This window comes from Astatotilapia calliptera, chromosome 5 (genome assembly GCF_900246225.1).
Source record: "Astatotilapia calliptera chromosome 5, fAstCal1.2, whole genome shotgun sequence".
Classification (NCBI taxonomy): domain Eukaryota; kingdom Metazoa; phylum Chordata; class Actinopteri; order Cichliformes; family Cichlidae; genus Astatotilapia; species Astatotilapia calliptera.
The window spans coordinates 27,088,430-27,191,568 of NC_039306.1; the positions used below are offsets into that span (position 1 = coordinate 27,088,430).

The 103,139-nt window shown below is 41.4% G+C and overlaps 2 protein-coding genes and 1 long non-coding RNA gene across 6 annotated transcripts; 2 read left to right on the top strand and 1 right to left on the bottom strand.

Annotated features, from left to right (window-relative positions):
* Positions 1-1,586: 1,586 nt before the first annotated feature.
* Positions 1,587-12,836, top strand: wdr1 (WD repeat domain 1). The gene is made up of 15 exons (XM_026168592.1): positions 1,587-1,739; positions 3,217-3,338; positions 3,869-3,959; positions 6,393-6,540; positions 6,896-7,076; positions 8,106-8,183; positions 8,270-8,350; positions 8,773-9,006; positions 9,638-9,725; positions 10,281-10,437; positions 10,683-10,770; positions 10,900-11,010; positions 11,141-11,314; positions 11,463-11,607; positions 11,954-12,836. The coding sequence occupies exons 1-15, from the start codon at positions 1,724-1,726 to the stop codon at positions 12,058-12,060; spliced, it is 1,821 nt and encodes a 606-aa protein (XP_026024377.1). The 5' UTR covers positions 1,587-1,723; the 3' UTR covers positions 12,061-12,836.
* Positions 12,837-14,879: 2,043 nt separating this feature from the next.
* On the top strand, positions 14,880-84,456 carry slc2a9l2 (solute carrier family 2 member 9, like 2). Of its 4 annotated transcripts, XM_026168601.1 has the most exons (13): positions 14,880-14,937; positions 18,545-18,682; positions 19,007-19,037; positions 20,363-20,442; positions 30,394-30,495; positions 41,502-41,662; positions 44,198-44,322; positions 45,879-46,024; positions 58,434-58,566; positions 69,016-69,203; positions 71,330-71,440; positions 83,817-83,918; positions 84,254-84,456. In XM_026168601.1, exons 4-13 carry the CDS (start codon positions 20,380-20,382, stop codon positions 84,392-84,394), a joined length of 1,272 nt encoding a protein of 423 aa, XP_026024386.1. In that variant the 5' UTR covers positions 14,880-14,937; positions 18,545-18,682; positions 19,007-19,037; positions 20,363-20,379; the 3' UTR covers positions 84,395-84,456. The 4 variants fall into 4 exon arrangements, with proteins under 4 accessions (XP_026024386.1, XP_026024385.1, XP_026024388.1 ...); XM_026168600.1 differs by lacking the exon at positions 19,007-19,037; XM_026168603.1 differs by lacking the exon at positions 19,007-19,037 and having other exon boundaries at positions 30,397-30,495.
* On the bottom strand, positions 22,249-24,588 carry LOC113022799 (uncharacterized). The gene is made up of 2 exons (XR_003272451.1): positions 24,301-24,588; positions 22,249-23,437 (listed from the first exon to the last, which is right to left on the bottom strand). It is a non-coding gene; the product is annotated as an uncharacterized LOC113022799 (long non-coding RNA).
* Positions 84,457-103,139: the final 18,683 nt, after the last annotated feature.

Below are 103,139 nucleotides of genomic sequence, written 5' to 3' on the forward strand. Positions count from 1 at the left end.
CCAGAACACCCTGGATTTTGTTGAGAAGGTGAGAGATGTCATCTAAAAGCTGACGTGTACCGTAAACCTACACATACGGAGCAGTATCTAAGGTTTGACTCTCATCATCCACTGGAGCACAAACTGGGTGTCATCAGGACGCTACAACACAGAGCGAACACCATCCCCACAGACACAGCGGCCAGGGAGGCAGAAGAACAGCACATCAAGAAGGCCCTGAGTAAATGTGGTTATCCCAGCTGGACTTTTGTCAAAGCTGGAAAGGCACCTAAAGAAAGCTCCAGCCGATCCAGGAGAGAAGGACAACCGCTGCCCAAGCGAAAACCTGTAGTGATCCCTTATGTATCAGGAGTATCGGAACAGTTGAGACGCATTTTTTCTAAACACCGAGTCTCTGTGGCTTTTAAACCCCAAAACAAGCTGCGCCAAAAATTGGTCCACCCCAAGGATGTGTGTCCCCCGACACAGAGTAACATAGTGTACGCTGTTAAGTGCCAGGAGGATTGCCAGAATTTATACATCGGGGAAACCAAACAACCTCTGGCGAAGCGGACGGCACAACACAGAAGAGCTACCTCGCCAGGACTCTGCAGTCTATTTACACCTACAGGCCAGTGGACACTCTTTCAATGATAAGGATGTACAAATCCTGGACAGGGAGGAATGCTGGTTTGAGTGCGGAGTCAAGGAGGCCATTTACGTGAAAAGGGAAAGACCATCTCTGAATCGAGGAGGGGGCCTAAGGGTACATCTTTCGCCATCTTACAATGCTGTGATTGCAGCCATTCCCCAACTCTCTGTGAATGGTACTCGTGGCCATTGATCAGTGGGTTTTGATCAGTGGGTTTTGGTCAGTGGTTGTTGATCAATGGTCATGAGAATTTGCACAATTATGATTATGGAACTGACCTCCCAGCCTGCAGAGGTCCACACTCTCAAATGGACCCATCATAAATAGGTCAGGGGATTCCCAGTCCTATTCCAAGCAAGTGAGTGCCTACACTCATGCAAATAATAAGCACAGGCTTATAACATCACCACTATGGAATTACAGATAAGGGACAGGTTACAAGTGACTGTAGATAGATTTTCTTCATTTACCTTTCCGGGCAATTCATTTGGTTACTCATGCTATCACAAATCCACGGCGCCCAAAGGAGTGCGTCTCAGACAGCGAGCTTTACTACCCTGAGTCAGGCCTCTCAGGCAATCAAATGATTGCGCAAAACTCACCTCCTTATTTTAGTTTTAACTCTATTTCTAGATGACACATTCATCTAGAAATAGATTCCTGGATTATATATATTTACTAACAGGGTAACATTCTTTGAGGAATTAGAAATGTTGTTTCTATATGTTTATCTTTTTAAAAATTAAAAAAGACTCTGTGACCTGGCTGTAGCACATGATATGCCTCAAAATGAGGCAAACCTGGCCATTTTGATTAGTGAAGCTTTGGAATGGCTTTAGTTTGGCCCTGGAACCTGAGAGACCATATTTAGGTAGAATTTATCCCCAAAGCTCGAGCGCACGGTTACTGGCTGACAGCCTCAGCGTGGTATCTGAGTTTACTATATATGGGCAAAGCCAGGCAGAGCGAGAGCTGCACCCGCTTCCGTGTTTGTGTATCAGGGAGGGTAGTGCAAAGCCACGGGCGCTTTTCTGTCTTCACTGTTTCATTCATCTGGAAGAGAAAAGCCAAGCCAGAGGCAGCGGAGAAAAAATGCCGTATGAACTGAGTAAGTCTGTCTCATTTCTGTGTCAGCAGCAGGGCGGGAAAAACAGGAACAAGGCTCTTACTTCGCGTGACACTAGTCGGCAGATCTGCTAGTCATCCAGGTAGCAGCTAGCTAGCTAGCCTCGCCCATAGCTGCGTAATTTTGACACTTCACCCCACACAAGAAAGACCAAAAAAAGCTTCGCTCATGCAACGATTCTGGCAGGTGTAGTACACACCTGTGTTTGGATAGCTCGGAGTGTTGTGCAGATGTTTTGGCACTCAGTGCAGCCGCTTCATGCCACAGGCAGTGGCTTTTTAGTTAGCTAGGTTGCTAGCCTCAGTCAGGAAATAGTTGTGCTCCCATTGCTTTGTTATGACATGTCCACACAGAGGCTGTCTGCCAGTGAAGCACTGAGGAAGTACTGAAGTACACATTTGTCGCTGGTCGAATGTCCTAACATATTTAACGCTACATTTTTTTTTTTCTCATTGAATCAGTCGGAAAGATAAATGGCGAAAACATGGCAGTGATTTATTTATTTATTTTTGGTCTTTCAAGGCACATTCAAGTTACAACCGTGTAGTTACTGCATAAGGCAGGATTGACTCGTGATGTATTCAAAAACCATTATGAGCAAGCAAAAGTGTGCTAGTGCATTTTGACCTGAGTGTATATCTCGTTTAGTTTATTACAATGGTATGTAAAAATTATGGCAAGCAAAGTGTTGGTAAATTTATAATAGAACTATAATAAAACATTTTAAATACTAATATTTGAAATTGCTGTATAATTTGTGCAATTATATAAAAATCGGTACACTTATTATTATTATTATTATTATTATTATTATTATTATAATAATAATAAAACAAGACTCATCAACATAAACCTTACTAAATGGATACTCTGTACTTAAAAAATGTGTAACTAAACAAAAGCAAATACTTCAATTACAAGCAGTTACTTGTATTTTTTTTTCTTTAGTAATTTACAAAGTAGAAAATTCACCCATGTAATGATCAGCAACAAATCCAGACTTGTCTTTTACTGGTTTTCTAACATAGTTGGCGTCAAAAATGATGGCCCAAATTTTGAGGAAGTGCACCGAAGAACTTAATCTAGTTATGTTTTATTTTTGTTACTCCTTAAAGGTTGAAGTGTAAAACGCTTTGCGTTCAGGGAATTTAATAAGGAGGGTGAAACTGCTTGGTAGAACAATAGGAATAGACTTGGCCGTGTGCTCAAAGTGTCTGTGATAATCAGTAAGGTACCTGAAACCAGCTCCACTTTAAGTCCTATGGATGACTAATGAACGACTAGTTGATATAGAACACTTCTGTTAATAATAAAATCTGCTATCTGAAATGGCAGATTTTATTCCCAGCAGATAAAGGATATGCAGTGAAACACTTTTTCTATTTGTGTTTAACCCTGTCTGCAGTGCATTAATTGATGTTTTCCACATCTTTGATTTTATTATTTTCACTTTTTTCAGAACGTGTGTTTGCCAGTCTCCCACAGATGGAGAGGGGAGTTGCAAAAGTGATCGGTGGTGATCCCAAAGGCAACAACTTCCTCTACACCAATGGGAAATGTGTCATCATCAGGAACATTGAAGTAATTAAAAAAAAAAAAAAAAAGTCTTAAAGTTGTATCAACATGATGCTGATTATTTTATTCATTTGTATTTACAAATCTACTGGCTATGACAGAATCTACTGAATGAGAGTAATGACCACATAAAATGTACAGCATCAAAAGCTAGCAGCCACATCAAAGACAGCATTTCACTCTACTAGTGGGTGGTTTTGTTTGTTGCCCTCCTGCTACACCCAGTATTTTTGGGCGTGTTCAGTATTGTGCCCTTGATATTCTCTGAAATCTGAGTTGCATGCTGGCACAATTACTGTTAGCATAATGCTGTCAGTTAGCACCTAATCTAGAAGTAGCTCAGGAAAGGATTTCAGCTTGTGGTTTACCAGTGTTTACCAAAATTTATTTTTTCTTTGCCAACACTAATTGTTGATTAGATGTTTGGGTTTAAGTGACCAATTGGAAAAATGCTCATCATTTATTTGCAATTTCTGAGCTAATCTAGCTAATCTTTCCATTTTTGTGTTTTGTTTTTTTTTTTCGTTTTTTTTAAGAACCCAGCTATTGCAGACATTTACACTGAGCATGCCCATCAAGTTACTGTTGCGAAGTATGCACCCAGTGGATTCTACATTGCATCTGGAGGTAAAAGAGAAAAATACATTTGAACATTTGCAAGAAAGAGTTTGTAAACCTACTGGAATTTACTGATTTTTATCTAAAACATAATTAGGGATGAACACCATTAGAGTAAACAAAAAACAAACTGCTGTGCTTCTGACACTCAGTAACCACTCGCAGTGCATGCAGAAAAAAACTGGACTCCTTCTGCCGACTCGGGGCTTGGACCATTTTTGCAAACAAGCTCAATTTTTGTCTTTTTGGCATCAAAATGTTATCCCAGTAGTGTTACTGAACATCTACAGTGGGGCAAAAAAGTATTTAGTCAGCCACCGATTGTGCAAGTTCCCCCACCTAAAATGATGACAGAGGTCAGTAATTTGCACCAGAGGTACACTTCAACTGTGAGAGACAGAATGTGAAAAAAAAATCCATGAATCCACATGGTAGGATTTGTAAAGAATTTATTCGTAAATCAGGGTGGAAAATAAGTATTTGGTCAATAACAAAAATACAACTCAATACTTTGTAACATAACCTTTGTTGGCAATAACAGAGGTCAAACGTTTACTATAGGTCTTTACCAGGTTTGCACACACAGTAGCTGGTATTTTGGCCCATTCCTCCATGCAGATCTTCTCGAGAGCAGTGATGTTTTGGGGCTGTCGCTGAGCAATACGGACTTTCAACTCCCGCCACAGATTTTCTATGGGGTTGAGGTCTGGAGACTGGCTAGGCCACTCCAGGACTTCTTACGGATCCACTCCTTTGTTGCCCGGGCGGTGTGTTTTGGATCATTGTCATGTTGGAAGACCCAGCCTCGTTTCATCTTCAAAGTTCTCACTGATGGAAGGAGGTTTTGGCTCAAAATCTCACGATACATGGCCCCATTCATTCTGTCCTTAACACGGATCAGTCGTCCTGTCCCCTTGGCAGAAAAACAGCCCCATAGCATGATGTTTCCACCCCCATGCTTCACAGTAGGTATGGTGTTCTTGGGATGCAACTCAGTATTCTTCTTCCTCCAAACACGACGAGTTGAGTTTATATCTGACCACATGACGTTCTCCCAATCCTCTGCTGTATCATCCATGTGCTCTCTGGCAAACTTCAGACGGGCCTGGACATGCACTGGCTTCAGCAGCGGAACACGTCTGGCACTGCGGGATTTGATTCCCTGCCGTTGTAGTGTGTTACTGATGGTGACCTTTGTCACTTTGGTCCCAGCTCTCTGCAGGTCATTCACCAGGTCCCCCCGTGTGGTTCTGGGATCTTTGCTCACCGTTCTCATGATCATTTTGACCCCACGGGATGAGATCTTGCGTGGAGCCCCAGATCGAGGGAGATTATCAGTGGTCTTGTATGTCTTCCATTTTCTGATGATTGCTCCCACAGTTGATTTTTTTCACACCAAGCTGCTTGCCTATTGTAGATTCACTCTTCCCAGTCTGGTGCAGGTCTACAATACTTTTCCTGGTGTCCTTCGAAAGCTCTTTGGTCTTGGCCATGGCGGAGTTTGGAGTCTGACTGTTTGAGGCTGTGGACAGGTGTCTTTTATACAGATGATGAGTTCAAACAGGTGCCATTCATACAGGTAACGAGTGGGGGACAGAAAAGCTTCTTACAGAGAACGTTACAGGTCTGTGAGAGCCAGAGATTTTCCTTGTTTGAGGTGACCAAATACTTATTTTCCACCCTAATTTAAGAATAAATTCTTTACAAATCCTACCATGTGAATTCATAGATTTTTTTTTTTTTCTCTCCACATTCTGTCTCTCACAGTTGAAGTGTACCTCTGGTGCAAATTACTGACCTCTGTCATCATTTTAAGTGGGGGAACTTGCACAATCGGTGGCTGACTAAATACTTTTTTGCCCCACTGTAAGCTTTGTGTGGTTTGTTGTTTCTTGTAATGGTGTTCTGCCCTTGCCCTTGGGTTCTTTTACACTTTATTGAATGAATATTGTAGTCTTTCTAGAATCTTCACTCCCAACAGTCTAGCAACAATCCTGATATCCTGTCAAACTGCAGATTGTGCATATCTCCTCTAATTTCATGCACTTTTGTAATGCTCCTTGCTAAGTTCCTATGAAAATTGCTGTTACGGCACAATGCACGTGAACCAGTTTTTCCTAGGAAGAGTAGATTGTGATTTGTGGACATTTAGGGACAAGGTTTTAACTGAAATATCTGAGTCCAAGTAGGTTTTGATGATGTTAATTGACTTTTATTTACTTTTTCCAGCTTGCATTGTGAGTTATTACTTAAGAAGTTGTGCTAAATTAAAACATGTTTTTAAATGGATTTGTCAGATTTTGTGTAGAATTTGGACCATAATGAAGGTCAAGTCACATTTTTATCAGTAGCCACTGCAAAAATCCTGGTAAAACTGTGTATTCTCATAGTTGCCACAATAATGTGACTGCTATGTAATCATGTTGCTTTTATATCCGTTAGATGCATCAGGAAAGATCCGTATCTGGGACACCACCCAGAAGGAACACATGCTCAAGTATGAGTACACCCCGATTTCAGGGAAGGTGAAGGACATTGCATGGACCGAGGACAGCAAGAGGCTTGCTGTTGTTGGGGACGGACGAGAGAAGTGAGTGTCAGGATTTTTTTTTTATTTTTTTTATTTTTATTTTTTCTTTTGGCGCTACACTGGCTACAAATTGATTCGTAGTTTAAAATCAACCATGGTAACTGTCTCATGAGAAACTTCTCTTACAGCGTTCACACTGATTTATTCCCACGTGGCACAAACTCACTGTTTGCTTTAGATATCAAGGTGATATGTTTGTGCACTTGCAGGACCAATGTTATTTATTTATTGTTTTTATTATAAAAAGAACTGTTTGCATCACTATTGTGCAGGAAATCGAAACCTTCTAGCACGTATCTTTCTTCCTCTAATTCAAACCTGGATCAACTGTATCGGTGTTCACTTGTCATTGTAGGTTTGGGGCAGTGTTCCTGTGGGACTCTGGCTCATCAGTGGGAGAGGTTTCTGGCCACTCAAAATTAATTAACAGTGTAGACATAAGGCAGAAGCGCCCTTACCGCCTTGCCACTGCCAGTGACGACACCTGTGCCTCCTTCTTTGAGGGACCTCCCTTCAAGTTCAAGTTCACATTACGGGTGAGTTGCATTTGTTGGCAATTTGAGGAGCTTTAGTAAAGAGGTGTTTGTTCCAGAGTGATTAGAGCTAAGCTGGATTGTTTGTTTTTTTTCTTTTTTTTTCTTGGCTGTTGTTTTGCTGGACAAGTCTTAGAGAAAAGATGATCTGCTGACATGTGCTGGATTAAAGTGGTCAGAACAGCCAATGGCTAAATGTTGTCTTTGACATGCACTGGTAACAAAGCATTGCAGCTTTCCAACTTTCTCTGGCTTTAATATCTGTTGGCCATCTCAAATCTGCCACACTCTGTTGGGTTTTGACAATGTGGCCTTGTTTGCCTGTTTCCATATTACATAATCCACATCCCCATAAATTCTTCGAGAGTGTGAGCTGCTTCCTACAACCAGGCACAAAGTGTACTGCAGACTAATTTATTTGAAGTTAATATAAAATCCAGTTGGTCAAGGTACATAAAACGGTGGATATATTTGTTAAATTTTAAAGTAAATTACACCTTGTATTCCCTTTAAGAATTGCATTATTGGCTTATTAGTGGGGTGTTATTAAATTAAAACAAACAAGAATTGTAATCACAGCTATTGATCCCATGTCTTTGCTCTCCACATGAACCTTGTGCTATTTGTGTCATAGGTAAATTTTAAATTCTCAAATTTGCCTATAACACATGCTTAAAGGAAAATCAAGGAAACATTTGTTTTCTTTAAGCCTGCATACTGGTCGGTCATGATGGTCTCAATTGAGGAAGGACTGAGTTTCTGTCGGTCATGAAGATGACTAAGCAGTCTATTTTTTTTTTTTTTTTTTTTTTTTTTTTTTTTTAAATTTATTTATTTTTTGCTTCTTCCTTCCTCACTTGTTTGAGACTATGTTAAATCTACACTATGACTATTGAAAATACTGGATCTACTTTCAATGTTTGGTTTCCATTTATGCACAAGACCAAATATTATGTGTCAAAATCAAACACTCATTTGATCCATAAAGCTAACTTCTATGTTGATTTCTTTTTAATTTTTTTCCACCCAAAGGACCACAGCCAGTTCGTCAACTGCATTCGTTTCTCTCCAGATGGAAGTCGGTTTGTTACAGCGGGTGCTGATGGTCAGGTAAGTGTCCGTTATCATGTGAAACTTAAAATTAAAATGACTTTAAGCAAAATGTGTACCTAATTGTTTTTATTAAATATCCACAGATTTTAATCTATGATGGAACAACTGGTGAACGTGTTGGCTCCCTTGGTGGAGAGAAGGCTCACAAAGGAGGAATCTATGCTGTAAGTCTTTTTTAGGTTAAAAACCAAACTCCAGTGAATAATATGGATAGGTACATTAACAGTCTGCCTTGTTTAAAGGATCAATCCTAGTGTTTTACCTCTTTGCTACAGTGTTAACTTACAGTCACTTTGTTAAATGAATGGCTTTTGTTGTTCCGGAGAGCCAACTATAATCAGATTTGGCAGTCTGCCTAGAGGAATTATGTGCCAATAGGAATTATGCATGCTATAAACCCTTCTGTCCTCGAGTTACTAATCTTTTCTCATTTTTCTTTGATTTCTTTTCCACGTAGTGTTGGTGTGTTTTCTTCTATTGTTTAATGCCCATTCATAGGTTGCACAAACGGTGCTTACAAAATTTCTGTCTTTGCTCACATGCATTCTGACATACTACGTTTCTGGGGTTTTTTTTTCGCCCACAGGTCAGCTGGAGCCCTGACAGCTCTCAACTGATCTCTGCCTCAGGGGACAAGACCGTGAAGCTCTGGGATGTCGGTGCAACCACGGCTGTCACCACCTTCAACCTGGGCTCCGACGTGACAGACCAGCAGCTGGGGTGCCTGTGGCAGAAAGACCACCTCCTCAGCATCTCCTTGTCAGGATACATCAACTACTTGGACAAGAACAACCCCAACCGGCCCATACGCACAATCAAGGTCAGCCCCAAGAATTAAAGGATGCTATTTCTGGATAGAATCACTGATTTGATAATGATAATAATGGCAGTTTTGTTAGTTTTTTAACTGTGTTTGAGCTTCTGAAATACAATGGAAATTAAAGTGTCATAGTAGAAACATTTTCTACAGTGTTTGAAAACCAAACTTGGCATCTGTTAAATGTAAATCGCCATCAATATTTGCATAGCGATGGTTCAAACTGCATGCCTAAGAGTGCAAATGCACACTGCAGATCCTGCTTTACTGAGTTGCTTGTTTTCATACAAATTTTTTTTGTTTTCAAATGGGAAGATTAGTTTTTAGTGATGAAAGAGCAGTGTGCTCAACATTTACACGTGGAGGGTGTCTGTGTGAGGAGGCTAGAAGTGTCTTGTGACACATCTTCCTGATGTATCCATCATACACTTGTGGTGTTCAGTAGGTAAGACAGGAAAATAAGTCATTACATAAACTTCTCACAGAAGCATCTAAATATGCACTGTGGCTATTACAAAGATGAATGTTTTCAGTTCTCTGTGCTGTCTTTCATTTGTGTGGGGATGCAATACTGTAGTGTTAATGTCTTGTGTACCTTTCCATATATTCAAATGTGTGCTTATTCTTTCTACAGGGTCATACCAAGTCCATCCAGTGTGTTACTGTTCACAAAAATGAAGGGCGGCCGTACATCTACTCGGGGAGTCACGACGGACACATAAATATCCTTTCAACACTTACTGATTGTCGCTAATGACTGTAAAGGTTACTCAGTGGGACATGCGTAGGCGTCCTGTCCTGCATGTAAGCTCAATCTTGCCCAATTGTTTTCAATATAAAAGAGGTTTGATGTTTTTCTGTTTAACACAAGGTCATTACACACTTGTAGTGATAATGTAACATGCCCTTTTTTCATTCATCAAATTTAATTAATTTCTATCAATGTAGATTTGATTCACATTGTGCAGGAGCTGAGTTTTAATCAAAATTTAAAAATCAAAATGTTAAAAATTTGAGCTTTTTTTAAATTGAACAATTACATTTTTACAACCTGAAGCAGCAGAACTTTCTAATAGTTTGCTTAAAAAAAGCCATAAATAAAAAAATATGGCCCATCTACCACTATTGAATAACTCTTTAGAGAGCTTTGTTATTTGAATAGTGACGCAAGTTACAAAACAACTTTTCAGTTTTGTTTTTTGCAGGCATTTCTCAGACTTTCATATTTGCATAGAATAACTGCAGACATAGATAACGTTCCTTAACGTATCCCTCACATTACTGGGATGCAGAAACTGGAGAGAACGACTGCTTCTCAGGAAAAGGTCACAGCAACCAGGTTAGCAAGATCGTGACTGATGAAGCTAATGAGTTGGTGACTTGTAGCATGGATGATACACTGCGCTACACCAGCATCAGCAAGAAGGAGTACAGGTGAGGGGCCATGATGTGGCTTTATGAATAAGCCATTTTATTAATCATTTTACATTTGGTCTATTAAACAGAAGTTTGTCCTTGATAAGGTGAAGGACAGGGTTGAAGGCTAAAAGTACCTTTTTTTTTTCTTTTCTTTTTTTTTTTTTTTAAATGCATGCTTACAGTTCAATTGTTCATAGTAGGAAGAGGGTTGTTGTTCTTCTTCCTCTCCTCACATAAATAACCTCTTTGTTGGTTTCTAGTGCCTCTGATGTGGTGAAGATGGATTTCCAGCCTAAAAGTGTGTCCGTAGGGGCAGGTGGGCTGTCATTGGCTGTGTGCATTGGGCAGGTAATGTCTTTGCTTCAGTCATTACTGCTTGCATAAATCAGATCCAGTCATTCTTGCACTTGCAAGGTTGGTGATTTTTTTTTTTGTTTGGGGAATAATGACTGCATTGTTATTCATGGCTCTTTGTAGATTGTCCTTGTGAAGGATAAGAAGAAAGTCTTCACATTGGACAATCTTGGCTATGAAGCAGAGGTTGGAGCTTTGCATCCTGGCGGCACCACTGCTGCAGTGGGCGGAGCAGTAAGTGGACACAGATAATCTCACCACATGTTTACATTCGTTCAATGTTTGTTGGTTCCATGTAATAAAAACACTATAGCTATCACAGAAAAGCTTGGTTGGACTCTGGATTCATTTTCTTTCTTCTTAGGATGGAAAAGTTCATCTGTACTCAGTTCAGGGCAACACTCTGAAAGATGAGGGGAAAGCTCTTGAGGTCAAAGGGCCCATTACAGACATGGCCTATTCGAATGATGGCGCCTATCTGGCTGCCATTGATGACAAGAAGGTTATCACGGTCTTTAACGTGGCAGACGGCTATTCGGTAAATATTTGCCTTTCTTAATGATCCTGTCTTCTGTTTGCTGCCTGTTACGTGGGTGGTGTTTTTTTTTTTGTTTTTTTTTTTTTGTTTTTTTTTATTTAAATACTAATTACTGTTTTATGGTTGCCTTTTTTTTTCTCCCCATCAGGTTAAAAATGAGTTTTATGGACACCATGCCAAACCTGTGACTTTGGCCTGGTCACCTGATAACGAGCACTTTGCGACTGGTGGGATGGACATGCTGGTCTACGTCTGGACAGTTAGCGATCCAGACCAGCGGCTCAAAATCCCAGGTCTGTCTCGCAAGCAATCCACACTCAACACATCTAAGCGTGTTTTTAAAAAAGCTTTTTAATATTAAATGTTTACTGAGCAATCATTGAAAAGAGGGTAAAAATAAATTAAATGGTCCTAAACTGTTACAAAGTTTATAAACTCAGTTTGTTGAATCTGCTTCTTAAAATTTAGGAGCAAAACCAGGCTTGATTTCTTAAAGAGTTGTAACTCACATCTCAGTCAGTATGGGATGTTAAACAAACTAAACTTTTATTAAACCCAGGTTCTTTTAGTTGAAGATGGCTTTTTTTTTTTTTTTTTTTTTTTTTTTTTTTTTTAATTGCTGTGATGTCTTTGTTGCAGACGCTCACCGATTGCACCACGTTAGCGGCCTGGCTTGGATAGATGCTCACACTCTGGTCACCACATCCCACGACGCCAGTGTCAAGCAGTGGACTATTACATACTGAGCTTCAAGCAGACAAACATCCACATCTCCAGGGACAAGGACTACTGTTGAATTTAATTCTTTTTTTTCCCTTTTCTTTTTTCTCTTCTGTATTTTCCTTGTCTAAAAAGTGTTCAATGCTGTCTATAAACACCAAACTTGTAAATGATTTTGAGCAGTAAAAAAGGTACCACATGTGATCTGTTTAATGCAAATAACCTCAGCTTACAGAGAGGAAACGTGTAACAATGTGTGCTTTTACAGCACTTTAAGCATGATGGACCCAAAAAAATATTAATGAGCTCATCATTCCATGGGTATAAACTGTGGTTGGGGTCAATGCTTTCTGGCTTAAAGGAAGAACCATAATCTTTTTTTTTTTTTTTTTTCTCCTTCTCTTAAATTGAACAAAAGTATGTTGGAAACAAAACCCGTTGGTTACATTCCTGAAATTAGCTGTAACTGGTTCCAACTGCAACTGCCTGTCAGTCTTTATTTTCAAAGTTTTAAGGTGGGTGAGTCTTTGCCTTTTGGCTTTGTCCTAGGTTTCATACTTTGTGGTTCACATTTCTTCTTGTTGGACTGGGGAGCAATAATAGGAACTAAGAGAAGTATGTGTACAATCAAGATGCTGCCTGTTTAGTTGAAGGTCCTGTGTTGTTGCTGTGCGTTTGGGCTCTCATTGCTTGTCTCATAATTATTATTTTTTTTTTCTATGTCTTTATGCATCCACTTACAAAGTGGAACAGACTCATGATTATTATTATTATTGTTAATAATAATAAAACTTTTTATGCATGTTTCTTGTCACGCAGTAATCCTTTTAAACACCTGGAGTTGTAGACTGAACTGAGAATTTTCAGCACAGCTTCATGGCGAACATGAATAGATTGAACTGTAGAGGTTTACTAAGAGGGGCCTCCTGAGTGACCGGAGCCGATGAACTTCTTTAAAGGGTGTTTATGATTCAAATAATTTCCAGTCTTTTTTTTTTTTTTTCATAAATCTAACAAAGCAGAGGTGATTGAAATGTTTCCTAACGTATTTTCTCTCTGGTCTGTAGTACCATTTGCACATCCCTATCATTTTACATAATTTATTCAGCTGTTTGATTAAAAAGTCCTCTTTAGTATAATAGAAGCTGATGGTACTTGCCTAGAGGTCCTCATGGCATCAATAAAAGCACATTATTATTATTATAGCAATAGTTAGAACAGATATTTGTTTAATGTGCAATGGATTATTTAATTTAAAAAAAATAAAGTAAAAAAAGATAATGCCAGGCAAATTCTAGCTCCCTGAAAACTGTTTATTGAGCCATAGCACAAACAACTGAAAGGATGTGCTTTTACTTTGTAATAGTCAAAGCTTGTAAAATCAAGTTAAACTGATGGATATCTTCCAATTTACACACAGCATAACTTCAGGGAGCTGGCACTTGAGAAAGCATTGTGCCAAAATCAAAGGAAAAAGTTTAGACTTGAGAAAAAGAATTGATGCTTACAAAGCAGGAAAGCAAAGCATAAACACGGTTATGACAACTGAAGTGAGAAGTATCTTCAAGAAATTGAAAGAGAGCCACACAGTACAGAACAAGCCTGGCAGAAGTAACTGTAAGATATCAAAGACTCTGCGAAGAAAACTAGTGAAAGATGTGTCTAAAGATCTCAGAATAACTGCCAAGACACCAGTGATTGACTTAGACAGGTCAGTATTTGCAGTCTTAAGACAATCACTAGAACTCTGCACAGGAATGGACTGTGACGTTGCAGGCTAAGAAAAATTGCACTTTTGCAGAAGAACTGTGGGGATGCTTCAGTGTGTCTGAAACTGGGAATCTTGTCAAGATGGAAGGAATCATGAAAGCAGAAGCATATGTGAAATATTTGAAAGAAAACCCTCAAGTAGTCAGCAGCAAAACTGAGTGAGTGTATGCTTTGTCTTCCATCAAAACCTTAAACATATATCGCTTCTGGTAAAGAACTAAAGACCAAAGTAAACTGACATAAATCTGTGTGGTGAACTGAGGAGCAAGGTCCACGTAAGAAGATCATCAAATCTGCAGAAGCTTGAGAGATTTGACAAAGAAGAATGAACTGGGGTTACTCTAGAGGTGTGTTTGAGACATGAAAACAACACCTGACAACAGCAAAAAGGATACACAAATGAAGATTAACATCATTTGGGCTAATAATTTTGACCATTGTAGTTTTAGTGGAATCATTTTGTTTCTGTGCACAAAGTTAAACAATGTAACCATCAAAAATAAAACTAGGATGTTTGGCACTTGGGAAATACTTTGAAAACATGTATAGGTGGGCTAATAATTCTATCCTCATCTGTAAAGTAGGCCCGTGTCTCTCTAGCACATAGGGGTCACAAAAAAGATCTGTCTATTTTCCAAGTTCACAGCGTACTCGCACGGCAAGGTGTCCTTTAGAAAAAGCAGTTGAAGAAAGAAACAGCTTGACTCAAACAGGTTTTGTGTTGGAGTGAGAAGGAGCTCAGCTGGACTTCTTGAAGCAACCTGCTAGAGAAAGGCAAATAAAAAGGCAAGTGAAATACTATACTATGAGATTAAAAACAAGGACAGTCAGGGAAATGTGTTGATTAAAAATGATGTAAAGTGCTGTTGATGTAAAGAGATGTTCAAAGGTCAGCGCTTGTTAAATTGTTATTTTCTTCCAGCAGTAACATTATGTAATGCTATCAGGCCAATGATTGACTGAGTTCCTGTCTGAGCTGTGTTCTTTCTCTTTTCATGTCCAGCTTCAGCAAATTAAGTTACCCAGCAGGCTCTCATGTGATAATGATTACTTTTTAATTATGTGCCTATGGCTACTCTCTGAATCTGCAGGGAAACCCCGGCACTGGACAGAAAGATTCTTAAGAGGGTCTGGTGAGTTTACTCTCTCTTACGCTTGTTTATGTATTTTTTCTTTTTACAAAATGAATGCTGCTGTTATCAGGGGAACGTTTGGGAACTTTCCTGTTTTTTCCCACTTGTGGAAAAATACTTTGTTGACAGTGACATTGTAGTAGTAGCAACAATTTTCTGTCGTAACTATGTGAAGTCAGTGGAGTAGAAAGCACCAGAGAGAATGATCTCAGAGATAAAACAAGGCTAGGACATGAACTTTGTGTTGTTGGCACAATCAACAATCTATCTATCTATACTGTATATGAATAAAAGATCCAGTCCATTTATCTGCTGTTTTTTATTGTAATATGTCCATATCTGTCATTTTTATTGTACATTATTGCAGTATATATATATATATATATATATATATATATATACGTTGGAGAGGTGTGCGCTTCACGGATGAATCATGGTTCACATTGTTCAGGGCAGATGGCAGCTGAGAATGTCCCAGTTCTTGCATGGCCAGCATACTCACCGGACATGTCACCCATTGAGCATGTTCGGGATGTGCTTGACCGGCGTATACGACAGCGTGTACCAGTTCCCACGAATATCCAACAACCTCGCACAGCCATTGAAGTGGAGTGGACCAACATTCCACAGGCCACAATTGACAATCTGATAGACTCCATGCGACGATGTGTTGCACTGCATGAGGCAAATGGTGGTCACACCAGATACTGACCGGTTCTGGGTCCCCAGACCCCCAATAGCGCAAAAAACTGCACATTCCAGGGTGGCCTTTTGTTGTGGGCAGTCTGAGGTACACCTGTGCACTACTCATGATGTCAGATCAGCATCCTGATGTGGCACACCTGTGAGGTGGGATGGATTATCTCAATATGGCAGATGTGCCCACTACCACACATTTGGACTGATTTGTGACCACTGTTTGGGAGGTATGGTTATATTGTGTATCTGGAATGAATTTTAGGTCTCTACGTCCATCCCATGGGGAATGGGAGCAGTAACAAAGGTGTTGCGTTTATATTTTTGTTGAGTGTATATATATATATATATATACTTTGACTGACCACATTTTAACCCCAGTGTGTAACATGCAATATATAAAATACACAAGGCATCCTAGGTTCAATATTTTTGTTGTAAAAATAAAAATTCAAGTATGAATTCAGAGGTTTGACGCGCACGGTCTATGGATTTTTCCCCTCCTGAAAGGTCCACACACACCCCAGGCAATCTAATACTTGTGTTACCTAGACTCCCGAGCTGAGAAAAGCGCTCCCAAAGGGGGTGTTCAGCTTACAAGCCCGAGTTTCATTACTCAGCAGTATCTTTTTTCCCCACGGCAGCTATTGACCCAAATGTTTCTTTAGGACAGTTTTCAAAGCAAAAAATAAATAAAAAAAGAAGAAAGAGTTGTTGCTTAATCCTTCAGCCATGTGCTGCTGCTGTAGAGCCTGTACTTTGCAGTTTTGGTAAAAAAAAAAAATCCAAAAAAAAATCACGTGTTTGCATTATAAATAGTAGTCACAAGCTGTTTAAAAATGTAATTACTGTGAGGTTGAGGGCGAATAAAGAAGCCATTGAAAAAACCAGTGAAAAAGAAGCCAGTGAAAAAGAAGCCAGTGAAAAAGAAGCCATTGAAAAAGCTGCATGAGGAGGTTTTTTTGGGGGGGGATTAAACACCAAGTTGTTGTGCTCTATAAAACTGCAGCATGTCATGGTTCTTTCTGCCTGCAAAATCAGTTTTTTCTTTTTGGCATTGGAATATTGTTGTTCCTGTTTTTGATAGCACATTAGCCTCCGACATGTCTCTGTGGAATACTTTCATCTGAATGTTCACTTTGGATTATTGTGTCCGTGAATGGTTTGCTCCTCATTCTCACACGAGTTCTAGGAATGTGGCCGAACAATGTGGTGTGTGGTTAAACCGGATGACCACACTTCATTGTTCTTATATTTCGAGAGTCAAGCTCTTATCAGCATGGTATTTGCACATTTGTGAGTTCAGGCCTTGCATTTCCAGCGCCTGGATGGGATGTACTATATACCAAATTTCATGGTGAGTTCCAGGATCTTTATGTTGTCTGACTGCAGTGTTTCCATGCATGAAATGAAGGAGGTTTATGTTCCTTGTCCCCAAACATAATAGATGGTACTTAAATGGTTTCACTGAGTTGCAGCGTGTTCCGGGTTTGAATCTCCTGGTTCTCATTTGTTTGGACTTTGTTTGACTTCAGCTTCTCCCGGTGTGCGTTTCCTGTAGTTGCTCCACAGTCCAAAGACATGTAAGCGTCACTAGCTGTAGGTATGGATGCGGACCCTGGGACCTAGGGCTATGGAAGGAAGAGGAGAAGTCTCTTTGTTTTTATAGAATCATTACCTTTATGTCAAAAAACAAAATTATTTCTCCTAATTGTGACCTCATATTCTTATAGTTATGACCTAGTGTATCAGAACTTTTTGTTTCATCAGGAGAGCTCGTAACAGCGATTTCGTGTCTTGTAATTATGACTTTCTGTTGCATAATATTGAAATCCTTATTTGACTTGAATGTACTATGTGACAAATAAGAGACACAATATAGTCATGCTTTTACAATGCCTTTTTAGTATTATCACTTTATAATCTTTATAAGTAGATTCTGAATATGAATATACTAGGGGGTTAGGGTTAATACAATGAGTATTAAAAAAAGAGTTTGCAAGAAGTCAGATGTAGCTCTGGGTCCTTAGAAGAGATCAAATAAACCAGATTAAACTCAAGCGGTAATGCCAACTAGGATAACAATGTAACATAACTAACCAACTACTTAATAGACCCAAATCTAAAGTACCCAAAACTGACCTAGAAAAGCAAGAGACACAGGGAGGGGAGCTAGCAAATTATCTAATAAACGAGAAAACCCCCAATTGGTTCACTAGTGATTTGAATGCTGAATAAAAATATAAAATAGCCAGTGCACCTGCTATCCCACAGCGTACAGGAGTTGGGCGCATTTTACCGACTGTGTCCGATTCGAATGCAGAGAAGTGAACTTAGTGATCGAAGACCTGAATTTCACTGCTTTGAACTTTGAACTTCTAAGTGTCAAACATGTGGATGCAGTTGGAAGTCAGACTTTAAACACCTGTAATCACACCTATGAGTGATGCCACCAGTTCCTGGAGTACACCTGTGCTTCACTGGAGCAAAATGAAAAATGAAGCTGCTTGTGCCACGATACAGTTGTGCAGTGTTTTACGCGGTTGTCGAATTTACTGTAGAATATAATGTTGGCGGTATGTTTGTGCATTTGTTGTGTATTTCACAGCCCTTGTTCTTCCCCATAAATTCTTTATTTAAAATCGATTCATACTGTGGAGCAGCTTGCTGGTTAATACACCTTTTAAGGAAGAAAAAGGTGTTTCATCTAAACCCCCACCCCCTTTTTTGAGGAAGAGTTATTTCTGTAAGTTAATCAAGCGTAATAAATTGTTGTCACCATCCTCATGAAACTGTTCATGCTCTTATTAAGACAGGACAGTAGAGAGATCAGTCATTGCCGTCTGTGTGTCTCAGTTATGCAGTAATACCAGCTTATACACATGCAGCGTATTTGTTCTTTTATCTGCAGTGTGGCTGATCTCAGATATGGAGAGGGAGGGAAGAACTCAAGGTTAATCATTTCTCAGTTCTGTTATCACAGTTCTGTCTGGGAAATGTTTGGGGAGTATTCTCTTTGTATGCACTGGATACGTTGCCTGAATGCTGGGTAAGTATATGCCCACAGTCATACTTTTTGTTAAAAACTTTGTACCATTTCTGACTTACATGTATCCACGGTGGGCTTTGATATTTTGACTATATTCACAACACCATGGCTTGTGTTGTTTTACCAAACTTTGTTTAACAGAGCTGAACAAGTCCAGTAAAGTTGTCCTTGTCGAGTCATCTTTGCTAGATTGCTACATTGCTGTGTGTTATTGTGCAAAGAAAGTGGCTTACACATGTCCCCTTTTTAGTCACTTTTCTGTTATATATAAGACAGCATAACTTTATTTATTGACAACAGTTGTTTTTTTTTATCTGGGTATAGGATGTACCACATACAAAAATCGTGGAGCAAGGTGCATATCTTCGAAAGCCACTTTTCAACACTACATGGGGTCTGGGTTTTATAAGCCGGAGAAAGATTTTGCTTTGATGAGGTGGTGTTTCACCTACAGCACTGCACTAATTGAGAGTTATGGTGTAGAATCTCAGACTAACACCCTAACAGTCACACTGCTAAGGGTCACTATGTGGATATGTTTTTGCTTGTTATCTGCTGGGTGGCTTCCAACACTGCGGAACATCATTAAAAAGCAAACAGTTTGAAGTCCTTGTATAAACTGCTTCAACCAACTAAAAACGTCTTCTGAAACAAGGCGGACTCGTTTGATGCTTGAACGAGCACATTTCCCATTGCAGATATAGTCACCTCATGAATTTTGTCTTATGCCTGATGAAACTTTCAAGCGTTAGCCTTCACAGCCATTTATTGTTGAAGAAATACACCGTAAAACATAAATCATCCACTCAGGCTGGCAATAAAATTAATCACATTTATTACTTTATAGCTTCTAATTTGACCTCCTGATCAAACAGCTGATTTAATTAAAAAGTTGCAGTGATCCTTTGCGTAAAATTAGGAAGGTAAAACAAGAACAATCTGATTTGTCACACGTCTTCTTAAGAATTCAATCCACAGCTGTGGGTTTTGATACTGCTCCCTGTGACTCAGAGTCCTGCTGGCTTTCATTTGCATCCAGTCAGAGACTAATTTACTTTTCAGAAACTGTCTGAATGCAAAATGTAATTAACCTTGAAGTCAGAGAGGACTGCTATACAATATCAACTTCTATCAGTACTGCATGAATTACTTCTTTCTGGTTTTGTCTTTGGTTTGTTCAGAATCCCCAAAAAGCTTCATAAAAAGTACAGTTCTCCTTCTTCCCCTTTCACCACCGTGTAACCTGTGGTGGATAAAACTTCCTGTAATTTTTTATTTAACCCTACCAGTTTTCCACTGCCCAGCGATTGCCTGCTGCTGTTCTAGTAACCACTAGGTGGCAGACTGAGTCTTTGATCAGTCAGCTGGTCTAGCAGTAGAAAACGACATTAAAGTGTACTTTAAATCAAGACCAGTATTCCCCCTGTTGTTGAGCAACTGGGTAAAATCCCCTCAAAACTTCAAGCTGGGGGTAACATTTCACACTTTTGCAAGCCAGGAAGCCAGTTTGCTTTCTGGCTTGCAAAGATGTTCTGCATGTCCGTACAAAGAGGTCATTTCCTTTTCAGCACGTTTCACTTAGTTTTCGGTTCCTCCTCATCCTCGTTGTGAAATGTGTCCCGTCTCCTTTCCATATACACAACGTATCTCACGTGATATAACATGGCCTTCTCATTTAAGGTCGCTGAAACGTGAACATGGACGAACAAAAGGATGATCAGATTGACCAAGATGACAGCACTAACAACTCTGAAAAGGAGGTTAGTCAGATTAAGGCACTGATTCTTACGTACTTCTTTGTGTTGTTCTGGCATGAAAAATGTTATAATATAGACAATCATGTCTTTGCTTTATGGAGGAACAGCCCTGCCCTAATAGTACTATATAGACCTCTGGTTTCCCTGTTATTTGGCTACTATGTCATACATTAACCCGTTATGTTATCCGTGGACATTACACAGCTGTGAAGATACTGCACCTCAGTAAATATGTAAATATGTAAATATGTACTGAAACACACACATTTCAAGCTTTTCCCCTAAAACCTGCTGCTGAAACTTGGAACCCCACTTTTTGATCTAAAATGACATCAGCTTTAGTGGTAACCTTCTTCAGATAAAAACTAAAATTATGTTGCAATATAATCTGTCAGTGGATCTGCATATTTCATTACTTATTTTTTGGCCAGTCCACTTCTGCAGAAACAGTGTTATGTCTAAAATACATAGATTTGTGTGAGCTTTGAGGGAGTTTGCATATTCTCATTGTGCGTATGTGGGTTCTCCCTGGGTACTCTGGCTTCCTCCCACAGTCCACATTGGATTAGATTCATTGGCAGTTCTAAATTGTCTGTAGGTGTTGATGTGAGTGTGAATGGTTCTTGTCTTTGTGTTAGCTCTACAATGGACCGGCAGTCTTTCTAGGGTGTTCCCCGCTTTTCACCCTATGACAGCTGAGAGCCTTAATCGGATAAACAGAAGACACTGGATGGATGGAAATGTGCTTTAGGATAAACAGAATTTAATTGGTCCTTTTCTTTTATGTTTTGCTGGGTGTTAATTTTTCTTATTTTCTGACAAGTACTCAAATCGCACAAATTTGTGTGTTTGCTTGTTACTGAGGACAGTGGATGTCAAATGCTGTATAGGTCTCAAAGCCACTTGGGGAAACTTTGTCATTTGTGTATTGTTGTATTTATGAAAAGAAAAAAAAATTAGTCTTGTTGGAATTTGCGCCCAACTCTTCACATATGCTACAAAGTGATTGTCACACTGAGCCCCTGATTGAGAACATAGTTTAGGCTGTAAGTACCTGGAAGTAACTCATCAGCTCCATTGTTAGTACAACTCCCTCACGCACATATGTCTGTTTCAAAGTTTGCAAGATTAAACTTTAAGGGGCTCTAGAGAATCCATTACCAAACAAAGGAAATGCATGGAAAGACACGTGAAAACAACTCTCAGCGTCACTGGGACATATTTTTTAAGGGACTGTGGGAAAGATGCTACTATCAGTGAGTTTTTAACCTTTAAAAATACGAGATATCAATTTCCCCTATATGACACTACTCCCTGGGTTTTAAGGCGATTGCTTGAGATTTTACTCTTTATTAAAAATATATAAGGATGACTTATACATGCGTATTCAAGGCTCGCAGTAGCCTTATGTATTCTGTTTCAGCTTCATCTCCTTTAACTGTGATGTAGTTTCCTTTACTTTGACTTCATTTTATCAGATAGCATTGTGGATCAAATGTAATTTCAAATGATATCCAGAATATCCTTCCCCTCTCCTCTCCCCACACCCCACCCCTTTAGCTTATCATTATGAGCTGGAATCACAACTTTTCCTTCCTTTCCTCCTCCTAAAGCTTTATCTACAGTCTACTACTCATTTTCTTCAGCTTTAATCACTGGCTCCTCATAGCTCTGCTGCATCTTATCCTCATGGACTTGATAACAATACTGTGCATTCAGTTTTTTAGCTCGTCTTTGCAGTCTATTGGTCCAAGGTATAGGTTGGTACTTCATAGAAAAGCTTATCATCCTTCACTTAATGCTGTATGATGTTTTAAAATATGTTTGTTGCTATAAAACAAATTAATTACACTTACAAAATGTGCACTTAAACCACACACTGGATCTTGGTGAATAAAATATTCAAGTTGAACACAGTGATTGGCACACATTGTGTTACTTCGTTTCGTCAGTGGAAATGAAAAATCGTCAAACCTTTGACGACTGCATTTGAAAACACACCAAAAATCAGAGTTAAAAATTGAAAACACATGCTGATACAACTTGTGTCATAATATGTGGCTCACTAGTGCATATGTTGTCTGTATACACTCCCAACAACAGCCTGATAAGATGACAGCTGGTGTCCTTGGGGTTCTCCTCCTGTTAGACCTGGAAAAGGCTGTTAGTGAACTCTGTGAAGCTATTTGGTGTCTTTGGATGCACTGACTCAGATTGTTCCAGAGATCCCCAATTTGATTCAGGTTTTGGGAAAGTGAGAGCCAGTCAGTGGTATCAGTGCGTTAATCAACCAGTAACCTGTACACTCTGGCCACAGTTGGCTGGAAATTGTCTTGAATTAGGAGAACCCAGGACTCATTGTACCAGCGTAAGGCCGGACGGTGAATCTGAGGTTTTCATCCCCATGCATAACAGCTGTCAGGGTACTGGTACTAACACATGGAGATCTGTGTGATCCTCCAAGGTTATGCTTACTTTGATCACTCAAGTTAAATGATATTGCAGGTAGCATAATGATTGGTACGCCATCTCCAGACTCTTTCCCATCTGTCACATCTGCTCAATGTGAGCCCGTTGTCATCTGTGAATAGAACAGGGTGCTAATGGCAGACCTGCCAGTTCTGGGGTTTCTCTGGCAAATGCCAATCAAGCTGAATGACACTAGTTTGAACACAGGCCTCATTACAGGAAGTCAGGCCCTCATGTCATGCTCAAGGACTCTGATTATCATAATTTGGTCAGAAACATGCAGAAGTAGCCCACTGGAGGTCTTTTTGTGGTATTCTGGCAGTGCTTCTTCTGTTCCTCCTACACAGAGGAGCAGATCCTGGTGCTGTGCTGATGATGGTTCCACGACCCGTCTCCTGGGATCTCCTTTACATTTTTGAGACTGTTCTGTGAGACATGGCAAACATCTTGCAGTGGCATGTATAAATGTGTCATCCTTGAGGAGCTGGACTTCTTGTGCAACCCAGGCTGCCGGAACGGTTTCAAGACACTAACAAAAAGCAAAGAGAAGAAAGAGATAAATCACCTAATAAGGATAAAGAGAGAGCCATAGATGATTGTTACCAAGTATAAAGTCGTTCCCTTTTTGGAGGTTGTGTTGTTGTTGTCTCTTCAGTGCCTCTGCTGTTGCCACTAGACTTCTCCAGTGGTTTATAGCAACATGTAATAGCAAACACCTAGATTACCCCAGTATAGTCCCCCGAGGATGATTCCTAACATTCCTGATCATTATTTAACCCTTTCTCTCCCGTAAACCTATACCCAATAGAAACTCATGGTCTTCTATAACTCGTTTACTTAATATTTTGCACAACCTTCTGATGGAGAGCGTAGCACCTTGCCAAGAGGATACTCATAAAGCAAGTATGCAATACAATCTGCTAATCAAGTTTCTTCTTCTAATGGAAAATGGTTTCAATTTAATGATGTTATCTCCTTTCATCATGTGCTACACTGAGGGCAAACCTTTATGATTTTAACCCCTTTATTGCATTTATTGAATTTCTATCCTTCTCTTTTGTATTGAAGTTTTTAATGAGCTTCTTTCAGGTCATCACAGTTTTAGCCTTTGTAATGGAGACCAGGGGTTCCATTACCTGGTCGGTATGGTTAATAATAAATTGTTGGATTGGGAATTTAAAATAGGGTAATAAAGGAAACACATTAGATCTTTTGGAGTCTTTTATTAGGTTATTTGATATACAATTAAATTGACAGCTTGTAACAGAAAAGAGACAGTGGGACTGGCCATCCTACCTGTGTCGGAGAAGAGCCAAAGTTAGAGCTGTTTGCAGTTAATCATTTATCAATAACCTAAACGTATGTGAAATGAGAACTTGTAAAGGTACTCACCTGTCCTAGTTGCTTCTTGCAGGATGTGGAGCAAAAGAGTGAAAGCGGCTCAATCACCTGTTTAAGAGCTCTTGGAGCAGACCAGTGTGCCAGGTTAGGGAGTATGGATAAAGAGGGTTTTAATTTAGATAGAAATGGGTGAAGCTTATGTTATTGGTTTGTTTATAGTATGTGTTGGAAATATGTATATGTTTGTGATGTGCTTTAATGTTATTGTATGTTTGTTTGTGTGGAGGGTTATGTGTTCATTTTGATTAGTTAACCCCCATACTTGGGCTATTCCGGATGCTCACCTGGAAAAGGTAGAGTATAAAAGGAAGCCATTTTGTTTAGTTGTGGTTAGTGTTTGTGCTGTTATCATGCTCCTTCTTTAATAAAGTGCCAAACCATGGATGTCTTTTACTCCAGTCTCGCGTCATATTATTGGACAGAACCTATGACCGCTGGCCAAAACTGACAAGTGGTGTCAGGAGTGCTGCCTCTAATGAATGAGGTAAATATGATGACGAGAAGTGGAAAGAAGAATGACAGTAATGAAGTGGCAGAGGATGGTGAAGGTGCTACAGCTGATCCAGTGGCTAAAGCAGGAGCTAAACCTGGCGATAGACTGGATGAACTGACAGCTCTGGTGAAATCATTGATGCAGTCTCAAGCAACAAGAGACCAGAGAATGGACAGAGAATCAGCCCGACAAGAACAAAGATGGAAAAGTATGCAACACCAGTTTCAGCAAATGCAAGTTCAAGTAAAAGAAATGACAGAACAGCAGCAGGAACAAGAGGACAACCAAATCGAGGAGGGAGGTGAACCTGATGAGGGGCCTAGTCTGACTGGTCAGCAGATGTGGTCTCTGCCAAGACAGGAACCATTTCACCAGAGAGATCCCAAGTTGTTGCCACTCACTCCAGATGATGATATTGAGCATTTTCTCACTACTTTTGAGAGAATGGCTCAAGTTTGCCGTTGGCCGAGAGAAGAATGGGCTGTTCGACTCGTACCTCTGCTCACTGGTAAAGCACGTAGTGCTTATGTGCATATGGACATTGCTGATTCGGAAGTCTATGATAAAGTAAAAGATGCCATTCTTGCTAAATACGAAATAACTGCTGACACATACAGAAGAAGGTTTCGAGCCCTGGATATGCACCCAGGTGAAACTCCAAGAGAACTTTATGTGCGATTAAAAGATATGTTTTACAAATGGGCGAAACCTGAAAAATCTACAGTGAGAGACATTTCTGAACTGATGATCTTGGAGCAGTTTCTGAGGATGGTCCACCCAGATCTGGAGGTGTGGATCAGGGAACGTGCCCCCAAATCTGCAGAGGAGGCTTCACAGCTAGCGGAAATCTTCATCTCTGCCAGAACAGGATCGAGAGGAACCACCTTTGGCCAGGACAGCTTCATGACTGGACAAAGTAAGTCTGATGGGGGTGTAAGGAGTGGTGGTATAGGCCAGAGTAGAAGTTATCCTGGAAGCAGACATTTTGTTTCTGGTAAAAGTAACAACACTAAAAAGTCCCATTCAGGTTCAAAATCAGATGTTAGATGTTATCACTGTAACCAGATAGGCCACACTCAGTATACATGCCCAGCAACAACACAAAGTCGGCCATCCCTTTTGTGCTCAGCCCCCAGACCCACATTGCCAGGTCCTGATCATGAAGCAGTAAGAACAACACCTGTACTTGTTAATGGTCAGCGTGAAGAAGCACTCTTGGATACAGGGAGCTTTCAGTCAGTGGTTTTGGCTAGTTTAGTACCAAGAGAGTTATGGAGTGACACAAGGACTAAAATAAGTTGTGTACATGGTGATGAGAAGGATTATCCCATGGCTGAGGTGTATTTGACTGTAGGTGGCCAGACATTTCTCCTGCCAGTGGCTTTAGCACCCAGACTACCATATGCAGTGATATTGGGCTTAGATATACCTACACTGCTAGATTTGGTGTCTAATGAAGTTTCGGGACATTTGCATACAGTTCATGTAGATCAGGACCACAACGTACAAAAGCAAGACATTATTCTGCAGGCACAGCCAGAAAGTGCAATCCCCAGTTTGATCACCACAAGAGCTCAGAGTGCAAATGACCCGTTAAAAGAGCTACCTTTCTATGATGAAGAAATAGAAGTAGGCCCAGCAAAACCAGCTAAATCTCGAGCGCAAAGACGAAGAGAAAAATTTAGGGGTTCATCCAGGTTAGAGGGTGTAGACCAGAGCCCCAACCTCCCTCTCGAACTTGATATCCCACCAGATATCTCTTCACTTCAACGGGCAGATCCATCATTAAGATCTTGGTTTGATAAGGTGTCGGAGGTTGATGGACAGGTGCGAGGGACAGTAGATGTGTTGGCAGATGCAACCTATGTGTTGAGAAATGGTGTCCTTTATGAGTGTAAAGGCAAGACTGAAGCCATAGCATTACCACAGGCACTAAGAAACAAAGTCATGGAACTTGGTCATTCTGTACCTTGGGCAGGCCATCTTGGTTTTCAGAAATCTCTACATAGGATTGCAAGCCGTTTTGTCTGGCCTGGCATGTACACTCAACTACAGCAGTTTTGTAAGTCGTGTCAGATATGTCAGCTCACCCTAAATAAAGGAGTGGCCCGTGCCCATCTTCAGCCATTGCCTGTCATAGATACACCTTTCGAAAGAATAGGAATGGATGTAGTGGGGCCCCTTGAAAGAAGCTCATCAGGTAATCGTTACATCTTGGTCATTTGTGATTATGCCACTCGTTATCCTGAGGCTTTCCCCCTAAGATCAGTGAAAGCGAGACAGGTTGCCAATTGTCTCCTGCAGTTGTTTTCTAGAGTAGGTATAGCTAAAGAGGTCCTGACAGACTGTGGCACAAATTTCCAGTCTAAATTCCTACAGCAGGTATATAGATTACTTGGTATAAAAGGTATTAAAACCACCCCTTACCACCCCCAGTCAGATGGACTAGTAGAGCGTTTTAACCAGACACTAAAGAACATGCTGCGCAAATTTGTAACAGAGACTGGCTCAGACTGGGATCAGTGGCTGCCTTACTTGTTGTTTGCCTATCGCGAAGTGCCACAGGCCTCTACAGGATTTTCACCATTTGAACTGCTTTATGGCCGTCAAGTGAGAGGTCCACTCGACCTGCTGAAAGAACAATGGGAGAATCCAGAGCCTGATGGAGATAATGTAATAGCTTATGTGCTGAAAATGAGAGAGAGACTAGAACAAATGACAATACTGGCACAGCAAAACATGAAAGTGGCTCAAAACAAGCAGAAAACCTGGTATGACAAGAAGGCCAGGGAAAGAACATTCCAACCAGGACAGCATGTGTTGCTGTTGCTTCCTACGACAGACAGCAAACTGCTAGCCAGGTGGCAAGGCCCCTACAAAATTACAAAACGTCTTGGCAATGTTAACTATGAGCTGTACATGCCTGACAGGAGGAAGAAACATCAGGTCTTCCATATTAACCTGTTAAAAGAATTCACGCAGCAGCAGCAGCAACCCATCACGCAGCAGCAGCAATTGCCAATGCAGTCCACGCAGCAGGTAAAACAGCATTGTCTTGTTCGGGTAGTCAAGGACGAAGAGGAGGGAGAACAGTTTTTTCCCACAGGCAAATCAGGGCCAAGTTTAGTGTCACTGGCCCATCTTAAGCCCTCCCAGCAGGGAGATTTAAGGGCTCTTCTGGATCCAAATTTGTTCCAGGAAAAACCTGGTTTTACAAAACTGGTACAACACAAAGTTCACTTGAGGGATAATGCTCCACCCCGTAGAAAATTCTATAGGATTCCTGAACGCCTGGTTTCACAGCTGAAGAAAGAAATTGACCTAATGTTGTCACTTGGGATAATTGAAACATCAGCGAGTGAATGGTGCAGCCCAATTGTTCTGGTCCCGAAAAAGGATGGAACATTGAGGTTTTGCATTGACTTGAGATATCTCAACTCTGTCTCAAAGTTTGACCCCTATCCAATGCCTCGTATTGATGAGCTCTTGGAAAGGGTGGGGAGAAGTAAGTTCATTACCACTCTTGACCTAAGCAAGGGCTACTGGCAGGTGGCCCTAGCTCCAGAGGCAAAGGAACTGACGGCCTTCAAAACCCCGTTTGGGCTGTTTCAGTTCAGGGTGATGCCATTTGGTCTCCAAGGGGCACCAGCAACGTTTCAGCGGCTGATGGACCAGGTCTTGAGGGATGTGTCAGACTTTGCTGCAGCATACCTAGATGATGTTGTGATATTTAGTCAGACCTGGGAGCAGCATGTGGCTCACCTGCGACGCGTTTTAAAGTTAATCAAATCTGCTGGTCTTACTATCAATCCTCACAAGTGTAAGATCGCACAGAGGCAGGTGGAGTACCTTGGATATGTGGTTGGACATGGACAGGTGAAGCCTCAGGTGGGGAAAATGGAGGCAATCCATGCATATCCAGTTCCTACAACCAAGAAGAAGGTGCGGGCATTTATAGGCTTAGTGGGCTGGTACAGTAAATTCATCCCCCATTTTGCAGAGAGGGCAGCACCTCTCACGGATTTGACAAAAGCGTCGGCGCCGAATAAGGTCAAGTGGACAAAAGACTGTGACAGTGCTTTCATTGACCTTAAGTCAGCCATCACAGGTGATTCTGTTCTACACAGCCCGGATTTCACTCAGCCTTTCACACTGCAGACAGATGCTTCTGGAGTAGGCTTAGGAGCCGTGCTGCTGCAGGAGGTGGAGGGAGTGAGGCGCCCAGTTGTTTTCCTCAGCAGAAAGCTTCAGGACAGAGAGTCTAGATACTCCACCGTGGAAAAGGAGTGTCTTGCTATGAAGTGGGCAGTGGAGTCACTGAGGTACTATCTTCTAGGCAGACATTTCACCCTGGAGACAGACCACCGTGCCCTTCAGTGGCTGCACAAGATGAAGGAGAACAACATGCGTGTTGCGAGATGGTATTTGTCATTGCAACCCTATGATTTCACAGTGCGGTATCGTCCAGGCAAATCTAACTGTGTTGCAGACTGTCTTTCACGTATGTATGAAGATTGAAGTACAGTGGTCTAAGGAGAAGGGGGGAGGAAATGTAATGGAGACCAGGGGTTCCATTACCTGGTCGGTATGGTTAATAATAAATTGTTGGATTGGGAATTTAAAATAGGGTAATAAAGGAAACACATTAGATCTTTTGGAGTCTTTTATTAGGTTATTTGATATACAATTAAATTGACAGCTTGTAACAGAAAAGAGACAGTGGGACTGGCCATCCTACCTGTGTCGGAGAAGAGCCAAAGTTAGAGCTGTTTGCAGTTAATCATTTATCAATAACCTAAACGTATGTGAAATGAGAACTTGTAAAGGTACTCACCTGTCCTAGTTGCTTCTTGCAGGATGTGGAGCAAAAGAGTGAAAGCGGCTCAATCACCTGTTTAAGAGCTCTTGGAGCAGACCAGTGTGCCAGGTTAGGGAGTATGGATAAAGAGGGTTTTAATTTAGATAGAAATGGGTGAAGCTTATGTTATTGGTTTGTTTATAGTATGTGTTGGAAATATGTATATGTTTGTGATGTGCTTTAATGTTATTGTATGTTTGTTTGTGTGGAGGGTTATGTGTTCATTTTGATTAGTTAACCCCCATACTTGGGCTATTCCAGATGCTCACCTGAAAAGGTAGAGTATAAAAGGAAGCCATTTTGTTTAGTTGTAGTTAGTGTTTGTGCTGTTATCATGCTCCTTCTTTAATAAAGTGCCAATCCATGGATGTCTTTTACTCTAGTCTCGCGTCATATTATTGGACAGAACCTATGACCGCCGGCCAAAACTGACAGCCTTGATATGGTTTATTTCCTATTTCCATCCTCGTTTGTCATTTTCAGTAATAATATATCACGTTGTCATGAGAAATATATTTCACACAGTGTTGACTTTGCGCTAAAATGAAACAATTGACAAAATAAAAACAAAGCATGGATTTAAGAAGCTGTTTTCTTAGCATTGATGCCCAGAGTAACACAACTCACCCAGGGTTGAATTCCCTTGACTGAATCTGCCCTTGGCATTGATCAACACCAATCTGGAAAGGACTGCATGACTAGCATAATGTGTTCATGTGTGCTCTCTCGTTAGCAGTCACTTACAGCCTGCCTGTTGTGTGCCGCCTTCTTTGGCTCCCTGGGCTCATCTTTCCTTTATGGCTACAACCTCTCTGTGGTCAACGCTCCTGCTCTGGTGAGTCAAACACTTGTTCTCAGCCTTTTTGCAGGGAACCACAAGTGATTTTGTATGTTTTCTTTGTGCGGTAATTAAACTTTTAGTACTCATCCATAAATATTGAATGGCAGTGCTAAAACCAGCTTCTAATAAAGGTACAATTGACAGAACTGTAGCTCTGCAGATACAGAGACCACCCCCCCATTAAGAAGAAATTGTTCAAAATGAACACAGTATATCGGACTCATAGACACTGTTGTAGTCAGGCTTATCCCCAGTACAGTGACCATTTACAGGTATTATACCGATACATAATACCTTTAGGTATACTTTTTATATATAGGTATTATTTCCATGTGATTGCAGGACAGTCCCAGGGGAGTGTCCTGCCAGATTAATGGTTTCACAGTTTGTTTGGGCAGCTGAGAGCAGGGGAGCCTAAACCTCCAGACCAAATACATATACTTATATTAAATATACTGTACATTACATTTTGGACAGGACTGAAAATCAGTGGCAATTGGTCTGATGAAAAAGTTGATCCATCATGCAGTATCATCTGGAAAGCATGTGACTGGCAGCAGCTTCATTTTTCAGTATGACATCGATCCCAAACACACTGCCAATGCACTAAAAGCATACTTGGATAGAAAAATACACAGTGCAATACAATGAGTCACGAGTCTTCTTCGAGCTTGAACCTCAACAGCATTGAAGCAGTAAAGGTGGTCATACCAAATACTGACTTTCTAGCTTTTGTATGAAATGTATGGACTCTGTTTTTGCATTATATAATGTGTTTCTATGTATTTTTCAGTACTACAACTATTTCAAATTTTCCAGCAAAAAATATAAAGAAATGAGGGGTTGCTTTTACAAAGTAATGTGTATCCGAAAAATACAACATGTGCAGCCAATGTTCTTGTAAGTTTACATTACATCTTCTTTGACTGGTGAAACAGAAACTGCATTTTTGAGTTCTGTACAAGTTCAATTATGTGGTGCCACTCGAATGGGAAACGTGTTTCAGAGGTCATGCTTTCCAATCAGGCTGTTTGTTTGTTCAGAGGTAATTAGATGTCTCACAGGTTATATAATTAGTGTTCAAGCGCCACGACCTTCAGCTCTGCAGTTACACCTACACTAACAACTAATACTGCAGAAAACACAAAAAACATGATTTTATTTTTCATCGTAGTACAATTCCCAAGCTCAGATTAAGGAGCTGTAGTTTAGAAAGCTGATAAAAAGTGAATTCAGTCTACTTTATATTTTAAATTAAGCATAATATTATGTTTTACAGTGTACTTTCTGACAGTTCAGTGTAATTTCACATTTTGATACTGCTCTTAACAGTGTCCATATTTTAAAATAAATTTGAAAATAGATGATTGACCTTATATGGGAAGATTTTAACAGAACAGATTCATATGATGTATTTCTCAGTGTGCCTTCAGTAGATTATGAGTCCTCCAAACAAGCTTGAAAAAAATACACTGAACAAAAATATAAACGCAACACTTTTGTTTTTGCTCCCATTCCCCATGGGATGGACGTAGAGACCTAAAATTCATTCCAGATACACAATATAACCATCCCTCCCAAACAGTGGTCACAAATCAGTCCAAATGTGTGGTAGTGGGCACATCTGCTATATTGAGATAATCCATCCCACCTCACAGGTGTGCCACATCAGGATGCTGATCTGACATCATGAGTAGTGCACAGGTGTACCTCAGACTGCCCACAACAAAAGGCCACCCTGGAATGTGCAGTTTTTTGCACTATTGGGGGTCTGGGGACCCAGAACCGGTCAGTATCTGGTGTGACCACCATTTGCCTCATGCAGTGCAACACATCGTCGCATGGAGTCTATCAGATTGTCAATTGTGGCCTGTGGAATGTTGGTCCACTCCACTTCAATGACTGTGCGAGGTTGTTGGATATTCGTGGGAACTGGTACACGCTGTCGTATACGCCGGTCAAGCACATCCCGAACATGCTCAATGGGTGACATGTCCGGTGAGTATGCTGGCCATGCAAGAACTGGGACATTCTCAGCTGCCATCTGCCCTGAACAATGTGAACCATGATTCATCCGTGAAGCGCACACCTCTCCAACGTGCCAGACGCCATCGAATGTGAGCATTTGCCCACACAAGTCTGTTACGGCGACGAGCTGGAGTCAGGTCAAGACCCCGATGAGGACGACGGGCATGCAGTTGAGCGTCCCTGAGACGGTTTCTGACAGTTTGTGCAGAAATTGTTTGGTTGTGCAAACCAATTGTTCCAGCAGCTGTCTGGGTGGCTGGTCTCAGACGATCTTGGAGGTGAACCTGCTGGATGTGGAGGTCCTGGGCTGGTGTGGTTACACGAGGTCTGCGGTTGTGAGGCCGGTTGGATGTGCTGCCATATTCTCTGAAACGCCTGTGGAGACGGCTTATGGTTGAGAAATGAACATTCAATGCACGGGCGACAGATCTGGTTGACATTCCTGCTGTCAGCATGCCAATTGCACGCTCCCTCATTGCTTGTGGCATCTGTGGCATTTTGCTGTGAGTCAAAACTGCACATTCCAGGGTGGCCTTTTGTTGTGGGCAGTCTGAGGTACACCTGTGCACTACTCATGATGTCAGATCAGCATCCTGATGTGGCACACCTGTGAGGTGGGATGGATTATCTCAATATAGCAGATGTGCCCACTACCACACATTTGGACTGATTTGTGACCACTGTTTGGGAGGGATGGTTATATTGTGTATCTGGAATGAATTTTAGGTCTCTACGTCCATCCCATGGGGAATGGGAGCAAAAACAAAAGTGTTGCGTTTATATTTTTGTTCAGTGTATATAGGGGGTGGTAGTTGTACGCTTACCAAGAGCCTGCATATTTTGTCACAGTACCTCTCAAAAATAAGAGGCGCAAAAATGATAGCACAGTTTATGAACAATGCATTCTTTGTCTAAACAATGACAATAAGTTTCCCACTGTTTTTTATTTCAGAATGTAAAGTTTTGAAATGTTGTTTTCTTGTCAAGGACATCATGTTATTATGTTCTCTAGGACCTACTATCCAAGTGGATTATTCTTTAAATGCTGTACATGTATGATCTTCTACAAATCCTCCAAATTTCTTAGTGGCAGGCTATAACTGAAATTGCTTTGCTTTCATTAAAAAACATTATGGGCACCCTGGGTTTAGGCTGTGTGAGACTTTATAACAGGCTGGTTTTATTTGCATCTTAAGGGCTTCATTCCTAATGTTTCTAATTGTTCACTTCTCTATACTTGGTAGAACTCAACAAAACACAGCCTACATACTATTAAGGCTTTCCTTTTTAACAATTTGTTCAGAAATGTGATGATTTTATTTTATATTTTAAATTTATTTCACCGTTATTTGTACAAATGAACCTCACTGAGACACGGGTTCTCATTTTCAAGCGACCTACTGATTACTGCATGGAATTAGTAGGGTGTAAAATGCACTTAACAAAAAATAAATAAAAGAAAATTGAGAAGTAATTAAAAAAAAACAAGCAAACAAAAATTAACCTTCCAGATCTTCTTTGCACACAGTTCCACTCTGCACAACCCCAAAATCTGTTGCCTGGATATTTTGTTTTCTGCTTGGCTTAGCAAACTTAAAAGTCCCACCTACTGTTTAATCTGTATTTTGCAGCTAATTCTCCAGTTTACGTCGTTGTTGAGCCATTGCTTTTTTGTTTACTCCCCTTTATAGAATCTGCCCACCAGAAGCACCAGCTGATCATTTATGCAGCGCTGGCTCTCCTCCACCTCAGTAGGGCTCACCACTTCTCCTGCTGTCTTTACAAAAGCCGAACAGAATAAACCAACAAAAACGTTGAGTTGAATTAGGATAACACAACAGAAGGAATGTTACAGACAGAGTTCTCACTACATTTCAAAAAAGACCGAGTCGATCTCTTTAATAGTTCACTAAAGCCACAATCGTTTCTACACGCGGCACAAAAACCTATAAATGAACATTCAGCTTTCTCCACGCACAGCAGGGCCACCCCCAGCAGCGAGCTATCTTCAAATGTGGGCAAAGGAATATTATATGAAGTGTTAAAAATTCATTTCCATTGAACTCTAATAGGTTGAGCTATTGAGGTATCAGACATTAGATATGCAAGTAGACCACAAACCTCATCTTAGAGGAGAAGCATCAAAGTAGGGGCAAAAAACTATTTGCTACTCTTCATTCCACTTCCAGACAATGTCAAGATGATGGGAATTTACTCATTAATAATGTATAACTACCGTCATTTTCTGTAGACATCAAATTTACCCTGCTAAAGAAATCTTCACAAAGACATTTTCTTGGAGTTAACTGGGTGCACCAGTAACATCTTTGAATTAATGTGCATGATAGTGGCATGGCATTAATCTCCCCTCGACACAACACCTGTTATAAAAATGAAGGAGTCTTAATCATTATTTATGCAAACATTTCTTACGAAAGCTTGACATTAACTGAGACAACATAACAACAGATCGACTCATGAACGGCTTCACTCTGATAGAAAACCAGTGAGTGTAAAATATTATATAGCCATGTCAAACAGATGTTGCCATGGTACAAAATCTAAAAATATTGATTGTGTTTTGTGGCTGTGATGCTGGTGAGAAATAACTGTTGAACACATGAATAACTGAACTCGGTGGATGTTTGCAGGGAGTGATGTGATGATGATGTGAAGTAATATCTTTGGTAATTATTAGGGGTGCAACGATACACAAAATTCACGGTTCGGTTCGGTTCGGTTCGATACTTTGGTGTCACGGTTCGATATTTTTTCGATACAAAAAAAATGTTCATGCCTTTTTAATTTGTCATTTATTAAAATTATAAATATATATTTTAACTCAAAAGTACAGTTTTTAAATTTAACCCTAACCCTTGTGCGTGTTTTTTATTTTGACAGCGAATGCGCACCTGCGGACCACTTATGTGCAGCCCCGGTTATTTAGCTCATCATATTTCAGCCACAGAAATTATTTTGTCCATGAAACCATAAAGCTGCACTTTCTTTTTGCCTTATAGTCTGATTTGTCATAACTTCTCCGTTTTGTGGTAAGTTTTTCTTTGGCTGTCACTTCTTCAAATCAAATCACTTTTATTGTCACATCACATGTGCAGGCACACTGGCACAGCACATGCGAGTGAAATTCTTGTGTGCGAGACCCACAAGCAACAGAGATGTGCAAACACAACAACACAAACGAGCAAAATACAAGAATGGCCAACCTGAACTAATAAATATATGTACAATATATAATAGTGTATGCATTTCTGGATGTGTATACTAAATATTTTCCTACGTGTGTGTGTGTGTGTGTGTGTGTGTGTGTGTGTGTGTATACACATTTTTACAAATTAAATAGTAAAAAAAAAAAAAAAAAAAAAAAAAAAAATAAAATAAAATATATAAAATATACAGAGTTGAATATGTGCAAAACAAGTGGCATTTATATACAGTGTGGAGTGCATAATGTTGAAGTTCCAGTAGTGAAGCTGAGGTGTCTATGACGTGTTCAGCAGTCTGATGGCCTGATGGAAAAAGCTGTCTCTCAGTCTGCTGGTACGGGACCGGATGCTGCAGAACCTCCTTCCTGATGGAAGCAGTCTGAACAGTTTATGGCTGGGGTGACTGGAGTCCTTGATGATCCTCCCCGCTTTCCTCAGGCAGCGTTTCCTGTAGATGTCTTGGAGGGAGGGAAGCTCACCTCCAATTATCCGTTCAGAGCACCGCACTACTCGCTGGAGAGCTTTGCAGTTGTAGGCGGTGCTGTTGCCATACCAGGTGGTGATGCATCCAGTGAGGATGCTCTCAATGGCACAGTGATAGAAGGTCCTGAGGATGCGGGGGCTGATGCCGAATCTTTTCAGTCTCCTGAGAAAGAAGAGGCGCTGCTGCGCCTTCTTCACTGTTTTGTTTGTGTGTACTGACCACGTAAGATCCTCAGCCAGATGTACACCAAGGAACCGGAAGCTGCTCACTCTCTCCACAGCAGCGCCGTTGATGGTGATGGGGGTGTGTACTTCTCTGCACCTCCGGAAGTCCACTATCAACTCCTTTGTCTTTGCGACGTTGAGGGTGAGATGGTTGTCTTGACACCAGTGGGTCAGGGCGCTGACCTCCTCCCTGTAAGCCGTCTCATCACCGTTGGTGATAAGACCCACCACTGTAGTGTCGTCCGCAAACTTCACAATGATGTTGGAGCTGTTAGTGGCTGTGCAGTCGTAGGTGTAGAGTGAGTACAGGAGAGGGCTCAGTACACACCCCTGTGGAGCACCAGTGTTCAGTGTGATGGGGGATGAGGTGATGCTGCCCAGTCTGACCACCTGGCGTCTGTCAGACAGGAAGCTAAGGATCCAGCTGCAGAGGGAGCTGCTCAGTCCTAGATCCTGCAGTTTCCTGTCCAGCTTCGAGGGAACGATGGTATTGAATGCTGAGCTGTAATCTACAAACAGCATCCTCACATACGTGTCTCTCTTCTCCAGGTGTGAGAGGGCAGTGTGTAGTGTCAGGGCTATGGCATCATCAGTGGACCTGTTGTGGCGGTATGCAAACTGTAGAGGGTCCAGTGAGTCGGGTAGTGCAGAGCAGATGAAGTCCCTGACCAGCTTCTCGAAGCATTTGCTTACGATGGGGGTCAGGGCTACAGGTCGCCAGTCGTTCAATGAGGAGATGGTGGAGGATTTGGGTACAGGGACGATGGTGGCCATTTTGAAGCAGGCTGGGACTACAGACAGAGAGAGGGAAAGGTTGAAGATGTGCGTGAACACTCCAGCCAGCTGAGCCGCGCATGACCTGAGGACGCGGCCGGGAATCCCGTCCGGACCAGTAGCTTTGCGTGCGTTCACCTTCCTGAAGCACTTCCGCACATCCTCCTCAGACACAGTGTGCGCACTGACGTCATCCGCGGTGCGCACACTGTCCAGTCTCATGGTGTTCGCTGTGTCGAATCTAGCGTAGAATACGTTTAGATCCTCACACAGAGAGGCCGTGGTCTGCGGTGTGCTGGTTTTCCCTCTAAAGTCTGTGATCGTGTTTAGTCCCTGCCACATACTCCGAGGGTTGTCAAACTGTTGCTCCACCCTGTCCCTGTACTCACGTTTGGCTGCTTTGATCGTCTTCCGGAGTTGGTAATGTGCGTGTTTGTAGTCCGATGTGTTCGCGGAGGCAAAGGCGGTGTTCCGTGCCGCCAGTGCCGCGCGAACATCTCCGTTAATCCAGGGTTTTTGATTTGGGAAGGATTTGACTGTTCTGGATGGGACGACATCTTCCACGCATTTCCTGATAAATCCACAGACTGAGTCTGTGTATTCATCAATGTCTCTGGCGGCCACGTGAAACATTTCCCAGTCCGCGTGATCAAAACAGTCCCGCAGCGCAGACTCCGATTGGTCCGTCCAACAGTGCACCGCCCTCCGGGTTGGAGCTTCCTGTTTCAGCTTCTGCCTGTAGGCGGGCAGGAGCAGGATGGAGCAGTGATCTGATTGGCCGAATGGGGCGCGGGGGAGGGCTTTGTACGCATCCCGGAAAGAGGTGTAACAGTGGTCGAGTAGCCGGTTTCCACGTGTGTTGAAAAGGATGTGTTGATGGAGTTTTGGTGAGACTTTCTTCAGGTTTCCCTTATTAAAGTCTCCGGCTGTGATAAACGCTGCCTCTGGGTGTGCGGTTTCCTCGCTGCTGATCGCGCTGTACAGTTCCCTGAGTGCACGGTCAGTGTCGGCTTGTGGGGGAATGTAAACAGCCGTAATAATCACTGCTGTAAATTCCCTCGGTAGCCAGAATGGCCGGCACTTAATCATCAGGTACTCCAGGTCCGGTGAGCAGAAGGATTTGACCGGGTGCACGTTCGCATAATCACACCAGCTGTTGTTGATCATGAAACACACACCACCGCCTCTGCTTTTCCCAGTAAGATCCTGTGACCTGTCCGCGCGGTGCACAGAGAACCCCGGCAGTTGTATTGCGGAGTCCGGTACTTTGTCCGATAGCCAGGTTTCTGTGAGGCAGATCACGCAGCAGTCCCGCATCTCTCGCTGGAATGAGATCCGTGCCCGAAGCTCGCACAGCTTGTTCTCCAGAGACTGCATATTAGCCAGTAATAAACTGGGTAACGGTGGTCTGTAAGTGCGCCGTCTCAGTCGAACCAGAACGCCAGATCTTCTCCCTCTGCGTCGGCGTTTGCGGCCTCCAGGGCCAGAGAACAAAGGCGTCTCAGGTGAGATGAATGGGGGGTCTGCAAACGGAGCGTCCGTGTTGCAAAACTTGAACTCCGGAAAGTTATAAGAAAGACCGTCTTTTATGTCCAGTAAGGTTTGTCGGTCGTACACAAGGAGACAAGTGCTGCTCGTGAAAAAATAAAGGAAAAGTAAAATTAAACACAGAAGAAAGCCGTTGCTTGGGGGAGCTCGCGACGAGGCTGCCATACTCGGCGCCATCTTGAAACAACACCCTGACCTTCACCCTGACCTGTCTTATTTGGCTCAGCAGAACTAAAATATAAATCCTGCTGCTTTTACACACGGACTCACATAAGCTCAGCGATTCTCTGCGCGATCAACCTCTCACATGTTTAAGCTTGCTGCGGGAGATTTCACTTGTCATGTTTGCATAGTAAGCTAACGATTAATAAGACGATGTCAGAGGAATTGGTGCACAAATTATCATCACTCACAGATCAGTGCTGTCGTCTCTATACACAGTTCGCACGATTGCAAAGTGAAAGCAAAAAAACAAGCGCAAATTCAAACGCGATTTCAATATGTCACATATTGACAGTGGCTCACCGATGCCAATGACATAATTACCCAGCTACATTTCTGAAAGAATGCAAAAGCATTGACATATATTTTTCCTACAATAGCCCGACGGGCAGGGAAGAGATAGATTTTGGTAGCCCGACTGAAAAAATCGCTAGCCCCAGGACGTCGGGCTAGCGATATTGCAAGCCCTGTATCTGATTGAGGAATCACTCATCTTTGGAAAAGAGAGTTTATTACAGAGAAATGTCTCTTTCCAAAATAAAAGCTATACTATCCGCTTCTTCTGGGCTATATTCTCAGCAGCATAAGGAGAATCATGTGCTAACAGCTGTCTAAATGACTCGGCTAAAGTTAGTAGCATGCTTGTTGTTTTTGTCTTTGCACTAGGATGATGTCGGCGTAAATGTGCAGTCATATTCGTTGTGTTCCCACTAGTGCTTTCAGGTTAATCTCATTGAAATGACCTTAATGCCACAACACGGCAAATCTCTGTTAACGAGCTACCGCCGATCGCCCCGTGCATGGGGCTAGACGGCCAACACGTTAACGAGCTAACTGCGCTAACACACTAGTTCCCACCCATGTAATTGAGCATTGCATGGCACATCCAACATACTGTTTTACTTTAGTCCATGACTCGCTTACCTTCAGGGTCATACGTCACATGAAAACCAAAATAATTCCAAACGCCAGATCTGAATGAGGGTGGGGGAGGTCCATGTTGCAAGGAGAGCTTAACTTCTGTCTTGCTAGCTTGCCCTGCGCTCTTCCTTCTGACTATGCTGTCTGTGTTGAGCGCTCAGTGGATCTGCGCTCGACAGTGCAGCCTAGTAGTAGTCGAACGCAGATTCACTGAGCGCTCAACACAGACAGCATCGTCAGAAGGAAAGTTGATAAAATAAATTACAAATGTTGTATTGTTCATACATATGCGTACCGAACCGAAAGCACTGTATCGAACGGTTCAATATCGATACGAATATCGTTGCACCCCTAGTAATTATTTATCTATAGCACGTGACTTGGCTGATCTTCAGTAAAAGTAGCGATAAGGGTGATGAAAGCCCTGTAGAAACTGGTGTAACCTGTAACCCCCCCCCTTTTCCTAGCGATAGAATTGTTTTCAGCAAATTTGAAGTGACATCAAAGGTCATTTTTCAGTCTTAAGTTAAGCAAAGCCGGCAATCATGCTCGTGATACATGATGCTTACAATGAGTAGCTCCTAAGCCAAAGCAAGCAATGACAGCAACTGTGTGACCACTGCCCTTCCTGACAGTGCTGAAGACAGGGAGGGCTTCAGCTTTGGTTTAACAGGAATTCAGTCGCAGTTGTTAAATGAAAGATCAAAAAGCTATAAGGCCCTTTGCTTTCTATGCAACCGACGTCTTCACGCTCAATGAAGACACTTTAGAATTCTCGTGGGTTGATACAAGTGCCGTAATAATTTAATGCGACGCATTCACTGACTCATTGTAGCCTGTGCTTCAACTTCTTAATGAAGTCACTCAGTTTGTTGCTATTACGCTATTTGCTATTTTTTAAAGTAAAGTTATACAAAACGTCAGACACTGTCTGTAAAAAGAATGCTATCGTGATGCTCCAGTCAAACTATCCAAATCTCAAACTTTTGATGTGATGATTGATTAGGTGTTTTACACGTCATTTATTCATTTTATTGGATACAAGGAGTCAATCAATCACGTATATGAACACATGAACAAATTTTAGATCGCATTAGGGCAGGTAGGTCAGAGAGAGATAAGAGTGTTTCACGTGTGACAAACCTGAATACAGATGCAAAGAATAAACAATTCTTTTATGAAATCTGGAGCTATTCAATAAACATCCAGGGCCGCCCAGGGCTAATGACATGCCTGCATTAAGCCTGCTGAAATTAATTTATTTGCATATTGTGGAGACCAGATATAAAATCTTACCAATATTATTACTGGTATTAAAGCAAAATGTTTTCAGATCATATTGTTTAACAATCATTTCCTGGTAGTCCTTTTCTCCAGGCAAAGTTTAGGTCATAAAGTCAGATTGGAAATGTAAAAACACACTCATGATACATATGATATTCAGTAAACATGTGTTGGGGGTTTCTAGGTTTACATTTAAACTTTTTAAATATCAATGTTTTTTGTTTGTTTTCACCATTTATCCATATGAATAACACATTTAAAACATCTCTTTGTGTTCCTTTTGTATTGCAGTACATTAAAGCTTTCTACAATAAGACATGGATTGAGAGATATGGGGAGCCTATTTCAACGGAGACGGTGACCCTCCTCTGGTCCGTCACAGTGTCCATATTTTCTATTGGAGGCCTTTTTGGAGCCCTGTCTGCCACGTTAATCATCAAAGTACTGGGCAGGTGAGAACACTGTTATGTGCTTACAATATCACTGGTAAGAAGTTTGCTTTTATATCCTTCACTCATCAGGGAATGGCGAACAGCAGTCATTTTGGTGCAAACGATTATGTTATGAGTGAATATGAACAACACTGTAGATCCTTTGGCTTCCTTTGTTGTGGGGAGCGGTCTCTCTGGATCGAGCTTGTTCTGGTGAATCCCACAAATGCTTGGTCGGATTGAAATCGAGGGACCGCAGGATAACACTGTGCTGCACAAACACAAGAAAGGGGAATTTTTGAAGTGTGGTGTGCTGCTGTTAGCAAGGGAAGAAAGAAACCACTAACCACTTGATCTGCAACAGTGCTTAGGCAGGTGGTAAATGACCTTGTTTGTGCACGAACTGTTGGCTTCTCAGTATGATGTTAATTTAACAAAATGATCCAACAAAATCATTGTGGTTTTAACACTGTGGCTCACCTCTCCAGCTGTGACTAAATAACAGTGATGTTAAATACAAACACAGACCCTTAAAGTGTACAAGTGTTATTTTTGTTCCTCGTGTCTCCCTTTTGGTACAAGGCTCCGTTAGACAACCAGTTCCTTTAAGTACAATAATGAATAATTTTAAATCTACTCTGTAGCAATCTCACTGTTGTCTTTAGCCTCCATTTACAATGATCAAGTACCAGTAAGTTTTTGTAATGGATTTAAGACATAAAAGACTGTCAGTGCACTGACTCCAAGGACATAAAAGGTATTGGTCTTTACTGACTTGCACTGGTTTGACAGCCTATATACTGCATGATGAGATCCAATCTCACAGCCAGCGTGATGCATTTAGCTTTAACTTTTGATCACCTATGTGTTGGACTGCAGAGCCACATGTCCTACTATCCTCAAGGGACACATTCAGGCACTAACAAAATCACCTCAGGGCTATGAAATGATACGTCTTCTAAAGAATCTGTTATCCACTAATGACAAGAGTGTCACAGAGAGACTTATGAAGCTTTTACTCAGAGTCATTTCAGACAATTAAGATACCCTTGAGGTTCACCTTGGATTTCTCAGGTTGCGATCCTCACTGTGTTAATTAGGTTGAAGCGTATAATTCATTTTCCCTCCACATTCCCTGCTAGACGTGTGGGTCAGCTGGAAGTTTTACACAGAGTTTCGGAAAGGTTGAAATTCAGATGTCAGGGACAAGAGTTGAATATATATGTTAACTTAATGAGGACTCATGGAGCAATTGAAATGAAACACACTTCAAAGTATGCCAGGGAAGCCGAGGTAGGTTTAGTTTAAAAAAAAAAAAATCAGTAGAGGTGTGTGGACATTTCACCACAGACATGAAAAGAGATTAATAAACATTTGTGGTCAACTGCACTGCTACATAAATGAGTGTATTTAAATTTTAGATTTAAATGTAGATTTAGACACAGCAAGAGAGAAAAGCCTTCATCTCAGAAACAAAACACGGCTGATTATCATGCTGCTGGTGTTGTGTGACTGATGTTGAAATACAAATGCTATAACTTACGAAATGTGCTGCTCTGAGAGCCTCAGTGGCGTTGTTAAGCATCTCACTTCAAAGATAGCAAAAATCAATAGGAAGAAAACATTTTTCTTTGACCCCTGACATTAAAAAAAGTACAGTTCAGACAAGACCTGAATGCGCACACACGGCAGACAGGCATGCTGAAGAAAAAAAGAAATTTGGTCAACAAAGGCTGGTAAAGTAAAAGTACGCAGATGAGCTGGAGATCACACGCAAATGGCCCGATGCTGGAGAACAAGGGAACCAGAGATGTTGGGTGGCCTGGTGGCAAGGCAGATAAACAGTGCTGCCCAGGTGCTGCAGACGGGGGATTAAAAAGAGACTACTCCAGGAGGCAGGACCTGCTGTGAAAGTGGAGCTCCATCAGGGCCATGCTAGAGGCTAATGGTTAAGATACAGCAGGGAACAGGTAGGAAGAACAAAGAAGAGATGAGGTCAAGACAAAGGCTGGAAACCAGAACAGTTGGACAACAGAAGAGGTTCAGCAGGCAGGACAGACAGATGCTCTTTGAAACGGGGGTCAGTTGTGACAGCTGATGCGACCTGGTGTAATCGTGTCCTGCATGGCTAGAGGCCGCACTAAATTCTGTTATATAATAAGTGATTGAGAACTGATTGTTACTTGTCAAGAAGAGGAACAGTTCCCACTGACTTGGTGCTTCTGGGAGCTTGGGTTAATTTTTATAGAATACTAGCAACTAGGGATAATGAAATAGTTTCAGATTCAGCGTAGTGTAAGAAACCTCCATTACAGAACTGATTTTTTCTGTTGTGATGGCCTCAAATGTGTTCCTTTGAAACTATAAAAAGTTATTCAGCTATTCCATGATGTTAGCTTTTTAAAACTCGGCTATCTCTGATAGTTCTTACTCTGCTAGTTTTTTGTTAGGTGAAGTTCTTTTCATCCCAGGTGAAGCACTATAGAAATTGAATTTAATGAGTTACATTTAGTTAATTTTTACATTTTTTTCATGTATTTTTCTTACTGACTTTAGAAAGGGGACCTTGCTGCTGAATAACAGCTTTGCTGTAATAGCTGCTGTGCTTCTGTCTCTGGGTGAAATGTCAAGATCTTTTGAGATGCTCATCATTGGACGACTCATTATGGGGGTGGATTCTGGTAAGAAATATGCTTTTATAATTTCCCACTCATCAGAGAGTGTAGAACATTCAATATAGAGCATAATGCTGTAGTGTAAGGGAGTACAAAGAAAATATTAATTCAGTTAATCATGTAAATTATGATGATATTTTTAAGTTTAATCTGGTTGACCTTATCAGAAAATGTTAATTACATACATCACCTCTTGTAGTGACGCTGGCTTTTTACTTACTTCTACGACTATGGGAATTCATTATCATCAGGTTATTCTAAAAGGTCCATGAAAAACCTCCAGTTAGTCCAAAATGCTGCAGTGAGAGTACTGGACATGGGCGAGGACAAAATACTGTATTTCTTCCATATTAACATCTCGAATAAACAGGACCCATCCATCCATCCATCCATCCATCCATCCATCCATCCATCCATCCATCCATCCATCCATTCTCTTCCGCTTATCCTTTTCAGGGTCGCGGGGGGCGCTGGAGCCCATCCCAGCCGTCATAGGGCGAAAGGCGGGGTACATCCTGGACAGGTCGCCAGTCTGTCACAGGGCTAAACAGGACCCATCATACCTTATAGACTTGATAGTACCATATTATCCTAATAGAGCACTTTGCTCTCAGACTGGAGGCTTACTTCTGGTTCCTGGGCTGCAGGTCACTGCTGTAGTCCTTTCAGTCCCTGGGGTCACATCAGCTAAGATGTGCTTCTTGGTGTCAATCGTGCGAATCACTTGCATCAGGTTTGAATTGGTGTGAGATGTTCCCCCATCCTGAATCACATGAGTCATTAAGATGACTTGACTCAATGTGTGAGTGTGGGTAGAGTCGTCTGGAAAGGTATCTCAAGACTATGTTGCAGATAAATGGTGTCACAGGCCACGACCTCCACTCAGTGATGGTCATTCAAAGAGCACATCCAAGGTGATAGCACTATTAGAGGTCAAATACCTGGGACTTCCCATCTGGTGTTAGAACTGAAGAAGCCATTGTGTGTTTTAAATTCAATGATCACTGATTTCACATGTGCTAAAAAAGTGCTACCTCATAAAATGCAACTCAGTTTTGGTTTTAACAGTAGCTTGGTTATACCACAACGGAGAAATAGTAGCTACCTTTAAAAAAAATACACACATTTACAGAAGCGTGGGGTAACTTGTTTACAAATTGTAGTGTGTGGAAATTGATTTGTTTTTAAGTATTAACTTGTTCTTCAGTGTAGACCGTTTCTAATGCACAGACCATCAATACTAGTACCCATGACTGTGCCCCACAGTTCAAGACAGCCAACTGTGAAATGTGACTTGATGTTCAGTGTGTGTTAGTGCAGTGGAGCTGTTGGTGTGTCTGCACATTTATGTGGTAAAACAAAACAGACTTCGATACTGATAAAAACACCCCCAATGCTTTTAAAGACAGCTGATGCTTACAGATCCTAGATACGGCCAAGATACGTGAATGCATATTCCTCTACTATGTCAATACATACTGATGACAGGGGTGTCTACATAGACACGAATATATTGTTTTTAATAGGTTTTAATATATTGTTTGCTTGTTTCTTTCTGACAGGTATTGCTCTCAGTGCTCTCCCCATGTACCTGGGAGAAATTTCCCCAAAACACTTCAGAGGTATGATTGGCCAGTTCAACTCCATTCTAATCTGCTTAGGAGTGTTCACTGGGCAAGTGCTGGGGATGCCTGAGCTGCTGGGTCAGGTTAGTGGTTTAGGAGGCTATGAACGATTACATTTTGAAAGTGTGCTGTACAGGGAGTGCAGAATTATTAGGCAAATGAGTATTTTGTCCACATCATCCTCTTCATGCATGTTGTCTTACTCCAAGCTGTATAGGCTCGAAAGCCTACTACCAATTAAGCATATTAGGTGATGTGCATCTCTGTAATGAGAAGGGGTGTGGTCTAATGACATCAACACCCTATATCAGGTGTGCATAATTATTAGGCAACTTCCTTTCCTTTGGCAAAATGGGTCAAAAGAAGGACTTGACAGGCTCAGAAAAGTCAGAAATAGTGAGATATCTTGCAGAGGGATGCAGCAGTCTCAAAATTGCAAAGCTTCTGAAGCGTGATCATCGAACAATCAAGCGTTTCATTCAAAATAGTCAACAGGGTCGCAAGAAGTGTTTGGAAAAACCAAGGCGCAAAATAACTGCCCATGAACTGAGAAAAGTCAAGCGTGCAGCTGCCAAGATGCCACTTGCCACCAGTTTGGCCATATTTCAGAGCTGCAACATCACTGGAGTGCCCAAAAGCACAAGGTGTGCAATACTCAGAGACATGACCAAGGTAAGAAAGGCTGAAAGACGACCACCACTGAACAAGACACACAAGCTGAAACGTCAAGACTGGGCCAAGAAATATCTCAAGACTGGTTTTTCTAAGGTTTTATGGACTGATGAAATGAGAGTGAGTCTTGATGGGCCAGATGGATGGGCCCGTGGCTGGATTGGTAAAGGGCAGAGAGCTCCAGTCCGACTCAGACGCCAGCAAGGTGGAGGTGGAGTACTGGTTTGGGCTGGTACCATCAAAGATGAGCTTGTGGGGCCTTTTCGGGTTGAGGATGGAGTTGAGCTCAACTCCCAGTCCTACTGCCAGTTTCTGGAAGACACCTTCTTCAAGCAGTGGTACAGGAAGAAGTCTGCATCCTTCAAGAAAAACATGATTTTCATGCAGGACAATGCTCCATCACACGCGTCCAAGTACTCCACAGCGTGGCTGGCAAGAAAGGGTATAAAAGAAGAAAAACTATGACATGGCCTCCTTGTTCACCTGATCTGAACCCCATTGAGAACCTGTGGTCCATCATCAAATGTGAGATTTACAAGGAGGGAAAACAGTACACCTCTCTGAACAGTGTCTGGGAGGCTGTGGTTGCTGCTGCACGCAATGTTGATGGTGAACAGATCAAAACACTGACAGAATCCATGGATGGCAGGTTTTTGAGTGTCCTTGCAAAGAAAGGTGGCTATATTGGTCGCTGATTGGTTTTTGTTTTGTTTTTGAATGTCAGAAATGTATATTTGTGAATGTGGACATGTTATATTGGTTTCACTGGTAAAAATAAATAATTGAAATGGGTATATATTTGTTTTTTGTTAAGTTTCCTAATAATTATGCACAGTAATAGTCACCTGCACACACAGATATCCCCCTAAAATAGCTAAAACTAAAAACAAACTAAAAACTACTTCCAAAAACATTCAGCTTTGATATTAATGAGTTTTTTGGGTTCATTGAGAACATGGTTGTTGTTCAATAATAAAATTATTCCTCAAAAATACAACTTGCCTAATAATTCTGCACTCCCTGTATATGTCGTGTTGTTTTCTGTAAGAATGGTTTTGAGGCTGGAGAAATTTTAAATCAAGACAAGAAATTTGAGTTTAGTAAATGAAAAGTGGGCTAAACATAACCACCACATCACTCCAAGTTTTTTGTATATTGTCTGTGGAGAAGGTCTGTTGACTGTGGATGTCTGGTAGTGGTGGTGGGGAATTTCTTTATTATTTTTTCCCTTGACTGTAATAAAGTTTGCTCTCGAGTCACTGTCATAAACAAACTGCACTTAAAGGCATTTCAGCAAGCCCAAAGCCAGTGTGAGTGAGTGAGTGAGGAATCTGAATCAATAAATTATGCTAAAAGTCATATAAATTGGCACTTTAAGTAAAATGTGAACCTGTCATGACTTTGGTGATGCATTTAGATAAAGTACTATTCACCTATTGTGAGAGTCACTTGTCACTGGTTGAACTGGTTCCAGTCTTGGTTTACATTTTGTGTTTTGTTCTTAGCTGAATTTTTAGATTTTGACTTATTTATTATTCTAGTCTAATGTGAGACTTAGTTCTCACATTATTGATAAGATAAGATTTTATTGCTTATTTTTAATGTGGTAACCAGTTACATGTTCTGTTTTGTCTTGTTTTGTCTTCTTTCCGGTGTATTGTTATATTTAATAGTAGTATTAGTAGTTTCCTCAGCTTGTGTCTTATTGTACCTTATTTCTGCATTCATGCCTCTGTCCCTCCGTGTTGCCTAGTCTCTGACATCTTAAGTTCTTGTGTTGGTGTTTGTTAGTTTCCTTTGGTTGTTTCCGGTTTTGCTTTGAAGCGTAGTTTTCTTTCATGTCTGCTGTCAGGTTTGCTTCCTTCCTGTCCTCTGATTCCCTGATTGTTTTCACCTGTTGTTAATTGCTTTCACTTGTGTCTCCCCGCTCATCTGCTCGTTGTCCCCAGTGACTTCTGAGTATTTATAATCTTGTCTGCTTTTTTGTCCTTTTTGTCAATGTGTGTGTGTGTGTGTGTGTGTGTGTGTGCAGCCAGCCCAATTTATTCTCTCTGGATTTTCATGTACCTCATGTTGTGGTTTTTGTTATTTTTTGTATCTTTTGCATCAGCTGTACTAAAGGCTCGCTGTCAGCTCATTCTTTTGTTTCTTGGATCCTGTTTGTTTCCTCTCCCCTGCCTGACAGGTTCCACTATATGTCTGACTTACAACATAAACCTATCAATATTAACTAGAAAAAACACTTTGAAAAAATACAGTACTTAATGAGTAGTAAAAAAATTTATTTTATCACCGATAGCTCACAAATTGTTCATATTTTGTTCATATTTGGCATGTTTAGTTCACACACTGAGAGGAACCAGCACATCAGTTTAAACTTTGGTAAAGACAGTGAAAAAGTCAAATCTTTTCCATCCGGACTGGACAATGCCAAGATCAAATGCACCCAGACAACCTGGCTGCTGGGGAGTTTCTAGTATTTCAATGTTGAAAGCAAAAACGAAATTCTCTATAACTGCATGTAGCAAGGAGACTATCCCAACTAACAAAGGATGAGAGACACATTACACCCTGGACAGGTTGCCAGTGTGTTGCAGGGCTAACACAGAGCAACAACTATTCAGACTCACATTCACACCTATGAGCAATTTAGAACCTGGAGTGAACCCCTCCTAGGACCTGGTGTCCACATATGTGGACATCACATTTTGGGTTGTCTAGACCGAAATTTCTTTGTGCCTCTCACGTCTGTGTGTGACCTTGGTGACTAGGTGGCATTAAGGTGAGAATTAACCACCAGCGTTTAAATGTCAATGTAACACTGGTGGTGCAATACTAGTAGTGAGCATGTAAGACCTGTTAGTGCTACTTCTTGCCTTCTTTGGATGTAGTACGGGCAGAATAGTTACCTTTAACCACAGTATGAGGACAGAAGGGAAATATCGGCCAGATCAGACAGGTTCTACAGGGTGGGCCATTTATATGGATACACCGTAATAACATGGGAATGGTTGGTGATATTAAAGTCCTGTTTGTGGCACATTAGTATATGTGAGGGGGAAAACTCCTCAAGATGGGTGGTGACCATGGTGGCCATTTGGAAGTCGTCCATCTTGAATACAACTTTTGATTTTTCAATGGGAAGAGGGCCATGTGACACATCAAACTTATTGGTAATGTCACAAGAAAAACAATGGTGTGCTTGGTTTCAACATAACCTATATGAAATCATTCTTTTTTAAACAAAACTCAAAACAGAGCCAATTAATCTTTCAGTCATTTCAAACCCCCCCCCCCCCCCCCCCCCCCCCCCAATCCCACATGCATACTATCCTTTAGGGCTAAGCCCCGGGTGTATCAAATGTCTGCCTCCGCCTCTGCTCTGGAATACAGTATCACTCTTATTATTCTCGCCGGAAAAAGGACTTTCACTATCCAGCTAGCTTCTTCGCCGCACGGGTAAATGGATCTTTGACCGTCTGTGTCTCTGGCGTATCTGACTGGCACACGAAGGCACACACAGGTGTCTAAGCAGCGCACACAGACAGGGGAGGGTCAGACCGGCCAATGATTGGTCGCTCAGTGGATCTAACAAACACACTCTAAAGGACTAAGTCCTGCCCCCACACCATTTAAATATTACATATACATATGTACATATTAATTAAACTTATGTTTACATGCTTTTTATCAGTATTTATTATAATTAACTTTGTTTTTATCAATTTTTATTCCCATTGTGAGAGTATGAATATTTATACTTTTAGTCCCGTTTTTAACACCGGGTTACATCAAGGTCGTTCTATTAGTCAGTCGTACTGATGACGCCTCAGTGGCAGACTTATTCGCTCTACAGCTTCAGCATAGCAGAAAATTTCATTTTGACTTGATATTCAAGCATGAAGTCATACTGAAGGAAAAAGTTCCAACTCTGCTCACACTATTACTCCTCCCTTTCTAAGGCTGGCTGAAAGCGCTTTGGCCATGAGCAATGGCTTCCTCTGCCACTTGAGCAACAAACTCCCGTTTTTACCCTTCACGCTATCTGATTGGTTCTATCGGTTCCTTATTTCAATAGGCTATTTAGTAGGAGTTCTCAGACACACCTTGTTTACCCTTGAGGAAATATTATTCATTTTATCCTTTCTCACCTCACTGCTCACTGTGCACAACTTTAGCCATGTTGACTTGGTCTGCTGCTGGAATGTTTTTATAACAGATTATTTATGTGCTAGATTTTCAGTTTATCTGTTGGGGCTGGAAACAGACATTAGCCTAAGGCACAGATGCTTTGAAAGCCAAAATCAGTTGTGTAATATGAACAGAAAGCCAATAATCTAAGTGCTCTACTCCTGGCAAAATTTATTGACATTAGATCACTGCTTGCTTTGGCATCATATTAAAACAGGAATAATAATGGAATATGTTTTCCCAGAATTGCTTTTCCAAATTTAAAGTATGACATTACACTTTTTGGCACCAGCCTGCTCAGATAGTTTTGGATTATGACTTTAAAATATATAAATAAAAAAAAGATGTATATTTATTCCAGAATGATCATGTGAGAATGTGCGGTTTTCTGTTTCTCTGTGTTACCCATGTGATGGACTGGCAACCTGTCTAGGGTGCACCCCAGAGATGTTAGGGATTTTTCTGCCTAAAAAGGAGGTTAAAAAGAAACTAAACCTAAAATAAAAATATACTTTTTTTTGTTAGAAAAAAAGGGATGTGCTGTTACAAATCAAGTTTGGTGAATGATCAGCTTTTGCTTTACGATGTTTGTGTGACATATAAAAAAACCCAGACGCTGGAGTGGAAGTGGAAGATAATGAGTGGCTGGATACAAAAAAAACCCCATCCACTTTATGTCTTTAATCTAAATCTAAAGTGCCCACTCCCATCTTTTTTAAGTCTTCTGTAATGTTGTGCTGCTGGTTGTCACGCTCGTCCGAAACAGTTACACCTGATAGCCATTAGCATTAAGCTTCTGTAGGCGGTGCATTGTTTGACAAAGCATTAACATGCCATTCCAAATTTCACATTTCACAAATTGATCCCTGTTCACAAAGTCACACCTAGTCCTCCAGTAGCCTTTCAGTGTGTAATCAAGTCATAAAAGAAAGAAAGAAAAAGCAATTGAGTGTACAAAGCTGAGCACCTGTATGCAAATGTAATTCATAAATGTGTGCCAGCACATTAACCACATCAACAAATGTTAATGCATATGAAGTGACACTGATTTGTCAGTGTAATTGTTTGTGTTTGATAATGTAGTTCAAAGGCTTCAAAGACCAGACTGTATCTGCGTCCTGCTTTGTTTGAAGCTTATCCTTTTGTTCAGAAACCTATATGCATAATGCACATCTCCAGCAGCGCATGAGCTGTCTTTCCAACAACGAGAATACAAGCCAGTGGATTTTGGCTCCAGCTTCCTTTTACGTAATTTCTGTGGACCAATGCCCATCCTGAATAAAGGCACGAGTGTTGTAGTGATGAATTTGGTTTTTTGTTACTTTCTTCTGCCTTTTGCATGGCTGTCCTGCAAATATGTGATGCATTCCTGCTCTGGTTAAAAAAAGAAAAGAAAAAAAAGATAAACATAATTAAAATAATGTATTCAACTTCCTAAACCAAATTCATTCCCCTATAAACTGCTTTGCATTTTAACCTTTGTTTCAAAAAGATAAACCAAAATAAAATCAATGATATCTTTACGCAAACCTGCTCACTCTTTATTTGATGAAGTGCTCTCCTATTTTCTTCCATTGCTACCTTGCACTTTACCATTAAATATTGGTGTTATTTTATAGCTTTAGGCAAACAAAAGGATTTCTTTTTTATTTGTAAAGCATTGATTTGTCGCATGTCAATATGACCTGCTGACCACATCTCTAAATTGAGTTTTGTGTTGACATACAGCCCCACTTATCACGTTTCTTTGCTTTTCATTTCACAAGTAAATCACAGACATATGTGACAGGATCTTAACCAGTCATCCACTGTGCATGTGCAAGATAGTGAAGCTATCAGCCTGCCTTGACTACAGCTAGAGTCATATGAAAGGGACATGATATAATATCACTTGGTCCTTGACAGGTTCTAAAATAATTTAAATAAATCTTCAGATGAGCAACAACATGTGTCACACTTTCTTTCTTTCTCTTATTTAGCATAACTGGACCAAAATTCAGAAGAAGTGTGTGTGAAAAACGACAGCCCGTTATTCAGTAGCCTGCACAACTACCTTTAGCAGTAGTACATTGAAGTAAACATTTTCTGTATGACTATCCGTCTCTTATGTTGTTGTGGGGGAATTTTGGCCCACTCTTCTTTACATTGTTGCCTCTATGCATTGAGGTTTGCAGGCATGCATTTATTCCAGGCTCTTTTAAGGTCCCACCAAAGCATTTCACTTAGGTTGAGGGCTGGACTTTGTCTGGGCCATTGCAGCACCTTGATTCTTTTCCAGGCATTCTGTGTAGATTTGCTGCTGTGCTTGGGACAGACTCACATTTGACTCTAGAAAGCAAACCCAAATCATCACTCCTCTAATACCATGCTTGAGAGGTAATGAGGTGTTTGTGGTGCATCGTGGCCAAACATCTCCACTTTGGTCATATTAGTCCAAAGGACATTGTTCCAAAGTCTTGAGGTGTTTTTTGATGTAACTTTACAAAGCTTAGCTGTGCTGCTATGTTATTTTTTAAAGTGAACAGACTTTCCCCTGTAAACCTTTCCAAACAAGTCATGCTTGCTCAGTCTTTTTCTTTACTGTACTGTGATGAACTTTAACATTTAACATTCTAACTGAAGCCTGTGATGTAGTGTGAGATGTAGCTCTTGGATTTTTTGCAATTTCTCTGAGCATTGCACAGTCTGACCTTGGGCTCAATTTACCGGGATGTCTGCTCTTAGAAACAGCTCAACTTGGTGAATCTTTGTCGCTGTAGAATGAATGATTGACTTCAAATTGTTTAGAAATGACATTATAAATCTACCCATATTGATGAGCAGCATTGCTTCTCCAAGATCCCTGATGATGTCTGTATTAATGCACACCTGAGTGCTTCAGACCAGTAAGTTACCAAAACATCTGCTTTTATAGAGACGTTCACACTTGCTAATGATCAATTATTCAATTCAATTTGATTTTTAACACCTGGATACTTTCTATTGTAAGCTGTGTATACTTAATTTTCCACATGACATTCTTTATCACATAGATACTTAGACTGTAGATTGGTTGTTATATATGGGGAATACATACATTCATTTATTAACAGGATAAAAAAAAAACAATTAAAACAAATATGTTCTGTAAGTTTTTTCTGTTAATGAGTCTAGATTTGTTGGAAAGCCCAAGGTCTCTCAAGCTGATTGCTTTTATACGTGTGTACCATGTTAATATTTTTGAACCCACATTGTCACAGGGTATGAATCATCTGTCTGTCTGTCAAATAATAGAAAAGAATATAATATGCGGTAAGAGTTTAAGGCTTGTGTGAATCCAGCACTTTCACATTTTCCCTAGTAGAAGGAGTCTTCTTTAATATTTTAAGAACAGCACACACCAGAGAGGGCCAGTGGTCAATTTGTTCCTCTGACAGACCATCGGGAAAACAGGCTTACAGAGAAGGTGACTTTCATCAGAAACAGCTTTTCATCTGATCCTGGCAGATGTCCATCTATAAAGTATTCCAATGGCTGAGATCCTGGTGCCATGACATTTTTACCAAGTAGGCTCTCATTTTGTGAGAATTAAATATGAAAGAGGTGTTGTGATCTTCCTCTTATCATGCAGATACAAAACGGCTCCAGATAAATGTTTGTGCTCCACGGGGAAACTATTTGGACAAGAAACACTTTAGAAAGTAGAAATTTAAAAAGATGTCACACCAGGAAACGTTTTTTTTAATTAAAATTTTTACTCAGTGTTTCTTTTTTTCATTCAAACAACTTTATAAGTTTTAGAAAAATATGGTTTGGATCAAAGTGCAACCATTTACACAAACATAAACAGACGTTAGAAAGTTCTTTTGTGCGTCACCAGAATGATGACTCATGATCCATCTAAAGGCTTTGGAAAACACAACACTTCTATAAAGATCCCAAAGTGACAACTTTTCGTTTTGCAACGCACAGTCTATCCTTCATGTGTTAATTATGAACAACAGAGTGCCACACTGACAGTGAATGACTGTCTTAATCTCACTGCCTGTTGTGGGAAATAAAGATTTGCAATTAAATGATTAGAAAAAATCGCTACAGAACAAGTTCACCTCCTGGCTGGGGAATGCACTGGTCAGCAAAAGTAATTAAGGCTAACCACACAGAGATAATGTTAGTGTTTATAACTGTCTATATCAAAGATGTGGTACACCTGACTTTATCATTATCTCTGTCTCAGATAATGTTCATATCAAAACCCCTCTGGCAGTTGTAGTAGTCCTCTGTGCATTTCATGAAGCCACGCTGCTGTTGTAAATCTTCTCCATTTCATTCCTGTCAGCTCCCAACAACAAAGGCTCATGCTTTGCATTTGTTCAATCCCAGAATCTACAACCGTCAACATCTCACATGTAATAATTAAAAGGGAAAGCTACACGGCCTTTGTAATAAGGCAGTAAAATATTTGTCTGCTTTGTTTATGACAATTATTAGACACTGAAAGGCGTGCATTTAGTTCATACTGTTGACTGCACAGATAAACCTTTGCGTGCATATGGGTGTGTGAGAGTGAAACAGAACATTTAATGCGTGCTTCACAAGTTACACACTAATGGAACAGGGCCTCAGTGTGAACCCACAAATGATCATTCTTCAGCTGTGTCACAATTGCCAAGTCAACTATGGTTTCCTGTGCGTATACCTAATAAGCATTGTGCCACTTGATTGTTAGGCATTTCTCTGCAGATGATTGATTGGGACATGTCGCTTGCTGCCAGTCTTGTAAATTCTGATCAAGAACTGGCTCATAATTTCGACAAAACAGAAAAGAGATCATGTTAGCGAGAGATAGGCGAAGAAGAGCGGGGGATTATGGATGTTTTAAGAAATAACAAGACAGACTAAACAAGTAGGCAGATGGGGTCATCACAGGATTAAATTAAGTTTGTTTTTCTTCTTTTCTTTCTTGAATCACACTTGACAAGCTTGTTAGAATAGAAATAATCACTTTGTGAGTGCAGTCAGCTTCTATTACATCTTACCAGAAGATTACGCAGAGGTAACATGAGATGTTTATAGTACAGATCACAGAAATCAATGCCTGCAGCACAGATTCTTTGTCTCTGAGAGCACTCTATAGAGCTTTAATCTAGCCAGCCACTGTCACCTCCTGCTGGGATAAGATGATCCACTGTTCAGCATCAGAGAGACAGAGACAAAAAACTATACATCTTATATATCTTTTTTTATGTTCCAAGAAATATCTGTGAAGGGCTTCGCTGAGAAACACAACTACGGTTTCCCCAAGATAACAAAGTGATTCACTCTCCCAGCCTGGATTCATTTTAGATTTAAAGCTGCACAACCAAACATTTTTGTATATCCAGCATATTTCATCACTGCATATACCATATAAAAACTCATAAATAATCAGTGTTTCACCCACAAATTTCATTTTATTTCCAGCACTCTCAAAACTTAAAAGAAGAAAAGTCAGTTATGAATAACAAAAACACAATCTGATCTCATCTGACATATCAATAATGTGTCAGTGTTTACAGCTTGTTCAGTTGGTGAAGATGACCAAGAATAAACATAAAAACAAACCTTTTACAAACTCTTACGTGAACTTAATCCCTGGAAACTGGAAAGTATTTTGGGGATTTAGTTCACATAAATTCAGAGCATTTTCTGTCCAAATGACACCTCCTTCTCTGTGCATACGAATACATACTGTCCTCCCATTTGCTAAAGTGACATCAGGAAGCACAGCCCTGCACAGAGATGAGACTGTGCATCCTCTCATCTTTGCAGTAAAGATGACTTCTTTCGTCTTTTACACATGCTGGTACTTACATAACTTTTAATCGGTCCATTGTGGTGAGGCTACACGGTTACTTCGGATTGTTGTGATGCATTCAAGGATCACTTGATTTTGTTTTCAAGGGTACTTTTAATGAAAGTATGTTTTAAAGCGCAAGCATCTGAAAAGACCTTGTTATTTTATCTTTCATGTTGTGTTATCTGGTTGGATGAAATTTTCAATTTTAATAAAAACCCTGTATTTAACACACATACACACACATATACATTATACATATAGATATGTAAAATGTCAATCATATATATTTCACCTCTGTAATGTTCTGGATATTTATAATTGAGCTTAAACTGTAACCACATAATTTTCTTTTGGGATTATTAAGGTGTTCTGATTCTGATACGCACTTGCTGGCACAACTCACAGCTAATGAATTAGTAACATTACTGGATGTAAAAAGAGCCTCATGGAGAAGATAAGCCATTTACAAGTAAAGCCAGGGAGTTCACTTCTCTTTGAAAAATTGCATGTGCAACTGGTTAAACTATTTGAGATTAACAATGCCCAATATAAAGTTGCAAAGAATTTGGAGATCTCATCATCTGCAGTACATAAACTAATTAAAAGATTCAGAGGATCTGGAGGAGATCTCTGATCACATGGGACAAGGACAAAAACCTGTTTTGAATGATCTTTGAGGCTGTAGATTATTTAAAAATATACAATTGTTTAGTGGAAATCTCTTTTTGGCATTAGGCACACACTTTATAGCTAAACTACTCTGCCAAAAATAACCCAAAATCTACATAAATATAGTGCCTAACTTGAACCCAAGTTTATGGGTTTATTTATACAGAGATAGAGAGAGAAGGAAAAATCTTGTCTGCAGTCTTAGAAATCAGGTTTTGATGTTGTTTAGTGCACCACTTAGTTTGAACCACTCAGTCTTGTTTTTCTTTTTCTTGTTTTTCTTTCTTTCTTTCTTTCTTTCTTTCTTTCTTTCTTTTTTTAAAGAAGAAGTCTTTCTCATTTCAACAATATAATACTAAAATACACTCTGCATGCATTTTAGCGGTATGAATCTGTAGCAAGGTGTTAAGCTGGTCTGCCCAAAGTGCCCACACAAGTGACCTACTGAATATATTGAGTATATTATGACACAAAAACTCCTATAAAGGAGGTGCGAAACCTTTTATTTGCCTTCATAACTGCAGCAATTTCCCCCCTGAGTTCACACATGCTTACAGCCTGTTGTTAAGAGGTGATGCAACACCATGGTAACAGGTGCCTGTCAAGTTTCTTCTTTCTTTTTTTTTCTCTTTTTTTGTTGCAGTCCATTCCATCAAATTAAATCTGAGCACATATTTAGTTAAATGCCTGCATCCTGTTTTTATCCAGTGTTGTAACTTTTCTTTTTCCTAAATTAGGTTTTAGAAACTTTACCATATTCATTACCATTGCTTGACATTTGAAATGCTCTTCACATTTAATGAGAGCAGCAGACGGCCTTCAGCCCATATAAAGATTCCCCTTCTGCTTTAAGTAAATATATGCAAGAAAGAATGCATCGCTTTACTAAACCCTCACATTCTTGACTAAACCTACTCAGTATTTGCTAGCACAGTAGCCAATGATGTTATAGTCACATAACATAAATAGTAACCTCATCATCTTGCAGAAATTCTTTTAAAAAAATCCAAATGCATCCACCCATTCAGTGGAACGTGTTGTAACAGCTGTGATATACATCTGTTTTATCGCTGTTTAATATGGTGTAGCCGTTCCATGTCTGAACCTTTGATGCAGTTCTTTTGTTGATGTTTTGACTGCAGGAGTCCACCTGGATTTACCTGTTTTCCTTCCTTGCGTTGCCCGCAATGCTGCAGCTGTGTGTGCTGCCCTTCCTCCCTGAGAGTCCTCGCTACCTGCTGATGGAGAGGAGGGATGAGGCTGGAGCGGAAAAAGGTATTCCATAAACAACACTTAAGAACATCTGCAAAATGCAGTCCGGCTGACACAAGAGGCTTTGGTGTCTCATTGTGGTTATTATGTTTGAAAACTCTGCTGTTGCTCTTTACAACAACTACTACACATTACCACTCTTTTAGAGTTAGAAAAAATGTCTTAAGAAGTAAGACTGTCACTGTCACTCAGGTGACTGGAGTATATCTGCAGGGACCAGACATAGTTTTTTAGTGAAACAGAAGTTCATGATTGCTTTCCCACTGGTGAGATTTGTGGCTTTTAGAGTGTTTTATGCTGTTTTCAGCTATTTCAGTGTACAGAAGACTAGCTACACAATTTTCACAAGTGAAAGTTTTGCTTTATATAAATACTTCAGCTTTTAATACTGGCCAAGGTTTTAAGAGGACCAAATCAGAGAGTGAATTCTTGAATTCTTCACTTTTAAATGTAAAAATATATTCTTAAATACAGCTTTCAAATAGTAAATTAAAGACTGAGAGATGGCTTCACATCTTTATTTATGATTGTAAAGCAGTTTCAAAAAAGATGTGCATTGGTAATGTGAGTTAAATAAACTGTGACTCTCAGTGGTTTTAATTCTACACATAATTGTTTTTTATTTATTTTTTTCACAGCAGACATTTTGACATGCTACATTTGGAATTTATTGCAGCCATTATTAATATAACTGTTTTTTTCTTATATAATAAGTGATAAAGCTGGGAGTGTGAAAAGTCTTTTAGTTACCTTTTTTAACTGACCTAAACCAGTTAAAAAACCATAAAATCTAAAATCTGTTGTAATATTCAGTCATATGTTACTATACCAATTCCAAAAAGGTTGGGATGCTGTATAAAATGGAAATAGAAACAGAATGAAATGCAAATTTCATAAACCAATATTTTATTTTTAATTTCTTTTTCATGTTTTAATAGTGAGAGCTTGTATTTCAAAAAAAATATTAGCAGACACGGGAGAAAGGAAAAGAAGTGTAATAAAAACAAGCTTTGTATTAGGCTGAATACCAAAAATAAGGCAAGGTGAAACAAGGGAGGAACTACACTAACCTAAACTGGGAAAAAATCCTAGGATCAACTATAAAAACAATGACATGAGACAATGGCATGAAACTGAACAGGAATGTGCAAAACGTAAACGAGAAATAATCAAAACATGAGCATAAACCTGAACAGTATTAAGAAAAGCTGTGACTTGCTGTGACTTGACGCAACGTAAACAGATGAAGACAGAGGACTTAAATACACAGAAGGGTAATGATGGAAGTGGAAACAACTGGGGAAACACAGCTGACACGAATGAACATGACGCCACAGGGGAAGTAAAACTAAACACACTGAAAATGGAAACACCAGTCTCTTCGAAGTAAAACAGGAAACATAATTGAATGTAGAGATGAGAACACAAGCTTGACAATAGAACATGGAAACACGCACACACGACAGACTGGGGAGACACAGAACACAAGGAGAGACGTGGGAACAGATAAGGGAGATGAAAGCAAGGGTATAACTAAGCGTTAAACATAGAGGACAAGACAGATGTACACAGAAGACAGGAAACGACTCATAAACATGGAGACATGGATGAAACATAAGAAAAAAGAAAAGCTAGAAAAAAACTCAACTAAACCCTAACTGAATAATAACACAAGAAGTTAACATTATTGCAGTCTAACATAAGAAAATCAAGAGTACAAAATAAACTCAAAATGTTAGATCAAAAATTCAGCCCCTGACAATAATATTCCTTAAAATCATGGATACTTTGAATATTTAGTCATCTACAGTACATATCATCAAAAGATTCCAGGACTTGAGAGACGTACACAAAGGACAAGACTGAAGAGCTGTGAATTTCACGGCCTCAGGCAGCACTGCATTAAGAACAGGCATGATTCTGTAATGGGCTCAGAAATACTTCCAGGAACCAATGCCTGTAACCACAGTTCACCATGTCATCTACAATAGCAGGGTAAAGCTCTATCAGGAAGAACAAAGCCACATTATGAACATGATCCTGTCATGTGATGAGGAACAAGCACCCAAACACAGACTCAGAGGGCAGGAAAGGTGTCAAATAAAGTGCTTCTTTAATAATAACCATTGAAGTGAGTCCAGTATAACAGGGCGTGTATACAGGCAGTCTGACAAAAGGAAAATGGAGACTGGGACTACATATACACACAAAGACACTGAGGTTTAATCAAGGGAAGAGGAAACAGGAGCGGAACAAGGAAACTGAAACTAATTAAGCCCAGTGATTCACAGGAAGTAAAACAAAATACAAACCACAGGCAACTGGGAATTACAAAATAAAATAGGTAAGTAAGTAACTCCACTGGAAAACACAAATAGACAGGGACTTAACAAGAAAACACTAAGGAACCTAGAGTGATACATACACTAAAATCATGGCACAGTACACTGAACCGAAAACAGAATAACAACTCTCACAGCAATCAAAATGAAAGAATAACAGAAACAACAAAACTCAACCCTCAATAGTAATAAAAACTGAAGGGCAAGAGGATAGGATAACAATGAGAGGCAAACTAAAAAAAAATCTTAACAACCAGAAAACTCAAAATAACCAAACTCCCACACCATGACAGATACCCTTTCTTCTCTGGGCCAAAGCTCATTTAAATTGGATTGAGGCAAAGTGTAAAACTGTTCTGTGTTTAAACACATCAACATTTTAAATTGGTTTTGGAAAACATGAACACCACACCTCTGGACTACCGAGGAGAAAAATTGTCCAAGAGTTCAAAAGCCTGCATCTCTGATGGTATATGGGTGCACTCGTGCCTGTGCATAGATAGCATGTATATCTAGATACTGCATATTTCTGCAAGACAATGTAAAACTACAAACAGCATGGCTTTGCACTGAACTAACCTGCAGTCCAGACATTTCACCAGTCGAAAACATTTGTTGCCACAAAATGGAAAATCTGACAAAGAAGGCCCAAGACTACTGAGCATCTAGAATCCCATATTACACAAGAATGGGAGAGCATTCCTCTCCTGAAAGTCCATCCTCTTTTAATTGAGTAATTCAGTTCCTTAGTTACTCAATTAAAATTCTGGTTTTCTATTTTACAAATCTTTTTCTTTGATACCTCACAAATCATTGATTGGAGGTATAAATGTCTTGTACAATCTTTTGTTTTTTTTAATATTCTGTTTCAAATGCACTGATTCAGTGCCTTTAAACCACAGTAAGCTGCAGCTGCCAGAGAGGCAGAGAGATACTTAAAATCACAGCACATCTTCATCTTTTTTACCTCAAACAAAGGAAAGAAATGAGGAGATGGTCTTTCGCATATTTATTTGGCTCTTATGACACAATAGGGGAAATAAAAAGTTGCTCTTGAATGTTATGTCCCAGTTAAGAGTTTTATCCATTAAAACTCTGTTTTGAAACTGCGTAGACCCTTAACCTTTAATTTGCAGCTACATTTTCACAGAAATGTTTCATTTGAAACAAATGCAAATGAAAATTATTCATTACTTTTTAATCATGTCTTTTTAGTATTCTGTTTTTGAAAATGTTTTCAAATCACCTATTTTTTACTTTTTTGGTATTCCGATTGCACAGCTGCGAAAGGCAGTAAATATCAGAAAAAAAGGCAAAAATCAGCTGCTTTTTATGAAGCATGAGAAATGCATACATTATTTATTGCAGCAATCTTTGCACAGTTGTGTTACATTTCCCCTTAGACCTTACTCAAACAATAATTTATTCTCACTGACCACAACCTTTTCCAACAATTTGTTTTGTTGTACCTTACCTATACATTGGCCATAGTAAAAGGTTACAGGTGCAAAATTATAAAAAGTTTTCATAACTATTACAAATATTTCAAGCTTCAAAAAAAGAATATGATATAAATGCTGTGACATGAAAAGGCACAGCATGGATTAAAGGCATACGTAGCTCAAACTACATGTGTTAATGAAGTATAAAGAAAAATGTAATTTCAAACAAAACTTTAATGAATTTGGTCTCTGGGGTGGTTTGAGCTGTTTCATGCCCGCGTCCATACATTATAGATTGGTAATCTCTGAAGGTTTGGTGGCTTACAGTTTATTCTTTGTAAAATTGAACATGATCTTTGATTCTTTTGAACATGTTGTGCATGAAGGTCTCAGAGGACAAAGCAGTATTTATGATGATGGTGTCACATGAGAAAATTAATGATCAAAAATACAATTAAATGGAATAAACAGATTTATTATGCAGCAATAGACATGTTACCAAATAGTAGTGATAATAATAATTGGTTGGTCTTATGGGCTTCTTTGAAAACACATTCTAGTTCTGCGATGTCTTTTTTCTGCACACTTTAAGTGAAAATTCAAGGAGAGTACTCTTACCTCTCATGATGGAACACTGTTTGTTTAGCTCTGGTTTTGCCATCTGTCTTTTGTTGCTGCTTCCTTTGTGTAATAAATTCCTACCTTGAGTACTTCCAGCAAGTTAGAACCAAAGAAATGTGTTTTTGTTGCTTTTATCTTACAAAAAAGACAAAAAGATAGTTGAACAAGTCCAGAAACCAACTGCAGAAAAGCATGATGTTATAAATTTAAAGTTTCTAAATCTTTTATTTATATAATTCTGTCTTACTTTTTATTACAATTGGATTAAAACAGTGTGCCTCCAGTGGTGTAGTGGTTAACACATTTGCTTGGCAAGGAAAGGGTTGCTGGTTTTAATCCCAGCTGGAGACTCAAATCCTCTTTAGGGCTTTTTCAGGAAGAGCAGCTAGTGCATAACAACTAGTGCAAGCCCTACCGGCTGTCATCACCCCTTGTGGCAAGGGTGAAGCCGGAAGCAGCTTTTTCATACTGTAACGATGGTTAAGTGTTATTGTACAGTGACATGTTGGTGATCTCTGCACACTGTTGTTGTTCCTTTAAGATTCATGTTTGGTTGTGGTACAGGAAGGGGAGGGGGGACCTGGTTGTTTTTGTGTGTGTGTGCCAGGCTGGAGAGAGGAGCTGTACGAGGGCGCTCTCCCCGGAGTTAGCAACCCGCTTGCTTATGTGCCGAATAAACGGACAAACTGAGACCCAACCGTCTGGTTCTTGTGAATGTTACAATACTAACATTAAATAACTGACGAAGCGATGAAGGGTTGGGTAAAGACTTCCTGCTTTCTTATTGTCTCTACAAGTGCCCTTCACGGGCATATGACTTTAATTTAACACACAATGCTTTCCCCAACGAATGATCTCTTTAGTTACTGAGTGATATTACTAAAACTTACAATATCTGACTTTTTAGGGAAACTGATGGGCCTCGTAGACGAGTGTTGTTGTTTTATTTAGTAAAGTAAAATGCAACCAGTGCAATGCTTGCAGAACTTCTACTCACAGATAATTTACAATTTAAAGGTATCACAGAGAGGTGAGCTATGCATTGCTTCTTTTAAGCATTTTTGTAGGTCGCCTCATGGTCGAACAGTGGTTAGTACGGTTGCCTCACAGTAAGGTCAGTTGGTCAGTTCCACCATCCAGCCAGGGTCTGTCGAGTATGCATGTTCTCTCCAGGTACTCTGGGTTCCTCCCAAAGTCCAAAGATGATGATTCTAAATGGTTCCCTGTCTCTATGTGTTAGCCGTGTGACAGATTGGTGACCTGTCCAGGGTGTACCTTGCCACTTGCCCTAAGACAGCTGGGAGAGGCTCCAGCTCCCCTGTGACCCTGATTTGGATAAGTGGAAGAGAATGGATGTTGACAACAGGCAGAGACACAGAATACAGCAGCATCAACCTTTAAATTCTGGCAGCTGTATCCTAACACACACAACATTTTACTTTACCTTGAGACTAACTTTAAATATTCTGTTTCACACTTGTCTCCATGACGATTTTATTGCCAGTGTAAAACTGCAGAACCGACAAGCCCATCATGGTTCTTTAAAGCTCCTTTGTTGCACCACATCCCTCCACCTTGTGGCACTGTGAGTCTTTGGTCACAACAGTGACACAGAGTGGAGCCCTGCAGTTCTCAGTAACACAGGATGGCTGCATGGGGACAGTGACACTGTTGAACAACTCACCTTACTCCAACAGATATCGATATCAAGTCACACCTACTCGGATAGCAGCGAGTGGTGTTTAATGCTCTATCTATATTAGAATTACATGAAGTTAGATTGATAACACTGATCATTTCAGCTTGTTGGTTCTTTTCTCTCCCTTTCTAAACTTTGTTTCAGAGATCACACCATTGTAGTTAATGGATTTTAGATTTTGGGCTTCCATGTAAACTGCTGGGAATATCTTTTTATATTTAGCTGTCAACTGGGCTGTCGATAGGTGAGTTAAGTATATTATGCTATGTTTTAGTATCATAATTTCTCACTGGAGTTTCATATATCTGTATTCTGCACAGAATGTCCTCTCTCTTTTTTCCCTCTCACCCTTTTCTCTTTATTATATCAGTATCAAAATCCTAACTGGCCTTCTTTTGCTTGATTATTTGGTTTAGCAGAGATACACGTATTTTTACTTTAAATGCTTCCCCTTTCCTGCCTCAGAAATCATGGCCCAGCCTTTACTGTGACACTGGCCGACTCCATCTTGTGTGGGCAGCGTCTGCACCGCGTGTCATTTCATTTCCACATCCTAATGACCTGCTTTTAGTCCTTGACTGTAGAGATTTGCTCCCGTGGACTGTGTCCTAAACTCGTGCCTAGTTGACCTGCCCTCAACTCCAGGGATTAACCTTCACAAGAGAAGGGCTCAAAGTGAGAAAAGAGTCTTTCCATCCACTTATTCTTTGCCATCTATTGCATCCAAGAAGGCACGAGTTCAAACAACCTTCAAATGGCCGAGCTAAAAATAACAGAAAACGGTTAGCAGTCGTCTCGCCTTGAATAAAAAAGGTGTGGTGATTTCTGCTTCATTCTGACACAAAGAAAAGACATTAAACTTACTTAAATGTAAATAATCTGTCTTGTATTGGGTCGATATTATATAACAAATGCATAAACTTGTTAGGCAGTACGTAGGACATCGACATCTAGTCACAGATGATATGTGTTTCTAAAATCTATTTGTGGCAATTAAAAAGAAAATCTCACCTATTTCACATTCAGCAGAGGTCAAAATAATGTGATAGATACTTAAATCACTAAAGCCAACAAACAAAGAGGTCTGAGAGTCATCTGCATTGCAGCAGAGTGTATTATTATGCTGATGAATTATGTATCCCAGAAAAAGCATTGAAACAGGGAAAATGTGGCCTGTAGATATAACAAATCTTTAGATTTTAAACAAGCAAAATATGTTTTCCATCTTGAATGCATTTTCTTCATGCTGTTATCCAAGTCAGTTTTTCAAATATTATATTTTGTATTACATTTTTTTCACAATATATACACTCAACAAAAATATAAACGCAACACCTTTGTTACTGCTCCCATTCCCCATGGGATGGACGTAGAGACCTAAAATTCATTCCAGATACACAATATAACCATCCCTCCCAAACAGTGGTCACAAATCAGTCCAAATGTGTGGTAGTGGGCACATCTGCTATATTGAGATAATCCATCCCACCTCACAGGTGTGCCACATCAGGATGCTGATCTGACATCATGAGTAGTGCACAGGTGTACCTCAGACTGCCCACAACAAAAGGCCACCCTGGAATGTGCAGTTTTGTCTCACAGCAAAATGCCACAGATGCCACAAGCAATGAGGGAGCGTGCAATTGGCATGCTGACAGCAGGAATGTCAACCAGATCTGTCGCCCGTGCATTGAATGTTCATTTCTCAACCATAAGCCGTCTCCACAGGCGTTTCAGAGAATATGGCAGCACATCCAACCGGCCTCACAACCGCAGACCTCGTGTAACCACACCAGCCCAGGACCTCCACATCCAGCAGGTTCACCTCCAAGATCGTCTGAGACCAGCCACCCAGACAGCTGCTGGAACAATTGGTTTGCACAACCAAACAATTTCTGCACAAACTGTCAGAAACCGTCTCAGGGACGCTCAACTGCATGCCCGTCGTCCTCATCGGGGTCTTGACCTGACTCCAGCTCGTCGCCGTAACAGACTTGTGTGGGCAAATGCTCACATTCGATGGCGTCTGGCACGTTGGAGAGGTGTGCGCTTCACGGATGAATCATGGTTCACATTGTTCAGGGCAGATGGCAGCTGAGAATGTCCCAGTTCTTGCATGGCCAGCATACTCACCGGACATGTCACCCATTGAGCATGTTCGGGATGTGCTTGACCGGCGTATACGACAGCGTGTACCAGTTCCCACGATTATCCAACAACCTCGCACAGCCATTGAAGTGGAGTGGACCAACATTCCACAGGCCACAATTGACAATCTGATAGACTCCATGCGACGATGTGTTGCACTGCATGAGGCAAATGGTGGTCGCACCAGATACTGACCGGTTCTGGGTCCCCAGACCCCCAATAGCGCAAAAAACTGCACATTCCAGGGTGGCCTTTTGTTGTGGGCAGTCTGAGGTACACCTGTGCACTACTCATGATGTCAGATCAGCATCCTGATGTGGCACACCTGTGAGGTGGGATGGATTATCTCAATATGGCAGATGTGCCCACTACCACACATTTGGACTGATTTGTGACCACTGTTTGGGAGGGATGGTTATATTGTGTATCTGGAATGAATTTTAGGTCTCTACGTCCATCCCATGGGGAATGGGAGCAGTAACAAAGGTGTTGCGTTTATATTTTTGTTGAGTGTAAATAAAACAGGGACCAATCATTAAAAAAACTGAAAAATGACACACGGGACTCTGTCCTGTAATGTAACAGCTCCATAGGTTTGTGTTGTTGTGGCCAGTTTTAATTATTTTAGCTTCCAAATCTAATTACTGCCACACCCATGAGACCCGTCCACCATTGTTATGAAGAAGATGCTGGTCACAGGAGCTAAAAGGAATGGCAGGAAATTGAAAATGATTTGTTGTCACCATGGCTGTATAATTTAATGGCAAAGAAAGGCAAATGAGTTTATGTAAACCTGCTTGTACCTTCAGCAAAAAGAGAACGACATATCTATTAACATAGTTACTTAACCTGTGATTTTCAATTGATTCAAGCCATAGAAATGTGACGCAACTATCATTCTCTATGGGAAGAATTGAAGTTGTCACATGAGTCAACAATAATTATTGTTGACTTTTAGAATTTTGTGGTGAAAAAATTCTAATTCTACTGTATTGGTGACATTTAGGTTTATTAGGTATTATTACAAGTATGTGGAGATTCTAAATGCCACATATCTGGATACATGCTCAATCATCCAGGTACGTAAATCCCAAAAGGTTGATTCTGTTCATTTGGATGTAGCGTTTTCAATGGGAGACACGTTTCATCTTTTGTCACCTTGTAAACAGTACATTTGCATAATAACTGAAACCAGCCCACTGGATGAACACTGGGCTGTGAGGTCAGTTCTCTGTACTGTTTATAAGGTTGGGGAAACCTGCAGTCAGCTGAGACTGAAGAAGTCAATTGGATGAGTGACGAAACGTTTCTCCCATTCAAAACACTATGTCCAGATGAACAGAATCAACCTTTTCGGGTAAATGCCTCATAGTTTGCATCCAAATAATGTTACATTTGACCTTTGACCTTACGTTTGCATTTCGCATGTTATATCTTTGAAGAAAGCATTGTCGAGTGAAAGAGAATGAGCTGTCTAGATACAGAAATACCGTAGTATAATATCATATAATATAATAAATATCATATAATAGGCTAAAGTTATTCATCTCCTGTTATCTATGAATCGCCTCTGTCAGTGCACCCCTGGTGGCTGTGGCTACAATGTAGCTTGCCATCACCAGTGTATGAATGTGTGTGTGAATGAGTGCATGACTGGATATGTAAAGTGCTTTGGGGTCCTTAGGGACTAGTAAAAAGCGCTATATAAATACAGGCCATTTACCATTTACCAATCAATACCTATTACACATTACCTACTCCTACATAATGTTTACAAAATACAATGTGATTCCCTTTAAAGGTAAATACTACCCAGAGAAGGAGCTGCCTTGGTGGAGGTGTGCGCTCTCAATGCTGTTTGTTGTTGTTAAGCCGTGTGACAGCTCACACTTCTACCTGCTCACATTATGTTGGTAAAAAGAGCCAAAAGGCTGGACATAATGTCAGGGTTGAAATGCAGCCTGTTAATAACAAAAGTGTGGGGCTCAGTTTACTTCACTTTTAAGTACCGTTGATAAACCAATAGAAATTTTGCATTTTCAAAGTTTCACTGCTCCATTTACAGCAATATGTTCTCATTTGCCCGTGGAACAAATCGTTAGGTCCTTTGATCTCAGCGTGATGGTTGTTATTGAGGGTTATGGCACTGTCGATATTTTTAACGCTGCTGCGCTTGTATGTGTGAATGTTTGTGCGTAAGCCTTTCAGAGGTTTTTGGGAAAGAAGGATGTTTCCCAGGAGCTGGAAGAGGTCCACATGGAGGCTCGAGCTCAGGACAAACTACACACCGTCTCTGTGTTACAGCTGCTGAAGAGCCCAGCTGTTCGCTGGCAGCTCATAACTGTCATCATCACCATGGCCTGCTATCAGCTCTGTGGCCTCAATGCAGTAAGTTTTTGATTTAACTTACCTTTCTCAGGTTTTGAGTGGAATCAGCTCCCTTTATGCTATTTCACAGTGCATTTGACTGTATTTATAGATCATTTATTATTCATTTAAATAGATTCAGATGCACCAAATCAATAATGCAAGCTCTGTGTAAATATTTCATTATAAGGACCCCACCCCAACACCATTCTGAAAGCAAACATTCAATATATCTTTAAAGATGATCTGGCACTCTTAGAGTTACACCTAGACCTTGTTAATAAGTTTGGAGCCTTGGTCCTTCCCCAGGCAGGAAGGTGATAAGTGTTACCTCTTCTACTGGAGATACTTCAACAGGAGAACTTGTCATTCTGCTCTATTCTGGCACTCTGGAGTACATTCCCAGTCGATTATGCTGTTTTCTGATTTTTATGATTTCGGCTTGGGCTAGAGAATATTGCAGTAAACACTGATGACGAATTAAAGACAAAAAAAAGGAACAGAAAATGCACGAGTAAAGTGTTCGACCACCAATTGCCGCATGAGAAAAAGGCTTCGTGATTTCTATTTGAGGGATGGAACTGCTTTCTTTAAGTGACATACTGCCTCACGAGGGCTTTTGATCACATTGGAGAAAGTTCTGTTTAACACATCAGTCCAAAAATGGGTCAGTGTCATCTTGGAAGAGATGACCCACCCATCACGGTAGAATAAAAGACAATCAATCACAACTTTGTACTGATTTGCCCTACATTCCTAGCGTGCAAGGCGACAACGCGACCAAAGTGTACCAGTAAAATTTTGTTACCTTACCTTGTTATTTAACCATTATGTGTGTCTGGTTTGGTAACAACTCCACCACTTAACCCACTGAGGTCTGTGCCTGTGCTTTCACAAGTGTGATCCTTGTATGTTTCATCACTTTTGAAGTCAAGTATTTTTTTTCTTTTTTAAATCAAGTTTTAAATCTGTCCTTTGCTTAATTACATAGTTCTTGAACTGCATTTTGTTATAAAAGTTTAAAGAGAAGGTTCAAGTGTAAATACAGAAAAAAACAAGAGCGCTTGTGCACCGTTAACCTAATTAAAGTGACTCTAGGTTTATGTACAGCGCTGTGCAGGAGACCCAGTGGCTGTGGAGAATCGCTGTGAGTCACTATATTTTGTGCACTTTGTTCAGACTAAGATGCTTAGCCATCCTTCACCTGCTGTGCTGCACTGCACTCGAGTGTCAATGATTGGTATGTCTCTGAGCTGGCTTTATAAATGCCAAGAATAGTCCTTCACCTGGAGGAAAGTTGCTGCTAATTACAGCAGACTGAGAAAAACTTACTTTAAAATTGACTTCAGACTCCCAACTCTTGAGTCACGATCGCTCAAGAGTTGGGAGTCTGAAGTCAGTTGCGTTACTATTTTTCAACAGACGGTTGAAGCTGTGTTCAGCTTCCTGCAGCTTATATCGGGGTGATCGTGGCTCAAGAGTTGGGAGTTTGCCTTGTAATCAGAAGGTTACCGGTTCGAGCCCCAGCTTGGACAGTCTCGGTCGTTGTGTCCTTGGGCAAGACACTTCACCCGTTGCCTACTGGTGGTGGTTAGAGGGCCCGGTGGCGCCAATGTCCGGCAGCCTCGCCTCTGTCAGTGCGCCCCAGGGTGGCTGTGGCTACAATGTAGCTTGCCATCACAAGTGTGTTATGTGTGTGTGAATGTGTGGATGACTGGATGTGTAAAGCGCTTTGGGGTCCTTAGGGACTAGTAAAGCGCTATACAAATACAGGCCATTTACCATTCACACACACATTCACACACAAATGCAAAAACACTGGCAGTTTTTAAAACTCTAGATTGTATTTTCTCACTTTGCTTCCATTTGTTCGCACTTATTCAGCCTTCTGTAAAACACGTTCAAAGGTTTTAATGTCTTTCTTTGTGTTTTTAACAATATTAGTGCAGGTGTTAAGCTTGTTGCATTTTAATGTCAATTCATCTCATTCTAAATGTGATGAGAATGTAGGCCAACTTTAGTGACATTGTTAAAATTTGTGTGTCAGCTCTGAAGCGAACAGGATTGCTGAGTTTTGTGTAAAGATATATATAAATGAGTATGTTGTTGTGAAAACCAAGACCAATGGTACTTTTTAATTTTTTTAGATCTGGTATTATACCAATGGGATTCTTCGTGAAGCAGGCTTTACTGAGAGCATACTTCCCTACATCACACTGAGCACAGGTGCCATAGAGACTCTGGCTGCCATCATCTCAGTAAGTATGGCTATTTGATTTATTACTGTAAGTCAGCAACAGCTTTCAGGTTTACTGTCAAGTACTAGGAGTTCAAAAATGAAAAACAAGCACAGACAGGCAAAAAAAAGCTGAGTGGTCAATATAACAACCAAAAAGAAGAAGAAATAACTCACATGGAAGAGAACAACAAAAGGTGCTGCAGAGAACAAAGAGAAAGTCCTGTTAACCCTCTCAAGGCAGGCGTTGCCGATTTGCAACAGTTCAAAACTAACAACCTGCTTACCCCACATACATATTTTATGAGTGTTTTTTACTCAGAAGTACCACTGCAGGACTTGGTTGTGCATTAGCAACAAAAAGTTTAATTTGAGCCTGAGAGGGTTAAAAATGATAGAGAATCCAAAAAGAAACCAAAACTCTGGCAGCAATGACCTGGGACCTGAAGTTAGTCAACATACAAACTGAGGGAGGGGACGAGACTCTGCGCACACACACAGGACTAATGAGGTGCAGGTGGAACCAATTAGGAAGAGCAGACAATTATAAAAGCACACGAAGGCAGATAAGATATTCTTGCAAACTGGAAAACCAAGAGTAATGAAAATTCAAACCCTTATCTAAGCCAGACACCATGACCCAGAAGGCCCCTCTGCTAATGAACAGTCACAAGGCACATTTTCTGTTTGATTGTATGCTTTGGTATGTTTGACAATTCTAGGTTTACACAGGTATGTGCTATGTGAGAGAGGTTTGCTTTTATTTTGTTAGCATTGGATGATGCTTTTTGTTGTAATTTACATTCCTGCACATGCATACACACTCTGACCGGCCACTTTTTTAGGTGCAGGGTTCAGTGTATTGTGCATTCAGAGATCCTGTACTGCATAGCTGGGCTGTGACAGGTGGTTGTTTGACTTACAGTTGCTTTGCTGTCAGGTCACCACAGGCCGGCCATGCTCCTCTGACCTCTGGCATCAATAAGACATTTTTAACCAGAGAACTGAGGTGCACTGGATATTTTTCTCTTGGAAATTCTCAGTAGGTCTGCAGCTTCTGTCTGGCACAAACAACCATACCACATTCCAAGTTACTTAAATCACCTTTCTTCTCCATTCTGATGCTGAGTTTGAATTTCAGCAAGTCGATGTCTTGATGCCATTGATACCATTGATACCATTTACATGGCTAAATGCAATGAGCTGCTGCCATGTGACTGGCTGATTAGGTATTATTGAGCAGTAAAACAGGTGTATGTTATAAAGTGTGTGTGTGTATTTGTGTAAAGTCAGTTCTATACAAGTGTATTGAACAACTACTAAATATTGTCATATTTATTGATTAAATATGACTCGTGATCTCCGTGAATGAAATCTGGGTAGTGTGAAGGGCAAAGACAAATATGCAGTAGTTGACAATCCTTTAACCCAATCAACCCAATCCTTTATTGTTACTATGTTAGCATATTCTAACATATTAGCAGCTCAGCTGTACTTGGATTGCTCTCAGCCATGTCATTTCACTTGACATGCTTTTTAGTATTACTTCCTCTGGCAGTAAATCACTTTCTAAATGATGGAGCAGGGAGCACTTTGTTTGGGAAACGGCTTAATGAAGTAGTTAGTTTGTTGGAGCATCTCTCCTGGCAGCTTGTGGGCGGAGTTGTTAGTATTTGACATCATGTGATGATTTACTTGCAATAGTAACTTTGCATAATCACAGTTATGATCACATAAAGTCAAGTCAAGTCAAGTTTATTTATAGAGCACATTTAAAAACAACCAAGGCTGACCAAAGTGCTGTACAGTAAATACAGATAAAAATACAATAGAACACAATTTCGTAAAACACCTCGCTGATCAAATAAAAAATAAATAAACAAATAAATTAAACCTTTCTAAAAGCCAATGAAAAGAGGTGAGTTTTAAGAGCAGTTTTAAAAGTTTCTAGGCTTTTGGAGAATCTGACGTGAGGAGGTAAACTGTTCCACAGTCTGGGTGCAGCCACAGCAAACGCCCTCTCTCCCTTTGTCTTTAATTTATACCTGGGAACATCTAAAAGCATCAGATCGGCTGACCTCAAAGATCTCCTGGGGCGATAAGTACTAAGGAGTTCTGACAGGTAAGAAGGTGCAGTGCCATTTAAAACCTTAAAAGCCAGCAGTAAGATTTTAAAATCAATCCTAAAAGCAACTGGGAGCCAGTGGAGAGAGCAGAGAACCGGAGTGATGTGGTCTCTTTTTTTTGAACCGGTCAACAGGCGAGCGGCAGCGTTCTGCACCAGTTGAAGGCGATGTAGACAGGAACGATCTAGGCCAGCATAGAGGGAATTACAGTAGTCCAGCCGTGAAGTAATAAAAGCATGGACCACTCTTTCTAGATCGTTCCTGCAAAGGTAAGACTTGACTTTGGCTAAAATCCGTAAATGATAAAAAGATCCCTTAACTACAGAGCTGATTTGTTTATCAAGTTTAAAAGCATTGTCAAAAATAACTCCAAGACTCTTAATGGAAGAAGTGCAATCGGAGGTTAGGGGTCCCAAAAAGTCAAGAGAGAAGTTGGGATCTTTAGGAAGCCCAAACACAATGACTTCAGTTTTGCTTTCATTAAGGTGTAAGAAGTTAAGAGTCATCCAAGTCTTAATGTCAGACAAGCAGGAGAGTAAACATTGCAGTTCAACCTCAGAGGGAGGTAGATCTGAATATCATCGGCAAAGATGTGGAAGGACACATTATGTTTACGGAGCACATCGCCCAGAGGGAGCAAGTACAGAATAAACAACAGGGGGCCTAGTATGGACCCCTGAGGTACGCCACAGGTTAAAGGAGCTCTGGGAGATGACAGTTCACCAAGGTGAACAGAAAAACTCCTATTATTCAAATAGGACTGGAAAAACTTTAAGACAGTGCCCTTTAAACCGACACAATGTTGAAGGCGGGCTAGCAGTATGTTGTGATCTACAGTGTCGAAGGCTGCTGTCAGGTCCAAGGTTACTAAGACAGCAGCACAACCAGAGTCAACAGTTAAAAGCAAATCATTAAAAACTCTCAGTAGGGCGGTTTCTGTGCTATGCCGAGCTCTAAAACCAGACTGGAACTTCTCATAGAGATTGTTGTTGTCAAGAAATAGCTGGAGCTGCGTGAGGGCGGCTCGTTCCAGTACTTTGGACAGAAAAGGGAGGTTGGAAATGGGCCTATAGTTAGAGAGTAGGGATGGATCTAGATTAGGCTTTTTAAGGAGAGGTTGAACAACAGCGTGCTTGAAAGACATAAAACCCACTAATAAGACCATCTTACAGATATTCCACTGGAGACATGTTTCAGTCAGCAGCAAATGTTAGCGTAAAGCAGCATCAGTATACAGACATTATATTTTCAGATTGTATGTCTGTCCCACACTGGAGGATTTACTAATTAGATTTTGGAGGTCAACAGTCAAAGCCACAGACACTTGTCAAAAACTCTAAACTTCAAAAAACTATTACGGTAAAACGTCTCAGAAATGTCAAGTAGGATACAATTATATTTTATGTAAGAATATTATTCACAACTTTGAGATACATATTTTCCAGAGAAGACAAAGCAGTGTTTGATGTATTGGACTTATGTTTGCCTCCTTGGTTCCCACGATAACTAACATAACTACTTGGATGAAAATCCTCTACAGTCAGTAACTGCCTGAAGTAAAAGGCTCTACCAGGTCTTTGATGCATCTCCCTTCAGTTTCTGCTTATTTGTGGCTCGCTCTTCTTTCTCATTTGTCTTCAGTAGCTGAAAATGATGCTCTATTGGGATGAGATCACGTGACTGACTTGGCCATTAGCAATATCCCATTTCTTTGCTTTGAGAATGTCTTGGGTTGCTTTTGCAGTATGCTTTGGCTCATTTGCACTGAGAAGCATTATTGATCAGTTATGGAGCTTTTGATATTTGTTTAGCTGTTTTTAGAAATAATGAGGTCATCATGCACTTCATTTGTCATCTTTGGTCTCTCAGACCTTTTTTATGGTGCTGAGCCGGCCAGTGCATTCGTTCTTTTTAAGAACATACAGATTGTTGAATTAGCCACTCCTAAAGTTTTTGCTCTCTGATGGTTTATTTATTTTTTCAGCCAAATGATGGCCTCCCTCGCTTGCACTTTGCATCTTTTTGGACCTCATATTTAATGCGTTGAATCAACTTCTGATATGTCTGCTTCCATTGTCATGAAATCGGAAGGGAAAAGGTTTCACCTGGCCATGAAACTGCTTGTGCATCAGCCATCCTATTCATTTTAACCTTCTGAAAATGGTGACTTTGTATAAAAGCCAATATAACATTCAATGTAAAATTTTTCTAACCCTTGAATGAAAGCTGAAGGTCTGCACTTCAATCAGATCTTGTTTGTTTGATTTAAAATCCACTGTGATGGTGTGCAGAGGCAAAATTACAAAATGTGTCACTGTCCAACAGTTTAGGGACCAATCAGTAAAACTATTTTGCTGCAGTAGCAGTGATTCATGATGATGAAGGTACGCTATCGATCGAGATAACGTAACCATGTGTTACCCAATTCACACACAAAGCACAATGACAGGGTAAAAATATTTGATTTTTTATGACTGATACTAGAGCTGTATTACTGTCTCCTGAACAGTAGGAGCTGATCTACAGAGCAATACTCTCAGCTTCCCAGTGCAGGGTCCTGTTCTCACCTATGATCAGTCAGTCTTCTGGCCAGTAACCAAAGGTTATAAAGTTGGCCCAAAAAGAGTTTTCTTTTTGGGATCCGTGGACTCACTGACAGAGTAAGGAGCTTATACATAAAGCTGGAGCTCACAACTGAACAGCTGCTACTTCACACTGAGTGGGAATGCTAATGTGGTATAGACACCGGACTAGGACACTACCTGAGTTTCCAAGGGAGGTATTCTTGGCATGCTGAACTGGGTGGAGACCACAAAGCAGATCAAGTTTACATTATAGTGGTTGTCTATCTCTTCTGGCACGGGAACACTCTGGGATCCCCAGGAATAGCTACAGGAAGTGTCCAAGGATTGGTCTAATTGCTGTTATCCTCTTGTTATTGAGATGCATTTGAAATGCCAAAAGAAATGAACAAAATGATCAATCAAATTTTAGTTGAAGGAGCTCTTTGCCCAAAAAGGGCATTACATTTTTAGTTTAAACCAAATACTAATTGCAAAAATGCACTGGGGAATGCAGTATGTCATCTCTCCATATTTAATGTTGTGAGATTGTTAATGCCCTGCGTGGGCTGCTATCTATTTCTGTGATTCCTGTAAGCATGAGCACAGATGATCTTTGATCTGCAGCAGTGAGGAGACCCCGCTGAGTGACTTAGCTGCCAGGTGACTGACTTCAAACACCAGCATGTACTCTTCAGATACCAGTTTTACCCCCAGCTCTGCAGTATCTCTTCATCAGGCACTGCTAACTCACCTCCAGCTGCCTTTACTGAACACCACCCTTCTTATGTGGCTGACAATAATGATCATCTGGCTGTTTTGCTAGCATGCACAACGTAGTCGGAAATGATCCAAATGAAGCCAGCGTAAGCTTCAGATTTATGACTGTGTATTAATCCAATAAATAACTTGTCATGAGTTGTGACTTTTTGGTAACGAATGACAGAATCCACAACTATCGTAGCTGACACGTCACTCATGCTGAAGCTCAACTTTTTGCACCACAGGCGATATGTTATGTTATAGTCATAAACTGTACAAACTTTGCTCTTTAGAACTATTCCAGTTGGTACAGTGGTACAGTTATTAGTATCTAGAGGGTTCTGGGTTTGAACCCAACTAACTGGCTGAGACCTTTCTGTCTGGAGTTTGCATGTTCTCCCTGTGCCTCTGTGGGTTCTGTCTGGACACACATTCATTTGTGTCTCTAAATTGGCTGTAAATTTGTGTTAGCTCTGCCATAGACTAGTGACCTGTTCAGGGTGTTCTCTGCCTCTGGCCCTGTGACAGATGGTTTAGGCTCCTGCCCACCTGTGTGCAATTGCAATGGAATTGGATAAGTGGTTATGAAAATGGATGGATGGACAATACTTCAAGCACTATCAGGCAAATGTAAATATACAAGCCTTTATTTGTACTCTGTAATAAATATAAGTAGCTGATGGTGCAAACTCAAGAGCTTTACAGACATGTTTTAATCGTTCGTTGGTGTTAAACATTGGTTGGATGTTCACAATAATTTGACATGTATTAAGAAAGATGAATTTCAATTTTGACTTTGTGAGTTTAAGATATTTATGATTTTTGAATTAAAGTCTACACCTTACCTTTTCTTCAATTTAGGTAGAAAACATTTTAAAGTTAGAATTTAATCCCTGTATTTAACACTATATGCTTCGTAATATGAGAAATGAATGCACCTCGTGATGTAGCTCTGACTTTCATCCATTAACAAAGCTTTTCCTTTTACATAAAGCTGCCCACACACAATTAATTTCTTATACAAAGAGTTTTACATATGAAAAAGGCATGTGTTGCATGCCTCCAAATCCTGGTCCTTGCTTGTAAACACTAACAGATTAGTTGCAGTTTGCTGTTAATGAGTTTTGGGAAGCCCAGGCATCAAATGCACCCAGGAGAAATGTTCCTCATATTGCTTTATAGAAAAAAAATCAGATTTATTCAATGGTTTGTTAAATGTCACAATACTGCATTCTGAATTGCTTTTACCCATGCAGTACAATTCACTTTACACAGAAAAGGATACAGAGGTTTAAAATGAAAATGAGCTATTTATCATGAATGGCATTCCATTTTTTGCATGCTGTGCTTGTATTGCATCTTTTGCAATCACCAGCTAAAGTTTGGGATGTTAAAAAATTACAATAATGCACTGTGACCACAAAACAAAACATTTTAAACTGAATTAATGACTAAGAGAAACGAACATATAACAAGCTAACTATTATGATTTAAATCAAATGACCTATGCAGAGTTTAACGCTGTTTGATTAGCAGTTCCCCTTTGACAATGTCACTAGCTAATGCAATCCTTCTGTCCTCAGCTCATTAAGGCACTAGAATGCTTGTATTTGAGTATTTTTCTTCTTGAGCTATATATTAAAAAGCTCTTTTTATACTCGATTTTTCCACCGACAGGGCACATGGCAAGATGGAAAGAATCTACTGAAAGATTACAGTGAAATAGTTTAGAGACAAATAGTTCCTGAGAAATGTCAATGCAGCTTAGGTAGCTTAGGAAAAAAAGCATGCAAACAGACAAAACACAAACAAATTGAGAAAAGGTGCTCATCGAACCGAAAACACACGAGCTGGACACAAAAAGAAACCCATGACATAAATGAGGGGGCAACTTCAAGCAGTACAGATTGCAACAGATCTTATTTCCAGATGACAGAAAATGTAACGAACCTAGATGGGACTTGCTTGTCGTGCATATCAGAACAAATTGTTTTTGGGCAGAAAGAAAAGTTTCCTTGCAGATCTGGAAAAAAGGCTTTGTAACATGTCACTAATATTACAAAAGGATCTATTTTAACCCAAACCATGTTTTTAGCTCCCTTAAGATGCCTTTTGTTCTTACATGAGATATAAACACCTGGAATAAAATGAATGAAACACTCTGGAATGAAAGCCGTGCATGTTACTCATCCATCCAGCCAAATGTCTTTCCTACATGGACTTCATTACTCTTTATGCTACTTCTGCTGGCATCCTGAAGCCTTTATACTGGAAAGCCCAATTTCCAATTTAACAATTAAGCATCTATGTGTTCCAGTCACTACAGTCAGTTCTGTACTATTCATCAGCTACTGATGGACTCTTCTCTTTTCCTCCTCAATCTAGATCTAAATGTATCATTAAGCATTTTTACGATAACATGCTAAGCTTTATTGAAATAAATTTGTTATTCACAAACAAATCTACTGTAACTCCTTTAAGAAACCTGCCATGTTTACTAGTGACCTACTGGGCAATCGCCCTTTCATTGTGGCAGACTTGTCACTATAAGGCTGGTTAACATACAAGAGCCGAGGACTGCATGCCAACCCACATTATTTCATGCACATCTGGGCATGTCGTCACACATGTAACCCTTTGGCAAAACAAGCAAGTTATCTTGAAATAGCAAAATGGGTCTTCTGGTAGTGATGAAGCATTTGAATCTACAATAAAAGATCCAAACAGTAAAATGTGGATTTACTTTTAGCTGAGATTGTTTTTTAATGATCAATGATTTTCAGTGTTTATACAGACAGAATGGCCGGTGGGCCCTTAAGCTGTGGCCAGTTGTCTTGAATGGCTCATCTGCTTTTTGATGTGATGAAGAGTGGCATGACGTTTTAATCCTGCCAACCGTGACAGCTGAAGTTTCCATTCTGACCTCTGTCAAGCCTGCCAAGAAAGAGTATATTAGGTTGTGAGTATTATTCTGTTAGAGCTGTCATTTAATCCTGTTTAATCAGTACTTAAGTGTGTTATTTATAGGCACAAATACTCCTGACACAGAAACACATAATCATATTTGGTTTTGCTGCAAGTCATATGAAAATAAATACATATATTTATGACTCTCTATATAAATGTATCTTATTTTTAAGCTAGGAGCTGTATGATTAAGTCATTCTCAGAGTTACTGAGACATTATCATTAGCTAGAAGATCTTTTTATAAGTTTGTGAAGTTTGCTTATTAAAACTGAGCGTGACATGATATTAAGCCACATTAAAGCAGCAAAATAAAACGTAACTGTTCAAACTGCTTTATAGGAATGACACAATGAAAAAATGATGTCTGCCAGATCACGTCTGTGACAGTCATGATAAAAAGTGCACTGTCTTTCAATTCTTAGGTTTTACATGCAAAAATCATCTGGTCCAGATCGTAAGATAACTCACAAGATGTGACATATTATAGTATGACATTATTTACTTAATGAAGATTACACAAAAACACCTCATTTGATAGCTTGTAGAATCTAACCTCAGCAGCAGGACTTTACAGAAAGTTTTCACATATGCAGCCCTATAAAAAACGCAATGGTAGTTTTGATTTTTGTGAAGGAGACGCTCTCATGACTAATTGAGCGATGTCACTGACTAGCCAATCTTTGGCATGTAGTCTGTTGATGTCACATTTTTGAATCACCTCGTATCGCTTGGAACCCTGGTGGAGTAGGTACTAATAGAAAAGCGGCTTAAGTACACCCTTACTTCTTCCATGGGAATTAAGAAGGTAAGTAGCAGCTCTGTGCTGCTAATTAAATGCACTTGGTTAACTGATCATCAGTCAGCAAGTGTGAGCACTTTTGCAAAAGCTTTGACAGTTTGCTTCTTTGGAACATTTAGGTATATGTCAGTACAAGTACATGCAATGAAGAATGAATGAAGAAGCAATTGTTGCCGCCCATCAGTGTGGGAAGTGTCATAAGGCTGTTTCCATCAAGTGGAAAAGATTCAAGAACATTGCCAATTTTTCCAAGAGTGGATTCCCCAGCAAATTCACCCCCTGAAGCCACAGAAACCGAAACTATGTCTCTAGCTTTAAAGGCCTCAGTTAGCATGTTGAATGTTTAAGTTCATGACAGTGCAATTAGAAAAAGACTGTTTGCAATGAGAAATCTGGTTGCTATGTAATTTTTTCTCTAAAAAGGACATACCAGCATGGCTTAAGTTTGCAAAATTGCATCTGTTTAGCCCTAATGCAGAGCTCCACGTTAAGCCAAAAAGAAATGCAGCATATCAGCACAAACACCTGACGCCAACTGTTAAGCATGGTGGTGGAAGGGTGTTTTGCAACCACATGACCTGGGCACATTGTTAAGTTGTTGAGGTGAACGTGAGCTCCTCTGTCTACCAAAAGTATTTGAGGCCATCTGTCCAACAGCTTAGGAGACCTTAAGAGGGCTATGCATAAACAAATACCCACAAACATCAATGAATTTAAGCAACACTGTAAAGAGGAGTCAGCCAGAATTCACCCAAAACCATGTGACACTGATAAATTCATGCAGACAGTAATTACTTCAAATTATTGCTGCCAGAGGTTCTACAAGCTACTGAGTCATCGGGTGCACTTAATTTTTCACACATTGTTTCTAGATTGTGGCTTAAATATTCTTAAATAAATAATGACATTGTGAAATCTGTTGTGTTGTTGATCTGACGTTGTATTTACCTAAGTTTATGACCTGGAAGGGACTAGATGATTTTTAAATTGTCCTGATATGTAAACCCTTAAAATGATCAGGGGGTGTACTTTCTTTTTACCATCTTTGTACAGCACACAAAAGCTACAATAGACAAATGTGTGTTGTCACTTTGTGTCATATAAATATAAAATAAGGCTTATAAATATTCAGCTTCTCGCACCTTCAGAGGTCTTAATGAACTGGAGTTTTGCTGCTGTGTGCAAATCCGTGTGCCTCTGCAGTGTGGGTAGAGCCTAGAAGATTAATAGTTGGTGCCTACAGGGACTAGTAGGGTATGGACACTGTATTTACACACATGTACACATACATCCTAAGTGAACTGCAGTGCTTTTGGAGTCATTTACAAATGAAGACTGATATATTCTGCAACATGCTAATAGGAAACTGCTTAAAAAAGCAAAATTAAAGCCAATGTATTCTTGGAACATAAAAAAAAAAATCTGTTTTCTTCTTAAGAAAGCTCAGCACCTCCCCTACACCATACATAAACACCCGCTATCTTTGCCTCTCAGTCTCAACTCAGAAGCCCCTTGGTATGGGAACAAATATTGTACAAATAACAGTGACCTTTTTGCACAACGTCATGAAGTCCCACTGGTTTTAAGAGGTAAGAGCAGTGCCATTTAATTCACACAGACTATGATGGAAGAAGGCCTGCAGCTGTGGCCTGCACTTGAATAGGGTCATGGCTCATGCTGCATCCATAATCTAGACGGACCCGGTCAAAGACCTACTGTGACAGAATCACTGATGAGCCACATGCAGTGTTATGGATGATGAAATCTGTATGTATATGTTACTGTATATATAGGCAGCACCTCAGACCATCCCATTTGTGATGGTAATTCTTGGATATAAGCCTTTGCTTCACTGAAGCAAATCACAGGGTGAACTGTGAAGTAAATCAGCATATCAGCAAGGTTTGAGGGATAGGACAACTTTGCAAAATGATGCCATCTAAATCAGTGATATGGTTACCCATGAGACCAGTAGGAGCCAATCAGATCTCATTTATCGGGAAAGTCAAATGTTCTTAAGGTCAGACAATGCAGAATCACTTTAAAGACTCTGGGAAGTCCTGTGATTGTAATGACTTCTGGTCTTTCAGGACACATTTGATTTGGACCTTTATAAAGTGAGTCAACCTATGCAAAGCTACAGTACCTTAAAAGATGCCCAGATGTTGTGCTGACCAACTGGCAAATTCCCTTACAGATATGTCGGCCAACTTTTTAAGCCAGGACCATAACCCTCACTCTGATAAACTGATGATCAGTGACCTTTAATGGCTTTACTAGACTTTACGCTAGAACCATTAGCATTAACTATTTGTTTTTAATCTATCTCCTGCACTGATCAAGTAAAAATAAAATTCCAGAGGTCAGTACGCTACAAAAACTGGCTGTAATGAGCTCTGCCAACATAAAGAATGTGTCTCTAAATAATGAAAAGGTTTCAGCAGAGATATATCTCACTCTATATATAGCGTACACATATAATGTTCATATTTCATTTCATTTTGTTTGATTATTGATATCATGCTTGGCACAGTTGTTGTCGGGTTAGTTCTTTGTTGCACTGCAGCGTGTGACAATGAGAAGCTACACTTTAGCTATTAGCAGTGACTCATTGTCATTTTACCTGAATCCTTGAATCTCTCTCTTCCTAATTATGTTCCTCCATTAATTTTCTTACCACATTAATTTCACCCTTCTCATCACTTCGCCTATTCTCCACAGCTGGTGCTAGCAGCTGCAGCCTCCTGTCACTTGTGAGGCCTGGTTATTAGTTGTTTCTGGTACTACTGTTCACGGTGCAGCTGCTGCGATAGCTAACATGTTGGTTAATTTGACACATTATGCTTTTACTTCCTTTTTATAGTTTTCTCTCAGCTTTCCAGCTCCATCTTCTCACCACTTCTTCCACACTAAAGCTTTTCTAGACAGTGAAGGTAGGGGAGGGGCCTATCATGTTAAGAGATGTGATTGGGCGGATGGGCTGCTTTCAGTGGTTGTATGGGCGGAGTGCAGTTAATTTTTTTTACAAATCATACAAGAAATGACAAATTCTAATAGTCATAAACTTTATCATGGTGGACCATTGGCATGTGGATCCCAGATCTATAAATTGGATAAAATTAACTCTGCAGCCAAAAATGATATACAAAACCCTGTTGTTTATTATGCTGTCTTTTCTCCAGGGCTTGGTGATAGAACGAATTGGCAGGAAGCCCCTTCTCATATTTGGTTTCTTTTCCATGGCCGTGTTCTTCAGCCTACTCACAGTTTTTCTTAATTTCCAGGTAAGCCACACTTCCTGTCCTTTATACTAGACATACAATATCTGAAGAGGCAACATAAAAATATATTCTGAGAAAACATGGATTTTAACACAGTTGCAAATCTCAAACTTCTAAAATTCATCAAAATTCTATAAATGTACATATATTTATATTAAAAAAAAGCACTTTTATTATGAAACATTTTTTGCATCATTCAGTATCATTAAAATCTTGAACTGTAATTACTTATTAGCAAAACTTTTACAATGCAAAATATTTAAATACCACACAGTACAGCAGCTGTAATATATAACAAAATACTGATTATGTCACTTGCTCTCTCTGATTCCTTTCAGGATAGAGTGTCATGGATGCCCTACCTCAGTTACGTCTGCATACTCGCTGTGATTGCCTCCTTTTGCTCTGGACCAGGTAAAACCACTCACATATTCTGTTTCGATCAAAGTAAACACCCTGCAAGCAGATTAGCTCAATAATCTGTGTCTGTAATTCAGTGAAGTACTGTACCTGTTGTATAATCAATGTGACTTTCCCCAACTCCGGCCTGGAATGATTGGCATCGCAAAGTAAGCTCCTGTCATATATTAGCATACTAAAAAAGGAGCCATACAGTATACAGTGTATGTCATTGTCCTGCAAATGTGGCAGTGTCCACGGCAGGTCTTGTGCAAGTTTGACTTTAAGTTTCAAGGTGAAGCTATTCCTGTCATCACACATGCTCATCCTTGTGCAGTAATATCTCCAGGGAGCATTCACCCAGTAAAGTGTCTCAGTGTCTTTAGAATGAGACTGAAATTGCAGAGTAGGAGAAAATATCAAAAACCTGATACGCACACAACAGTAAGTGAAGCACATTTTATTGTTTTATTTTTTTCATACCAAAGTTCTTTAATAAAGAGGAAGAAAATGAGACAACCTTATGCTGAGACACAGACATAATGCACATAACAACACCATTTGAGTCAATCAATTCTTTTTAAGGTGCATTTTTGAGGTAATCACTGAGGAAAGGAAGATCGTTTGACTGCACAGTGATGATTTATAGCCTATTGAAACAAATGAAGCTTCTCACTACTGATGCCTGGTGAATGGCTTGAGAGTGGGGGGGGGGGTGGGGTTTCACCAGAGGGATGACCCCAGTAGTGATGTGAGCCTTCCAGTGGATAAATGAGCAGCCACACCTCCTCTTAAGTCACTTCACCATGGAAACCATGGCCCAGATATTTCAAAAACAAAGATTATATTTCTCCATAAGAGGAGAGGGAGATTTTCCTGTTTGATAATGACAAAAGGCAGAGCTGTAGCTTTTATTTTTGTTTATTGTTTATTTTCTCTTTTTAGCTTCCCCTTTCATTGAATTATAATTTTATTTCTTCAAATATATGATTTTTTTCTTAATCTTGGAATCTTTGAATCTTGAAAGCCTTCTTTCTTGTCTCTCTGTCTCTTGAAGCTGCTTTCTTGGTATTGTTTTTTTATATCTGAATGTTTCTTTCTTTCATTTTCCTCTTTTTCCAATTTGCAGTTTGATAAGGCCAGCATTCAAAATGCTTTGTCAAATGTCATTTTCATTTTCTAATGCTAATGCTAATGCTTTGCGTTGTACTTGTAAGAGAACAAAAACTAAACCTTTTTAAAAAAAATGAATCTTTTATTCAAATCTTTCTTTTTCTGATCCTGATTGTCCCGGATGAGCTTATTACTTTCCAAATTTGGTTGTGTTTTACTTCACTTCACTTCATTTCTTTTTTTTTTTTTTTTTTTTGGCCTGTCCCGTTTGGCTCTTTTGCCATCAGAATTGTTGTCTAAAGGCAAAGAAAGATGCCCAACGGATTTACTTTACCAAACTGACCATCCCAGCCTTGCCGTAATGGTCCATTTGATTCACCTTTTATTGTTTATTTTATTTTCACTTACTGAATACGGGACAGACTTGACTGGGGGAAAAAAGGGGAGAAAGAAAGAGGGAAAGAGAAACAGCTGAGAAGAGGGACGGGGGAGAAGGGCAAAAGACAAAAACCAACAGAACGGGCAGAGAAAAAAAAATGCATATATCAATCACCTGGATCACCTGCTGAGAAAGAAAAAAGAAAGCAAGCAGAAGAGAACAAGAGTAATAGAATAAACAACATCACAATGATATATGGGAATATGACAGTAAATACTAAATGTTAAACATTATTGTGCAGCACATAAGATCAACAGAACACAGTGTGCTTTGAGGTAGGAGCCAAAAAGGGTGTAGTTTGTGGGTGTGATCACCCGTGTGTACACCTGTGAGCATGGACGCGCTTGCTTTTTGTATTTTTAAAAGGTTCCTTCATGTAATAATCTGCTAGAGGGTGTGGGGGGGCCACAGCCCCGTCCTCCAGGGCGTGAAGCAGGTGTGGAGGAGATCAAAACTCCAGACATCCAGAGGCCCCCAGAACACAAGAGACCAAGGAAGACCAACAGAGGGGCAGCTGCGCCACTGTCCCGGAAAGAGCTGAGGAGAGTCCCAGATGAGGGCTCACTCAGCAGCCGCGGAGCAGAAGCCAGGGGGAGTTGCAGTGACGCGCCCGTGAGCTCCGCCGGCAGCCAGCTGCGCCTGAGTGACCGAGCCCCAGGTCGAGAGGCCGGGGGCACCCCACCTCCGAAGTGGCCCGAGCGAGCCCCAGGCTCCAGGCCCTGATAAGCGGCCGCCAAGGAGTGAGCCGGTGTGTACCTGGACGCCCATCCCCGGACACAAAGAACCACCAACGCACCGATGTCTGAGGGGGTCCGCCACTGGCAGGGGAAGTGGTGGTAGGGGGAGATAGGCCTCCAAACCTTGGAGGTCCTGAGATGTCCCCAGAGAGGTGGCGCCTGACACCCAACCTGACATATAGACACAGACATACAGGCACACACAGATACAAACATCCATTCCCACCCTCATGCTCTCATATGCACTTACTCCACACTCAACCAACGTGGAGACAGACATAAAGAGACGTTGTACACACGATCACACTCCCCAAGCGTACTCTACAAACCGGGTCTAGGTGCCCCCGCCCCTGGAGGGGGGAACTGCACCCAGACCCAGGTGGTGTTTCCCTTTTCCCTGCGGTGGGGGGAGGCAGACCGCCCCGACTCCGCAGCAGCAGGAAGGCTCCACACTCCAGACCGCAGTCGGACGGCCAACTCCTCCTCCTAGTCCTAGCCCCCCTGCTCCAGCAGGTCGCAGAGAACGGGGGTGAGAGAAGACTCCGAACCTCCCTCCACCCGCTCATTGTAATGTTGATGCATGTGTGTTCTAAGGTGCAATTAAAACCCAGGAGGGCTTGGAGCTACCTGCCAGAGAGCAGCAGGTAAGCGCATGGTCCCTCCTGCTAGCCCTCAATGTCTACGTGTATTTAAAATTGAGAGGTGGGCAACGATGCCAGGGGTGGGGTGTACACCCTGATGGTACTTTGGACTCCGTGTATCGTGCCCACCCCCAAGATCCTATATGTATGTGTAATGAGAGTGTGAGTAATGTGAATGTCTAAGTTGTGGGATAAAAATGAGGCAGAGGCAGCCAGAAGGGGACGGGGGGGGGGGGGGGGGGGGGTAGCCTCCTCTGCACCCTGGTGACATACCCCTACTCCAAGGCCCTGCATGTGTGGGTGGTTGTGGTGGAGCGGGAAGAGGGAGGCAGCTGGAGATGGGGAGGGAAGGAAGGGAGGGGCAAGTGACCCCTCCCTGGGGCCAGCTCCCCCACTGACCCCAGTAGGCACCCCCATACTCCGCGACCCGCCAGGGAAAGGGGGCCCAGGCCCATCCAGACCGGGCCCAGTGCAGCAGCGCCGCCCGGCCCCACAGAGCCCGGGACAGTCCACCCAACCCCACCACAGAGAAAACTGCACCCACCCCACCATCCACTCATCTTCCAGACTACATAAGACAATAAACACCCAGGCTGAGATCTTCCTCCACCTCTCCTGTATCTCCCCCTCCTGCAGAGAGAGCTCCTGAGGAGAGGAAAGCTCCTGCAAGATGTGACAATCTCCCCCACCAGTTGAAGAGCCCCCCAGGTGGCTCGACGCACCGGCGGCACCCTGCTCCAGGGCTGGGCCCCCATGCACCCACCCGCCCACAACCCCGGCAACACACCAACCAGGACCCAAGCCCCCGAGGCCCGGTCCGGGTCCCAGCCCAGAGACGGAGCGCCCCCAGAACCTCACGCCCATCCCGGACCCACCCAGGGGCAGCCAGGCTACCAGGTCAGTAACCCACGTCCGTCAGCACAGACCCTCCCCTAGCCCCGCTGCACGCAGCCGCGAGGAAACAGTCACCGGAGAGCCAACAGAGCCCCTAACCGGACATGACCGCTACCCCGGGTTGAGCCCCCCAAGGAAGATGCCTCCGGGGAACCCCCCGACGCCCTAAGCCTGTCCCTACCCCCACACCAATCACAACAGTGAAGGCGGGACCAAACTATGACCCCCCACCCCCACTAGGTGATGGAGCTGATCAAAGGAGCCCAGAGCAATTGATCTGATGTGGTGGCAGAGGCTGTATCAAGACTAATGTAATCTAATAGATAATTTCTATATTGGTTAGAATTAAGATTATTTTTATTTTTCCAGTTCATGAGGACTGTTTTCTTGGCTATGCATAGGGCAGTGAAAACCATATGGGCTATATTCTTTTCTGAAGTGACATTATCTAAGCTGCCCAACAAACACACTAAGGGGGAAGTTGGAATGTTACATTTCAGACACTTCGATAAGTCTTCACATATCTCGCGCCAAAACTTCTGAACTGGTGGACAGAACCAAAGAGCGTGGATATAATTGTCCGGTGAATGACAAAATGACAAAAGGCAGAGCTGTAGCTTTTATTTTTGTTTATTGTTTATTTTCTCTTTTTAGCTTCCCCTTTCATTGAATTATAATTTTATTTCTTCAAATATATGATTTTTTTCTTAATCTTGGAATCTTTGAATCTTGAAAGCCTTCTTTCTTGTCTCTCTGTCTCTTGAAGCTGCTTTCTTGGTATTGTTTTTTATATCTGAATGTTTCTTTCTTTCATTTTCCTCTTTTTCCAATTTGCAGTTTGATAAGGCCAGCATTCAAAATGCTTTGTCAAATGTCATTTTCATTTTCTAATGCTAATGCTAATGCTTTGCGTTGTACTTGTAAGAGAACAAAAACTAAACCTTTTTAAAAAAATGAATCTTTTATTCAAATCTTTCTTTTTCTGATCCTGATTGTCCCGGATGAGCTTATTACTTTCCAAATTTGGTTGTGTTTTACTTCACTTCATTTCTTAGTTTTCTGTATTTTAGCACTATGAACTATTATTTGAAATATAATCAGTGCAGCTGTCACAGTTGCAACAAATTCACAGATTTTTTTTCTTTAACCAAAATAATGTCTTGGCTCATAGGAAATCATCAGATACAGATTTGAGTTAGTCCTTGTTTGCATTGGTGTATCTTGTGCCTTTGTAGCATCTTGTATGAAGCTCACCTGGACTGTAGTTTAGTCGTTATCGCTCTCTCACCCTGTCCTTTTTGCCATTCTGCTAAACAGAGCAATAAAAGAGATAAATAATCTCTCTGTGCTTCTTCATATGACTGTCGCAGACAGTTATCCAGCTTTCACAGTGTCAACGTAACATTCAAAACATGCAGGAATGACACACTTTGGGCGCTTGTACAGTACTTGTTAGGGTTTAGTGGTGCGATGGGATATTTTAGAGGAAGCTGAATGAGCCTCAGACAGCGCAGTTACTCAGTGTGAGATCAGGGGAGTGACTTTATTGGATTCCCTGTTTGCACTGTCCTAGAAAGTGCTGTCACAAGGACTAATAGCCAATTTGGCATAGGCTTCAGTTTCTTCACTGTGTCTCAGGGTTCACCTTTAGAAGAACAAAATTTGGCAGACATATTTGATGGCTTTTAAGTTCACTTCCATCACTCATGGAGATTTTTATAGACGACATTAGAATAGATTAAAACTGTGATCGGTGGAAGGTTAATTTACTGCTAGCAGTTGCCCTCTGCAGCAGTCTTGTTACATGGGAGAATGCAACAGAATAGACTTAACTGGGTTTTGTAGCAGTACACTCAAACAACACTGTGACACCCTTTGGTTATTACAGTCCACCACATAAATAATTATATTTTTTGTTAATTGAATATTGGTATGTTTTATCGTTTAAAATAGTGATGTATCTAAAACAATAGCTCAGCGCTGGTTTAGTTAATGCTCTGTAAAAATATCATGTTTTCATAGTGTGGTTGCTTATGGAACTAAAACATATTCCCTCAACTGGATATTAGTGCTGTCAAATAGAAAACGATGGACTGGAAGATGGAAAAAGGGCAAAGTGTAAAACTGCAGTCAAGTGAAAATGTTAATTACATTTATAAGTTATAATGTAAGTAACATTTTTAATTATAACCAGTTGTTTATTAATGCTAAACTCTCATGAAATCTGGCCAAGCATGTATCCATATGGCACCACTGCAGTAAATTACTGGCGCCAATAAAATAGATGTAACAGGAGGTCGTCAATTAAAGAAAGGAAAGGACGAAGCTTTGATTAGCTCGCATCAAATTATTACCACCGCTCTGTGTGACAGCGTTCTACATTTTACAGCATTTAAAATGTTTCTTTAGGGTAACTTATAAAAATTAATTAGCTGTAATTACTGTACATGGCAGCAAAATTAAGACATACAGAGATAATAAAATGATATGTTATGTGTCAGTATATAATACATAATTATCTTGTCCTTACCAAAGGTAAAATTATTCAGTGACAAACTCACACGACCAGCAACACGAGACACTGTTTCATTATGTGTCGAATAAAAACTAAGCCACAATGCAGAATGTGTGAAAATAGTACACCACATGATTGTCACTGTAGAACCACCTTTAGCAGCAATAAGCCGAAGTAATCATTTTCTGTATGAACTCATCAGTCTCTCATTGGTCAACTGTTCTTTACAGTGTTGTTTCAGTTCATTCAGGTTCTGTCCTGTTCCATGACTCAAAAGTCTTGTTGTTTTTATGTTGCCTTGATACATAAAACCTTGGGTCGGAAAGAAGGCCTACTTTCTTTTTTATTGTGATTGTGTTGCTCTATGAATTTGGCATTTTGTCCTCAAACTTTATAACAATCCTTGAACAATACAGGTGATAATTAAATATTTGATTCTGGCTTCTTTTTATCAAGAATAACTGTAACATATTTTCGGGAGAGGACAGGACAACAACAAAATGTGCAGATTCAGTCTGAACTGAAACTTAGTTACAGATTTTACAAAGTCCTCCAACACCTGCTCATTACAGCAAACACATATGTCCACACACCTTGTTTGGTACAAACTACTGAATGTGCTGTTTTTGACATGTTACTTCTAATAGTGTCGAAGCTTCAGGAAGAAAAAAAAATATGCACATTTTTCACACGTAGACAGATGTTCAGATGATTGACAGGTGAAACTGCTGTCTGTTGAGCAAATCCATTCTTGTGGTGTACACTGAAGCTGTTGTGGAGCATCCTTGATGCAGATATGTCTAGTCAAGATTTACTGGGTCTTTTCATAGCTGCAGGCTGTATATTGAATCACTGTATACGTTCATGAAGCTAATGATTTGTGCAGCTGTCACCATAGGGACAGCGATTATACATTGAAGTGCAAGGGTACTGAAATAGAAGCATTCGAGTACTGCAGTATAGCTCCACACCACTCCTTTTTTTAATTTCTTCTAGCAGGCTGACACTCTCACCTCAACTGGAAATTGCTGATTCTCTCTTTTTGTCGCCCGTGTTGAGTGTTGAGCCCATGTCAGAAACCACTCCTGAGCTGTTTCTAAACCCATTTAACTGTGCCTCCTATTTTTGTAAACGAATAATACTGCATAGTCTATAACAAACTTACGCCGCATCCCATCACTCCTTCCATCCCTACACTCTGCATGGAGAACAAGTTGAGAGCTGTCATTTCGAAGCAGAAGCAAGTCAATAAATAGTATCTTCCTAAAATATATCTTTATTTTATAGGGTCCTGGGATTGCAATTCCTTTTATCTTGCCAAAAAGTAAATAGCTTTAATGCTGTTGTCACTGTTTCCTGTGGGACAGCAGAGATAAATGCAACCCCAAAGTGTAGTGAAGTGTTTGTTAGTTTGGAATATTGTCTTTTCCCCCACGGCACTGGTGTTTCTTTCAGTGGTTGTGACATATTCTTCATTATTTTTCATTTATGTGGGTACTTATGTTATACGTCATGAATCTAAAGGGATATGATTTGAGTGGTAGTGCCGAATTGTAAATCCACATAATAAATATCCTGTGAATCTTGGGTTCAAATCCAAATCCAAATCCAGTTTATTTATATAGCACGTTTAAAAACAAAACGTTTGCCCAAAGTGTTGTACAGAAACACAGGTTGGATCCAACTCATTAATGATCTTTGTGGGTCTAAGCCAGGGGTGGGCAACTCCAGGCCTCGAGGGCCGGTGTCCTGCAGGTTTTAGATGTGTCCTTGAACCAACACAGCTAATTTAAATGGCTAAATGACCTCCTCAACATGTCCTTAAGTTCTCCACATGAACTAATCATGTGATTCAGGTGTGTTGACCCAGGGTCATATCTAAATCCTGTGGGACACCGGCCCTCGAGGCCTGGACTTGCCCACCCCTGGTCTAGGCCAATACTTTATTTTCACAAAACCTTCTAAAATTAATTATTACTTTTACGTAATTAATTTTAAATGAGCTCTACTGGATTTGTAGTACTAAACAGTATAACAGATATCTCATTCCAACCCGATGTCACGACAAAGCCTGAAACAGACCACTGTGTCCATTTCAGGCTTTGCCTGTCCAAAATGTGAAATGGACACGCAAGCAGAAGTTGTAGGAACAGCAGAGGGTAATATTTTATTTTGAGCCAACATGAAAATAATCACAGGAAAGCATTTAAACAGACATAACACATTTACATGTATGTACATATAAACATATATACATATAAACCGCCTAGCTTAATTGATTCTGACAATTTACAGACCCTGGGATGTACTTCATAAGTTTTTTGCTCACTACCAACTTTATGGCTTTAAATATATTATCTGCCCCTATTTGTAATGCAATTTCTGCATGGGTGTCCATTTCACATTTTGGAGAGGCAAAGCAAAATGTGAAATAGACCTGCTGGTCCACTGTGTCCATTTCACGTTTTGTCGTGGGTTGCTCAATCGAGGGAGGAATATCCTCAGCTTGCATCCTGCTGAATATTCACTGCAGCGACGCCTGCTTCATGGGCCTGCAGCTCTTTGTGATAGCACTGACTCAGTTGCATGTGAAGTGTTGCTCCACAGCACGAATCACTTGGCTTTAATTTAAATCTAAACTGTAGAGTTGTCGTATCTCATATGATTTTTTTTGTGCATTTTTTTTTCTTTAAGGAGATAATTTGCTCAGCTGTAGCAAAAATCAATCAGCTAGTGGAGCCTCTGTGCATTTTGATTCGTCAGTGCAGCACCTTGAAGGCAACATCCAAAGTTTGGATGCATTGGCCAAAATAGCTGTCTTCCTGCTTACTGTGAAATAAATTTGCCACTTTTTGGAGTCAGCCCTAACGTCTGACAGAAATTATTGAAAGTTTAGTACCAAATTATTTTAATGTGACAGAAACTCATCCATTTTCTTAACTGCTTATCCAAATCAAGATTGCGGGGTAGGGCTGGAAGCGATTCCAGCTGTCATTTGATAAGATGTGGGGTGAATATTGGACAGGTCCCCAGTCTATCGCAAGGCTGAAACAGACAGATGTACTCACATTCACACCTACAGTACAACCAATTTAGGCTCACCTATTAATGTAATAAGCATGTCTGTGGAGTATCTGGAGAGAATCCATACAGGCACATGGTGAATGTGGAATTTGAATCTGTTGGATTCAAACTGAGCCCCCCTGCAAACCCAGCCTGCAGACAGAGGTTTCTCCTGCTCTGTAAACAGTTTCAAATCTAATTTGGAAGAAGTTCTTGAAATCAATATTTTAAGCACGTGCTCATTTCACAGCTGAACAATTAAATCAGTTTATGCTGGTGAGTCACTTCTCATGTAAAGCGGGGATTATTCTGCCGCCGAGGATAAAAATAAGCATTTCACAGTCAAGCTGTCACCGTTTGCACCTAGATGTGTGCATTGTTATTTTGGTCGGTTTGTTGTGTAACTTTGCAGCTTTTCTTTCATATTGCACTATTGACATACCACTGAGAGACGAGCATGTACAAGAAACAAACCCATATTGTCAAACTAAGCACTTTGTGTATGGTACAAACTCATCTCTCATCCTCTTTATTTCTCCCTGTCTCAGTTCCCTGATGACTTCTCTTTAGTGAACAGCCTGGAGATGAAGTTTGTGATCTAACAAATAAAAGTTCTTCTAATCCTCAACAATAGAGCACAAGGGCAAGGGATCAATGCAGGCTGAACTCACAGAAAGTGTTGCCACTATAAACTTGTCACTTTGAGGAAATGGCAGAATTGATCTCTAGAGGAGAAGACGCTAACAAAGCGCTTTAAAAAAAAAGGACTGTGGTGGGCAGTGGGCAGAGTCAGTTAAACAGAATTAAAAATAAGCATGTGGCTATTCTTTGAGCTTAGTTATCTTCAGAAGAAGAACTCATTTATTTTACTCTTGATTAGGGATGGTGCTGTTTTTTTTTTGTTTTTTTTTAGCTTTTTCACAGGGAAGCATTGTAATTGAACACTGGAATTACTAAAATGTTCAGTAAGGAGAAAGTTTTAAAAAGCTCCTCCCAGTCATGGCTGTGAGCTGCTGCAAACAAACATTTTACAACTTTGACAAGTTTTTCTTTCTAGTAATGTGTTACTTTCATGCAGTCAACTTTTTGCTGGTTGGATACATGTAACTGCGATCTTGTCCTGCTCCTGACCAGTGACCATCCGCTTACTATTTTAATGTATTTTAATGACGCTAATCAGAAGTAATAATGATATAATCATTTTACCTCTCATCCATAAAAGGTTGATGACCTATAGCTATCCCCCTGCCAGGCCAGCATGCGACAAGTTTGTGAATACAATAGCTTGAGCAGAAGGCAGTAACAATTTTGCAAATGAATACTATAAATGCATCTACTAAAAGTCTCGGAAGAGTGAGAATCCCAGTGACCTTGACCTCAAAGTCAGAGGGCAACTTTTTAAAAAATCTTCTAGGATTTTCTAATTTAAACCAAATATACATCTACTAGAAGGCTGAGTGGTAGCACTGGCCCGTGAGAGTTTGAGAACATTCATTATAGGTAGGTGGCTGAAGAAAACTTTTAATTAGATTGTAGCATATTGTGCTCACTTTACACAAACATAATTCAGTGGAAAGTCCTTGAATCCTTTTGTTCCCCAAATCAGCTGACCACATTGATGGCACACAGTGATTTCTTTCAACATTAACATATTAATATTGATCACGTTGCTCCTTTGACATTTTATCTGTTGGTCAGAATGGAAGTATTCAATCACTGCAGGAGCAAGTAAACAAACCCACGTGTTGTAGGAGAGTTTTCTTTGTGGGATAAAATGCAAATGACATTCTTTTGTGCACTACAGTGCAAATCTGCCTGGAGGCGATTATGGAAAAGCATTGAAGCAGTCGCTATAGATAAACATTGTTCAGCGATAAAAGGAAAATAATTGGTGTTCCCTGTCATATTACACTAGACCCCTTATTGTCCAAGTGTAAATTGTGTATTTACATAAAAATGGCTCTGTGCACATTTTTCACTGGCAGACAACTTAAGTGAAATGTTTGTGCAAAATTACTGAACACATATAAGGGTTGTACGACCAAGAGTGACACCTTATTCTATTAGTGAAGTGAAGTGAAATATATACTGCTTTCAGCTGCTTTAATGTGAACAGGAGCTAAGAATCAGAGTTCCTCTTAGCCAAAAACCAAACCTAGGGCATACCTGCATCTTTCAAAGCCAGCACAACTGCCCCTGCTGGCTCTGCCAGATTCGATACACCAATCAGAACCACGGTGATCTCTTTTGTTTTCTTTTTCAAAAACAAAGAGTATCTAATTTGACAGAAGCAGCGACCCAGTGCAAGATGTGGCTCCACAGCCACAGCCCAGCAGCACTCTTCTTCAGAGCAGGGCTTGTGTGAGTATGGCTAGTAATAGAGTAGTACTGCTACTTTGAGAGTGAAGGACACTCAATTTGGCTACAACATTAAGGATTCTCTATGTGTAGTTCCCTTCGCAATCGTGGTGGTGTGTGGGTGGTGAAATACTGTTATTATTTATATCACTGGAGCTTTGGTGGAGTGTAAATTAAATCACAGTCGTAAAGATTTTCAATTGCATTGGAATTCAGCTAAAAGCTATTTGAATAAATAATCGGCAGTTGTGGTCTGAGCCTGACTTGTATTGTTATTTTAGTACAATTGAATAATTTTCTGGGAGTTGCAAAACAAAAGTAGGATAACTCCATCATACACGACACATTTAGGTCAAATCAGTTCCATTCACATAAATCAGATTTAAAACAAAAGAGTTTCTTTTTGGAAAGTTATGGATTTTTGCAGTCAATCGTCCATTTGTCGATATAAGTGAGGGAAAGACAAAAAGATGGTTGCAAAGTGCTACAGACAGGCCACGACAGAGGAGACTGAAATCCACTGAACAAGATGAATCACCTTTCACCTGAGAATCTGGACATAAACATGTTGGGCCACCTGGCTTGCTGTTGTGAGAGGTGGCAAGCAATGAGAGACACCAGGGGTAAGATGGGAATGCTTCCTGACAAGAGTGGCATGCGCTTTCTCTTTAGGAGCCACGAGCAAAAACACACAGAAACGATTAGTTATGTCTATAACTTCTGTTCCCTGAAGGAGAGGAACGAGGTACAACACATAAGTATGGGATATCACGCCCTCGCGTGTCCTGGCTGAAGAAACCTTTATTCACGCCTTTACGGCAGATGACGTGTGATGACACGCGCAAGGCCCCGCCCGCACATATAGCCGCTGCCATCACCGTCATCCCTCAGTTCGATAGCCGCTCTTCACCGAGCCAACTGCTCAGTGGGGCCACCCTGTGTTGTACCTCGTTCCTCTCCTTCAGGGAACAGAAGTTATAGACATAACTAATCGTTCCCTTTCAGTCGATTCACTCGGTACAACACATAAGTATGGGACCTATATACACGCCCCGCAGAGCAGCCACCGAACCGGAACGGGACCACCACATCCTTAGTGAGTGGTAGACCCAGCAGAAAGGACAGCATGAGCCACCGAAGGGGCTGTAACGTCCAACCGATAAAACCGCACAAAAGTGTGCGGCGACGCCCAATTAGCCGCTGCACAAATATCAGCCACAGGCACCCCTCTAAAAAGAGCCCATGAGGTCGCCATCCCCCTGGTGGAATGAGCTCCCACCCCGTGGGGCAACGCAAAACCTCCGGTGCTGTATGCCAGCGAGATAGCTTCCACAATCCAGTGGGACAGCCTCTGTCTGGACAGAGCTCTACCTCTATTCGGATTAGCGAAGCAGACAAACAACTGGTCACACAAACGCACATCCCGAGTGCGCTCAATGTAGGTGCGTAGCGCACGCACCGGACAAAGAGAATGCACCCTCCTCTGCTCCTCAGATTCAAAAGGAGGGGAGCAAAAGCTCAGCAACTCAAACTCCATTGAACTATAAGATGCAGGCATGACCTTGGGAAGATAGGCGGCATTCGGACGCAATACGACCTTGCGGCCATCAGGAGAAAACTGTGTGCAGGCAGGATGCACAGACAGCGCATGAAGGTCCCCCACTCGCTTCGCCGAGGCCAAAGCGAGAAGTAATGCGGTCTTATACGAAAGAAGTTTCATATCTACCGACTCAACGGGTTCAAACGGAGGGCCACAAAGGGCCTCCAGCACCAAAGACAAGTCCCAAGCCGGGACACTGGACTTAAGCACGGGCCTCAGCCGGCGAACCCCTTTCAGAAAACGCACGGCGAGGGGATGCGCACCTGGTGTCACCCCGTCAAAACCGATATGACAAGCAGATATAGCCGCTAAATAAACCTTGATCGTTGAAAACGAAAGGCCTTTATCCAACAGCTCCTGCAGGAATGTCAAAACATCCACAATAGAGCACTGAAATGGGAGAGTGTGGCGGTCCTGGCACCATCGCTCGAAGGCTCGCCATTTGTAAGCGTACAAGCCTCTAGTAGACGAGGCCCTGGCGCTCTGAATCGTCGCTACCACACTAGGTGGCAGACCCTTAGCAACCAAGTTTAACCTCTCAGCAGGTAAGCATGAAGGTGCCACAGATCCGGGCGCGGATGAAACACTTCCCCCCCCCCCGCCTGAGAGAGGAGATCCCTGCGGAGAGGAAGCTGCCAAGGACTTGCTGCAAGCAGGCTGATTATTTCTGCATACCACGACTTCGCGGGCCACCAAGGGGCCACCAGGATCAGAGAGAGGGAATGCCGACGCACCCTCTCCAGAATTGGAGATATCATTTCCACTGGGGGAAATGCATACAGGAGCACGTCTGGCCATTGGTGCGCTAGCGCGTCCAAGCCCAAGGGTGCATCGTGGTCGATTATGGAGAAGTACAGGGGGCAGTGAGCATTCACCCTGGAAGCAAAAAGATCTATTTGCGCCTCGCCAAATAGATCCCAAATCTGAGCCACTATTGAAGGGTGTAACCTCCATTCTCTCACCAGAGGACCCCCCCTGGAGAGAAGGTCCGGCCCCAGGTTCAGGTGGCCCGGGACATGGGTGGCTCTTAGAGTCAGAAAATGAACACTGCACCATAACAGCAGAGAGCGAGACAGCTGCAACAGGGGAAGAGAGCGTGTTCCTCCCTGCCTGTTTATATAAGACACCACTGTTGAATTGTCCGTCCTGACTAAGACATGCTGGCCCTGCAGGACTGGACGGAAACGCTTTAGAGCTAAGAACACTGCCAACAGCTCTAAGTGGTTGATGTGCAGCTGGCGCTGAGCCGCGGACCAGATCCCTCTCACTGACGCACCCTCGCACAGCGCTCCCCACCCACTTAGGGAAGCATCTGTGGACACCACCTTGCGAAACAACACCCTCCCAATCCGAGAGCCCTGGTGCAGTAGCCCGGGCTCCCTCCAAGGACGGAGAGCTAGCATGCAAGACGCAGTTACCGGCAGCCTCCTCCGGAGGTGACGCGAAGCACACAAACGGTGAGAGAGAGTCCAGCGTTGAAACGCTCTCATTTTCAACAGCCCAAGCGGCACTACGGCGATCATAGATGCCATCATGCCCAACAAGCGCAATATCGTCTGGAAACGCAGTCTGCGTCCCAGCTGAAATTGAGCGAGGCAGCGATGAAACGCGGCCACTCTGTGCTCTGACAACCGTGCGCGGCTGGAAAGAGAGCATATGTCCAGACCGAGAAAAGCGATCTGTTGACCTGGGATTAGCGAGCTCTTCTGAAAGTTCACAGAGAACCCCAGTGTCTGAATGTGTGACAGAACCCGCGACAGCTGCGTCTCCGCCTGTTCTCTGGAGCAAGCCACGAGAGCCCAGTCGTCCAGGTAGGCCAAGATGCGGATGCCCCTCTTCCTGAGGGGCGCTAGCGCTGCCTCGGCACATTTCGTAAAGGTGCGGGGAGCGAGCGACAGCCCGAACGGCAGCACTAGGTATTCGTAGGCTACGCCCTCGAACGCAAACCTCAGAAACTGCCTGTGTTTCGGGTGTATAGCGACATGAAAATAAGCATCTGTTAGATCGATTGTCGCAAACCAATCTCCCGGGCCGACTGCACTCAGGAGCTGTCTGAGTGTTAGCATCTTGAACCTGTACGTTCGCAGGTACGTGTTCAAGACTCGCAGGTCGAGGATGGGACGAAGCCCTCCCCCTTTCTTCGGAATGACAAAATAACGGCTGTACCAACCTTTGTCCGTCTCCGAAGCGGGGACCACCCGTATTGCTCTCTTCTGTAATAGCGCCTGTATTTCCTCTCTGAGTACCAAGGCTGCCTCGGGGTTGACAATCGTGTTCACGACTCTTTGGAAACGAGGCGGCTTGACCCGGAACTGCAACCGGTAACCCATGGCAACGGTTTGCAGCACCCACGGAGAGGGGGCGCAAGCGCGCCACTGAGGGAAGTGAGCAGCCAGCCGGCTGGCCTGCTGCACTGACGGCGGAGCGCCGTCGCCCCCCAGTGTGTCTGCAGGGGACTGCATCCCCTGCCTGACCTGGCTCATTTCGCCTGCAGGTTGAGCATTTGAGATTGTTTGAGAGTAAACAACACTCTTTATTGATTGCAACATGGGAACATGTACATTTATACATTTTGTTGGGTGCACCTTTTCCGGGGCATAACAATGAAAAACAGCGGGAACACTCGATGTGGTCGCTTGAACATTCAACACATCTGAACCGTGTGCAGGGGTTATGTGCTTGGGAGACCGCGATAGGGAAGTGCAGCGCCTTCTGGGGCTGACAACCTGAACAGAACTTAAGCGGCACCTCTTGTGCGGCAACAGAGGGGTAAGAGCAGCGTCTCCCGGCCTTTGCCCCAGGCCGACTGGCGTGGAGCTCGGGCCGGAGTACGTGCTCTCGCCGGCGGCCCTCCCACTCCAGCAGTGGGCGCCGGTCTCTTGCCAGCTGTCAGAGGAGCGGCGGGCCTGTGAGAGCTAGCAGTGGGCTTGGGCTGGCGTCTGGGGATGATGTCGCGCAGAGCTTCCGTCTGCTTCTTCCTCAGATCGAATCTAGCCTGAATGGCTTCAAGTGAATGTCCGAATAACCCAGCCGCAGACGCTGGTGCGTCCAGATACACAGCTCTGTCTCTATCAGGGACGTCGGAGAGGGTCAGCCACAGGTGCCTCTGCGCCACCACTGTCGAAGCCATCCCTCTGCCCAGGGAGAGCGCTGCACAGCGAGACGCACGGAGGATGTAATCCGTGGTGACTCTAACCTCGTTAAGAAGAGGTGACAGCGGGCTGTCCTCCGGAACCAGCGATCCAAGCTCCGCCAGGCACATTGCTTGGTACGTCTGGAGCATGGTGACGGAGCTCATGGCTCGAGCGGTGCCGGCCTGAGCCCGATAAATCTTCTCCAGCTGCGAGGCCGAGAATCTGCAGTGCTTGGACGGCAGAGTTGCGGGGCCACCGACACCATGGTTATGGGACGGGGCCAGATAAGCAGCCAGAGACGGCTCCATAGGGGGTGGGTTAGCTAAACAAGCTCCCTCGGCGCCGTCCAATTCCATGTACTGTCCATAGCCGGGCACAGTGACGCGGGTAGACAGAGGTTTGTCCCATGACGCTGTTAGCTCGCAGAGAAAGTCTGGGAACATGGGGAGGCAGTTTTTGGCCGTTGCGGGCTCCGGTGGAAGGAAAAAACCCGCAAACCGCGACGGCTTCCGAGCTGGTGGAGGAGAGGGCCAGTCCACCTGCAGCTTCTCAGCGGCACGGCGAAACAGGGAGAAAAGAGAGGTGTCATCGTGGCCGACCGGCGCAGCAGCGGCGGCATATTGGGTCGACAATGAGTTCTCCTGCTCATCCTCCGACAAACCATGGATGTCCAGGCCGATGTCCAGCACGTCATCGTCTTCCTGGGGAGCGCTGGCGGGCTTCAACCCAGGCTGAAGCCCGTCAGCGCTCCTGCATGGTTCCGGTCCGTCATCGGCTAACCCGTCAACGTATTCCATGTGGTCAGCCCAGCTAATCGCGGGGACATCGACCTGAAAATTTTCGTCTTCGGACTCGGACGAAGCCGGGGCTCCAGACTCGGAAAGAAGAGGGTCATGCCGTGCGACAGCCGAGCGTCCCAGCACTCTTTCCACAAACGTCACCCGTCTTTCCAGGGTCGAGCGTCGGAGCTGGCGACAAAACGCACAAGCTTCGGGCTCCGTCAACGCTCTCCTAGCGTGGACGATCCCCAGGCAGACAGGGCAGGCATCGTGCTGGTCGCTGTCGTGCAAAGAGAAACCACATCCCTGAGGACAGGGGCGAACAGAAGATTTCTGCTTTGCTCGCTTCGGTTTGGAGTCCATTCCCAAAACGCAAAGCGAAACGCTGCACAAGAAAAACTTGAAAATAGCGCTCCGCGGGCAGCCTACGCACCAGCTGGGCGGTGGAGGCTAACACCAACAGGGGCAGTTAAGCTAGGTTCAAGTTGGCAGACAACGGAGCTAACTAGCAGTAGCTAGCTAGCCCAACTCAGCAGAGGTGTTCTCAGCGAGGTGAAGAGCGTAAGAACTGAGGGATGACGGTGATGGCAGCGGCTATATGTGCGGGCGGGGCCTTGCGCGTGTCATCACACGTCATCTGCCGTAAAGGCGTGAATAAAGGTTTCTTCAGCCAGGACACGCGAGGGCGTGATATCCCATACTTATGTGTTGTACCGAGTGAATCGACTGAAAGGGAACCGAAGTGATAAGAGCAGCGTCTCTGTGGAGTGAACTCACACCAAGGGGAAACTTAATGATGCGTGGCAGACGGAGAAAAAAATGATTAGAAGAGCAAAAGAAATAAAGAAGTAAAGTCTTATGGATTTATGAGTCTGTGAGGGAAATGGTCTCTGCATGTGAAATTATATGCGTGTGGGTGCATCTGTCATTTTTGTGTTTATCATCTCTTGTCATTTATTGTGTCTTCTCAGTACACAGAGGCAGAGTTTCTACTTTTTTTTAATATCCCAGTCTTGCTGTACAGTATGTCGTTTGACTAATTTGTCATTTAGCCTCATGAATTAACACTTAAATCAACCCTCACAGTTGCATTTAGCATAAAAATATAAATTATGATCATAAGTTGCTGTAGTTTGCAGTAGAGCCCTGATTGTTGTAATTTCTTTCTTAGCTTCATAAATATTTCTTTGCATCCCAAGGCTGATGTCTCCTGTGAGGATCGTTTGCACTTTGTAATATTCCACCCATGGATACAGTGCCCGGTTTCTGAAAAGCAGGAAACAATGTTTTGTTCACATAGATGTGGTATTGATCTTCTGCCAGGAGCTCGTCCTCGGCTGTCTTTTGGGTCCTGAATGTGAAGAAGAGAACACTTGAAATGCCTTTGCTTCTGGATTCATAACTGTCTCTGCATTACCAGCCGGAAGAGGTTTTCCTATTGTTGGAAACATGAATGGTGTCATGGATCAGGAATCCTTTGAGATGGCACATGAATTCCTTTGTCAATGCGAGCTCTGTGTGGACTCAGCATTGTGTGTCCTGCAAACAGTCT

Bases quoted from the DNA above. Each gene is read 5' to 3' on its own strand.
- wdr1 (XM_026168592.1), top strand. The intron at 10,771-10,899 runs GTAATGTCTTTG...GGCTCTTTGTAG, and splicing joins TGGCTGTGTGCATTGGGCAG to ATTGTCCTTGTGAAGGATAA. The intron at 11,315-11,462 runs GTAAATATTTGC...TCTCCCCATCAG, and splicing joins ACGTGGCAGACGGCTATTCG to GTTAAAAATGAGTTTTATGG.
- slc2a9l2 (XM_026168601.1), top strand. From the start codon at position 20,380: ATGGACGAACAAAAGGATGATCAGATTGACCAAGATGACAGCACTAAC. The intron at 30,496-41,501 runs GTGAGTCAAACA...TTTGTATTGCAG, and splicing joins TGGTCAACGCTCCTGCTCTG to TACATTAAAGCTTTCTACAA. The intron at 41,663-44,197 runs GTGAGAACACTG...TACTGACTTTAG, and splicing joins ATCATCAAAGTACTGGGCAG to AAAGGGGACCTTGCTGCTGA.